The sequence below is a fragment of the Suncus etruscus genome, chromosome 13 (assembly GCF_024139225.1).
Source record: "Suncus etruscus isolate mSunEtr1 chromosome 13, mSunEtr1.pri.cur, whole genome shotgun sequence".
Taxonomy (NCBI): Eukaryota; Metazoa; Chordata; class Mammalia; order Eulipotyphla; family Soricidae; genus Suncus; species Suncus etruscus.
In genome coordinates this window covers 15,214,243-15,335,170 of record NC_064860.1, presented here as the reverse complement: position 1 = coordinate 15,335,170, position 120,928 = coordinate 15,214,243, and the positions used below count along the sequence as shown (strand labels likewise).

Below are 120,928 nucleotides of genomic sequence, written 5' to 3'. Positions count from 1 at the left end.
GTATTGTCTCCCTGGCTCTATATTTGTTTGTGTTTGTTTGTTTTTGGCACTTATTTGGCACTTATTATGCTTGGGTTGCTTAATGAGTGCTGATAACTGCAGAAAGAGTATATTTATTCCTTTTTTGTTTTCTTTTTTTGTTTGTTTGTTTTGTTTTTCAGGCAACACTCATTTGATGCTCAGGGGTTACTCCTGGCTAAGCGCTCAGAAATTGCCCCTGGCTTGGGGGGACCATATGGGACGCCAGGGGATGGAACCACAGTCCTTCCTTGGCTAGCGCTTGCAAGGCAGACAGACACCTTGCCTCTAGCACCACCTTGCTGGCCACTGTTTTTTATTTTCTTAGGCTACACCCAGCAGTGTTCAGGTTACCCTGGCTCTGCATTCAAGATCAATCCTGGTGAGCTAGGGGGACCAATGGATGCCAGAGATTCAACCTGGGTCAGCCACATGCAAGGCAAATGTTCTATCCACTGTGCTATTGCTCCAGCCCCTCATTCGTAGGGGACTATAAGCCCATTGGGATAGAGAATATTATAACTGGCCATTGGAGGCCCAAAATGTCTGGACTAGAGACTCAAAATGCCATGGGGCATGTGAAATCAGCCCACTGCTGTCTTTCAGGCCCTTTTCTCACCCTGAACTCTCTCATTTTCCTCCATCTGAAGGACCTGCCCTCCATCTCTCATTTTCCTCCATCTGATCGACCTGCCCTCCATAGAACTCCACTTCTTTTTATCCCAGGGACTTCACTTAGCAACTAGCTTTGGCCCTGAGGTCAGGTTTTCTTAGCTGTGTTGACCAGCTCAGAACTACAGCAATACATTACAGAGCTAGAGTTTGAATTTGGGTCTGGTTGGATCCAAAGCCCCAAACTACCACAACACACAGGACTCATTTAGAGTGGGGGTCCCCTCAATGAGAAAGAGACCAGTCTCATGCTTGTAGGGAAGAAATGATTCCGAATATCTCCCTGAATGATAATCATGCACAATCCCTGATCTGTTGCCACTGGAGACTTTTTGTCAGCCGTTTTTTGTCAAGCATTTCACCTTTTTTATTGAATTGTCTCATCTTGGTATCCTGGACATAGTCTCTCATTCACTTGCAAAATAAAAGCATTTCAGATGAAAATGGCAATTATCATGCCATCTATTAAAAGGCTTTGGGATTCCTTAGCATTTAAAGAAATCATAATGGCCAATTAAAGAAAAGCATGCTTTTAGCCCACACCATGGATTTGAAAGAACATCACTTTCTTTTCTTTTCTTTTCTTTCTTTTTTTAGGAAAGACATGCAAGTAGGGGTGAGAAAGTTTGACAGAACTCCTCCTGACAAGTTCAGAGAGGAATAAATGACAAGGCAAATGTGGGGACATCTCAGCACTAGAAGAATCGGAAGACAATGAGGAAGATTGCAGAGTTCAGTCCCCCTCTACTCGGTTTTTAAACTGGAGCTGCTACCATCTGCTTTGCTTGCATAAGGAGTTTTGCTTCTGGGACCTAAGTCCACTTTTCTTTGGGCCTAAAATGTCAGGGCTTGGGACTGGGCATAGGGCTCAGCAAGGAACCCAGGATTCACTCTATGGAACTATAATGGCATCATAGGAGTGACCCCCAGCACCGAACTGGAGTTGTACTCAAGCACTGGCAGGTGTGACCCTGTAACTCCACCCTGGATTTAGGTGTTGCTACCTGAGACCCACCCATTTCTGGGAGGGGTCTTGGGAACCAGATATGTGTGACCTTACCTGCAAGACCCCGCCCATTCCTGGGAGGGGTCTTGGAAAAGGTAGATAAGCCTTTGAGCCAGGGGATTAGGGGCTTCTGCCCTGCTGGGCTCTCTGGCTTTTGGGTCTTTGCCTCTTTTGGTCTTTGACCAGCATGGAGGTCAAAGGAAGATGGCTGGAAGGAGTTAAGATGCAGGGCTAGGGAAGAATGGCTGAGTGCTTGAAAGGTTATGATGTAGGCCACACACATGTGGTGACTAGGGCATGAATAAAGTTGATGCTTCCTGATGCCTGCCTGTGAGTGAGTTCAATACCCGTCGCTTTCCTGAACTCCAGACCCGACGGTTGCTGGGGGATGAAGCCACGTGGCCGGGGCCTAAGGACAAAGGCCTCCATCCTTCACCATCCACCACCATCCAGGTCCATCTCTAACTATTTAAAACAACATGACCCCCTGCCCCCCAAAAAACAAGGCTGAAGAGATCTACTTGGATTCCATCCCTGACACCCAGTATGGTCCCAGGAGTGATTTCTGAGTCAGAACCAGGAGTAACCCCTAGGTGCCATTAGGATGATAAAAATTAAAGATTTTATACAAAGATATATAATTAATATTAGTTGGTTGATTCAGAAAGAAAGCATTTTGGCAATTTTTTACAAGTTTGGTTAGCTTTTAAAGTAGACAAAAGCTGAGGCCGGAGAGATAGCACAGCGGTAGGGTGTTTGCTTTGCAAAAGGCCGACCAGGACCTATATTGGTTCAAATCCTGGCGTCCCATATGGTCCCCCATGCCTGCCAGGAGCAATTTCTGAGCAGAGAGCCAGGAGTAACCCTTGAGTGCTGCTGGGTGTGCCTCCCCCAAAATAAAATAAAATAAAAATTAAAAAGTAGACGAAAGCTTCAGGTCAGGGATGCATCTCTTTGGTGGGACACTGGTCTTGCCTATGTGAGGCCCTGGGTTTCATCACTAGCACACCAGAAAACTTCTTTTAAACAGTAGAGCCAGAGAGATAATACAGGGGTAAAACACTTGCTTTGCTTGCAGCTGGCCTGGATTTGATTCCCAACACACTGTATAAGCTCCCCAAACCCCATTAAAAGTGATTCCTAGCACCCCTAAACATTTTTGAAAAAATTATATATGTAGGGGACCATAAATTAATGGTTGAAATGGGTGGATGTTTGTCTTTCTTTTTTTTTTTTTTGGTTTTTGGTTTTTGGGCCACACCCGGTGGTGCTCAGGGGTTACTCCTGGCTATCTGCTCAGAAATAGCTCCTGGGGGCCGGGAGGTGGCGCTGGAGGTAAGGTGCCTGCCTTGCCTGCGCTAGCCTAGGACGGACTGCGGTTCGATCCCCCGGCGTCCCATATGGTTCCCCAAGCCAGGAGCGACTTCTGAGTGCATAGCCAGGAGTAACCCCTGAGCGTCAAATGGGTGTGGCCCAAAAACCAAAAAAAAAAAAAAAAAAAAAAAAAATAGCTCCTGGTAGGCACAGGGGACCCTATGGGACACTGGGATTCGAACCAACCACCTTAGGTCCTGGATCGGCTGCTTGCAAGGCAAACACCGCTGTGCTATCTCTCCGGGCCCGTGTTTCTTTTTCTTGGCAGGGAACTAAGCAATTCCTCACATGTGTGTCCACCTCAACTCTCGAAGAGCTATTTTGAGTAAAATAACAGGGAGTAGAGACCTTGGAAGGTAAGGACTCAATGTTCTATATGAGGCAGCCCAGATTTCGATCCCCAGCACCCCAGGGTCTCTGACTGCCACCAGCTGTGCTCAACCCCCAGAGTAGATCATGAAGAGGTTTGATGTGCTTTGATCTTCGATCTGGAGCCACAGTGCTATCAGGAGGCCAAGTTCCTTAGCAGGCGTCCAGCTCACTGCTCCCCCATTCCATGGAGTGAGTCTCAGGGGCTTTCCAAAGCTCAGCATGCACTGACTTACTCCAAGTCTCTCTCCAGCTCAGCAGCTGCTCTAAGTCCCTTGGGCTCTTCTTCTGGTGCCCTTTGTCCTCTTGCTAGCCATGAACCTGCTGCTTTTCTAACTCTGCTCTCCTGGTTTCATTTTGTCTCCCAGCCCCGGCTGGCTCCTGGACTTAGATCTCTGCAGGTGGCCAGTTTCAGACTCAATCACTTCCCTGCAGACATCACTCAAGCCTTGCTTTTACTCTTACACTTCCTGCAGGAAGCCATAGAGGAAAAACTTTCATTTGACCAGAAAGGCATATCCAACTTTTCAGAGGTGAGGGGGGAAAAAATAAAGACACAAACACATCAATAGTTTTCTGATTTGTTTTACTATTTACTGAATAGTAAATCAGAGGAAGAGATTTGCCTAATGAAGCTCTGTTCTCCCATGGTAAAAAAAGACAGAACATACAAGCATGAAGATCATTAACATCCGACAGGAAGTTGGATCAACAATTCAGTGCTCAATACAGGAGGGAAATGGAAAAGGCAGTGTGTGTGTGTGTGTGTGTGTGTGTGTGTGTGTGTGTGTGTGTGGTGTGGTCCAGGGTTCCATCAATGGGGAAAAACAAAACAAAACAGGGGCCCGGAGAGATAGCATAGCAGCATTTGCCTTGCAAGCAGCCGATTCAGGACCAAAGGTGGTTGGTTCGAATCCCGGTGTCCCATATGGTCCCCCGTGCCTGCCAGGAGCTATTTCTGAGCAGGCAGCCAGGAGTAACCCCTGAGCACCGCTGGGTGTGGCCCAAAAACCAAAAAAAAAAAACCCAAAAAAACAAACAAGCAAAAAAACCAACAAACCACAGGGTCTGAGAGATTGTACTACAGGTAAAGCACTTGCCTTGATGAGACCAACCTGAGTTCAATATCCAGCATCCCATATATGATTCTTGATTGCAGAGCCAAGAGTAACCCCCTGAGCACTACTGGGGCTTTTATGACTCCCAAACAAAAACAAACCCAAAATCAAAATGGCACATGAGTGGATTAGAGAGGTAGTACAGTGGGTATGCCTTGTATGTTGCTGACCAAGATTTGATTTCCAGCACTCTTTATGGCTCCCAATCACCACCAGAAATGATCCGTAAACACAGAACCAGGAATAAGCTCTGAATACTCCTAGGTGTGGCCCAAAAACAAAATAGTATATAAATATATAAGGAAAGGTACTTCATTGCCTTCAGAATTAAAAATGCAAATTTAAAAAATAACCAAAACATTACTAGTCATGTTTTTGTTTTTGGGTCACACCTGGCAGCGCTCAGGGGTTACTCCTGGCTCTATGCTCAATAATTGCCACTGGCAGGCACAGGGGACCATATGGGATGCCGGGATTTGAACCAACATCCTTCAGCATGAAAGGCTTACCTCTATGCTATCTCTCTGGCCCCACAAATCATGTTTAATATAGATGAAAATGTTCTGTTTGGAGGCTGGAGCAATAATACAGTGGATATGGCATTTATTTGCTTTGCCTATGACAGGCCTGGATTCTATCCTCAAGCACTATCATAAGTAATTCCTAAGTTTAGATCCAGGAATAACCCCTGGGCATTTCCAGGTGTGGCCCCAAAACAATTTTTAAAAACCCACAAAGATAAGGCCAGAGCAATAGTACAGCAGTAGAGTGTTTGCCTTGCAGATGGCCAACCTGGGATGAACCCACATTCGATTCCTGGCATCCCATATGGTCCCCAAGCCTGCCAGGAGCTGTTTCTGAGCCCAGAGCCAGGGTACCCCCTGAGTGCTACCGGGTGTAGCCCAAAAATTGAAAAAAAAAAAACACTAAAAAAAATTCTGTTTTATTTTGAGTTTCTGGGCCACACATACTGGAGATGTCTCCCTGCTGGACACTTGGAATCACTCTAGCAGTGCCTGAGGACCGAGCCAAGGGCTGGAACCAAATCCAAGATTTCGGCATGCATAGCATGTTCTCAGCCCTTTGAGCATCACACCTGGTACCTGGATGGAATTTTGGGAGGATCCAGCATTAATGAAAGCACAAGGATACAGGTTGTTTTCTGTGTGATTGGTAATAGTATTTACCTTTAGAGATCTCAAACACCCATAGTTTTGGAAGCCAGGCCTATATCATAGGAAGTAAGCAAAGACTCATCCAGGTGCCAGGTACTAAACAAATCGATAAATAAATATTCTAGATTAAGTTAAATTGGTACAGACTGTGAACTATTTATTTTTATTTATTTGGTTTTTGGGTCACACCAAGTGGTGCTCAGGGGTTACTCCTGGCTCTGCACTCAGAAATCGTTCCTGGCAGGCTCTGAGGACCATATGGAATGCCAGGATTCTAACCACATTCTATTCTGGATCGTCTGCGTGCAAGGCAAATGCCCTACTGCTGTGTTATCTCTCTGGCCCCAAGTGCTGACTATGAACTTTATTAAAGATCTAAAGCCCTTGTCTTGGGCCCAGAGAGATAGCACAGTGGCATTTGCCTTGCAAGCAGCTGACTCAGAACCTAAGGTAGTTGGTTCAAATCCCGGCATCCCATATGATCCCTCGTGCCTGCCAGGAGCTATTTCTGAGCAGATAGCCAGGAGTAACCCCTGAGCACTGCCGGGTGTGGTCAAAAAAACCCAAAAACCAAACCAAACCAAAACAAAAGCCCTTGTCTTGTACACAGGCAATCTTGGCTCAAAACCCAGCAGTGGGGCTGGATAGATAACATGGAGGTAAGGCATTTGCCTTGCATGCAGAAGGTTGGTGATTTGAATCCTGGCATCCCATATGGTCCCCGAGCCTGCCAGGAGAGATTTCTGAGTGTAGAGCTAGGAGTAACCCCTGAGCATTGCCGAGTGTGACCCAACCCCCCCAAAACAAAAAACAAACCCCAGCAGCATCTGTGGAACCAGATTAGTCCCGAGCTCAACCAGGAGTGAGCCCTGAGAACTAACCACCAGGTATAGCACTTAAAAACAAAGTTTTTAGGGACTTTTATACTTTTGCCCTCAATTTTACTGGATTCCGACTAGGAAGCTAGATCTAAGGGCTAGATTACAAACCTGATATGCTCAGTGTCCTCAGCTTGGCCTCCTGAGCATCTTGGGAGTTGCCCTGATGGCTGCCAGCACCTACAAGGAAGCTTCCTGAAACCAAGTTTCCTTGGCTTCCACTAGTTCTTCTGCTGAGCCTGAGTTAGGGTGTCTACATCTCAGCAAACATGTCATATCCTTGTGAATATTTGCAAAATGAGTCGAGTCTCTGCCCTATTGTTTCTAATGAGCTTCTCAAAGACTGGCCTACCGTCATAGACTATATACATACTTGACACAGCTACTTTTTTTTTTTTTTTTAGTTTTTGGGTCACACCCGGCAGTGCTCAGGGGTCACTCCTGGCTGTCTGCTCAGAAATAGCTCCTAGCAGGCACAGGGGACCATATGGGACACCGGGATTCGAACCAACCACCTTAGGTCCTGGATGGACTGCTTGCAAGGCAAACACTGCTGTGCTATCTCTCTGGGCCCCAGGAGTAATTTCTTTTTTTTTTTGTTTTTTTGTTTTTTTGTTTTTGTTTTTGGGCCACACCCATTTGACGCTCAGGGGTTACTCCTGGCTATGTGCTCAGAAATCGCCCCTGGCTTGGGTGGACCATATGGGACACAGGGGGATTGAACCGCGGTCCGTCCTACGCTAGCGCTTGCAAGGCAGACACCTTACCTCTAGCGCCACCTTCCGGGCCCCCAGGAGTAATTTCTTAACACTGAGCTAGGAGTAAGTCTTCAGTACTGATGGGTGTAGTCAAAAACCAAGAAAAGAAAGAGGTTTGTGATTGAACGCCACAAAGGGGAGGAATATGTGCAGAATACATATCTGACAGAGGAATTGAGAATTTATGGCATATTCTGACAGCTCAGTAACAAGAAAACAAACAAGTCAGCTAAATGGGGGCAATAAAATTTGTGCACATAATGGGGCCGGGGTGCTGTTTAGTAGAATAGAACACGATTTGCATGTAAAAGCCCTGGGTTTCACATCACCTCCTAACACACACACACACACACACACACACACACACACACACACACACTATTTTTTTCCCCATGGAGAATGGGGATGAGGTAGTGAGTTTGATAGCTAAGCAAGTAGTACTTGGGCAATTCCTGGCTCTGTGCTCAGGTATTACTTTGGGTGGTGCTGGGCGGGGTGGGGGTGGCGATCATGTGTAGTACTAAAGATTGAACTAAGCCAGGGTTGGCTAGGTACAAGACAATTGCTTTAATCTCAGCATCCTGTTTGGCCCCGTTGAGCCATCTTCCTGGCACCAAGAGAAATTTCAAGTGTTAACTGTCACTATACCCTTAACACGTACAAAAGTATGGTTCACAGAGCGAAGGTGATATAACTAACCTCATTGTGGGAATCATTTTGCAATATAGTTGCATCCATGTACTAGTGCTGTTAGGGTCCAGAAATCGAAGGACAAGACCACACAAATTGGAGTAAAGTTTGAACTTTATTCCACCTGCCAACAGCTCCTAACTGACCGGTCAGGGTTCTCTCCCACGAGGGATGAAAGAACCCGTTCAAGGTCGCGAATGGAATTATATAGGATAGGGATCTAGGGAGGTTCTAGCTTTCTGATGATCCTTAAAATAATTGGCTCTTGTCTAGGGGTATCTTCCTACTGCTCCCTTGTTTTTCCCTGATAGGCTACCTAATATGGCCAGGTAGACTGAGGTGGAGTCTATGGAAACAGGCTTCTGGAGCCCCAGCTCACACAATGTGGTCCTTACAAAATGGTGTTTCTCCCTGCTTCAGACCCTAAGAAGCCTGCCATGTGGCTTTTACAAAATGGCGTCTCTTCTTATTCAGAATTCAGGTCTCAACAGTGCTACTATATGTCCTACACTTAAGTTTGCCAATAATATCTTAATAAAGTGGAGGAAGGGATCAACAGGTCTAGGGGAATATTCAGCATGCTGGTGCCTGTATTTTGCTTCAGCATCTTTGGGTTTGATCCTCGTACCACTCTCGGGGGCTCTTGAACACTCAACTGGAAGTAGCCCATGAGCATCACAGCTGTGCCCCTATCAATAACACCAAAAACCCACAGCTAGTGCAGGAAACATATATATGAGAACTTACTTTGTTTGCATGGGGCAAGGGCATATCCAGTACTGTTGGGGGTCACTCCTGGCAGCCAAGGGGACTGTAGGTGGAATCAGGGATTCAAACAAGGTTCTCAGCCCTTTGTAGACAAAAGGCTATCTTGAACTAGTTCCTTCTAGGTGGGTCTTTGACATGTACAGAGAAGGAGGAAGGGTTAAGAAGCCAGCTTTGGGTCTGGAGAGACAGCACAGCAGCGTTTGCCTTGCAAGCAGCCGATCCAGGATCAAAGGTGGTTGGTTCGAATCCTGGTGTCCCATAAGGTCCCCCATGCCTGCCAGGAGCTATTTCTGAGCAGACAGCCAGGACTAACCCCTGAGCACTGCCGGGTGTGATCCAAAAACCAAAAAAAAAAAAAAAAAAAAAAAGAAGCCAGCTTTGTTTTGGGTAAAAACAAGTTGTGAAGCAACACTTAGCTTCCAGATATTTCCCCAATCCCCAGAGAAAACTTCCTTTCTAAAAGGCACCCTAATATAATTTGAGGGGTAAGGTCCCAGCAAGAGGAACAAGAAGCCAAATTCACAGGAGGCAGGAGTGATAGTATAGAGGAGGGTGCTTGCCTTGCACACTGTCGAACGTAGTTCCATCCCCAGCATCCCATAGGGTCCTCGAACCCTGCCAAGAGTGATAAGCTTTGATCGCAGAGCCAGGAGTAAGCCTGAGCACGGCTGGGTGTTGCTCAACATAGACACAGTGTGCCCCTCACCTGCACAGCACCCCCAACTCCCAGACAGAGTGAGGGAGAGGCAGACTATTTCTCAGCCCATTCTGTCATCTGTCCCCCACTTTCCAGGCGGATCCCTTCTCACGCCTCCATGAGGCCCTGGCTGGGCTGTGAGGGGAGACCAGCAGGCAGACACAAAGGGAAGCCTGCCCAGGCCTCTTTAAAGCAGACTTTTATTGTTCTCTGGACCCTCCCAGGGCTGGAGGAAGGGAGCAGGCAGGGCTCAGATGGCAGGTGGTACCCCCAGAGTGGACAGATGGCGAACAAAGGAGGCTCGGACTCCAGGTCATGGTCCCCAAATGCCGGCTGCTGTCGTCTCTACTAGGCAACTGAAACCCAAGGGATAAGGGTGAAGGGAGCTGGGCTGGAGCTCGAACCCTCAGCCCCCTCACCCTGTCCTACATACAGGCAAGGAAAATGAATCCGAGAAACATTCGTTTCTGTCTGTGCTCTCAGCTCTTGGCCTCCCGGACACAACTTCTCACTAAAGCCACAAAGACAAAACACTGAAGTAGGAGCCATAGCAAAGTGGGTAGGTCACTTGCCTTGCAACAGAGCGACCTGAATATAATCCCCAGTGACTCATACGACACCCCCCCACCCCCATGATCCTTAAGCACAGATACAAAAATCCTGCCGGATGCGGCCCCCCCAAAACAAACGAAAAACAAAGACAAAACAATAAAAACTCTTCCACTTGGATGATCAAAAGCCAGGAAACAAATCCTCCTCTGGGCTAAAGGAAGGACTGAACTGCTGAACTGCCTGGCTTTGGGCCCATGATAAAATTCACCTTTTCAGATGTTAAAAATAATTGTCAAGGGCTGGAGAGATAGCATGGAGGTAAGGCGTTTGCCTTGCATGCAGAAGGTAGGTGGTTCGAATCTGGCATCCCGTATGGTCCCCCGAGCCTGCCAGGAGTGATTTTTGAGCATAGAGTCAGGAGTAACCCCTGAGTGTTGCTGGGTGTGACCCAAAAACCAAAAAGAAAATAAACAAACAAAAAATAATTGTCAAAGAAAATGTCTGAGGTCTGCCCCCCCCCCCCCAAGTTGTGCTGCGGTACAAGGGTATTGTCTCCATTTAAGTGAAGGGTGGAGGGTATTGCCTACATTTAAGGAGTCTTCCTGACTATGCAGTTCTCAGGCTCCCTGGTGCCCTAGAAGAGACAGGTGATAAAGAGCAGTGTTTATGGGGCCAGAGAGAAGCATGGAGATAGGGCATTTGCCTTGCATACAGAAGGATGGTGGTTTGAATCTCAGCATCCCATATGGTCTCCGAGCCTGCCAGGAGCAATTTCTGAGTGTAGAGCCAGGAGTAATCCCTGAGTGCTGGGGCTGTGACCCAACCCCCCATCCCCCAAAGAGCAGTGTCTAGGAGGGTCTTGGGTATATTTACTCAAGGGATCTGGAGGCCCCCTTCCTGCTTCCATGAAAACATGCTGGGACAGAGGGGTCATGCAGGAGGAGCAGTGAAGCTTGGCAAGTCCTAGTGCCAGAATTTTGTGGCCCTGATCTCCTTTATGAAGGAGGAGGAGGAGGCTGCAGAGTGATGGAATAAAGAGGTGCTTGTGTGTCTTCTCTTTTCTATATCAAGCCCCCTTCTAGGAATAGTCTCTCCCCTGCCCTGCTCCCATTCACACCTTTTTACTGTGTAATCCCAATGTGACTGTGATTCCCAGGTCCCTAACCAGGCACAGGGCTTGTGCTGAGAGTCAGCCCAGAGACCTCATCTTTTCGAGTGAAGAGTAACTGACCTCTGTGTGCTGGGCCAGCAGGGGAGGGGGCAAGTGGCCTCAGCAGGCTGGGGCAGCTGGTGGGTGGGGTAAGACACTGAACCACAAATGTAGGCATGGGACAGTCCCAGACTGGAAAGCCTTAGAATACAGATCAAAATATTGTAGACAGGAAGATGGGGGTGGTATGGGCAGGGTACCCCCCCCAAAATGAGCTTTCCCCTTATAGCTATTTGTTTACTCAGAAATGTGGTCCATTCAATAGAAGATGGGATAAATGCTTGTATCTTTCCATTTACCTGTCTTCAGAACAATACTTTTGTTTGTTTGTTTGTTTTTTGTTTTTTTTGTTTTTGTTTTTGTTTTTTGGGTCACACCCGGCAGCACTCAGGGGTTACTCCTGGCTCTATGCTCAGAAATCACTTTTGGGATGCCGGGATTTGAACCACCGTCCTTTAGCATGCAAGGCAAATACATTACCTCAATGGTATCTCTCCGGCCCCAATACTTTTTTTTTTTTTCCTGAATCACAATGAGCTATGCTCATGCTCAGTGCTCAGGAATCACTCCTGGTGGGGTTCAGGGGACCGACCATATCTGGAGTCAGGGATAAAAGTTGGGTCAGGGCCCGGAGAGATAGCATAGCGGCGTTTGCCATGCAAGCAGCCGATCCAGGACCAAAGGTGGTTGGTTCGAATCCCGGTGTCCCATATGGTCCCCCGTGCCTGCCAGGAGCTATTTCTGAGCAGACAGCCAGGAGTAACCCCTGAGCACCGCCAGGTGTGGCCCCCCCAAAAAAAAGTTGGGTCAGCTATGTGCAAGGCAAATGACTGACCCAATAAGCTCTCTTCCTCTGGCCCAGAATCATAACCTCTTACTCTAATAAATCAATCTTAACATCTTGCCACAAGGATTTAATGAGTATCATTTAAAGAGGGTGAAATATATAGATGGAATTTCAACAACTTGCAATCATTTCTTTTGGGGATGTTCGGCCTACACCCAGCGGTGCCTGAGGTCATTCCCAGCAGTGCTGGGGTAGGAGGATTGGTGGTGGTGGGGATAGAGGGAGAGGGAATTCAGTGGGCCTCCTGTTTGCAAAACTCACTAGCCCTGTGGGAACTTACCCTTGCCTCATCACTACTCTTGGATGTTTTGATACCCCAAATGCTCCCTTTTGTGTGTGTGGGGGCAGAGATACACCCAGCCACGATCAGGTTTTTTTTTTTTTTTTTTGGTTTTTCGGGCCACACCCGTTAGATGCTCAGGGGTTACTCCTGGCTACGCGCTCAGAAATTGCCCCTGGCTTGGGGGGACCATATGGGACACCGGGGGATCGAACCGTGGTCCTTTCCTTGGCTAGCGCTTATAAGGCAGACACCTTACCTCTAGCGCCACCTCGCCGGCCCCACGATCAGGTTTTAATGCTGTCTCTTATGCTCAGGGATCACTTCTGGTGGGACTCCAGGATGCCAGAGGTTGAACCAGGTCAGATGTGTGCAAGGCAGGCACCTTCTTCACTGTTATTTCTCCAGCCCCCTACCTGTACCCTGCCAGCTCTTCCAGGTTCAGTGTTCTTTCCCAACCATGCGGACTCCTCCTATCATTCTTGCTTTCTAAAAGAAAGCTTCCCTAAGTTCCAAGGAGGCCTGATTTCTTTTGGAAGCCAACGGGGCTTAACAGAACACAGACCTATGAAAAGCTGACAGGCTGCACCCACAATGCCCTGTCTGAGCTTTTGTGGTGCAGTCAGGGGAGACAGATTCGGAGAATGACCTCTCAGCTCTCACAGCTTGGGCCTCTGGCTGGCCCTGCCGGAAAGGACCATGGAAAAAAGCCCAGAACAACCCAGCCCAGCTGTCTTTGCATCCTTCCTGCAGAATGACGGGCCAAAAGCTGACAGGTGCGAGGTGGAGTGTTCTGGGACCTGCTTTCTCTGCACAGTTAAATAAAGTTTGGTTTGGTTTTGCAGAGAGAGGCTTGGGGCCACACCTGTGGTGCTTATTCCTGGTTCTACATTCAGAAAGTGCTTTTTGTAGGCTTTCGGGAGACAACATGCCTTACTGGGATTGAACCTGGTTGGCCGTGGGCAAGGTAAACAACTAACTAGCAGATAAACAACTAACTAGCAGAGCCACCTACTTGCGAAGTTGATTTCTGAAAGAAGTATATATGGATGGGGCCGGGTGGTGGTGCTAAAGGTAAGGTGCCTGCCTTGCCTGCGCTAGCCTTGGACGGACCACGGTTCGATCTCCCGGTGTCCCATATGGTCCCCCAAGCCAGGAGCAACTTCTGAGCACATAGCCAGGAGTAACCCCTGAGCATTACCGGGTGTGGCCCAAAAACCAAAAAAAAAAAAGAAGTATATATGGTGACTTCACAGGAAACCCAAGGGATTAAGTGTGTGATTGAATATGTGTATAGGAGGAGGGGGAGGTTCCTAAAAGTTTTTGGTAGAGTCTAAACTATTTATTTATTTATATATTTATTTATTTTTGGTTTTTGGGTCACACCCTGCGGCGCTCAGGGGTTACTCCTGGCTCTATGCTCAGAAATCACTCCTGGCAGGCACGGGGATGCCGGGATTCGAACCACCGTCCTTCTGCATGGAAGGCAAATGCTCTACCTCCATGCTATCTCTCCGGCCCCTAAACAATTTATTTGAAAAACCTTCACAACTGCCCTAAGAGCTCAGTGCCATTTGCATCCAATTTGTACAGGTGAGGAAAATTGAGGCTTGGTGAGGCTGAAGCAATAGTACAACAGTGAGGGAACTTGCCTTGCATGACCTGTGTTCAATCCCCAGCATCCCATATGGTCCCCTTAGTCCTGCCTGAAATGATCCCTGAGTACAGAGCCAGGAGAAAGTCCTGAGCAACAGTGGCTATGACCTCCTCCTTCTCCCCCCCCCCCCCCGAAAAAAATTGAGACTCATTTTAGGTCACCTGGCTAAGGTTGCTAGGTAATAAGTGGACAAGCTTCCTTGTGGCCAGATCTCTTGAATTTCTTGATAACAAAACTTCCGAATGGGAGGAGACATTTTTACATAATCAGAAACTTAAGCAGCAGCTGCTGAAGTTGCCTCACGTCACTCCCATCACCTTCTCGCTTTCTCTCTTATGGTTAGAAATGGATTCCCTCTGGCCAACAATGTGCACAGCTGAAAGACTATATCTCTCTTGCAGCTTAGGTACAGCAGAAGTTGGTGATGGGAACTTCAAGAAAAAAGCTCTTGATGTGGAAACAGACCAGGCATGTTTTGGCCCTCCTTTCATTTCTAGTTTCTCTTGTACATAGGAGCCAGGGTCATGAAAATTCTAATGACATCTTGGATATTATTATTATTAATTATTATTATAATTTTTGTTTTTGGGGCCGCACCCTGTGACTCTCAGGGGTTACCCCTGGATATAGGCTCAGAAATTACTCTTGGCTTGGGGAACCATATGGGATGCTGGGGATTGAATCAAGGTCCATCCTGGATCAGCTGCATGCTAGGCAAATACCATACTGCTACCGCTACTTTGTCCCATCTTGGATCTTAAAACAGCTTTATTTTGTTTTTATTGTGTGTGTGGGGAATACCTAGAAATGCTCAGGTATTACTCCTGGGATAGGACCAGGGTCAGTTGCATGTAAGGTAAGCACACTAACCATTGTATTATCACTGTGGCCTCAAAGACCTCTGCCTCATTGAAACGATTTACTTCAGTTTTTTTGTTTGTTTGTTTTGCTTTCTTAGGTCACACCCAGCAGCCCTCAGGGATTACTCCACACTCAGAAATCCTGGCAGGTTTGGGGGACCATATGGGATGCCGGGATTCGAACTAATGACCATCTGCATGAAAGGCAAACATCTTACCACTATGCTATCTTTCCGGCCCCTTCAGTATTTTAAGCAGAGGACCCTAATGCCATACCATCGAAGCAGGGGCTGGAGAGATAGCATGGAGGTAGGGCTTTTGCCTTGCATGCAGAAGGATGGTGGTTCAAATCCAGGCATCCCATATGGTCTCCCGAGCTTGTCAGGAGCAATTTTTTAGCGTAGAGCCAGGAGTAACCACTGAGATCTGCTGGGTATGACCCCCCCCCCAAATAAACAAAAAACAAAACAAAAAAAAATTGAAGCAGTGCCAAAGTGACAGCATAGTGGATCAAGCTTTGTATGCAGCCGACTCTGGTTCGATTCTCAGCACCCTCTATTCCCCTGAGCACCACCAGGAATGATCCCTGAGTGCAGAGCCAAGAGTAATCCCTGAGCACTGCTGGGTGTGACCAAAATCCAACAGCAACAACAACAAAAATCAGAAGCAGAGGCTGTGCAGATCTTGGGGTCTGTGGCAAGCCCCAGTTCAGAGGTAACATCTTTCTTTAATTAAACTTGCCGGGGCCGGAGTAATAGCACAGTGGTAGGGTGTTTGCATCGCATGCAGCCAACCCAGAACAGAGTTCGGTTCAATTCTCGGCATCCCATTTTTTCCCCAGAGCCTGCCAGGAGCAATTTTTTTTTTTTTTTTTTTTTTTTTTTTTATTTTTTTTTTTTTTTTTTTGGTTTTTGGGCCACACCCATTTGACGCTCAGAGGTTACTCCTGGCTATGTGCTCAGAAATCGCCCCTGGCTTGGGGGGACCATATGGGACGCCGGGGGATCGAACCGCGGTCGGTCCGTTCCATGGTAGAGCTTACAAGGCAGACACCTTATCTCTAGCGCCACCTTCCCGGCCCCAAGGAGCAATTTTTGAGCACAGATCAAGGAGTAAGCCCTGAGAGCTACTGGGTGTAACCCAACAAACAGACAAACAAACAAAATTAAATTTGCCCTTTGATGGCAATTATTTTGCAAATCTCCTCTTATTGTTTTGAAATAGATTCAGATATAAACACAGCTGAATGGATATTAAATCTTTTTGTTTTTGTTTTTGTTTTTGGGCCACACCCGGCACTGCTAGGGGTTACTCCTGGCTATCTGCTCAGAAATAGCTCCTGGCAGGCACGGGGGACCATATGGGACACCGGGATTCGAACCAACCACCTTTGGTCCTGGATCAGCTGCTTGCAAGGCAAACACCGCTGTGCTATCTCTCCGGGCCCAAGGATACTAAATCTTAATACTAAAATAAAGGAGAAATGGTAATAAAATGATTTGTAAAACTATTCATATTACCATCTAAACTTATGGTGCAAATTAAGTGACAGACACGGGGACAGTCAGATGACAGAACACTTCGAATTGTGTAGAGGCAGCTTCCTATAAGCCACAAGTGGTACTGTCACTCCCATTGTGTCTTTAGGGGATAGCTGGGGTGTGATTTGGGGTTTACCCAGGGGTGGGTGAGTGGTCAAGGTTTATTTCTGACTTGCTCTCGGGTGACCTCTGGCGGTGCTTGGAGAAACATCTGCAGAACTGGAGATTTGAACCCTGGTCCCCTGTACTGAATTCTCTTCTGCCCTGCTATTTTAACTTTCGGCAAAAATTTTCAGTAAAGTTGCAATCACAGTGAAACGGCCACAAGTATAGCTTTGACTTACAAAGATACGTTCCTAGGAAGAGCAATAGTAAAATCGTACTAAAATAGTGTTTGCGTAGATTACTAGAATGTGCCAATTATGAACTAGATTTTCATCTCTGCGAATTTCTGGTAGGATCCAGAATACTGGTAAGAGGTCAGGGCGGTTCGTGTTTGTTGAGTTCCTTGCAGCTCTACAAGTACCCACTAGTACTCCTCAGTCCACATTGTACCCCAGTTCATGACTCACCGTCTTCAGCTCCCCCTGGTGTTCTTCCTGAAAAATGGCAGACAAGGGCAGCCAGACTTGAAAGCATCCAGAATTCAAGTCAAGCCATGTCTTGAGAGTAATGTCTTCTTGTTCTCTCTGAACCCCCAAGAGCTCTGGGAACCAGTTATAAGTGTCTCCATTTATCTGCTGAAGAAACAGAGATAACTTTAACTCCAAGTTTAGAAGAGTTTAAGTTTAAGATTATGGAGGGGACGGGGGAGATAGGACAATGGGTGTGGTAGCACTTGGCTTGCATATGGCTGACCCCAACTCCATCTCCAACACAGATGGTCCCCTAATCTGTGCCTGGAGTGATCTCTGAGCATAGAATCAGAAGTAAACCCTGTAAAACGCTAGATGTGGCCCCCAAAGACAAATACAAAGCCCCCCAATCTGGAACAAGGCTACTTTATGTAGACATATGCATCCACCCACATTGCATCTTTTCCTTGCAAGACACTTTCCAATGGACTTAGGCTGTCTGACTGATTCTGATCTCACAATGATTTGTTTGTGCCTGAGAAGAGAGAGGAAAGGGGCTGGTAGTTGATTTCCCTCAAGCTCTCCCTCTCTGCCTGAACATGGGCATGGATAAGCAGTAATTTACAGCTCTGCAGCCTGCTCTTTAGCAGAGGCAGCAAGAAAGGAATCAGAAAAGAAAGGAAAGGCACATGTATTCTTATTTCTTGCCCAAACACTGGGAGCAACGGTTCCATCTTCCACCAGACTAAGACAGGGTACCAGTACTGATCTCTGCTTTTCTTCTACACAAGGCTACACATATTCCTCTTCTTGTTCACGTCATAGATTCTTTTTCTGTGTATGTAGATGACAGAAAATGGTTTCTTTTCTGGTACTCTCCTTGGCCATACTCCTCCCCATCCCACCCCCGTTTTTCTGGATATTGCAGGGCAAAGTTTGTCTGAGCCTTAGTGAGGCAAGGAAAGAGGCTGCCTCAAGCCCTTTATAGATGGAAGAGAAGGTGACCTAATACTATGTCTTTTTTTGTGTGCCGTGCTGGTGATAAAACTCAGATTTTTTTATTTGTTTGTTTGTTTGTTTTGGGGCCACAGCCGATGATGCTCAGGGGTTACTCCTGGCTCAGAAATTGCCCCTGGCTTGGGGGACCATATGGGATGCTGGGGGATCGAACCTCAGTCCATCCTAGGTTAGTGCATGCAAGACAAACACCCTACCACCTGTGCCACTGCTCCGTCTCCAAAACTCAGTTCTTATGCATACAAAGCATGTGCTTCATTTTCAAGCCACATCCACACACCTAGCCTTAATATGACTCCTTTAGAGGTTCAAGAATTATACAAGAACCCTTGTCTTGCATGCAGCTAGTTCTCATTCAATCCCTGGCATCACATGGTCTCCAGGGTCACTTGAGCACAGAAATAGCCCCTGAGCATCTTTAGGTTTGGCCCAATCCTCACCTCCTTCCTCCTCAAACATGACTTTTTTCAGAGACCAGAGAAACTGTTCTTTTAATATTTTTATTATTTTATTTTGGTTTAGGGGTTACATCTGATGGTGCTCAGGGCTTACATCTGGCTCTATACTTAGGAATCACTCCTAGAGGGCTCAGGTGTAGAAAGGACATATGGGATGCCAGTGATTGAACATGAGTCGGCAGCATGCAAAAAAACCACCCTACTGATGTACTATCTCTCTGACCCCCAAAGAAACCAGAGAGATTGTTAAGGCAAATGTCTTATATAATGTGTCTGGTTGAACCAGCTTCGATCCCCAAATATCCAGGCCCTTCTGGGGTGGTCCTGGTAATCTTTTGCCCCAGGGGCCCCAAACTTCATCAGTTCTCTGGACTTTGCATGACCACTGGCCCAGTAGGACTCATTGAGCTCCACTTTGAGATAATTTGGTTTGGGGGCCATACTTGGCAGGTTCAGGACTTGACTCTACATTTAGGGATCACTCCTAGTGAGGTCTATATACAGTGATGGTGATGGAACCTAATGTCAACTGTGTGCAAGGCTAGTTGCTTCCCAGCTGTTCTAATTATCTGGTTTTCTTCTAGTGGATTTATTTAGTTGTGGGGTGGGGTAGGAGGAATGGAGGACCACACCTAGTTGTGTTCAAGGCTTACTCCTGACTCTGCATTTAGGAATCACTCTTGCACAATCAGGGGATTATATGGGATGCTGGGGATTGAACCCAGGTTGACCACTTGCAAGGAAAGTGCCCTCCCCGCTCTACTATCTCACTGCTCTTTCCCCAAAAGATTAATTTTTAATTTATTTAAGTTTTCAGGGCCTGGAGAGATAGCATGAAGGTAAGGTGTTTTCCTTTCATGCAGAAGGACGGTGGTTCGAATCCCGGCATCCCATTTGGTTCCCTGAGCCTGCCAGGGGCGATTTCTGAGCATAGAGCCAGGAGTAACCCCTGAGCGCTGCCGGGTGTAACCCAAAAACCAAAAAAAAATAAAAGTTTTGAGGGCCACACCTGGCAGCGCTTAGGGGTTACTCCTGGCTCTGTGCTCAGAAATAGCTCCTGGCAAGCTTGGGGGACCATGTGGGATGCCATGGAATCGAACCCGGGTCCATCCTGTGCAAGACAAATGCCCTGCCCACTGTGCTATTGCTTCAGCCCCTCCCCAAATATTTTAAAAGATGATTTGTATTAACTGCCAGAGGATTTATCAGCTTCAGGATTACCTCCCCCCACCCCACCCCCACCCCCCGCTTTTTGGGCCACCACCCAGTGATGCTCAGGAGTTACTCCTGGCTATGCTCTCAGAAATTGCTTCTGGCTTGGGGAACCACATGGGATGCCAGGAATCAACTGAGGTCCATCCTGGATCAGCCGTGTGCAAGGCAAACGCCCTACCTATGCACTATCGCTCCGGCCCCTCAGCTTCAAGATTTAAGGGCAGTTCTGCTTTAGGAAGAACTGGTGGTTAGCCAGCTTTAGGTCATTCACTGCTGGGATCACTTTGCCCTGCTCCAGCTCTTTCTTTCTAAGGGGCAGGCGTTTCCTTTCTCTGGGGGTATCTCTAGGTGGCACTAGGAGCTGAACTTTCCACCTTCAGGAATCTTGATTCCCCCACATGCGGAATTCCAGGAATGCAATTGTAAATGCAAATTCTACCTCTGGAGTCCTTTGTGAACAGTTCTGGCTCCTAATTCTGTTCTACAAATAGAACCGAATGCAATTATGTGGGTCTTTCACTATAAACAATGAAGAGCTGTTGAAGGAAGTTCTGGATTCCAGCAAGTTATGCCAGGATTCCTCTAAGTCCATAAACATTTGCTGAGTATGAATAAACACATCAACAAGAGAGCTGATGAGTGTCTTCTAAACTGCTGTGGATGAAATGGGATACACATTCCAAGGGCTGGGGGCTGCAGGAGGCTGGAGCTTATCATGGGCCCTTCTCATCCCACCTGCTTTAAAGTCAGCTCCTTGGGGAACAAAGAGGAAATTGCGCCAATAAACACGAGCTGACTTAAAACTCTTTATTTCCTGCGAGATGGAGCAAAATATTTCCTCTAATGCTTGCTCAGGTGAGCAGAAAATCCCAGCCCCCAGCACTAAAAGGTATAGGGTTGGGAGATTAAAGGGGTGGGGACAGCATCAATATTTGACAAATATTCCCCTTGGCTATTGGGGGGGGGGTGCTGGGAGCACCAGCTGGGGTGAGCCTCCCTAATCTCTCCAGCTCAATGAGACCATTAAGTCATAATGTTATTAATATGCAGCCTGCATTGAACCTGTACAGCAGTACCCAATAGTATCTTCTTTTAGTTTTGTTTTTATTTATCTTCCCCTCTTTCCCTCATGGTTGATGTTGACATGATCAAGGGTGACACAGGCCCCTGACTTTGGGGTTTCTCACCAGCTCAAGGGACTCAGGTTCATGATCTTTACTTGTGCTGTTGGTGCACAGGTTTGCCTGCTGGGGGTACCACTGGGGATGCTGCGAACTAATCCCAGGACCTCACACATGCCTTACACATATAGTGCATAGTGCTGAGCTATGTGCAAGTTCTGGAGTGCATTTGGGCTCTTGTATTGCAGTATCACACAGATGCTTGCCTGGGTCTCATTTCCTATTCTCTTACCTCTGTCTCTCTGTCCATAACTCTGTTTCTCTGTCCCTTTGTCTCTCTGTCCTTACCTTTGTCTATCTCTATGTCTGTCTTTCTCCCTCCTTCCTTCTCTCTGTCTCTGTTTCTGCCTCTATTCCTTCCTTGTTTGGAGGCCACATCCAGCAATACTTGGGGGCAACTTTTGACTCTGTGCTAGAGGGTTGCTCGCAGAGATCCTTGTGAGGTGCTGGGGATTGACCCTGGGATTCTCATATGCAACGTGCGGGGGCAACTTTTGACTCTGTGCTAGAGGGTTGCTCGCAGAGATCCTTGTGAGGTGCTGGGGATTGACCCTGGGATTCTCATATGCAACGTGCGGGGGCAACTTTTGACTCTGTGCTAGAGGGTTGCTCGCAGAGATCCTTGTGAGGTGCTGGGGATTGACCCTGGGATTCTCATATGCAACGTGCACATCATTTTTGATTTTTGATTTTTTTTTTTTTTTTTGGTTTTTGGGTCACACATGGCAGTGCTCAGGGGTTACTCCTGGCTCTCTGTTCAGAAATTGCTCATGGCAGGCTCAGGGGACCATATGGGATGCTGGGATTCAAACCACCGACCTTCTGCATGCAAAGCAAACGCCTTGTCTCCATGCTATCTCTCTGGCCCCCATTTTTGACTTTTTGTTTTTGATTTTTCTGCCACACTCAGGAATGCATGCACAGTAATTCTCTGCATTCAAGGATCACTCCTGGCAGGCTCAGGGGGCGGTATGGAATACTACAGTAATTGAATTCAGTTGGCCGCATGCAAGGCAAGCACCCTACCAGCTATACTATCTCTCAGGCCCCAATTTTTAACACTTTTAATTATAAAAATTTGCATATTTGGTACTCAGGGATCACTCCCTGAGGTGTTTAGGGGTTGCTGCTGGTGATACTTAGAGGACCTTGAAGAGTCAGAAATCAAACTTGGGCTTCTTACATGCAAAGTATGTACTCAGCTTGTAGTGTCATCTCTCCAGCTTTTTCTTTGTTTTAATCGCTGTGTTTATCAGGGTTTGTGCCTGTTTGTTTGTTTGTTCCCAACAACTTAGAGTCATTAGAAGCAAACTACTTAAGTGGGTAGGGCATTTGCCTTGGGGTGTGGCCAGAAACCAATTACTGTATTTCTGGTGTATAAGACGACTTTTGAAACAAAAAAAAGTCAACCGAAAATCGGGGGTCGTCTTATACGCCGAGAATATCCCGAAAAAATGTTTCAATATGCCGCTAAATGAAAATTGTCTGAATATTGCCACAAAACGAATTTTCCAACTCGACCCTGCACCAATCACTGCCAGGCTGTTCAGACCGCCTCTCTCACTCAGCCAATCCAAGCAGGCTTTTGATGCATGCAAATTAGACAATGTTCTGGACCCGAATCTACACTGTCAAAAGCCTGCTCAGATTGGCCAGAGTCAGAGAGAAAGTCTATGACAGTATAACCTTTGAACCTTTACTTGTTGTGGTTGGCTCGCTGTGGTACGTACAGTTGCAGCACAGGAACGGTGTGTCTGATACAGGGAATATAGGCCTAAACCTATGCTTTAACTGCAAAATTAGGGGGTCGTTTTATACGCCCAGTGGTCTTATACGCTGGCAAATATGGTATGTGCCAGAACCATATTGGGTGTATGTGGAACTCCTGGGCTTTGAGCTTTTGATACTTTCTTGCAAGGTCAAAGTTTTTTTTTTGTTTTCTTTTGTTTTGTTTTTTAGGGGGGGGGGTCACACCCAGCAGCACTCAGGTGTTACTCCTAGCTCTACGCTCAGAAATTGCTCTTGGCAGGCTCCGGGGACCTATATGGGATGCTGGGATTCGAACCACCGTCCTTCTGCATGCAAGGCAAACACCCTACCTCCATGCTTTCTCTCTGGCCCCAAGGTCAAAGTTTTAAGGACTTGCACATATATCTGCATCCTCCAACAGTATCTTTTTTTTTTTCTTTCATACAGCGCTTAGGGACCCAGGGTCACCCCCATTGAGAATTGGCCCGGATGGGTTGATAAGGTCGGGAATTCCACACGAACCCCTCTAATGACTCCAAGAGGCAGAGAGCATGCAAAAGCAAGCGGTTTTATTATTCAAGCATATGCAGGGGCTCTCAACATGGCTTAACATAAGCCAGAGGATGAGGGCCCCGAACCAGATTTAACAAGCCTTTGTATAGCTTTTCAGACAGTGGAAATTACAGTAGGGTGGTCCATTTAGGGTGGTCCATTTCAGGTAGGGTGGTCCATTTGACATCTGCTCAGTTACGTTTTTTGCAAGATTTAGATAATCACAAGTCACAAGGTTTGCAACAGTTAAAATGCATCTTTTGGTCAAGGGCGAGTTCTTGGGATTTAGGAAGGGGTGAGGTTCAAGACATTAAGGGCGAGTCCTTGGGAAGCTGCAGAGAAAAATTACTTTATTTCTTTTACCTTTCAGGGTCAGTCCTGCTGTTGTGCTGCTATTGCTGCAATGTTGCTGGGGACTCCCAGTGCCACCTGGAAGTGTTCAGAGCATGTGATGCTGGGGCTTGAGCAATGGATCTGCGCATGTTTTGCACTCCCAACTCCAGACTATCTGTCTAGCATCTTTAGGGATAAGTGCCTAAATGGGGACTATATTTATGCAAATTACATTTGATTTGGCCTTTGCCTCTAGATTATTAAACCATTATTTGTTTTTTTCCACGTGTTTTTTTTGCAGGGGGTGGTGGTGGCTTGTTGGTTTGTTTTTTTGTCACATCTGATGATCTCAGGACTTATTCTTGTCTCTGCACTCAGGAATTACTCCTGTGATATTCAGGAGACCATATAAGATGCCAGGGATTGAACCCAGGTTAGCTGTATGTAGGGCAAGTACCTAACCCACTGTGCCATCTCTCCAGCCCCCTCTCTTCACATTTTAATGTTTACAATTTTCTACATTCAGGAATCATTCCTTCTGGTGCTCTGGGGTCCCATACAGGGTGCCAGGTGTTGAACTTGGGTTTGTCCCATGTAAGGCAAACGCCCTGTCTGCTGTCCTCTGGTCCTTCACACATTTCTAAATGTGTTAACAAGATTAATTTTGGAAGTACTCATTTGTGGGTAGACGCTGCTTCTAGATTTGACAATTGGGTTGGGGTTGTTTCTGTTTGTTTTGCCTTTGGAGCCACATCTGTTGGTGCTCAGGGCTTATCCTAACTTTGTGCTCAGAGGCTTGGTGGGGCTCTGGAAACCTGGTTCTGCCACATGCAGCTGGTTTGAGGGTTCTTGGTACTAGCTCCTAGGGAGAGGAGACTCTCAAAACCCAGGGTGTCCTTGTGCCCCAAGGCAGGTCCCGGGCACCCCTTTGGGCTTCTGAAGGGACATGCATGACATTCTTTTTTTTTTTTTTTTTGGTTTTTGGGTCACACCCGGTAACGCTCAGGGGTTACTCCTGGCTATGTGCTCAGAAGTTGCTCCTGGCAGGCACGGGGGACCATATGGGACACCGGGACTCGAACCAACCACCTTTGGTCCTGGATCGGCTGCTTGCAAGGCAAACGCCGCTGTGCTATCTCTCCGGGCCCTTGACATTCTTTTTTTTTTTGTTTTGTTTTGTTTTGTTTTTGGGCCACACCCGGTGACGCTCAGGGGTTACTCCTGGCTATGCGCTCAGAAGTCGCTCCTGGCTTGGGGGACCATATGGGACGCCGGGGGATCGAACCGCGGTCCGTCTCCTAGGCTAGCGCAGGTAAGGCAGGCACCTTACCTCGAGCACCACCGCCCGGCCCCTTTTGACATTCTTTTGTTTTTAAGTCACACCTGGCATTGATTGCTCACCTGGCATTGATTGCTCAGTTCTTGCCTCTTGTTTCTGGCTCACGTCAGGGATCACTAGATGGGGTACCAGGTATTGAACCCGGTTCAGTTGTATGCAAGGCAAATGCCCTATCTACTGTACTATCTCTCTCAACCTCCAATACAACCTAATTTCAGCCAATTTTTTTCCATTAGAAATCTGTTTCATTTGAGAAAAACATTGGAATAGATTTTTTTTCTAAACAGTTTTTCATATAAATTGAAAATTGGCGGGGCCGGGCGGTGGCGCTGGAGGTAAGGTGCCTGCCTTGCCTGCGCTAGCCTAGGACGGACCGCGGTTCGATCCCCCCGGCATCCCATATGGTCCCCCAAGAAGCCAGGAGCAACTTCTGAGTGCATAGCCAGGAGTAACCCCTGAGCGTCACAGGGTGTGGCCCAAAAACCAAAAAAAAAAAAAAAGAAAAAAGAAAATTGGCTTGCCTTGGTAATAATTTTTTAGCTGTTCCTGGAGAGAATTATGGCTTCCTTAGACGCCTAGCAACAATGTAAACCACATCTGAGCTCTTTCATTTTTATTTATTTATTTATTTATTTATTTATTTATTTATTCATTTATTTATTTATTTTTTGGTCACACACCCAGCGGTGCCCAGGAGTTTATTCCTGGCGCTGCGTTCAGAAATTGCTCCTGGCTCGGACGACCAGATGGGACACTGGGGATCAAACCCGCCTCCGTCCTGGGTCAGCCCCATTCAAAGCAAATGCCTCCCACTGTGCTATCTTTCAGCCCCTCTGCTCCCCCTACCTTGTCTTTTTTACTGAAGTACATAACCTTAATCTAATCACAAGGATAAAATAAGACAACCCCAAGTTTTGGATGATTTATGCAATGAAATTAGCCTGTAGTTTAAGAAAAAGATGAAGGTGTCTCCAGGCTGCATTCTTTTGGGATGATTTAGGGATGTGTGCATTTTCTTGCCTCTTCCAGCTTTTAGAAAAAATCCACATTTCCCAGCTTCACAGAGCCTCCTCCATCTTCAGTGGCCATACTGTCCAATTGATTCTTGGGATTTTTCCTTTGGTTTTTGGGCCACACCCGGCGTTGCTCAGGGGTTACTCCTGGCTGTCTGCTCAGAAATAGCTCCTGGCAGGCACGGGGGACCATATGGGACACCAGGATTCGAACCAACCACCTTTGGTTCTGGATCAGCTGCTTGCAAGGCAAACGCTGCTGTGCTATCTTTCCGGGCCCGGGATTTTTGCTTTGTCTTGCTCTTAGCTTATACACAATGGTGCTGGGGCCTAGGCCAGTGCTTGGGAACATGTCATGCTGTGGATCCAACACAGGTTTCTCACATGTAAAAGATATGCCAATATATTGCACTAGCCCTCTGCTAAGTTTGTGTCTCTGTTCTATCCCTTTGATTCTGATTGGCCCAACTTCCTCTGTCCCATGTATAAGAACTCTGGTGATACATTGGATGCACCTGGATAATCCAGGGTATCTTTTCATTTTATTTTTGGTTTTTGGATCACCCCCAACTTTGTTCAGGTCTTATGCCTGGCTCTATGATCAGGGACCACTCCTGGTGGGCTTCAGGGGACATATATGAGATCGAACCAGGGATAGCTGCATGCAAGGTAAATGCCCTATTCTATTGTTCCTAACCACAAAAGGTCATTTTTTTTTTGTTTTTGTTTTTGGGCCACACCCGGCGGTGCTCAGGGGTTACTCCTGGCTGTCTGCTCAGAAATAGCTCCTGACAGGCATGGGGGACCATATGGGACACCGGGATTCGAACCAACCACCTTTGGTCCTGGATTGGCTGCTTGCAAGGCAAACACCGCTGTGCTATCTCTCCGGGCCCCCAAAGGTCATTTTTAAAAGATATATAATATGACCATGAAGGGCTGGAGCAAAAGTATAGCGGGTGAGGTGCTTGCCCTGCACGTGGCAGACCTGGGCTCAATCTCCTGCATCTCATAGGGTCAGTCCCCTGAGCATTATGTGGAGTGATATGAGCATATGAGAACTCACTGAGAAATAGTTCCTGAGTGCAGAGTTAGGAAGAACCAGGCAGTAAAAACTGCTGGGTGTGTAAAAAAACAAAAACAAAAAACAAAAAACAAATATGATCTGGGAGATGGCTCAAAGGATTGGAGTACATGCAAAGCACTGGTCTGATCCCTAGCACCACATGTTCCCCCAAATTCTGCAGGGAATGGCCCTCAGCACTGCTGATATGCCTATAATTAATTATATTAACAATATATTATTAATAATTCTCATTAATTATTGATGTAAAAAAATAAAGATTTTTGGTATCAGGGCTTAGGTACTATGTATAAAAGACAACCTGTTGGTACCAGAGTGATAGCACAGTGGGTAGGGCACTTGCCTTGCATGTAGCTGACCCAGGTTTGATTCTCAGCACCCCATATGTTCCCTGAACTCAGCCAGGAGTGATTCCTGAGCATAGAACCAGGAATAACCCCTGTGACCACAAAGGCAGAAAAAAAAAAAAAGAACGACAACCTATTCTTTGTGGTGTATAGATTCTTCCCAATGAATCTATACAGACATGGGAAAGGAAAAAAAAAACCCACAAGTTTCATTGTGTTTTTTTGAATGCCCTTTTACCTTTTTTTTTTTTTTTGGTTATTGGGACCAAGAGATGTGGTTCAGAGGTCACAGCTCAGACCTCTCTTGCATGAAGCTTTAGGTTAATCCATGGAAATGCAAAAAAGCGGTTCAAGTTGGGGCTACAGAGATAGTATAATCATGGGTATAATGCTACTTGCCTTTCCTGTGGCCAACCTGGTTCTTTTTTTTGTTTGTTTGTTTTTGGGCCACACCCATTTGACGCTCAGGGGTTACTCCTGGCTATGCGTTCAGAAATCGCCCCTGGCTTGGGGGAACCATATGGGACCGGGGATCGAACCGCGGTCCGTCCTATGCTAGCGCTTGCAAGGCAGACACCTTACCTCTAGCACCACCTTCCTGGCCCTACCAACCTGGTTCTTACTGATACTGGACCATAGATGACCTTTGGATCCTACCAAGAGTGATTCCTGAGTGCAGAGCCATGATTAAGCCCTGAGAACTTCTAAGTGTGGCGTAAAATCTAAAAGACAAAAAAAAAAGTTTAAATGACTTTCTTCTCAAGGTTGGAGCAATAGGACACTCGGGAGAATTTGCCTTGCACACGGTTAATCTGGGTTTGATCTGCACATCCCATATCCTGAATGCAGAGCCAGGCGTAACCTTTGAACACTATTGGGTGTAGTCCCAAAATGAAAACAAACAATAAAAAAAGTCTTTGTTCTCCTACTTTTGTGGCAAAATTATCTTGTCATTAATGAGTTAAACCATGGTGTCAGGGAAACTGTAGGCTGGAGAATTGCCTGTGGTCCAGAGCACAGCCCTGAAGAGGTCACGAGTTTGGGAAGGGAAAGCACCTAAGGCCCAGGCTGGGCAGGCTCTGAGCTGCCCCAGTCCAGCAACTCGTGAGGAATTCAATCTGCCAAGAATCAAACGAATGAGTTGGAGTTGAGTTCTCTCAGGGCAGGCTCAGGGCCATCACAGCTGCAGCGACAACTATAGCTTGAGTATTTGAGTGGGAAGAAGGGCCCAGAACCACAGAGATCAGGGGTGGTGAACAAGTTTGACACAAAGAGTCAAAAAATTTAAACTGTGAGAGTCAGAGAGCCACAGCATGTAGTGACCTGAAAAACGACAAACACTCACACAAAAGCATATAATTCTAACAATAATATATTAAATACATATTGCATTTTGCCATTTTGAGTGAGGGTAAAAATCCTGTTCGTCACCCCTGATATAGATCATGGGGCTGGAGCAATAGCACAGTGGCAGGGCACTTGTTTTGCAGGCAGTCGACCTGGGACAGACCCGGGTTCGATCCCCGGCATCTCATATGTTCCCCGAGCCTGCCAGGAATAACCGCCGGGTGTGGCTGCAAAACCAAATGAATAAATAAATAAATACTTGGGGGAAAAAAGTGACAATAAGTATCCTCTTGCTTTAAGTGATGAGGTTAGGGGACAATTCACTGGCTAGTGAGAGGTAAGAGGAAAGATATTTAATTTAAAGCCAGAGCATGAGGGATTTGTTTTACATGGGGCCAAACTGGGTTCAACCTCCAGCACCCCATAGGTTCCCTGAGTCTTGCCAGGAGTGAGTTCTGAGCAAAACCAGCTAATAAGTTCTGTACAGAAAAACAAAACAAACAAAAAGATGTTTTATGTAACTGGTGATACAGAGCATTGTTTCTTCAAACCCTCTGCTGGGCTTTCTCTAGCCCCTTTCCGTTGTTCTTCAGACATACCCACTACCTCAAACTTGGTGTTTATCATCCCTGCACTTGCTAATATCACTTGAGCACAGATGTATGTCTCAACAAATGTTGGTTTTGCAGACTTTGGGACTGCAGAAGCAGGGTAAGCTCTCCTGTTTTGCTCTTTTTTTTTTTTTTTGGGCCACACCCGGTGACCCTCAGGGGCTACTCCTGGCTAAGTGCTCAGAAATTGCCCCTGGCTTGGGGGGACCATATGGGATGCCGGGGGATCAAACCGCGGTCCTTCCTTGGCTAGCGCTTGCAAGGCAGACACCTTACCTCTAGCGCCACCTCGCCAGCCTGTTTTGCTCTTCTTATTCAAAGTGAGTGCCTGAAACCAGGCCATGCGGCTTACAGGTTCCTGCATTTTTTCCTGATGTGACTTTCTCCATTATCTTCTCTCTCCTTGGACTCTCGAAATGTTTTTAGCGTTTTGCTATTGCAACCGGCTGCTATGGACATTCCTGTGCATGACTCCTACGATATATGAGCCAGAGTTTCTCGGGGCAAGTGCCAGCTTCTATGGTAGAAGTGTCTGCAGTTTTCTATTTACAACGCACACTTTTTCCAAAGGGATCAGAGCACCCGACACTCTCAGCTGCAGTGCATAGATTCCTTTGTTCTAAGTCATTCACAATAGTCTGTTTACTTGTGCCCTTTGACAATGGTATCTTGTGTTTTAACTTTACAGTTCTCCAATGGCCATGAAGATGAACATTTTTCATCACTTGCTTATTGAATACTAGGTTTATTCTCCTGTGAAGTGCCTACTTATGACTTTGGTACAGGTTTTTATTAGATTGCCTTCTTTCTTTTTTAAAGGGTAATTTATTATTATTGGTTTGGGGGTAGGCCAAACCTGGTAGTGCTCAAGGCTTACTCCTGACACTCAGGAATCACTTTTGGCAGTATTCAGGAGACCATATGTGGTGGTAGGATCAAACCCAGGGAGGCCATGTGCAAGAAAAGCCTCCACTCACTTGTACTATCTCAATCCCTAGAAAATTTCTCCCCACCAATTTATATATATTTTTATATATTTCCTTCTTGAAGTTGGAAAAGTAGGACCTCTCACATTGAATTCTGACCTACTTGAAAATCTTTTCCAGTAGTGGAAGGGATCTGCCTGCTGTAGGCCATGGATTTCCACAGTCCTGACATTGGTACGGTTGACCGGGTTGACCGAGAGTTAGTAATGTTCTCTAATAGTACCTTGTGTCTCAGAGCTCAGCAATGCTGGCTTGGCTCAGTAACAACTATTAGGGTCCAGAGACGAAGGACGAGACCACACAACTGGAATAAAGCCGAACAAAACTTTAATCCTGGCTGGCCAGGGTCACTTCTAGATAAACCCTGCCCTAGGTCATGAAGAGGAATATATAGGAAAGCTATCTGGTATGGCCAGGTAGCTTGGGGGGCAGTGTTAATGGAAATAGAATTGTGGAAATCTTGCATGTGTCTTACACCATGTAGTAAAATGGCAAACCTCCTTGTTCAGAACAGAAGCCTGCCATGTGGCCTTTACAAAATGGCGCCCCTCCTTGTTCAGAATCCAGGACCTCAAACCTCTCTGTGCAGGTGTTCTCTGACCAAGCTATTTTCTCTTCCCTGGTTTTGCTGGAACATCATGCAATTGATGCTATGTTCTCAATCACTCTCACTTTGAAGTAATGATGGCATCATCATACCTTGTTTCCTTTTTTTGTTTTTTGTACCAAACCCCGTGGTGCTCAGAGGTTACTCCTGGATCTGTGCTCAGAAATTGCTCCTGGCAGGCTCTGGGGACCATAGGGGATGTCGGGGATCAAAGCTGGGCAACATGCAAGGCAAACTGCCTCCTGCCGTGCTACCACTCTGGCCTATTTTTGGGGGACCCTCCCACCAGTTCTGAAACCCTATGCCACTTTGATGCTAGGGAGGTGGGGAATGAAACCTGTAGCCTGTGCATATGAGGCAAGCAGTCCAGTTGTTTGGACCATCTCCCGACTTCCTTATCCCTCTTCTGAACTTTTTCGTTTTTTATTTTTGGGTCACACCTGGCAGCGCTCAAGGGTTACTCCTGGCAGGCTCAGGGGACCATATGGGATGCCGGGACTTGAACCACCATCCTTCTGCATGGAAGGCAAACACTTTACCTCCATGCTATCTCTCTAAACTTCTTTTTTTTTTTTTTTGGTTTTTGGGCCACACCCGGTAATGCTCAGGGGTTACTCCTGGCTATGTGCTCAGAAGTTGCTCCTGGCTTGGGGGACCATATGGGACATCGGGGGATCGAACCGCGGTCCGTCTCTCTAAACTTCTAAACTTTAATTGGGGGGGGGCACATCCAGCTGTGCTCAGGAGTCACTTCTGGCAGGTCCAGGGACCATATGGGATGCTGGAAATGAAACCCATGTCTGTCCCGGGTCGGCCCTACCGCTGTGGCTGTGCTATTGCTCCGGCCCCTATCATGTTTCTTTATAACCTGTAAGAACATCATTCTCTGAACCTCAACATTTTATTTTGATTTTGGGGGTCACACCCTGCAATGCTCAGGGATTGTTCCTCCTGACTCTACTCAGGGATCACTCCTAGCAAGGCTCAGGGAGTCAGATGTGGTTACCTGGGGTTGAATCAGTATCTGCAACATCTTATCTCCTGCCCCATTCCTTTCCTGGTTAACTTCATTTAACACGATACTCATTCAGAGGCAACTTGCAGGATTTCATCTTTTCTTATAGCCAAGTAGTATTTTATTGGGCATATGTACCATCAGTTTCTTTTCTTTTCTTTTTTTTTTTTTGGTTTTTGGGCCACACCCGGCGGTGCTCAAGGGTTACTCCTGGCTGTCTGTCTGCTCAGAAATAGCTCCTGGCAGGCACGGGGGACCATATGGGACACAGGGATTCGAACCAACCACCTTTGGTCCTGGATCGGCTGCTTGCAAGGCAAACACCACTGTGCTATCTCTCCGGGCCCACCATCAGTTTCTTGATCTAGTCATCTGCCCTGGGTTATTTGGTTTTAGCATTATGTAAAGTGCAGAAATGAACATGAGTGCAGGTGTCTTTTTGAAATAAAAAAGGGGACTGTTGATAATGCTTTTTTTTTTTTTTTTTTTTGGGTTTTTGGGCCACACCCGTTTGACGCTCAGGGGTTACTCCTGGCTATGCGCTCAGAAATTGCCCCTGGCTTGGGGGGACCATATGGGATGCCGGGGGATCGAACTGCGGTCCGTCCTAAGCTAGCGCTTGCAAGGTAGACACCTTACCTCTAGTGCCACCTTCCCGGCCCGTTGATAATGCTTTTAATTAAATTCCAACAAGAAAGCTACTGAGGGGCCGGGCGGTGGCGCTCGAGGTAAGGTGCCTGCCTTACCTGCGCTAGCCTAGGAGACGGACCGCGGTTCGATCCCCCGGCGTCCCATATGGTCCCCCAAGCCAGGAGCGACTTCTGAGCGCATAGCCAGGAGTAACCCCTGAGCGTCACCGGGTGTGGCCCAAAAACCAAAAAAAAAAAAAAAAAAAAAAAAAAAAGAAAGCTACTGAGACAAAGTCCTATAGATTCCATTCTATTTTATAATTACTACCTTCCCTATGCCATATTGTATGTCTGATTACTTTGTCCCAAGAATGTCACTTTCTCCACATTGACCTTCATGCCCAATATCGTGTTTTGTTTTGGGTGATGTCAAGGATCAAACCCAGAATTTCAACCATGAAGTGTTCCCTCTATCATTGAGCCCCACCCCAACCCACCAACCAGGTTATTTTCCACTTTGTAAGTGACATTATTTTATCATGCCACACTTGTTTTTCTGGGTGGAGAATTTTACTGGTCACTAGTATAAAACACAAAGACAACTATATATACAACAACATTGTTGAACTTCGATCACTCTTAATAACTCACTCGAGTACAGATAAACCTAATAGCTTGGTTTCTTTCTATTTCTGGCTAGAACAGTAATTAAAAATGTTGACTGTGGTCTGAAGAGACAGTACTACAGATGAAACAATCTTTTGTGGTTTTTGGGTCACACCCGGCAGTGCTCAAGAGTTATTCCTGGCTCCAGGCTCAAAAATTGCTCCTGGCAGGCACGAGGGACCATATGGGGTGCGGAATTCGAACCGATGACCTCCTGCATAAAAGGCAAATGCCTTACCTCCATGCTATCTCTCCGGCCCAGACGAAACAATCTGACTATACAATCTGACATGATACAATTTTGAAAGAGGGGGCATTGCTTGGGATCATAATGGGCTGTGCTCAGGCCTAACTCCTGTGATACTAGATATTGAATCTGGTCAGGATCATGCAAAGCAAGCATGTATAATCTCTCTAGCCCCAGAAATTTCTTATTCAACTATGAAGGAGTTAGATTTGACCTGATTCTAGAGCTATTATTAGATCTAAATTAGATTTTTAAGGAAAAAAGTTTGCTAAAGAAGGTCAATAAACCCAACTTTTTTTGTGTGTGTGTGTGGTTTTGGGTCACACCCAGCAGTGCTCAGGGGTAATTCCTGGCTCCAGGCTCAGAGGACCATATGGGACACCGGGATTTGAACCGATGACCTCCTGCATGAAAGGCAAATGCCTTACCTCCATGCTATCTCTCTGGCTCCAATAAACCCAACTTTTAACTTGAAAATGTACTTTGCTCTAAAGTAATACTAAAAAGTGTGACATTGTTCTTACCATGCATAAAGACCAGGGATGTATCTTACGGTGGAGAACAGATTTTGGGCACAATTTTCAAAAGGGGAAAAAAACAAAACAAAACAAAAGATGCCCCCCACGATATTGTCATAAGCATATTTTAATATTCTGAATTATAACAATTCAAATAAAATTCAGTTAGTTAATACAAATAGAGTAACTGCACATAATTTACAGCCATGTACAGAAATGCAATAGCAAACCTCACATACATGGTCAAAGGACACCGAGTCTTGAAGTAAAAAGCTGCAACTGATAGGTTATAATTTAATCATTCACATCGCAGGGCTACACATTCAAAATGCCTATGAACACAAACTGACACTAGAATTTTCTGTTTTTAAATGGAGTAGCATAAAAAAATCAGTGTATCAATGAAAAAGAACAAGGGTGTTGGGGAGATGTTTTGATAAGATAGAAGTAGACTGTATTACATGTCTTTTATTTAAAATTCCTCCCAATTGAAGTTTTCACAAGTCTGCATGTTCTGAGAAATATTAATGTCACGATCAGTCTGAGGAGCAAACAGGCCAACATGGGGAGGGTCTCTTCAGTTTGGAGGAAAGCGCATGTATATAACCAAAGATGGGCAGAAACATTACGGATGGGGTAAGGATAGACTGAAGTCTAGTCTTTACACATCCCAAGTTCAAACCAATGTTTTCAGTGATTCAAACAATCTAAAAATGAAATGATGAGATGTTATTCTCCAGCAAAGGAGTCAACACTCATATTTAACTAGTCAAATTCTGCTGGTACTTGATCGTGCTAGTTACACTGGGCTTGAGATTTTTGGAGACAAAAGGCAGGATTGAAGGATTTAATGACATTCTACTTTGGTTTCAAAGTTCCAATTACTTGTGGCTCTTAGAAAAAAGTTGACTTCATAAAATAATCTACATCATGAAAATGAAGACAGAGCTTTGGTGATTCAAGTTTTTTCTCCCCCACCCTGGATTTAAAAGCACTGTATGGTGATTTTAAACCTTAAGGGTTGTTAAGTCCAAAATTTGGAATCTGTGTGAGCTGCAGTTTCACCAGTCTACTGTTCTATGAAACATTCCCTTTCGGTATCTACTGCTTTAACCCAAATTCAAGTCAACACTCTGAGAAGATTATATCATAAAAAGCACATACTCCAAGACCAACTCTACACTAGCAATAAAAAGCAACTGAACAAAAAACAGGTAAAAACAAAAAAGTTTTTCAAAGTCCAGTGCTCTATTTTTTAAACCATGGCACATCTTTAGGTACACTTTTCTTTCTATTTTTATTGATTTATTTTTGGGTTTTGGGCTACAACCTATGGTGCTCAGGAGTCACTTCTTTTTTTTGGGGGGTGGGGGTCACACCCAGAGGTGCTCAGGTGTTACTCCTGGCTCTGCGTTCAGAAATTGCTCCTGGCAGGCTCAGGGGACCACCTGGGATGCTGGGATTCGAACCACCATCTGTCCTGGATTGGCTGCATGCAAGTCAAATACCCTACCACTACACGATCTCTCTGGCCCCTCAGGGGTTAGTTCTATCTCTGCACTCAGAAATCGCTCCGGAAAACATATGGAAAGCCGGGGATCGAACATGGGTCCATCCATGTTCAGCTGTGTACAAGGCAAATGCCCCACAGTGCTATTAGTCTAGCCCCATGCTTTTCTTTCTCAAAAGTTTGTTGTATATGAAGCGAGTGGAAAAATGTGTTGGGAGTGGGAACAAAAAATACAACAAAATTAATAAACTTCATCGCTCCTTTTCAGTCCCTGCTAAGAACAAACTCAAAGACCCTTGAGATCCTCTGTACTCATTTTTAAAAAAACGATGACCAGAGTAATCTTTTTTTTTTTTTTTTTTTGATTTTTGGGCTACACCAAGTGACGCTCAGGGGTTAGGCCTGTCTATGCACTCATAAATCGCTCCTGGCTTGAGGGATCATATGGGGATTGAACCCAGGTCCGTCCCGGGTCAGCCACGTGCAAGGCAAATAAATGCCCTACTGCGGTGCTATCACTCCAGCCCCTGGTAATCACTTCTTAAAATGGAATAGAATGCACTAAAGGTGAATTTTATTTGCTGAATACAAACAAAACAGAATAGGTATCCATCCCAGAAGGGCACTTGTTATGATTTGATACAATAAAGATGATAGTTCTTAATTGCTGGTTTTCATGTTCTTATCATTTTTTGAGTACAGATCATTGTGATCTGGGAGTCAACTATACACTTGACACAACTAATATTTACTGCTCTTCACAAGGCAAATGGCACTGAGTAGGCAGTATGTGGAACCTGGCAAGGCAAATACTATAGATTATTTCTCTAGAGACTTAAGATTAAACATGTTGCTGCTGTTTTCTTTTTGGCATGATTCTCACAACAGCTGTCAAAGCTGAGACCCATCATCAGAGGTATGCACAATCCCAAAGGTATGAATGTGAATTGGCCTTTGGTCTCTGAATAGACTGGAATAATTTAAATTCCAATCAAAGCACCTCAGAAACATCCAGTTAGTACTGAGCACAAGGAAGTTAAGATGGTGGGGACGCCGTGTTTCACTGGTGACAACAGAGCAAGTTTAATGGCATCATCCGAGTTTCTAGAATGTCAGAGGAACTATGGGGTACAGCAGACAAAGAACACTTTTGACATTTATACTGAAGACCTCAACAACACACCTAAAACCCAGGAAAATGTCATGAACACTGTTTCTCTCCTTAATACATGGCAACACTCTTAAATAAATCATCATAACGTGGAATCGTTATACTCTCTCCCCTACCTTCCAACTGTTCCACTCCACTCCACCCCTCAGCAAGGCCAAAGTGCATAAGAGTCATTTTTTATGATAAAGCCGTTTATCATAAAACACAAAATGTACAGATCAGGTATATGGAATGAGAACCACACTGGCATTTAATGACAGGGTTTCATATACCAGTATAGTAACATAAAGAAGCAAAAATTTCTTAATAGAATCATATAGCAAATACCCTCCAATGGGCCTTAGATGTAATGCACAGAGAAGTATTCAAAGGTGCAGTTCAACTCAATAGCAACCATAGCAGCTCTACCCCTCAGCACATTCCATCTAACTGACTCTTCCTATGTGCAAAATTCACAAGAGCATGACAGGACAAAGCTCTTGTCCAAAGCAGATGGTTCATGGGCAGAGCTGTCAGTGTGGAGCGCTGCCTGCTCATCAGACAAGAGTCCCCTCTGAGTGTTTCTAACAACACCCCAGTTTCATCAGGCACCCCGTTTCTGGATAAAAGGGTAAGGGCAAACTGAAAGTTACAATTTTCTCTATAAAATAAAATTCAATCTATAGATTTTTCTGGAAAGAATTAAGTATTTTTTTTTTCAAATGTGAAAGTTAGCAGAAGGGGTCAATTTCTTTCTCTTTTAAGAAAATGGTCACTAGGTCTGATGCGAATTCAAATTCAAACTTGGTAAGAAATCATTGACATGTATCATAAATTAGAAAGAGCTGGAGGATGTGCTCATTACGGAAATGACCAGCAATCAACATTATACTGGTTTCTTCTGCATTTCGCTTGCACTCTATTAGGGAACGATGCAAGAGATGGAAGTGCCCCTGTTGAACACCAGGCACTGAGCAGTGGAGAAAGCCCTGTACTCAGCCACATCCCTCCTATACCAGACCAGTTAGACAGATCTTGAGATGTTATTTCGTTTATTGTCAAAAACAGGGACTACGAAAGCCAAACACCTGGCTTAAAAAAAAAAATAGCGTCAGTTCTCAAAGAAATATGAAAATAACTCTGATGATCTCACTCTTACTGTTGTTATTTCCCAGCTGCAAAGGAACCGAAAGTCAGCAGTGTATGACTTTCAATACAATGACTATCAATACTTTTTTCATTATCACAGCTGAGTGCAGAGCTTAGGATGGCTCTGCTGATAAGACTGGAAAAGTGCTTGAAATAAAAACTGCACCCTGCCATAAATCTACAAAATGCAACTGGGCTTAGTGGTCAGGAGGGAGAAAATGGCAATTCTGAGAAAGGAGTGCTTCTAAAGGCATTTCCTTGGAGAGACCCAAGGTTTCCTTCACATCACTGGAAAGACCAAGCAATGTGGCACAATCACTTTAATCGCTACAACCAAACTTCCACTTGGGCATAGTTACATGTTCCCAAACAATTTTTCTTCTGTCCACCATGCTGGCTTTGACATTCCATGGTCCACTGTCATCTTTTGGTCTTCCCTCTTTCCGGCCCACAGTCCGTGCTGCTATCCATTGAGTAAGTAGACCACCACCTCATAGGTGGCCATCAAGATGGCTGTGTTTGGAATCTGTCTCACCAGATGAGTGGTTAGGCCACGGTAAAGAGACCCATAACCTTCCTCTTGAACCAACAGGGATAATGTCTGAAAAAGTGATCTATACTTTGTTCCTTCTTCACGTAGTCGTGTTCTTACAACTTCTGTTTGGGAGGGAAAAAAGTGATTGTAAATATTAACCAAATCCCACTTACAGGTTGACAAAAACTTAGTATGAGTCATTTTTCTGGGACTGAAGAGATGGCACAGGGGAGTGAATTTTTTTGTTTTTATTTTTGGGATACACCTGGCTGTGCTCAGAGTTTACTCCTGACTCTGCACTCAGATATCACTCCTTACAGGCTCAGGGGACCATACAGGATGCCAGAGATCAGACTTGGGTTGGCTATGTGCAAAGCAAATGCGCTGTTGTGGTCTCGTTTCCAGTTCCAGAGAGTAAATTTTTATGTGTAATATACTTAAGTCAAAATCATGTAATTACTGGGGCCGGCGAGGTGGCGCTAGAGGTAAGGTGTCTGCCTTGCAAGTGCTAGCCAAGGATCAGGACCTCGGTTCGATCCCCCGGTGTCCCATATGGTCCCCCCAAGCCAGGGGCGATTTCTGAGCGCTTAGCCAGGAGTAACCCCTGAGCATCAAACGGGTGTGGCCCGAAAAAAAAAAAATCATGTAATTACATCAAGCTTTTAAGACATTTAGCAAAAATCCTATATACTAGACCGGAGAGATAGTACAGGAAGCAAGGCACTTGCTTGCATGAGGCCAATCCTAGTTTGATCTGGGCACCACATGGGGTCCTGTGTACCTTCCTGAGAACCTCTGTATGTGGCCCCGATACTCCCAAACACATAAACTAATCATACAGAGCAACAGAGAAGATATAAAGAAAACACAAAAATTATGTCAAAGATGACTACAGAATGACTGAGCAATAAGTATTTGTGAACACTAAGTTAAAACCAATCTAGTCACAATGGCCCATAGATGCCAAGATCAAACTTTATGTGTATAAATGATAAATGTTTAAAATAAAAGCTGCGAGCTAAAAGACCCCACCTGTCAACTAAAAGCCAACCATAATTCATAATTCCATATCTGAAAGAGATCTTTACAAGATTACAGTGAGTCCAAGTTTTCTTCATTTTCTTGAAAGAGTGAGGATGGGGCCACTGAGACGGCTACTTAGGCTGGGACAAGACTGAACGCAGGGCTTGCTTTTTCAGCATCTATCACTTACCCAACCTCAGCACAGCCCTGATATGCAGCTGCAATAATTTGTGCCCTCAGTATCCCAGCCTATACAATCACTGTGCCCCCACATGAGACTACCCACAGTGTCTCACTCAGCTCTCCTCTCTTCTAAAAGGATCCCAGTCCCAGTCCTCCTGCAGAACTCAGAACCTAACCGTGTGCTTCTGACTTCTTTCACAGAGACTAGGAGCAACCCCCAGGAAAAATGGGGAATGCTCCAGGTTCAAATTGGTAGAGATGGCGAAACTCTTTCTTTGAACCATTGTGAACCTCAGAAACAACCTTTTAGGGTAAATATTGCGTCTAATTCTAATACTAGAATTATTACTAGACCTAATTCCTAGGTCTAGTACAGATTCTGGATGAAGCTTTTGCTCTACTTTGTGAGAGAACGAACAAGGCCTCCAAGGGGCCATAGGTAACAGGCAAAGGCAGAAACGGCTCTTCATACAGAGGGTGGGGAGCTGAGCTTTGCCATTTCACACCCCTCTGCTGGGTGAGGCCCTGGTGGCCTTGAGCACTACTGAGGACTGTCTCCTATATCGGGCCCCGCTAATCTACCCAAAGGTCACCTGGTAGAATGTGACTGATGTCTATCTAGATGGGTAAAAGCTAACCCCTCTGCTCAACACATAGTCATATACCAACAACCTGGTTACTGATACGGATTTGCTGTGATTATGAAGAACTTGATTTTGTTACAAGTTGCGGTAAACCGATAAATGCTCATATCAACAGGCTGTCAGTGGAGGTGGGAAGGCAGTTCTGAACTGACAGAAGCACACCCCAAGGCAGCCTCCCTCTTCTCTTACCATGAGGATAGGCTATTGACGTAGCACAAGTCTTTGAGGTGGCAGCAGCTAGCATCATTCCCACAAAATCGGAGGCTTCTTTCACAGACTCTTCATCATTTTCCATTGGCGAAGCAGCCTTATGCTCCAACAGTCTTTGCTTAATACTCTCATAAATAACGAAGTGGATAACAGTCTCTGAAATGCCAGCGTATGAAGCAGACATGCCCCTATAGAATCCTCTAAGTCCGTCAGCCTGATACACTTTAGCAACACACTCAAAAGCGCTCATTCGCTTTTCCCCACGGTTCCTAAAGTAAAAAAAGAAAAGTCTTGTTAGTGTAAATAAAAGTAGTCTAGACTTAGTTTGGCTTGTTTGTTTTTCGAGTTTTTGGGTGACACCCGTGCTGAGAGGAGCTTATGTGCCGCTGGGAACTGAACCTGAGTCAACTTATGCAAACTTAGTATTATCTCTTTGGCCCCAGCAGTACATTTTTTTTTAAATCAGGCAAATTATAGGAGTGGAAATAACCCACAGAGGTAAAATCAGAATTTTAGAATCATTTTAGATTTTCTCTTTTGTCCCAAATTAAGTAACCTACACGGACAACGAACAAGAATTTCTAGAGTAGAGTCATCTACTTAAGTCCTATGCCCAAGAATGCCTTTTTTTTTTTTTTTTTTTTGGGCCACACCCGGCGGTGCTCAGGGGTTACTCCTGGCTGTCTGCTCAGAAATAGCTCCTGGCAGGCACGGGGGACCATATGGGACACCGGGATTCGAACCAACCACCTTTGGTCCTGGATCGGCTGCTTGCAAGGCAAACGCCACTGTGCTATCTCTCCGCGCCCAAGAATGCTTTCTTATAGTTAAGGTGCAGCTTATGCAAGTATGTTTCTGAGCTTTATTACTATTTTTTGAAGACCATACCTGGCGGTGCTCAGGATTTACTCCTGGCTCTGTAATCAGGGATCATGCCTGGTGGGCTTCTGCGTAGGGGACCACATATGGTACCAGGGATTAAGCCTGGGTTAGCCACCTGCAAGGCAAGTACCCTATGTATTGCACTATAATTTCCAGCCCCTATACTTTTTACTTTTCTTTTTTTTGGTTTGGTTTTGGGGTCACACCTGGCAGCACTCAGGGGTTACTCCTGTCTCTACACTCAGAAATCGCTCCTGGCAGACTCAGAGGACCATATGGGATGCTGGGATTCGAACCACTGTCCTTTTGCATGCAAGGAAAATGCCCTACCTCCATGCTATTTCTCCGGCCCCTATAATTTTTACTTTTAAATAATATTTATGACCTTATTTATAAGAAATGGTTTAGGGAGCCAGAGAGCAAAATGTGCTTGCCTTCCAAGTAGCTGGCCTGGGTTTGATTCCAAACACCCAAGATCACCTAATCTCCCAACCAAGAATAAACCATGTGCTTTGCTGGGTTTGGTCCAATCTGCCTCCTATCTTCAAAAAACATAATCCCAAAGATACTTTATTGAAATATTACTATTTTATTCACTAATTCCTCATTGGAGCCACACCCAGCTTGGTGCTTGGAAGATCCTGTGATGCTAGAGATGGAACACAGGTTCCTGATTACAAAGCATCTGCTTCGGCTCTGTAAGTTTCTCCCTGCCTCTGGAATATGATTTGTGCTTCTCCATGGTAAACCCAAGTTTCAGAAAGCAAACTTCAGCGATCAATACCGAAGAGAACATGCCTAGATACCTGCTGCAAGAAAGGTGATACAAAGATCAGTTATAACCAACTTCATTTTTGATAAACGTACATACCTTGCATCAAGCTGTAACCGAGTCTTTATAAGCCAAATGGGGTTGGTTGCTGTGATTGCAGTAAAACCTAAACAAACATGTTTAAAATGAACTCTGGTAAAAATTAAGAACACATTAACCATATGGTTTTTAAAAATTATTTTAAAATATATTAAAGAAATATAAATATTTAAACTATAGCTGTAAGCTTTACACTTTTATTTTACACATCCAATCAACCATGAAAATTTATGTTTTTCAAAATCTACATCCTGAAATTCTGACTGTAACTAAAATATTCTTTTAAGAGAACTAGCTGCTTATATAAAAATACCTCTTAAAACATATTCAGCATATAATGAATTTCTCTTTTAGGCTGAACCCAGAAACGTATTTCGACAGGTATTTTGGGCTTTTTGGGGGTCAGAGGACATGGTCACTCTCTTAACAACTACTTGGGGAGTCCAAGTATCACCCCATTCACTACCTTCAACATTTGTTCAACATAAATCTCAGTATTTGGCTTGAGGATTACTTTTTAAAGCACATACTAATATTATTAAATAACGGTATCACAAAGGCAAGGTCTTTTTTAGGGTTAAAAAGAGAAATGCATTTTTTTGAGGGGCCACACCCGGTGACTCTTAGGGGGTTATACCTGGCTATGCGCTCAGAAATCTCTCCTGGCTTGGGGGACCATATGGGATGCTGGGGATCGAATTGTGGTCCGTCCTAGATTAGCGCATGCAAGGCAGACGCCCTACCACTTGTACCACTGCTCTGGCCCCGAGAAATGCATTTTTAATTTACTTAAACACAGAAAGCCTCAAAAGTTCCAAGGTGTAATTTCCTTAAAGTGAGAAACTTAGGACAGAAGGCCCACTCTGAAAGTCGGCTACTGCATGCAAAAGGGACCAGCCTTGGTAGCAGATTCAGATCTCTGGAAGAGAATGCTGCTAAGTTAGTATTAGTTTCTCCTTACTATCTTCCTAGTATTCTGCAAACTACATCTATATCATTTTTTTGGTTTTGTTTTGGCTTTTGGGTCACACCCGGCAGCACTCAGGGAATACTCCTGGCTCTATGCTCAGAAATCACCCATGGCAGGCTAGGGGGACCATATGGGATGCGGGATTCGAACCACTGTCCTTCTGCATGCAAGGCAAATATGCCTTACCTCCATGCTATCTCTCTGGCCCCATCTACATCATTCTTGAGTTCTGGGGGAGAAAAGCTGCCCATGAAATGCATCTTAATGATGTGAATTTGTTTTTCTGTTGCTAGTTTAACTATAAAATTTTCAGAGACCTATTCTTTATTCACTGGTCTTTAGTCAATGATAATCTCTATAAGGAAAATTATATAAAGTTAAACTATTTTAATATTTCCTATAAAATATGAATAGGTCATGTCCTTTATTTTAGAAAGGTAGAATGTAATAAGTATATTTAAATATGAGTATAATACTTTTGGGAACAAAAGTGCTGGGCGGCATAATTAATATCCAGAAATACAAAATAATTTTGTTAAGCTGTTTAAAAATTGGATATAGATAATACAAGGGGTATGTCAATCTAGCCCAATTTGTCACCTGACACTCCAAATTTTTACCCAAGTGCCAAAGAGCTAGGAATAGCCTCTGGGAACCACTGGGTGTCTTCCCCCATATCCCTCCAAAAACCATAACTGCAAGTTAGTGGACATACTCCTTTTCTCTCTCTGATTGACTAACTCAGATTTCATTTTCTTTGGGCTGGTGATCGAGTCAAAGGGGTGAGGGACAACTTTGCAAGGAAGAGGCCTGGGCTGGATCCCTGACAATGCATGGTCCCTAGTCCCCTGATACTGCTCAGGGAGACCCCAAGCACAGAGCCTCGAGTAGTTTCAAGCACTGGTCAAATGTGGCCCAAAACAAAACATTTTATTTGTTGGGCCACATCCAGTGATGGTCAGAGCTTACTCTGGCTCTGCACTCAGGGATCACTCCTGACCTAGCAAATTCAGGGGACTATATGATGCACCAGGGATGGAACCTGGGCCAGCCATATGCAAAGCAAATATCTTATCTTCTGCAATTATGACCATGGCCCCCCCCCCAAACAAAATATTTTTATTCCCTTAATCCACATAGAAATAACCAGTATTTCAGAAAAGAATGCTCAAATTAACTCTATTAAGCAAAGTGGGGGGGGGGGGTTAATAAAAGTTTGAAGTTTCATAACCCCTCTAATAATTTTATGGTGGTTAAATTTTTTTTTTTTTTTTTTTTTTTTTTTTTGGTTTTTGGGCCACACCCGGTGACGCTCAGGGGTTACTCCTGGCTATGCGCTCAGAAGTCGCTCCTGGCTTGGGGGACCATATGGGACGCCGGGGGATCGAACCGCGGTCCGTCTCCTAGGCTAGCGCAGGTAAGGCAGGCACCTTACCTCCAGCGCCACCGCCCGGCCCCTATGGTGGTTATTTTTAGCTATCTCAAGTACTTTTAATACTAAATACATACATGTAAAACTAAAATCAAACTAACAATATATAAGCATTAGCTGGTATTAAAATAATAGTAATTTAGATTCAGATTAGTAGCACAGTGGCAGAGCATGTGCCTCATGTGTGAAGCTCTGGATTTAACCCCAGCAATTAAAAATAAATTAAATAGGGGCCTGAGTGATAGTACAGTGCATAGGGGGGTTGCCTTGCAAGCAGCAGTTTTAGGTTTAATCCCCACCATTCCATATGGTCTCCCAAGTACCACCAGGAATGATCCCTGAGTACATAGCAAGGAATAACCCTGAGCAAGCCAGGTGTGACCCAAAATCAAAATATTAAATTATAAATGGAAGAACAGGCTGTCATAAAGACCATTTTTAATTAAGAGGGACTTCTATGTATATATTTTTGGTTAAAAAATGAAAATAACAGACCAGTTTATTTTGTTTGGAAAATATTTTGCTTTCCACGATGTAGCTTGAGAATAAAGTTAAATTATTTTTCTCTTAAATCAAAACAGAAAAAAACATCAAAAAACTAGAGATATTCAAGTTATATTTTACTTTTTTTTTTGGGGGGGGGGGGGAGTTGGGCCACACCTGGTTCTGTGCTCAGAAATCAACCCTGCCAGTTTGGGGAATCATATGGGATGTTGGGGATCGAACCTGGGTTTATCCTGGGTTGGCAGCATGCAAGGCAAATGCCCTACTGTTGTGCTATTACTCTAACCCCACCAATTTAATGATTTTTTTTTTTTTGTTTTTTGGGACATACCCAGCAGTGCTCAGGGGTTATTTCTGGCTGTCTGCTCAGAAATAGTTCCTGGCAGGCATGGGGGACCATATGGGACACTGGGATTCGAACCAACCACCTTTGGTCCTGGATCAGCTGCTTGCAATAATTTAATGATTTTTAACAACTTAAGTATTTGAGGGTTTTTTGGGAGGGGGGTTGGGGGGGTCTATATCTTCCAATGCTCAGGGATTTCTCCTGGCTCTGCACTCATGACTTACTACTGGCAAGTTCCGGGGACCACATGGAATGCAGGGATCAAACCCAAGTAAGCTGTATGAAAGGTAGGCACCTTACCTACCATGTTACTTTTCTGGTTCAGAAACTTAAGTATTTGTATTAGCTAAATATTTGAGGCTATTCGTCAAAAGCCACTAAGAATAGATGAACAAAATATTCTGCTCTAGGGTGGTGGCGCAGACAGTAGGGTATTTGCCTTGCACTCGCTAACCTAGGACGAACCACGGTTCAATCCTGTGGTGTCCCATATGGTCACCCAAGCCAGGGGCGATTTCTGAGTGCATAGCCAGGAGTAATCCCTGAGCATCACTGGGTGTGGCCCAAAAACAAACAAACAAACAAACAAAAAATTCTGCTCTGCTCTTAATCATTTCTATTTATCATTATTTTTTTAAATTAAATTTTAAAAGCCAAGGTAATGCCCATTTCTGAGTGGCCTGCTCCCCAGCTCTGGGTATTTAGTTTCTCTTCCTTTATCTTCTGGGTTTCCCTCGCCCTCTCCTACTATAAACTATAAACAAAAATTATTCACATCACAAAAACAATCACCAAAAAATATAGTTTAAAAACAGGGCCCGGAGAGATAGCACAGCGGTGTTTGCCTTGCAAGCAGCCGATCCAGGACCAAAGGTGGTTGGTTCGAATCCCGGTGTCCCATATGGTCCCCCGTGCCTGCCAGGAGCTATTTCTGAGCAGACAGCCAGGAGTAACCCCTGAGCACTGCCGGGTGTGACCCAAAAACTAAAAAAAAAAACTAAAAAAAAAAAAAAAAAAAAAAAAAAAAACAAAAAAACAAAAATATCGGGCCCGGAGAGATAGCACAGCGGTGTTTGCCTTGCAAGCAGCCGATCCAGGACCAAAGGTGGTTGGTTTGAATCCCGGTGTCCCATATGGTCCCCCGTGCCTGCCAGGAGCTATTTCTGAGCAGACAGCTAGGAGTAACCCCTGAGCACCGCCGGGTGTGGCCCAAAAATCAAAAAAAAAAAAAAAAAAAAATATCCTGAAACTGTACATCCTATACAACACAGCTTGTTAAGGTAAAATCTTCAATTTATTAATTTTCTTTTTTTTTTTTTTTTTTTTTTTTTGGTTTTTGGGCCACACCCGTTTGACGCTCAGGGGTTACTCCTGGCTATGTGCTCAGAAATCGCCCCTGGCTTGGGTGGACCATATGGGACGCCGGGGGATCGAACCGAGGTCCTTCCTTGGCTAGCGCTTGCAAGGCAGACACCTTACCTCCAGCGCCACCTACCCGGCCCCTCAATTTATTAATTTTCTTTGAAAATAAATTAAGCCAGATTTCCTGTGAAAATAAAAATCTACCCTAAATATTTCTACCTAGTAACCAAGTTACAAAAATTCCTCAATAAAAATATAAAACAAACCCCTTCATATACACATTATAATAAAAAATATGTGCCTACCCAGGGGTGCCAAAATATTTTTATAATCACTACTAGCAATAAATACCAATAATAATCTGTGCATATTAATAACGGCAGTAAGCAAACAGTAGGTATTTCTCACTTAATTAAAATTCATTTCCATACACAGATTAACTTATAGGACAGGATTTAACTTAAGTGAGAGGAATGTTGTCACTTCATCCCTTAGTAATAATCTGTATCAACTATATCACTTTGGTTCCACTGTGCGTATACTTGCTATAAAACATTATTCTCCCAATGATAATGGCATTTATCTGTCTACCACTAAACCACTAAATTAGATAAAGTCTAGTATGATCCACAAGTGTTGAACTGTTGATCCTTTACAATTAAAACTCTAGTCCTTAAGTTTCACTTTTATTACTTTCTCTTAACCAATGTCATTCAAGCTAAGAAAGTCTTAGATCAGCTAAATCTAAAAAAAAATGTATTCAAGAAATGAAATAGGTTGTGAAGAAGCAAAAATTATGTTAGGATTACATACAATAAAACGATCTGAAGTTGACAAAAAGTCAAAGTTAAACATATTTTTCTATTTGTTCTAGGCACACAATGTTGGGGAATAGTACCCTTTATATTTAATTTTCTATTATTTTTAATTTTGGCATTTGAATCTTATAAAATCTTAAGTGTTATGTTAATCAACATTAATATTCTGAATGCAGTAAACATTAAAACTGACTCAGAGGTACAGTAAGAATCTAAATACTAAGAAATAATAGTAAGTGAAGGCCCAAAATAGCCATACTGTTAGGAGCGTGGTTAGTATTTTGGTACAGATAGGTTTTTTTTGGAAAAAAATAAAAAAATGTTTCTTGACCATTCAGTTTAAGATTCAATGTAGAAAAACAAAATATTTCATAATGCAATGTTTCATCTCCATCTAATAAAAAACAACTGAAAAACAGATGGTACAGAAATTCTGCCTAAAGTAAACTTGTTAAAAATGGCTGTGAGTGATACTTGTAGTAAGGTGTTTATTTGCAGTACAGTTTACTTAACTGACTTCTAGATCAAAGCCCACTCAACATTCTAAAACTGGAAAAGCAAACAAAAAAGTCAAACCCAAACCAAACAAAAACCCTATTTAAAACATCTAAGACCCTATATTAGGATCCTGCATTTGTTTTAAAAGGAATTCTTAGTATTAAAGCAAATATTTTTGCAGGAGAGTGCAAGTATCAACAGATGAGAGTGTGGGGAGATGGTAGTAGACTTTAAATATATTAAGTAAAGAGAATTACCAGTATTCCTAGAAGAGTTTCATATCATTTCCAATTTTGTATATTTTAAATACTGTTACCAAAATCTTTAGAAGTCGGAACCATATGGCTAAGCTGAAGACCCCAGGAATTTATTACACAATGACTAGTTACCCATTTTCCTTCTAGAAGGAATTTTCCAAAGGGATCAGAATTAACTTTTACAAAATACTCAGACACCACAAATCCAGGAAATCAAAGTTCATGTCCCGCCTCTTATTAGCTAATTCCACAGCTATTATCAAATCCCAGGGTGTGTTCTTAAACTAGAGGCTGCAAGAGATGCTCAGATGAGTACTCACGAGGTGTAAGTTAGTCCATATTTCTACAGGAAGTGACCTGCGGATGGGGAGCATGAGATGACACGATCTCACTCTTTTCTCGGGAGAAATGTACAGTAAATGCCTAAAATAGACACAGGCTTTTCTGTATCATAACAACAAGCAGTGACCTCATCAGAAACATGTGTACAAAATGAATCCCACTGGAAGGATTTGAAAAATATTTACTGTGAGATCTAACTTTTGGGGGGGGGAGAAAATTTTAAATTAAAAAAGAAAAATGAAGGAATATCACAAAGGGCCACAAATTGTATTTTTAAAAATGTACCAAGTACTGCAAAATTCTGCTAGCTGCAGCAGTTTCTGAGTCCAAATACTTACCTAAAAGACCAATTTTTCCTCAAAGAAAAAATGCTAACCTTGTCATAGGGGAATTGAAGAAAATATTTAGAAGGTGCTATCAGCTCCATATTAATCTATGGTAATCAGAGTTGAAATGATCATTTTCTATTCTTCCACAATCACAAGATCACTTAACGTATCTTTTACATTCGAAAGAAATTTTGGAACTATTTATAGTATTGTAAATAAAATAGTGTTACTACAGTAGTACCTTTCACCTTTTGCACTATTGCCAGTAATATTGCACATCCATTGCTATATAATATTTTGGATTACTTTGTATTTAATTTCTTGTGCTCTACAAAACAAAAACAGGAAAATGTTTACACACAAATACATAAAACATCTGTCAACCATCCATCTGGCTTAGGGAAGAAGTGCCATGGAGAAACAAAATATTTTAAAAATTGTAGTTTTAAGATAAAATATTCACAAGTAAATTAAACTTAACCTTTGCTAAGTCAAATAGAACTGTAGTACAAAGAAAATAATAGCCAATGAATTTTAGTCTGTTAAAAAAAAAAAAAAAGGTATCTTGAATAAATGCTATAAAGCAAACCCAGTAGGTTGGTAGTGTATGTTAAACAACTACACTGTAATACATTTTGGAGCCAGGAATTGAACCAAGCATCTCATACAGGAAGAGCATGTACTCTGCCACAGAGCTCTTTGCTGGCTCTAATGTTGTGTATGAAAGTACGCACGTTCCACATGAAACCATGTGAAAGTTGGAAATTACTATAAAAAGGAATTTCTTATATAATAATTGTTTATAGAGGAATATGCAAATTCATTCAAAAGAAACAAAATACCCTCAATAAAATGAGTAACCTCAATAGCTAAAATGTATTTAGTCTGACCAAGATTAACATTGTGGAGGGGAGAGGGTGGAAGAGGCAAGTAAAACAAAGTGTGAACGTGACTTGATTCAATTAAACATCCTTACACTCTTCAACGCACAAAACGGACCATTCAATTTCAGGCTTATAAATTCCTACATATATCTCTTGAAACACAAAATCAAATGAAAATAAAACTTTTTTTTTTTTTTTTTTTAATTTTGGAGTCATATCTGACTGTGCTCAGGGCTTACTCCTGGAGGACTGAACCAGAGTTGGCGGTATGCAAGGCAAAATGCCTTACCTGCTGTACTATAGCACATTTTTTTTTCTTTATTTTTTCCCCCCCACCCCCACTATAGCACATTTTTAAAAAACTGCTCTTTAAAAGATTTGCTATCTTACTCCAATTCACAGAATGCAAGATGTGACTGATTACAGAGTTTACTAGGAACAAGGTACAATACTAAATCATTAATGTATGTGCTATTCGGTGTGGCAAAATCTTGCAGGCAATTATCTCTAATAGTCTAAGTGCAGTATTTAATTCTAAATTGACAAGGTTAGCATTTTTTAGGGGTATAGCCAGGTAAAAAACTGGTCTTTCACATGTCTGTCTATAAGCACATTGCCCCCCAATTCATATTCTGAGAACCTCTCCAAATGAACCTGAAGAAAAAAAACATCAGCAAACTAGTCTAGATTATCTCAAGAATGAAGTGGGCAAAAGGCTACCTTAATGGGTCTGCAGCGAACCACTCAGCTTCACCAAGGAATTATGTACAAAAACTGCAAAGCTAAATGTTAATGCTCATAAATAGTGCAAGGTAACTCTGGAAACACAATTCTCAGAAAATTGCAACTGCAAACAAATCAAAGAAGTATTTTCAAATTACACAGTAAATACAAAGTGCTAATAATCTCAGAACAGGTGCAAAGATTTTACTAAAATTCAATGGACTCAAGTTGGAAAATAACACCAATGTATAAAGATAAAAACTGAGCTAACATTTGTACACATTTGAGAAAAAAGTACAAAAGGGCAATTACACTAAAATTCTTTGCAATGTGATACAAATATAGTAAGAATTTCTGATGAGAATGTCCAGTAAAACAAGAGGTTCTGGTAGGAGTAAGACTCTATTCTGACACTCAAGATTTACAGTAATAGATATTTTAATAAAAGCTAGACTTAAAATGATTGCTTATCTACTTTTTGATTTCACACCCTTCAAAAATTTTCATGGGATCAAAAAGAAAAGCTTAATATTAGTCATCCAGAAATACATTCCGAAAACCTAATTAGTTTACTGGGCACCAACTTTAACTTTAGATCCACTGAGATTTATACAGGAAAAATCATATTTATCTGCATCAAAGATCTGTAAAAAGCACATTAAGGACTAACTGCAGGGTTGGGAGAAAACTCAGAGGGCTGGAACAAATATTTTGTATGCCAGAGGTCCAGATTTGATGCCAGTACCACCTGGTCCTCAAAGCCCTTACATCGTATTAGCTCTCAAGCACTGCCAGGGGAGGACCGAAAACCATTTAAATAAAAATCGAAAAAGTTCAGTTGTAACTAAATAATTCCATGATATTAAAGAACTCATTCAAAAAACCTAGAGCTGTATCAACCAACCTTTACACTCCAAAGATAGTAAAGGAGGGTGATTTATACATCACTTAAGGTTATTTCTTCAGTATCAAATATTTTATCACCTTTATCTTTAAAATCTTAGCTTTCAAACTTGTGGAGTCAGTCTGTAATTATGGAATAAAAGGCCTTGAAAACAATTTGCAAAGTTTTTGTTAATTTAATAATGTTACTAACTTTTCAGAAATGAATATCTCAACTTATACTTCATCAAACATGTAATTCAATTTGACCCAATTTATTTGTAAATAAAATGGCTAACGGTTTAAAGCACGAGTCATTAAGTAAACAAATGACAAATTTACAATTTACTTTCTGGTGAAAGTAGTTATAATTTGCTTTATGAAGTCATAGCTTCATTTGGAAAAGTGCATCTGCAACAAAGCTCAGCAAACTGTCAAGAAATATTACCACAGCAAGCATGCACTGACAGCCCGTGCCTACATTTCAGGTGTTATCTAATGTGATTTATGTGAAGTGCTAGACAAACTGCAAAATACAGACATGACAGTAAGAAACTTATCAGTAATGCATCACTTACAAAAATCTCAGGATTTGAGCGCAGGACAAAATGAATACTTTACCAAGAACTGCTGGCACATTTCAGACAGAAGCCAAAACATGCAGCAAAAAGGGAAAAGGCACTAACAGAAATTGAGGAGAGAAGAATCAATTACAGCTCTAGAATGTATAGTCAATTAAGGTTGGATTCTTAAAACTATTAAAGTGATCTCTATTCATACAGCAAATCACATTAAGACAATTAAAAAATGTTAGGTATACTTTCACTTAAAACTCCTAGTTACAAGACTATTTGATAACAGGGCTTTATATACTCTTGATAAAGTTTATTATATACTAATAAATGAAAAATTAATTTTTACAGATGCTATTAAACAACAAGCATGTTAACTGTCATAACTTTTCAACATATATCCATTTTAATTCAATAGTCATCCTAAGCCAACATTAAGACTATGTTTCAAGTAACTTCCAATTTTTAATACTACATATTCATACCTGCCATTGCAGCTGAAATCATGTGTACCTGGGTAGAGTCAGGATCAAATACACCATTCAGTTTTTCCTTGCAGTTTGAATAAGCAGCAAAATATATTGCTCTAAAATAAAGATGTGTTTTTATCAATACACATGATTCTTTAAGATTTAATTCGCACACAAATTGACCTTTATAATTATTATTCCCTGGTTTAGTTTTTTTTAAAAAATAAATTACTTAAGCACTATGGTCACAAAATTGTTCATACATAAGTTTCAGTCATAGAATATACATTACCCTTCACCAGTGAACTTTTCTCACCAGCAGTGTCCTCAGCTTCTGTCCCATTCAACCCATCCTACTTGTCTCTGAGGCAGGCATTTTGACCATAAAGACATTTTTATAAGTCTCCAGCAACCTAGGAGACACTACTGCATCCCACCCCACTCCTGCCCTGGACTTCAACAGCCAACATCAGAAACAAAAAGTTGAAAAAAGATTTCTGATGACCTGACTAGGACTAGAGGGGTTGTGTAATGCTAGGGCTAAGTTAAATAAATACACTTAACTGAGCTAAATCAATGTGGCATGAGCACTTAAATAAACAAAAAATACACATTTGCTTGAGAGTGGGAGGGAGAATGGAACCGAATGATCAGTAGACGACACTGGAGAATGATGAGGTTCTCCATCATACAATTCTAAAAGAAACCAGCGTTCATCAGGCAGCTAATGTTGTTTCCGAACATTTGGATGCACCCCATCAAATCTATGAAGAGCTTGTTTCATTGCTAATTTGTTGACTATGGCTTTATGTATCTCGACCACTGTTCTGGGTACTAAACTGAATTCAGCTGCTTACCACAGCCCATTATTTCTCAACTACTCTAATTACTCAATAAAGGACAAACAAGTACAAATGAAAAGTCTTGGGGCTACAGTGATAGTATAGTGGGAAGGGCGATTGCCTGTTCTTTCCCAGTCAAGAAGTAGGGGGAACGTCCTCAGTTCCCAAACCTACTTGCTGGCCAACAGGGTTGGCACACAAGACAAAAATTTTAAACCTATTTTGTGTACTTTTAATTTATGTAAATAAGTACAGAAAAGCTTTAATATACATGATAAGTCAGAAAAAAATCTGACTTTATACCAAACTTTTTATATCAGTTTTTTATAGTGATATCAATCGGGAGAAGAGTTAGTGTGTTTGAAGTGTACAGTCTAAGATACAGGGTATATGCTTAAGGAACAATGCCAAACCTCTACGCTTTCTTTTTTTATAATAAAGATGAAACTTTAAGGTCGTGTGTTTACACATGTGCATACATTGGGATGGAACCAGGGTCATGTACAAGGTGAGCTGACTGCAAGCTACATCTCTGGTCCCTAATCTGGAGAATTTGGGCGGGGGGTTAGAGATAGGGTACACCTGGCAGCTTTTAGGGACCCAAATGTGTTGAAGATAGAATTCAGGTTGGTCATATATAGGTCAGTGCCCTACCACTGTAGTATCTTTCTAATCTTAAAGAACTCTTTTGTTGTTGTTTTTTGTTTTGTTTTGTTTTTAAAGGAATTATTTTGTTTTGGACCAATGTTCAGTGCTCAAGGGTTACTACTGGCAGGCTTGGGGGAACTTATAGGATGTCAGAGATCAACTTCAGATTGAAGAATTCCTAAGAGAAAAAGGGCCAATAAAATGTTGAAAGCTAGGGCTAAATAGTACAGAAAATAAGGTGCTTGTCTTGCCACCATGAGGTCCCTGAGCACCACCAGGAATAAACCTTAAGCACAGCTGGGTGTGGCCCAAACCCCATCCATTGCCCCTCAGCCTCAAAAGTTGGCACATGAATTCTGTATAATGCTGGAGTGAAAAAAAGCCAAGAACCAAAGATAAAATATTATTAGAGGCCTAGAGAAAGTGCAAAAGGGCTGAGAGCATGCTTCGCAGGCAGAAAGTCATGACTCATTTCCTAGTACCACATGGTCCTCTAAGCACCACTGAAAGCAACCTTTGAGCATTACAAGATAAGACACAAAATAAGAGGGGTTGGGAGAGAGATAAGGCTTTAAATGCATTTGATTTATCTCCATAAGTCAACATTTAAGCTTAGTTCTAGATATCCAGACCTCTTACCACTAATTTTCAATCTCTGTGTGTCTGTGGTTCTGGGGTTAAAACCACAGTCTCATCCATGCAAAGCAGGTGCCACCGCTTCACTAAGCCATATTCCTGACCCCTCCTCACTTTTGCATTTTGAACTTGATGACTACCAACCCAGATTTTTCTGTAACATTTCCCAAGTTAGCCAGAAATAAGAAAGACGGTCAATTCTGATTAGTGCTTTACCTGGAAGGAGCTACTCCCACTAAATTGGGACCTAATCCTCTAAACAAGGAACGAGGTCCTTCTTTTTCCAAGATCATCCTAAAAGAGAGAAAATATTATTTAGACAGAGAAGTCCTTGCAAAGCCTGGTACTTTATTTGCATAATAAGCTTACTTTCTGTCCTTAGTTTATCCTCTAATGTTGTGTCCCAGTTTTCCTTATTTATAAAAATGATTTTTCTTGACACAGAAATTTTACAAAAATTGATAATTTACTAGTAACAGTAAAAATAACTTAAACATTCCTAAAGACAGCCAGATAAATTTATATATTATCTCCCCTCCCCCCAGTTTGTTCTGTTTTTGTGCCACACCCAGAAACAGATCCCAGCAATGTTCACAATTTACTTCTAGCTCTGTACTCAGAAATCACTACTGGTGGGGCTCAGGGACCACATGGGGTGCCAGTGATTGAAATGGGTTGGCTACATGCCAGGTAAGAGCCCTACACTCTACATTAATGTCATGTGACCACACCACTTTTTGGTTAGTTTTTCTTTTGGAGCCATACCAGTGCTCAGGGGTGGCTCCTAGAGGTGCTTAGAGACCAGGCAGAGTGGGAGTAGAATCTATGTAAAGCATGTGTTCTTCAGCTTAACCCATTGAGCTTTCTCACTGGCTCTACTATATCTTTCTTATTTTCAATCCCCTCCACATAACCTTTACTATCACATTCAGTTCCTAATAGTACTGTCTTCCAAGTGCATTGTTATTTTCTCAACATTAGACAACACTCTCAATTCTGAAGAATTATCTCCTTTGACCATTCAAGAGAAAAGCTCCGAGAAAAGTAATCACCCCAACATAATGTTAGGGCACTAAGATAGTAGGCCAGTTGCCATTTCTCCTCCTATTCATTTCACATTTATTTTATAAAAACTTACTGCATTAGGGGCCGGGCAGTGGCGCTGGAGGTAAGGTGCCTGCCTTGCCTGCGCTAGCCTAGGACGGACCGCGGTTCGATCCCCCGGCGTCCCATATGGTCCCCCAAGAAGCCAGGAGCAACTTCTGAGCGCATAGCCAGGAGTAACCCCTGAGCGTCACAGGGTGTGGCCCAAAAAAAAAAAAAAAAAAAAAAAAAAAACAAAACTTACTGCATTAAAATCAAGCAGTAAGGAGGCACTAAAGATAGGTCCTGTGTCACTGAGAAATTTACTTTCATCAGTGGAAAATCATAGTAGGTGTAATAGACCATATATAATAAGTCAACACCACACAAGATAGATACATATGCTTAATAAAGAAAGGAACAGAGGCAGGTCTAATTCAATGAGGACCGTAAGGGCAATTTATAAATTCTGAAGATGAAAACAAAGTTAGAGGGGAAGCAGTAATTTTACTTTTTTTTTTGTTTGTTTGTTTTTGGGCCAGAACCAGCAATGCTCAGGGGACTATATGGGATAACAGGAATAGAAACTGGATCTGCTGCTTGTAAGGCAAGAGCCCTACCCATTGTGGAGCAGTTGTTTTAATCCAGAGTTAACAGATTAGGCCAGAAAGGTCGGGGAGAGAGCTCCAAGGCCTGGAGAGTGTGTTCTACATGCAGGAAGGAGCCGCTTGATCCCTAGCACTGCAGGGTTTCCCAACCACTAATGGGAATGCATTTACCCCTAGTCCTCCAAACAGATTGGGCTTATGGTTCTCAATATTTTCTATGCTTAAGAATGATTTCTTGTGGGGTCAGAGAGACAGTTCAAGGTTTAGGCATATGCCCAACACAATCTGTGGCACCACAGTCCTCCACACAGCGTGCAGCCCTGACGAAGCAAGTACCACCAAAGTAACCTGAGTAATCCCTGGCATCAGTTTCCTTGGGCCCTTGCATTGAATACTGATCCAACTGCCATCCCTCCTCTGCCCAAAAAAAGATCTTGGGACAGAGTATGTGGAATAAGTAGAGTAAGACACTTGCCCTACTGTGGCCTTCCTGGTTTGAGACCTGGTGCCACAGGTGGTATGCCAAGGACTGCCAGGGGTCACCCCTAAGCATAGAGCCAGCAATAGCCCCTGAGTACCTCTGTAGCCCTCTACATGCACAAGAATGATCCCTCGAAAGGTAAATTGAGCACAAGGTTAATTAAGTTCCGGATTTGTGGTCAGATGCCTCAAATAAGAAGCTCAATTTTGGTAACTGGTGATCTGTGAGGAGAAAATGCAGTATTTTTTTTTTTTTTTTTTGTGGTGGTTTTTGGGTCACACCTGGCAGTGCTCAGGGGTTACTCCTGGCTCCATGCTCAGAAATTGCTTCTGGCAGGCACAGGGGACCATATGGGACGCCTGGATTCGAACCGATGACCTTCTGCATGAAAGGCAAATGCCTTACCTCCATGCTATCTCTCCGGCCCCGCAGTATTTTTTTCTTAACAGTAAAGAGAAAATAAAGTGCCCATTTTTCAGGTTCCATTGGGGATTCAGTAAGTTCATAATAAAGGTACACAGTCAGTACCTGCAGGTCTTTAGCTTGTTATTATCATTAAGCTGGAGCATCTGTTTACAATATGAGCTTCTTTGCCACCCTCAAAGTATTGACTTAACAAGCATAGGGCAAGGATCAGCAGTACTGGACTCAACAGTTTAAAATGAAACACTGCAGATTAGCACATTTTGAAAATTCAATGTGTTAGTCATTTCGACATCACAAATCCCTTTGAAAACCCAGGAGGGTGAGAGAGAGAGAGGAGAGGGGAGAGAGAGCGAGAGCGAGTGAGTGAGCGAGCGAGCGAGCGAGAGAGAGAGACAGACAGAGAGACAGCAAGAGGAGAGAGGCGAGAGAGGGAAGGAGGGAAGGAGAGAGGTAGAGAGGGAGAGAGAGACAGAGTGAGAGGAGAGAGGCGAGAGAGTGAGAGGAGAGAGGCGAGAGAGGGAGAGAGGGAGAGAGGGAGAGAGAGACAGAGTGAGAGGAGAGAGGCGAGAGAGTGAGAGGAGAGAGGCGAGAGAGGGAGAGAGGGAGAGAGGGAGAGAGGGAGGGAGGGAGAGGGAGAGGGAGAGGGAGAGGGAGAGAGAGAGAAAGAGAGGAGAGAGGCGAGGGAGGGAAGGAGGGAAGGAGAGAGGGAGAGAGGGAGGGAGGGAGGAAGGGAGGGAGGGAGAGGGAGAGAGAGAGGAGAGTGAGGGAAGGAGAGAGGGAGAGAGGGAGAGAGGGAGGGAGGGAGAGGGAGGGGGAGGAAGGGGGAGAGAGAGAGAGGGAATGGGAGGGAGGGGGAGGGAGGGAGAGAGAGAGAGAGAAAGAGAGAGAGAGAGAGAGAAAGAGAGAGAGAGAGAGAATATCAATCCAGGGGGGTTAAATGCTTTTCTTTTCCTTTTTTTTTTTTTGGATTTTGGTTTTTGGGTCACACCCAGAAGCGCTCAGGGGATCATATGGAATGCCAGGATCCAAGCCATCAACCTTCTGCACAAAAGGCAAATGCCTTACCTCCATGCTATTTCTCCAGCCCCAAATGCTTTTCTTTGATTAAAAAAAAAAGCACTTGGCTGGAGGTGTGGCTCAGGGGTGAAGCACAAGCCTTCAAGTGAGTCAGCCCTGAGTTCCACCCACAGCTTTGAAAGAAACAAGAACCAAGCATTTACAAACACTCGCTATTTTGCATACAACTCTATACAGTTCATAGACCTGTCAAGTTCATTCATCAACTACCTGGGAAACTAAGAAAAGCCTAGGAGAGATTCTAAAAGATATCTGGCTAAGAAACCATAAAATGCTTTCTACCTGCCTTTGATCTAAGAAAGATGATAAGAAAAACAAAACAAAACAACAACAACAAAAAGAAAAGAAAGATGACAAGGAGTAGCTGAGAACACACACAACTGGAAATCTCATTCAGTAAAGATAACTAAGCCACTTAGGAGAAGAGTTAGACTTACCTTATCATCAGGCAATTTTCCTCCAAGTCTATATCCCCAAGAAAGAAAAGCACAGGCCTGCAGAGTAATTTCCCCACCCTCAAGTATAAACAACCTAAAATAGCAACTAGCCAGTCAGGAAACAAATAAAATGGGGCAGTACTTTTGACAATAAAAAAAATACTTGTTATGAAACAACAAACTTTGAAAACATACGATCAGTGACCAAAGAACATATTTTGAATAATAGAATTATGTGAAGGGGCCGGGTGGTGGCGCTAAAGGTAAGGTGCCTGCCTTGCCTGCGCTAGCCTTGGACGGACCGCGGTTCTATCCCCCGGTGTCCCATATGGTCCCTCAAGCCAGGAGCAACTTCTGAGCACGTAGCCAGGAGTAACCCCTGAGCGTTACAGGGTGTGTCCCAAAATCCAAAAAAAAAAAAGAATTATGTGAAATGTCTAAAAGGAGCAAATCTATATTGGCAGAAAGTAAATGAAAGCTGAAGATGACAGAGAGTGACAATGCTAATGATGCCCTCGCATCAAAATGCCAGCCCAACTGGTTAAAAATCACCAGTGGGCGGGGCTGCAGTGACAGTACTGTAGGCAAGGCATTTGCCTTGCATGCACCCCCAGTATTCCATATGGTCCCCGAGCACAGAAGTGATCCCAGAATGCAGGGCCAGAAGTAACCCTTGAGCATTGCCAAGGGACCAAAAAGCCCTCCCCATCAAAAAGAAAGAAATCACAGGTAGGACCACTGGGAAGGGTGGTACCCCCTCAAAAAAGGTAAAACCATAAAAAAATAGAAATATATATGATATACATGCATAAATATATACATACACACAAGAATATTGACATTCAAGTAGAGAATGGAGAGAGATAATCAGTAAAATCATATTAAAACACTACTGTTATCCAGAAGTATTTTATCTGTGACTGACATTTTTTGTTTGTTTTTTTTGGCCACACCCAGTGAAGCTCAGGGGTTACTCCTGGCTATGCGCTCAGAAATCATTCCTGACAGGCTTGGGGGAACCTTATGGGTTGCTGGGATTCAAACCACCATCCGTCCTGGATCAGCTGCTTGCAAAGTAAAAATCCTAGGGCTGTGCTATCTCTCTGGCCCTATTACCCAAGTTCTTAAGCAAGGTTGAAAAAAGAAGTGATGAAATCTTTTTGTCAGTGAGGGTAAACACAGTATGTGTTTTATTTGCTACTACAGAACAAACACTACTGACCCAAGTTCAAATACATTATGTCCCAAGTAAGCTAATAAGGCAGATATAGTGGACACTGAATCACATACCTAATTTTAAATATGTAACACCAAATCTCAAGTTTTGATATTTCAAATCCAACTTCTAATAGGTAAGCATATATAAACAAATCTCTTTCAAACCATCAAGCAACATTAAACAAATCACATTTTACTGTACCTTTTTTTTTTTTTTTTTTTTGAACCACACCTAGTGATGCTCAGGGCTTACTTCTGCCTTTATACTTAGCAATCACTCCTGGCAGTGTTTGGGGGAATCAAGTGCAAGGCAAGTGCCCTATTATCACTCTGGCCCACAAATCCCATTTTAAAAATCAGTGGAGTTCTATTCTGACTCTCAATTATGCTTAGTTTATAAAAACTACAGACTGCCATTAATTTGCTTGTGTACTTGTAAAATTAAATAAGACAAAGAACATGGAACATAATCAAAAAGCCAAAAATGTACTAACAGTCTGAAATAAAATAGCTCTAGTAGCTTTAGAGAAAGAATAGGAAGATGGTTTTCAACACTTTGATAGTGGTAGAAGTGTAATAAATTTATAAACCAAAAGCTTAAATGTTAACACTACTGTAAACCATATTACCCCCATTTAAAATTTGTAAGTTAGAAAATTAGAAATTCATTCTATAAATATAAAAAGTTTGGCAGCACATTATACTAAAATATGCATAATGTGGAAATAATACATTTATTATTATTTGTCCCTCCCTATATTAGGGATTATCCTTTCTACTGGAAATATTTAATAGAGTAACTGCCATTAAATTTACAGAGAGTTTTAAACTATGGAAGACTATAAATAACCAAAGCACGGTGTCATTAAAGTAAACAGATTGTCTCAGTTTGCAGCTGAGACAGAGTACTCGCTTTGTATGGCTAAGGCTTTTCCCTCTTCCCACCCCTTCCCGCTCCCATCCCAACTGCTCCGCTCTCACTTCAGGCAATGAAGAGGTCCGGGAGACACGACTCGGTTGACACTGGCACCAGCCATTGTATTTAGCTGAACTTCAGAGATATAAAGTGTCACAGAAGATGACTGCAGGCGTGTTTTTACAACTTCCAGTGGACATGTCAGAATCGCTCCCACGGTACCACCACATCTACCAAAATAAAAGCAGAGAACACGAGTTATTACCGAATTAGTGGATTAGTCTACAAGCACAGAGCTGTAAAGAAGTAGGCCACTGTTCCTATGGCCAAGAAACTAAAAATCAGGAGCCAGAGTGATAGTATATATAGGGTATTTGCCTTGCACACAGTCAACCTAGATTCAATTGCCTGCACCCTAGCAGTCCCAAGTCTGCTAGTAGATATACCTCAATGCAGAGCCAAGGGTAATTCCAGAGCATCACTGGGTGTGGCAAAACAAACCAGAAAACCCCAAAAGCCCAAAGAAACTAAAAATTAAGGTTTTTTCCTTCATTTCAGGGACTCAGTGGGGCAGGAGTTATGCCACTAGCCTTCATGCTGCTGACACTGGTTCCATTCCAGACAATGCACTGCCACAAACCACTCCTAAGTAGAGTAAAAAAAAAATAACCGAGCATTGCTGGTACAGGCCAATCTTCTCCCATTTACCTCAAATAAAATGATCACCAAAACATAATGAAAAAGCTAACACTGCAGTCCAGTGAGCAAGAAGAATCAGCTAAAGATTACTCAAAAGTAGCAGGTGCCATTACCAAACTTTAGTGAGTCACATCATATTTTTATTTTATTTATTTTGTTTGTTTTTGTTCTGGGGCCACATCTGGTGATGCTCAAGGGTTACTCCTCGCTTTGTGCTCAGAAATTACTCCTGGCAGGTTCCGGGAACCATATTGGATGCTGGAGATCAAACCTGGATTGGTCATGTGAAAGGCAAATGCCCAACCCGCTGTGCTATGGCTCTGGCCCCACATCACAGTTTTAAATACTGTCCAGAGGCTTTATTTGGTGCTTCTTAACCAGATATTATTTATGGCTCTGTTGAAACCTAGACCACCATGATTAGGATCAATTTCTCCTATTTTAAATCCCACCCCCCCTTTTTTGGTTTTAAGGGCCATACTCGGTGATGCTTAGGGGTTACTTCTGGGTATGCTCTCAGAAATCGCTCCTGGCTTGGGGGACTATATGGGACGTCAGGGGATCAAATCACAGTCCGTTCTAGGCTAGCAGACGCCTTACCACCTGTGCCACCGCTCCGGTCCTAAATACCCAAAATTTTAGTAGTACTTCAGTTAAAGTCTTCTTACTACACTTCAGCTCTTGAGTTACTAATGGAAATCTATGCTAAGTAGGTAGATTAAATTAAATTAAAATATTCAATTTAGGAGCCAGAGCAATAGCACAGCGGTAGGGCATATGCCTTGTACAAGGCCGACCTGGGAGGGACCCAGGTTTGATTTCTGAGTGCAGAGCCAGGAGCAACCCGTGAGGGTCGCAGGGTGTGTCCCCAAAACCAAGTAAATAGTAAATAATCAATTTAAACAAGATCATCAAACACACACAAGAAAACTCAACAAATTACCCCTACTACACTGCGTATAGAGGCAGATAAAATATAGGTTAAGTAGATACTTTTTAAAATGCTGGCATAGGAAATTATTTTTCTCTTACAGCATTAATAGCTACCAGGTAAAAACCTGAGAATTACTTTTGAATCCGAAAAAAACAATCAGCTACAGGGCCCAGGGAGATAATACAATAAATGAGGAGCTTGCCTTATATGTGCTTACATGTGTGGCCAACCACAGCTGGAACCCAGAAACCATATGGTGCTCCTACCCCCCACAGGAGTAAACTGAGTCAGCTATAAGTTCTGAATACAACTGGGTATGTCCCTCACTCAAATTTAAACTAATGCTTCACTAAGGCATATAGATGCAAACAAATGCAGATTTGTCAAAAATCATTGGTCATCACTGAAATGCAAATTCTTAAACTACAAGGAAGTTACTTCACTTCTAGAAATGGCTAAAAACCAAAATACCAAACAACAGCAATTCCAGATAAAGAGCAACTGAAAATCTCACATGTTGAGGGGAGGGGGTGCAAATGACAGTCATTCTTATGGTTTCTCAAAATAAATAATTAAGTAAATAAACAAACAGCTCTTGCAAAGCCTTGCAAATCCTACTGCTATGTACTGACCTAGATGGAAGAAACAAAATGACACAAATACAGGACCTATTAAAAAAACATATTGCACCTTTGCCTTCAACAGCAATAAGATAAACATGGTACATCAAGAACAAAATATTGTTTTTGCAAAAAAAATAAAAGGGGGGCAACAAAACAAAAATCAAAACCCTGGGCCAATGATGCTGGGCCAGGGCCAAGGCAGTGGGTAAGGCCCTTTCCTTGCACACAAATGACCCAAGTTGCACTCCCAGAATCCCATAAGGTCCCTGAGCTCTTGCCAGGAATAATTTCTGAATGGAGAGCCAGTAGTAACCCCTGGACATCTCTGGGTGTGACCACTAAAAACATGTACAAAGGTTTCACTTTCTTTTTAGTTTTTGGGTCATACCGGGCAGTGCTCAGGGGTTAGTTCTGGTTCTGCATTCAGAATTCACTCCTGAAAAAAAAAAAAAAAGAAAGAAAGAAATCACTCCTGAAAGGCTTGGGGGCCTGATACATGGGATGCCTGGGATTGAAGTCGGATTGGCTGAGTGAAAGGCAAACACATTACCTGCTGTGCTATTGCTCTGGTCCCGGTTTCACTTTATTTTCATCTTGTGATATTATGAAAAAGACAACTAGAGGCCATCAAGAAAATAAGGGTTACCAGAAGTACTGGAGGTTAGAAATGACTGCAAAAAGCATAGAACAAAAATCATTTTTTGGTTCTTGGATTTGGGGCCATATCCTCTGGAGCTCTGAGCTTGTTTCCAGCAGTGTTTGGAGGACCAAATACAGTCTGGGATGGAACCGGGCCAAATGTGTGAAAGGCAAATGCCTTAAGCCCTGTTATTAACTCTCCTGACCCTGGCATAATTTTTGTGATAACAGAAGTATCCCATGTATTTCTAACATTCCTCATTAAAAAATAATCTTACAAAGGAAGTTAATTGCATATATATATTATATTGTAATGTGCCATAAAAAGATGAACTGTGAAAATCAGTAGGAAATATTGGTGATCTGAAGTGAAATGTAAGCTAAATTATGCAAATTTAATAATAATATACTTAATATTAAAAACTAGAACTTTAAAATAGGAAATTATTACTTTTGTTTGTTTTTGTTTTGTGCCACTGGCAGCATTCAGGGGGTTACTTCTGCCTGTGCTCAGAAATTGCTCCTGGCAGGCTCGGGGGCCCATATGGATATGATGGGGGATGGAAACCAGTCATCGAATGCAAGGCAAACACCCTATCTGCTGTGCTATCACTCTGGCTCCTAAATAGGAAATTCAAAAAAAATTTCATCCCCATTGACTAGAAAGATAGTACAAGGGTTAAGGTTAAGGTCCCTGTAGCCCCCACCAAACACCACCAGGATGACCCCTGAGCATAAAGCCCAATACCCCTTAAGATCAAAGCCATAATTAGATTGTCAACACCACAAATGTGTCTGTTTTCACATCATGATGTGTTATGAAGGAAAACATTAAATAGGGTTAAAAAAGATTGAAGGAACTGGAGAAAGTGCACAGTGGGTGACCCTTACCTTGCATGCAGCCCACCTAAGTTCATTTATCAGCATCACATACAGCCCCCCAGCACTACCAAGAGAGATCCCTCAGCATAGAGGTAAGAAAAACAACTATGCCAGGTTGAGCACCTCCCCCCAAAGAGAAAATAACTAGACCCAAGAGAAACCTGTAGACATAATAAACACAAGTAACATTCCTTTAACATACTACTGCGTACCGTAACATACTATTACAAGGAATAGAAACACAGATAGTACGGTGAGAGGTAGGAAAAGGTGCCATTGGGATCATATTCAGAATCTCAAACCTCCAGGCTTATACCCTCAGATCAGCCCAGGAAATGATGTTTTTATAGACAGCTAAGAAATACATTCATTGTGGAATAGTACAGCGTGGAGGGTGTTTGCCTTGCACACGCCAATTAGAGTTCAATCCCTAGCATCCCAAATGATTTCCTTGAGCCCTCCAGAAGTGATTCCTGAGCCCCAGAACCAGGATCAACTCCTTAGCACCCAAAAACCTAAAGCACACCAAAACGCTCTAGCTCAACTGAATCTACAACCATAAAGACAATGTTAAGGGCCCGGAGAGATAGCACAGTGGCATTTGCCTTGCAAGAGCTGATCCAGATGGGCACGGAGAGATAGCACAGCGGTGTTTGCCTTGCAAGCAGCCGATCCAGGACCAAAGGTGGTTGGTTCGAATCCCGGTGTCCCATATGGTCTCCCATGCCTGCCAGGAGCTATTTCTGAGCAGACAGCCAGGAGTCACCCCTGAGCACCACCGGGTGTGACCCAAAAACTAATAATAATAAAAAAAAAAAAAGACAATGTTAAATAGCACTCCTAAGTTCTTGTGAACTGCTTTGATTTTGTTTGGTTTGTGGAGCCACTTCATGGTGTTCGAGAACTAGTTCTAGCAGTACTTAGGGCAGAGCCTTGAATCCACCCCACAAGGCAGAGCAATTCACTGCACCTCTGAGTCTGCAATGAGTTCATCTACAACACTGGTTTATTTACAGTAAATCAAGCATGTTTTTCATTTGAATTTGCCTAATTTTCCTGGTTGCTGAATATGTATCTGCTTTGAAAACTTACTGAAAATAAAATGGAGAGGCCTCAAAATTTGCAATAAACATTTTGATTTTATACTCTCAAATTATACTGGGAATTTTCTTTTCTTTTCTTTTTTTTTTTTTTTTTTCGTTTGGCACTCAGGGGTTACTCCTGGCTCTATGCTCAGAAATCGCCCCTGGCAGGCACAGGGGACTATATGGGATGCCAGGATTCGAACCATTGTCCTTCTGCATGAAAGGCAAACACCTTACTTCCATACTATCTCTCCAGCCCCTATACTAGAATTTTCACTCTAAACATAAATTATAGCTAAAATAAAAGCAAAAGAGTAAGTTAGCCTAGTCTAGTGTTCCTACCCAGGCATTAATTAAATAAATAATAAATTAATTGAAAAACTATTAATTGAAGAAATATACACACTACACAAACAAACCTAACCACCAGCTTAAAACCAATATGCCTTAGCAGGGGTCTCAAACTCAATTTACCTGGGGGCCGCAGGAGGCAAAGTCGGGGTGATCCTTGAGTGCAAAGTCAGTAGTAAGTCTTGAACATTGGGGGCTGTGACCCAAACAACTAAAACAAAACAAAACAAAAAAGATTCCTCTAGGGCAGGGCCACAAAATGTTGTGCGGAGGGAGGGCAGGCCGTGAGTTTGAGACCCCTGCCTTACAGGCTTATTATTAAAGGATGATGTGATATAAACGGCACCGAAAGTATTCCTCTAACATTAGTGGCAGCATTTTCATATGTCTATCACGAGTAACAGTAACTAACAATGACAGAATATTATGGCCTAACTGAATCTGACCACCACACCACAAAAACAAAGATACGTCTAACAACTGTTCCAATAACCAGGGTTGGGGCAATGGCTCCAACCAGGGCAGAGAGTATGCTTACATACTGGAGTCCAAGCTCAATGCCTGGCACACAGGGTCTATAGAGAAATGCTAGAAATAGCACGTCACCAGCACCCTGAGAAATACCCTGCAATTTCCCAGGATTAAACTACACTAAACTTATTTCCTCTTTACATAAAAAAAAAAGTCATACTATCTAAACAAATAAGCCATCAAGGATGGAGCCACAAAAGGTCTTGGAACCAATGGAAGAGATAACCCTTCAAAGGCTTCTGCGGTCAGGACCAGCAAAGCCAACTCAGTCCCTTCCTTGGAGGCTGAGTGATGAAGGTGACCAGGTATGTAAAGCAAAGAACGAAGGCAGAACTGGATAATAAATGCTCCAAGTCCTCCAGGTGGCATTCTGTCCCAGGTCCCCAATTTTCTGAAGAAATGAATTCAACCATCTCTGAACTGAGTTATGAATACCAGATGCAGTGTATGTGAAACAGAACAAAATAACCCAAGGCATCTTTTGAAATACTAGAGACCATCTTGAGTCCATCAGCTAGTGAGGGGAGGGGTGTGGGAAAGGACACATATAAAAGGTCAGAATAGCATCTAATTTCTCAGCAAATGCAGATTTCTGTACAAAACTGGACTAACAAGCAGATAAAAATAAATATATCTGCAGACAAATACTCAAGAAATTTCCTACCTATGACTTTTCTTTCAGATACTAAGACACATATCAATAACATTATGAACATGTGGGGCTGGAGCAATAGCACAGTACGTAGGGCATTTGCCACCCTTGGCCAACCCAGGTTCAATCCCCAACATCCCATACAGTCTCCCAAGCCTGGCAGGAATAATTTTTGAACACAGAGTGCCACCAGGTGTGGCCCAAAATAATTTTAAAACATTTTAATAATAAAAAAATATATATATATATAAAATGAATAAAACAGTGAAGAGATGGGAAGGGAAATGAATGCAGCAGGGTACACCTCTAGATGGTAATGAAATAACAGAAATAATCAGTCCAAACACAAATAAGATGATTGGGGGCTGGAGAGATAGCACAGCGGTAGGGTGTTTGCCTTGCAGGCAGCTGATCCAGAACGAACCATGGTTTGAATCCCGGCATCCCCTATGGTGTGTCGTCCCTGTCCGGGATCCCACACCCCCCATGCCTGCCAGAAGTGATTTATGAGCGAAGAGCCAGGAGTAACCCCTGGTTACTGGTTGTAACCCAAAACCAAAACCAAACAAACAAAAAGACAGATGATTGAACTGTGATGCTCAATGGTAGACTTTCTGCTTTGTAGGACTGAGACTGTGGATTTGATCCCCAGCAGTGCCCCACAAGCTAAGTGAGATCCCAGAGGCACTGAGTTTGCGATCCCTGGTATCAGACAAAATGCGTCCCATATGGTCCCCCCCAAGCCAGGGGCAATTTCTGAGCGCATAGCCAGGAGTAACCCCTGAGCATCAAAAGGGTGTGGCCCGAAAAACCAAAAAAAAAAAAAAAAATACAAAACTTGAAAAGTGAGATGAGTGATCATCGTGTGATCACTCTCCAATATCCCCATCAATCACTAATACAACACTGGGAAGAGAAGAGAACATTTCTTTCCCCCAAAGTATAAGGGTGGTGGGGCTGGGGTGATGGCACAGCGGCGGGGCGTTTGCCTTGCATGTGGCCGACCTGGGACAGACCCAGGTTCGATTCCCTGCATCCCACATGATCCACTGAGCCTGCCAAGAGCGATTTCTGATCACAGAGCCATGAGTGACCCCTGAGTGCTGCCGCCGGGTATGGACCCAAAAAAACCACCAAGAAAACAAAACAAAACAAAAAGTATAAGGGTGGAGAGATAGTACAGAAAGTAGAGTGTTTGTCTTGTACACAGTCAACCGGGGTTTGATCCCTGGCATCCCAAATGGTCCCCATGTACTACCAGGAGTGATCCCTATGTACAGAGTTGGGAGAGTAAGTCCTGTGTACCACTAGGTACACCCTCAACCAAACAAAAATCACAGAGTGGGGAGGGAAGAGAAAAGAGGGTTATTTAGGAAAGAAATGATCATTTAGCTATATTATGAACATATCTTTTTTTTTTTTTTTTTTTTTTTTTGGTTTTTGGGCCATACCCTGTGACGCTCAGGGGTTACTCCTGGCTATGCGCTCAGAAGTTGCTCCTGGCTTCTTGGGGGACCATATGGGACGCCGGGGGATCGAACCGAGGTCCATCCTAGGTTAGCGCAGGCAAGGCAGGCACCTTACCTCCAGTGCCACCGCCCGGCCCCATGAACATATCTTTTTTAAATTTTGTTTTGTTTAGAGGGGATTTGTTTTTTGGGCCACACCCAACAATGCTCAGGGGTTACTCAGAAATGACTCCTCTCAGGTCCAATCCATAGTGCTATTGCTCCAGTCCCTACGAATATATTCCTACAGTAAGGTAAACATTGATTAAATCACCGATTGACCAGAGGTTGGTGACCATATATTGATTATATTATGAGATTAAAGGGAGACAATGGTGGCATAAGTAGTGCACATTTTATCTAAACCCTTATCTATAGAACATAAAGTAGAAATTCCCATTAGGAAGTAGGTATGATGCAGGAGTCTGCCTTGTACATATGTAAACATTTTTAATTTTTTACCAAAAGATAGAAATTATTCTTTTTTTTTTTTTGGTTTTTGGGCCACACCCTGTGCCGCTCAGGGGTTACTCCTGGCTATGCGCTCAGAAGTTGCTCCTGGCTTCTTGGGTGACCATATGGGACACCGGGGGATCGAACCGCGGTCCGTCCTAGGCTAGCGCAGGCAAGGCAGGCACCTTACCTCCAGCGCCACCGCCCGGCCCCAGAAATTATTCTTAGGAGCCAGATAGATAGCACAGTGGCAGGGCATTTGCCTTGCGCGCAGCCAAATGGGACAGACTCGCGTTCGATTCCCAGCATCCCATATGGTCCCCCAAGCCTGCCAGGAGCAGAGTGCAGAATCAGGAGTAACCCCTGAGCACCGCTGGGTATGACCGAAAAACTGGAAAAAAAAAAAATTACTTTTAAACAACAGGGGAAAAGCATGTATGCTGTGCAGGGCCTCTATACAATCCTCCAAACTCTCATCATTAGAATATGCCAGACCGACTCCATTTAAGATAGTAAATGAAACTCAATTTTGAATAACTTTGTAATGCAGTGATTCAATAAAATACATACATCTTGGACCATGCTAACACGCCCTTCCTTACATCACACTGATCCTAAACTCAATACTTTCCATGACTCCTGTGTCATTGAGAACAAAAGCCTGAATCCTCACAATGGTTAGAAGATGTTAACTGATCCTGTAATCCTAACTCCTCTGACCTCCTTCCATCCATCCAGCTTCTCACCCACTCTGCTCCCAAACACTGCTTTCTACTGGAAAGCTAATTTTCCCTTTTTTCGGTGGGGAGAGTTGGGGAAGGTGAGAAGTTTTGCCACACCTGGCAGTGTTGAGGGGCTAACTCTAGCGTTTCTGTCTAGGGGTTACTCACTCCTGGTGATGATGCTAAGGAATGTGTGGTACCTGGCATCAAACCCATTCAGTCACATACAAGGCAAGTACTTAGTTAATCTCAGTACACATTTAACTAATATAACTAGCATGCAGCTGACCTGGGTTATATCTCCGGCATCCCATATGATTCCCCGAGCACCTCCAGGAGCAATTCTTTTTTTTTTTTTGGTTTTTGGGCCACACCCGCTTGACGCTCAGGGGTTACTCCTGGCTATGTGCTCAGAAATCGCCCCTGGCTTGGGGGGACCATATGGGACGCCGGGGGATCGAACCGCGGTCCTTCCGCGGTCCTTCCTTGGCTAGCGCTTGCAAGGCAGACACCTTACCTCCAGCGCCACCTACCCGGCCCCAAGCAATTCTTGAAAACAGAGTAGAAATAAGCCCTGAGCAGTGCTGAGTGTGACCCCACCCCCCAAAAAAAAATCAAAACAAGTTTTCTGTGGGGAGGGGAGTTTCTGGGACCACATCCAGTAGTGCTCAAGGGCTTCTCCTGATTCTGTTGTACCATGTGGTACCAAGGACAGAACGGAAGTTAGCTGCATGCAAGGCAGATGCCTTCAACTATGTGCTTTACAAGACATCACAACTATTCTATTTTCTTGAATAAATAAACCAAGCCACCCAAGACTTACGAAAAGTAGAGACTGATAATTTGGAGTGTAAATACTTAAGAATTTTCAAGTGTCCATTCTACAAGCTGCTCTTGTACATAATCAAGATAAAATGCCTGACACGCTAGGGGTTCTAACTACTTTTAAGGGCAGATCCCTGAATAAAGCAGTGAATAAAAGCCAATTGGAATAGCTCTTTTTTTGGGTGGGAGGGGCCCCACACCCAGCTCCTGGTAGGCTTAGGGGACCAGATGGATGATGGGGATTGAACTCGGGTCTGTTCCTGAGTCAGCTGTGTGCAAGGCAAATGCCCTACCATTGTGCTATTTCTCCAGCCCTGATTGGAATAGCTCTTTTATTTTTTTTTAAAGGCAGGCACAATTTAATTTAACTAAGAGACTGATTAAAAAAATTTTTTTGGAAGTGTACAAATAGGTCATGGGGCCAGAGAGATGGTACAGAGATGGCGCTTGCTTTGCATGTAGCTGACCCTGTTCAACTCCTCACGCTGCATGACTGCCTGAGCACAGACACAGAAGTAACCCCTCAGCACCACCAGATGTGAGACAAACCCTAAATACCCTCCCCCACATGATAGTAAGGACTGGAGCTGTAGAATACAGTAGAGTGTCTATCTGGCCTGCAGTTGACCTGGGTTTGATCCCGGCAACCCATATGGTCCCGAGTACTGCCAGGAACGACACCGGAGTACATAGCCAGGAGTAACCCCTGAGCATCACCTGATGTGGCCCAAAATCCCCACCCAAAAAAGTGAATAGTAAGCAGCTCATTTTCAGCTATAAAAATCCCTAAAGCCATAAAACCTTGAGTCATAAATCCCTAAAGCGGGCAGACAAACATCAAATCTCCTTGGCTGGGTCACCTCAAGCTACTGAACAACCATTCTGCCTGTGGAAAATAACTCTTACTAGTTAACATAAGGCCCACAAGGGAAAAATCTGCATTCAAGATCGGGGTTTTCAACAAAAGAAAATCCTCAATTTCAGTCTCTTGTACATAGATGAACTGGGATGTTCATTCTTCATAAATTATACTTTGTTTTATAAGCTAATTTTCAGGTGGTGGTCAAAATCATTCTAATTGGGGTCACCAAATTGCTGAATGTGTATGTGTGGATATGTGTATTGCACATATATGTAGGGAAATAAGTAGTCTACAGAGTTCCACAGAATTCTAGACAGAAAATATTTGCTAACCTTGAGCAAACTACTTTGTCCAACAGCAGCTTTCCATTTTGTAAAGCTGAACTCATAGGTCAAATTCGTTTTCCTTCCAATGAATAACAATGTGCTGTAATTTAGTAATTTGAAACTTAATCAAAATAAAATAAAAAAGAGAGCCAACATAAAAGATAGATAAGGAATTTCTAAAATCTCAAAGCAAAAAGCAAGTCACCTGTTCCTGGGATTCTAGAAATCATTTAGAAAGTCTCAGTAAAATGCTACTCTGGGTGCACAGCTGATAAGACACTTTCCTTGCATGCCAACTTCTGTGTGTGGCCAAAAACCTCCTTGTCTCCAGGTGGTCAGGCTGGGTTCAATTCCCAGCATCCCATATAGTCCCATGAGAACTGCCAGGAGTGATTCCTGAGTGCAGAGCCAGGAGTAACTCCTGAGCACCTCTGGGTGTGACCAAAAACAAATAAAAACACAAACAAAAAAACCCCTCCATCTCCCCTCTTATAATTGTTCCTCTGGTTGGATGGGTGTTTGTCTCTGAAACCTTAAGAGTCTGGGTAAGGGGCCGGGTGGTGGCGCAAGAGGTAAGGTGCCTGCCTTGCCTGCGCTAGCCTTGGACGGACCGAGGTTCGATCCCCCGGTGTCCCATATGGTCCCCCAAGCCAGGAGCAACTTCTGAGCTCATAGCCAGGAGTAACCCCTGAGCATTACCGGGTATAGCCCAAAAACCAAAAAAAAAAAAAAAAAAAAAAAAAAAAAAAGAGTCTGGGTAAGGGCCCGGGGAGATAGCACAGTGGCGTTTGCCTTGCAAGTGACCGATCCAGGACCAAAGGTGGTTGGTTCGAATCCTGGTGTCCCATATGGTCCCCCGTGCCTGCCAGGAGCTATTTCTGAGCAGACAGCCAGGAGTAACCCCTGAGCACTGCCTGGTGTGGCCTAAAAACAAAAAACAAAAATAAAACAAACAAAAAAAAGAGTCTAGGTAAGACACAAGAACTATTTTTTAATGGGGGAGCTTTTGTGGCCACACCCAGCAGTGTTCAGGGTTTATTTTGGGGTTCTGTATTAAGGGATCATTCCTAATGAGACTTGGGGAACCATATGGGACACCAAGAATCAAACCTGGGTCAACTGCATGCAAGGCTAGTGCCTTACCCACTGTACTATCTCTCCAGTTCCTTGTTTTTTGGGTCACACCTGGCAGTGTTCAGGGGTTACTCCTGGCTCTTATGCTCAGGAATCACTCCGGCCAGGCTCAGGGGACCACATAGGATGCTGGGATTCAAACCACAGTCCTTCTGCATGCGAGGCAAACACCCTACCTCCATGCTATCTCTCTGGCCCAGTTTTTTTTTTTTTTTTTTTGGTTTCTTCAGTACCTTTTTATTTTTTTTCTGGAGGACACAATATTCTTGAAACACTAAATAAAGGACATACTCTATATTTTACACACTAATTTAGGAAAAAGAAGATAATTGGTTGGGAACATTTTTAAAGGTACAATCAGTTTTTATTCTGAGTGATAAGGCAAAAAAAAAAAAAATGGGGGGGGGGGGAGGTTTGCACTCTGCAATGCCCAGGCATTACTCCAGGTGGTGTAGGTGGGGATTATATGGGATGTGGAGTTGGCCATGTGCAAGGCAAGTGCTCTACTCATTGTGCTATTATGCTAGAGGCTAAGTCAAAAGTAAAAAAAAGAATTTACTGAAAACACACACACACACACACACAAACTAACCTACACTTTAAAACACAGAAGATAACCCTCTCAGCCATGTTGTAGTAGTATTAATCTTCATTTTAAAGAAGATAGCAGATGGATAGCCAGAATTCCTGACTGAAACAAAGTATGCAGAAGGTCTACAGCAGGTTAAAGGGAGTTTCTCACACAAATAGCAGCTTTGTGTCTTTGCAGCACAGCAAAAGTTCTCTTTGTTTCTGATTTCTCTGCTAGTCCAGTTAGACTTTACACTCTGGCAGCAGGCAGGCTCTTGGATCCCACTAATCTAGATCACCCCAAAGGTTCAATTCAATGATTAACAATCCTCAGATCTAATCTTACTTAACCTACGGAACAGTATTTGCTTCTTTGTCACTGTTTACTTGCATCTTCTTTCTTTTAAAAAATAACTGGGGGTGAGGCAGCAGCGTTGCCACCTCTGCTAAAGTGCCGGGGGATCATATGGGAAGCCAGATATCAACCTGGGTCAGCTTCCAGTTAGGCAGGCAACCCCTACCCACTGCACAATCTCTCTGACCTTATATTTTAAGGTATAAAAAATAAAAACTTGGGCCCAGAGAGATACCACAACAGCGTTTGCCTTGACCAAAGGTAGTTGGTTCGAATCCCGGTGTCCCATATGGTCCTCCGTGCCTGCCAGGAGCTATTTCTGAGCAGACAGCCAGGAGTAACCCCTGAGCAACGCTGGGTGTGCCCCCCAAAACGGAAAAACAAACAAAAAAAAATAAATAAATAAAAACTTGTGGGAGAGAGGGAGCTTCTTCACACAATGGTCAGGGACCCAGAGGCCATTCCTAGTCATAGTTAGCCTACAGTGTGTCCCCTTGCTCATTTTCTCTTCAGTCTTTTCAGTGATTTCGTTTATCTTCCAATAACTGTGTTTCTTTTTATCTTGTCCAGATCCAGATCTCTTTCCTGGACTTCAGACTAATAGATCCATTTTTATCATTGCTATTAGGCCACACCTGGCACTGTTAAAGGCTTACTCCTGGCTCTACACTCAGAAATCACTCCTGGCAGCACTCTGGGGATCATATGCTGGGGATGGAACCCAGGCCAGATGCATGTAAGGCAAGTGCCCTACCCACTATACATCTCTCCGGCTTCTAATATATACAACCATTTAAACCAGAGCACATTTGCCAGCTTTTCAGAAAAAAAAAAAAAAAGGCTGAAAATCTCTTCTCTTTAAGCAACACTACCACTGCTGACCCCCACCCCCTTCCCACTTCAGGAAAAAATTTGAAAACACTGATCCATATAACTGGCTTCTCAACTTCTCTTGATCTCAAATTCACTTGGTCTAAAACTTCCTGATCTGTGGGGAGGGTTGGGAAGGAAAAAAAAAAAATTAAAAAAAGCCCCAAACTTCCTGATCTTCCACTACATCAATCCCCTTTCACCTGCAAAAACACCCAGCAATGGTGAAATAAATTCCTTCCATTCCCGTGTCCAAACCCTAAAGGTAGTCTGGACTCTTCCCTTCCTCACATGCTATATTCAATACACCATCCACCTTGTCTTTTCTACCTTGGAAATATCTGAGCAGATTCTACCATTCCACCTTTGGCATAGCACTGTCGTCAGTTACCATTCTGCTGCCAACCACTCTATCTATGCCTTTGGCACATGGAGAGTCCAACATGCTGGATAGTCTTTTAAAATTCTCAACATTTCTGCTTATTTTAGAAAAAGCCAAGTGTCCTTTAGGGCCAAACATTACTGTTGCTCCTATTGGTTTCTTCCTCTAAATAGTTAACCCTCACAGACCCACCATAACTCCCCATCTGAACTCCCATTAGCCCCCTTTACACTGCTCTGCCTTGTTTTAGGGCCACACTCATCAGTGTTCAGGGGTTACTCTTGGCAGTGCTCAGGGGATCATATGGGATGAGACCGGGTCAGCTATGTGCAAGGCACACAACCCTACCCACAGACAGTCTGGCCCCAACAACACTCTGCTTTATTCCCACAGCATAAACACCTTCTAATTAATCGTATTATTATTTTTATTATTTTTGGTTTTTGGGCCACACCCGGCAGTGCTCAGGGGTTACTCCTGGCTGTCTGCTCAGAAATAGCTCCTGGCAGGCACGGGGGACCATATGGGACACCAGGATTTGAACCAACCACCTTAGGTCCTGGATTGGCTGCTTGCAAGGCAAACACTGCTGTGCTATCTCTCCGGGCCTTAATCGTATTATTTATTAAATATAACAATTCATCCCCCATATTATTTGATATCACCGTAAAACTGGAAAAGAGACCACTAGGACGACTACTGGTGGTACTGGCCTCAGGCCCCCAGCACTGCAGGTGTGACACCCAAAATAGTACAGGGGAACAGGGGGGACCTATTGGCTTCTCTCACATTCCATGTCTTCAACCCATTCGAGACTTGATCATTTGGAAAAGAATCACTATATTACGAAGATCTTTCAAACTTTGATACATGTCCTTATTCGCTATCAAAACCACATAGACTGCTGTCTATTCAAAAATTCAGTTTTTTTATCCCTAGAAAACTAACTTTAATAAAATACTAACAGTGATATCAGTTTTCACTGATGCAGCAGGCTCATTTCCCTTGTAATTTTTTTTTGTTTTGGGGCCACACCCAATGATGCTCAGGGGTCACTCCTAGCTATGCGCTCAGAAATCACTCTTGGCTTGGGGGACCATATGGGACGCCGGGGATCGAACCAAGGTCCGTCCTGGGTCAGTCGTGTACAAGGCAAACGCCCTATCATTGCACTATCGATCCAGCTCCCTTGTATTTTTCTTCTTTTTTTTTTTTGCTGGTTTTTCAGCCACACTTAGCGGTGTTCAGAAATGGCTCCTGGCAGGGTCAGGGAACCATATGGGATGCTGGGGATTGAACTCAGGTCTGTCCCGGGTCAGCCGCATACAAGGCAACTGCTGTGTTACCACTCTGGCTCCTTCCCTTGTATTTTTTGCAAAATGGCCTGCCAAATGTTAAAGACTGAAAAGTCTAGTCCCATCTATCAGCTGTTCTTTCAAGAATTTTCATTTTAAAAACAGAAAAAGGGGCAGGAGTAATAGTGCAGCAGCAGGGTGTTTGCCTTGCATGTGGCTGATCCAAGATGGACCTCCGTTCAATCCCGGGTGTCCCATATGATCCCCCAAGCCAGGAGAGATTTCTGAGCGCATAGCGAGGAGTAACCCCTGAGCGTCACTGGGTGTGGCCCCCCACCCCAAAAAAGAAGCTAATTCAGCTTTAGTTCAAAACTGCCAAACAACTTCAGTGTGAAGTGCATTCTGAGCATTTCCCATTTTAGCAGAGAATATGAAACTGAGATATATATTCAAGTGTTGAGTTTTAGTAAAATCAGTCATTTTTATTGCTTCAGGAACATTCTTTGGTTGTTGTTTTGGGCCACATCTGATGGTGCTCAAAGGTATTACTCCTGGCAGTCCTGGAGGAGCTTGTGGGATAAATGTGATATTGGGGATGGAACTCAAGTCAACTGTGTGCAGGGCAAGCACCTTACTCTATCTCTCTAGTCTCGTTAGGAAGGCTTTTTAAAGCGTCCAAGTGCTGGGGCTTCAGAGTCAGTCCAAGGGTCAAGGCACCTGCAGAGCACACAGCAGACACTGGTTTCGTCCTTGGCACTGAATTTGGGTGCTGAGCACAGCCAAGAGTGACTGCTCTAAACCACTTTCATTTCCTTCAACACACACAAAAAGTAGTGCCAAGGAATAAGAGTTCTGTGCCATAGCCTTGGTGAACACTTAAAGTGCTAGTGGTGTTTACCCATCAGAAAGTACATTCACTCTGTTAGACAAGAGTGAATTCAGTGAACAAGTATAGTTCAATGAGTTTCATCTCACTTGCCAACCCACTCTACTGTATATACTAATCTATTTACAGGAAACCAGCTGACTTCAGAATAAGCTGCTTTAGCTTCACTCTGGGGGTAAGAGGTGTCACATGTGGTGGTAACACAGGAACATTCCTAGTGGCGCTGGGGATCAATCCAGGGTCAGCCGTGTGGAAACACCCAAAACAAAAGTATCAAACATCCAAAAGGGAGCTCCTTACTAAATAAATCAATAATAAGTGCTTTCATATTTAAATAGACAGATTGCATCTAGAAATCAAAATACACATCTCCTTGGGTAATCTAGCAAGCTCACAATTCAAGTCACTAAAGAGGAAAAACAAAATCAATGCTAGAAAGCCTTATCTTTCCCATTGAGACAAATCTCTGGCAAACTGAAAAATAAAAATAAAGCGAATGGCTATAGTAACTATATACCATGTGCAAAACTATATTAAATATAGCTTATATTTAATCACGTTGTATCTTCAGATACAGTATTAATAGAGATATAACTAAAAAACAAAATCTTACTTACCTCCTTTCTTCAGGCTGTAATAAGCTACCTCTATTCACAAAGCTGATGAACTTAAAAACTCTGATTATGAACTCTAGCAAAAGCATAATGGGACCAAAAGCTATCTTCCAAAAAGCCGAGTTCTGCGTGTAAATATGTCACCCAGAAGGTTCAAAGCTAGTCTATTTCAAATATCCCTGATTAAAAACACATACTTAAATATCTAAAATTGCTATATTCAGGAAAATCCGGAGCTCCAAATTCAGATTTTGGCCTACTATCTGGCTCAGTAAAAGGTTATTTTATTCTTTAATATACAGATTTTCCTTAATAACCCAAATGATCCATGACACCCATGAACACAGCTAGGGGAAAAAATTTTTTTACGTGGTTCCTTACTGATAATTTACAAATTTGGGGAGGGTAAAAAAAAAAATCTAATTTTTGGGGGGGGGGGGGCGGGGAAGAGAGTGCTAGGAAGGGCACACCCTGTAGTTCTCAGGAATTATTCTTGGCTCCGCACTGAGAGTCACTCCTGGCAAGACCAGGGGACTCTACTGGGTACCAGGGATCAAATCTGGGTCACCCCCATGTAAGGAATGCACACTACCCATTGTACTATCTCTCCAGCCCAAGAAATGTAGTTTTCAATGAAGACTACTCTAAAAAAGACTCTAACAAGTAATTAAGAATGCTTTTAACACAACCTTCTTTGCATTTCCATCCACAGTGCTCTTATCACCACCTTCAAAGTAAACCTGGCAGATTCTTTGTTTTGGACCACACCGGGTGGGCTTACTCCAGGCTCAGAGCTCAGGAATCACTGCTGGGGGGCTTGAAAGACATGAGGTGCCAAGGAACAAGGGCATGTAGATGCAAAGTAAGTGCCCTACCTGCAGTTCCACTGCTCTAGCACTGTGATTCTTTTTTTTTCTTTCTGGCGCTCAGCACTGTGATTCTTGTTTTTTGTTTTTGGGTCACACCCTGTGGTGCTCAGGGGTTACTCCTGGCTTTCTGCTCAGAAATAGCTCCTGGCAGGCACGGGGGACCATATGGGACACCGGGATTCGAACCAACCACCTTAGGTCCTGGATCGGCTGCTTGCAAGGCAAATGCCGCTGTGCTATCTCTCCGGGCCCAGCACTGTGATTCTTTACAGATTTATTTCTCTGCCTTCCTAAGCTGTTTGACCTTGGGTGAGTCAAATTTTTTTTTTTGAACTTCTCAGTACTTTTCCATATTTTGAAGGGAAAGAGTCTTAAGATGGTTTCCCATCCTTCCTAGCTCTAAGGTTTCTCTTAAAAGATAAGACATGTTTGGGGTCAGAACTATAGACAGGAGGCTGACTAGGGACAGACTTGGTTTTGGTTCCCAGCATCCTATATGGTAGCCGGAGCCAGTCAGGAGCAATTTCTGAGGGCAGAAGTAACCCCAGTGCGCTGCTGGGTCTGGCCCAAAAACAAAACATAAAAAAAAAAGAGAAAAGAAAAGATAAGCCATGTTTGATTGAAAAGAACAATGTAACCACAAAAATCAAGAGATAAAAATTAAGCAATTTACAAGGCCAAGCACCAATCTTGTGACAGGCCTTACAAACATATCAGCATCTCATTTTAAAACTCCCATCAAACTGTACTTATTGGGTGGGTTGCAGGCAGGGAAGAAGGTATAGGTCAACTCCTCAATCCATTTATTTAGAATACTGTCAAAATTTCAATTCTCCACCCCTACCTCCACTCCAATCCAGGGGTTCTACATGTCAACAGCACTCCACTATGAACCTTATTTCAGCCTCATTCCATTTTTTTTAAAGGCTAAAGTGACAGGTAATGTGGATTATGATAGTTATAGTGGTTAACACTTCAAGTACCTGTGTCTTTTTAGAAAGATTTGCTTGAAAGCATAATAGAAATGTTGCTAGCTAGAAAAGGGCATAAAGATCAAAGTCCAACGTCCTCCTCCTTTTACAATGATTTTTTCCCCTTTCTCCCTTTCCATTTTCCAATCAATTCCAACAGTGGCCAGAAGCAGAAGCACAGTCATCTAACTTTCTAGAACTGAGATGTGATCTACCAAATCGAAGAAATTCCAATTGTTTGCGTAACACATCTTTCGGAGAACACATACCAAGGGCAATACTTTTTTCTTTTTTTTTTTTGGTTTTTGAGTCACACCCGGCAGTGTTCAGGGATCACTCCTGGTTCTACACTCAGAAATTGATCCTGGCAAGCTTAGGGGGGCTATATGGGATGCTGGGATTTGAACCACCATCCTTCTACATGCAAGGCAAACGCTCTACCTCCATGCTATCTCTCTGGCCCAAGCACACTACTTTTTAAAATTTTATGTTGAGGCTGAAGCGATAGTACTGTGGATAGAGTCCTTGCTTTGCACAGGCCATTCCCAGTTCGACCCCAGGCACTCCCAAATGAGGAATAAGTAATCCGTAAGAGTAGAGCACGGCCAGGTATGGTCCCACACCCAAAATATAAAACCCAAGTTATTTGACTTGGCCAAGAAGTCGGTAAATATATCAGATACAGATGGGTATGAAAACAATCAATAAATAAAAGGAAAAAAGAATTGGCCTATAGCTGGTGTGTAAACAAACAAACAAACAAACATGTGCAGGAATAGGTCGTTTCAGGGGGCACTGCCTAATAAGTACAACTCAAATCTAGACCTGTAGGGGATGGGCATAGATTATGCCATAGAAAACCAAGTCTTGGGGCCAGAGATAGCATAGAGGTAAGGCGTTGCATGCATGCCTTGCATGCAGAAGGACGGTGGTTCGAATCCCGGCATCCCTTATGGTCCCCCAAAAGAGCCTGTCAGGAGTTATTTCTGAGCATAGAGCCAAGAGTAACCCCTGAGTGCAGCCGGGTGTGACCCAAAAAAAAACAAAACAAAGAACAACAAACAAACAAAAAATAAGGAATCAAAGTCTTCCCAAAGCAAACTCAATTTGCAAGGCATGGAACTATTTGTTCCTACACTAAGGTAGGAAAAGGCTTGGGCCTAGCCCACCTGGTCTTCGAAGCCCCTCTAAATCTCCCCACGATCCTGTTCAGCATTTGTCCACATTGCTGGGCTTTAAGACTTCAGAGGACCACATTTAAGTGTACCCCAAAAGGAGCCTTAACAAGCTCCAAAAAGTCTCAAGAATCCTGGGGTGACCACGCAGCAGGCAAGGAAAGCTAGTGTGGCTGTCTTCACCTCTTCACCTGGTGCCTAAGATGCACCAGCCCCCCAAAAGGGCCAGCCTTAACCTTTGCCCTCTCCCTGCACCCCAACTTTTTGTCCTCTCAGTGCCTGGGGGCGCCCCTGGAATTCTGGGGTCAGCCACGCAGCAGGCCAGGGAAGCTAGTGTGGCTATCTTCGCCTGGTGCCCACGATGCACCGATCCCCCACAAGGGTTAGCCTTAACCTTTGCCCTCTCCCTGCACCCCAACTTTGTCCTCTCAGCGCCGGGGGGGCGCCCCAGAAATCGATGCCCCTGCCGGGGCCTGGAAAGGCGTGAGTGAGTGAGCGACAGACAGGGAGGAGGCCTCGGCGCCCATTTTGTCCTCGGGCCGGGCTGAGGCCTGGCAGGCGCCCCGACTCGGGAGCACCCCTCGGGAAGCCTCCCCACCCCGGGGGCCCCCCGCGGCCGTACCCCCCGGCAAACAGATGCACCAGCGTGTCCCTCTGGCTCATCCTCTCTCACGCATGTCCTCCGGCCGCTGAGGCGGGGCGCGGATCCGGCCCGCGGGTTTCGGGCGCTGCTACGGAGCACCCCGGGATGTGGAGTGAGTCTTGGAGGGGCGCCCCACTGGCCCCCGCGTTCCTTCTTTCCCACCCCGCGAGCAGATCCGCAAGCAGCAGCAGCACCAGCGCAGCAGGCGGCGGCCCAGGAGCAACTGGGAAAGGGCGCGGAGCCGTGCAAAATTCCGATGACCCCCCGGACATAAACAGAAGCTCCCATTGGTCGGCGCCCGCGGTGACGTCACGCCAGGCCCGCCCCCTCGCTCGCTCACGTGACCGCCGCGGGGCTTTCTCAATGAAGGGCCGAGGGGCGGGGCCCGGACGGGAGGGAGGGCGGAGGTCACGGCGCCCTAGCACCTGACCGGACCTGCGCGAGGCTCACTTAAAATTCAGCGCTGGCGAACCTATGGCGCGCATGCGTAGGCCTTGCAGCTGGCACGCGGGAAGGTGCTCAGTTAAGATCTGCGGCGATTACACGACAACTACAATCAGATTTGTAATCGCGGTGTTCAAACAAAGATACAGAAAATTAAAAACAAAAAGAGGGGCCAGAGAGGTAGCATGGAGGTAAGGCATTTGCCTTGCGTGCAGAAGGTCGGTGGTTCAAATCCCAGCATCCCATATGGTCCTACCAGGAGCAATTTCTGAGCATAGAGCCAGGAGTAACCCCTGAGTGTGACCCAAAACCCAAAAGCCACAACAACAACAACAACAACAACAACAAACAAAGTAGGAAGGGGAAAAAAAAGAAACATTTCAATGCCAAAATCAGACCCCAGTGAAGAACATGTTGGCAGCATCTTATCCATAAACTGGAAATCAAATCAAATCATTTTAATTCCAAAGATGGATGAGTAATGGAGAGCCAATTTCAATAGTCAGAATCTCCCTTAAAATTTCTGTAAAAAATACAGAAACATGGGGCAGGAGAGATAGCATGGAGGTAAGGCCTTTGCCTTACATGCAGAAGGACGGTGGTTCGAATCCCAGCATCCCATATGGTCCCTGTGAGCTTGCCAGGAGTGATTTCTGAGCATAGAGCCAGGAGTATCCTCTGAAGACTGCCGGGTGTGACACAGAAAACAAAACAAAACAAAACAAAACAAACAAACAAAAAAGAGTCCTGGGATTGCTGTGGGGATGGTGAGGCCTTACTGGATTCAACCCAGCTCCTGCAGCTCCTCTGGCCTGGAGGGTCTGAAGGTTGCAGGGTGAGAGCAGAGAGATTCATTCCCAAAGCAGTCAGATGAAGTTCCAGAAGTCAGCCAGATTGATTTCACAGTCCCTACCACCATGTACGCCACCTCACATGGCCTCCATACTAAGCCTTTTCCTAACAGCTACTTCTCTACTCCTACTGGGCTCTCTCGGCCTCGATCTCCCGTTCAGCTACTATTACCAGGCTTCCTAACTGGCTTCCAGGCTGACTAACTAACCCCCTTTGGTGATGTTCCTGAGGCTGCCTCTTTGATGATACTGAACTGCTGATGCTGAATCTCTGATGGTGATGGCTTTCTCTCGCTTCTCTGTCTAACTCCCCTTCTTACCCCCTCTCTTTACCCCCTGCAGACTCCTCTACCTGCCCATTCCAGGTGTGGGCAGTTATAAATTCAGGTGGGATAGATGAGATTTTGGGGGGAGTGGATACCCACAGAGAACCATGCGAGGAAGCTGAGGAGGGACGTTGCCCCAGTCCCCCAGGCTTGCTTACTTCCAAAGAGGATGCAAGCCAAACAAAAAAATTTTCCACACCAGTTTGATTTTTATTTTTGGGGCTCACTCAAGCGACTGTTTTGGGATGTGGGGTTTAGAAATCTTGGGGGGCAGAAATGCAAGGAAAGCGCCCTGCGGCTGTGCTAACATCAAAACCTCTCCTAACAAAAAGCCTGATTTTTTTTTCAAGTTTGCAACACAATTGAAAAAGAGGGAACAGAGAATCTTTATTGTCTTGTGTTTTATTATTATTATTATTATTATTATTATTATTATTATTATTACTATTATTATTATTATTATTTGGATTTGAGGCCACATCCAGTCAGGGCTCCCTCCTATCTCTACACTCTGGGATCACTCCTGGCAGGAACACAGAATCATAAGCCTTTGCTGGGGATCAAACTCGGTGGGCCGTATGCAAGTAAATACTCTACTGGTGGTACTGTCTCTCCTGCCCTATATATGTATATGTATATATATGTATGTATATATGTATGTATGTATATATATATTTTTTTTTGGAGGGGTTTGGGTCATACCTAGCAGCACTCAGGGGTTACTCCTGGCTCTATGGTCAGAAATCACTCCTGGCAGGCTCAGGGGACCATATGGGATGCCGGGATTTGAACCAATGACCTTCTGCATTAAAGGCAAACGCTTTACCTCCATGCTGTCTCTCCGGCCCCATCCTGCCCCTTATATTAAAGAAACCGTGACGTGCTTGGTTTAGAACCCAGCACCTTGGTAAGTTTTCAAGCAACTCTGCAACTCTCTATGATGCATTGAAAAGATTTGTACAGGACACTGTGCAGTGTCACAAAGTACAGAATTTGCAAGCAATTCTCAGTGGGAAATTAATATTAGTAGAGAAAAGCTAAATCACAGAGCATTCCTATGTTTGTTGGGATGTTGAACCACTATAATGAGGAGGTTTGGGGGGTGGAAATGTCTAAATAAGTGTGACAGAATCAAATAGACAAAGCACAAAAAATAAATAAAGTATATAGAGAAAACTGGCTGGCATTTACTTCTAACAGGCAGATGTTTCCTATATGTATACATAAGATAGTTAAAACTAAAGAAAAGAATATTTTGTTTCTCCAAAGCACTTCTATCCATTTTCATTCGTTAATAATTATATCTTGAGTGCAGAAATAAGTATAACACAAAATATGGGCCAAAGAGATAGTCCAAAGGTTTGTGTGCTTGCATTGCATGCAGCCAACTATGATTAGCTCTTTGACATGGCAGATGGTTTCCAGAGAACCACAGACTCAGTCCCTGCGTATAGTTGAGTGGCCCTAAACCCACCCCTTATCACTATCACCACCATTAAGAAAAAAAACCAACCAGCCAACCAACCAACCAAACAAACAAATAAACAAAAAAGACTGTACAACATGTATGTGTACATTGAACAGATTGTTAGCATTTCCTGCCTCTTTGAGCATTTCTCTCTACTCACAAGACCTAAAACTCTCTCACCTTATATGGAATTATCCCAAGTTTACCGTACTTCCAAATCAACTGCTTTCATAAAGACTGCTCTTTACAGGCTCCTAAAGTCCTACAAAATGTACCAACAGTGGGCCGGAGATATAGCACAGATATAGCACAGCCTTGCACACTGCCAACCCAACCTAGTTTGAATCCCCAGCATCCCATATGGTCTCTCTCCCCAGCCTGCCAGCAGAGATTTCTGAGTGCAGAGCCAGGAGTAACCCCTGAGTTACTGAGTTACTGAGCCAGGAGCACCACTGAGTGTGGCCCAAACTCCCCCCAAATAAAAATAGTTTCTGAGAAAGAAGAGGAGTAAGCTCCAGGGCTGCAGGGTATGACCCTAAAACAAACAAACAAACAAAAAGTGTACATTCTGTATACCACCTGCTCCACAACAAATACTCTTCTTTCCATAAGACAGGTATAAAAATGATGAGCCTAGCAAGGCAGTTGTTTAAAACAACATAAACTTGTGGTGAGAATGATAGTACAAGGGGTAAAGCATTTTGTGTATTTGCATGCTGTCATTTTTTATTCTATCCCTGGCATGGTTTCCTGTATATGACCAGGAGTGCAGGGCTAAGAATGATCCCTGAGTTCATGGGTGTGACTTAAACTTGATCCCTCCCCTCATTTCAGCAAAAAAGTATAAAATAGCACAAGTGGGCTGGAGCTATAGCACAGCAGGTAGGGCATTTGCCTTGTACATGGCCAACTTGGGTTCTATCCTGGGCAACCCATATGGTCCCCAGAGCCTACCAGGAGTAACCCCTGAGTGCCTTCTGGGTGTAGCCCCAAAACAAACAAACAAACAAACAAACAAACAAGTACAAGATCACTGCAGTGCTATATAAGTGTTCAATATAGATGCTTGAGATAATTATCAATGATGTTATTTTATTGCTTTGTCTTGGTTTTGGCCACACTCTGTAGTAGGCTCTTCCTAGCTCAGTGTGCTTGGGAATTATGCAACTCTGGGACTGATGAGTTCCCACATGCAAAGCACACATTGAACTTTATACCCACTGAATTGTTTCTCTGGCCCCTGCTTTGTATTTCTAATAAAAATGGTCACTGAGGGCCAGAATGATAGCACAGCAATAGGGCATTTGCCTTGCACATGGCCTATCTGGGTTCCATGTAGTCTGCTGAGCCTTCCAAGAGTGACTTCTGAGTTTAGAGGTAGGAGAAACCCCTGAGAACCTCCAGTGTTCCCCGCTCCAATATGATCACTGAGTTCTTGAACACTTACTAAGGTGCTGAACTCTGAATGAAGCACTTCACAGAATTTTCTCATTAAACTTTTACAAGTGCCCTTTGAGGCAAGAGATATTATCCCCACATTTTATGAGGAAACTGAGCAGAAAATAATTAACTAATAATAATAGTAATTACTGTCCAAGATAATTGCCCAAGAATGCCTGGTTCATACAAGAAGAGCCCGGATTTGAATTCAACAGAGCCCTGTTTCAGAGCGTCAGTGGGGAAAAGCAAAAAAGGCTGCCTTTCTATTTTCATCAATGGCCACTTGGGTATCCCTCACCCTCCACTGGGAACTATTGAGTGCCATGAACACTCTGTACAAATTTATCATGTGCATAGGAACATATGATTTAAGTTCTCGTATGCAAATACTCAGGAGGGGAATTGCTGGCTCAAATGATAAGTTCTGCGTTTAATCATTTGAGTATATGTTTTTCACTGTGTGTCTTTGAAGGTGATTGCTGTTGTCCTTGAAAGCACAGGGACAACTAAATAGAAAAAAGGGGCATTACCAGCAGAAAACAACTTAAGTTAGGAAGTATGTCCACCCATCAGAGGCTAGAGAACAGTTTCTTTTAAAAAAAAAAAATCACATTTATTTATTTAGGTTTGAGGGCCACACTCGGTAGTGCTCAGGGGTTACTCCTGGCTCTGCACTCAGAAATCACTCTTGGCAAGCTCAGAGAACCATATGGGATGTTAGGAATCAAAACTGCGTTGTCCTGGGTCAGCCGCATGCAAGGCAAACGCCCTACTGTTGTGCTATCTCTCCGGCCCTTTGAGAACAGTTTCTAAGAGAGGGAAATGGGGTCTGATTTATGCGCAGTGAGATAGAGTGATTTAACAGTTATACTACTGTTCTAGTAGTTTTTCAGGAAACATATTCATACGGAAAACAGTGAGCATGTACTTGAGGAACATACAATGAACATACATAACACATACAGAAAGTGGTAGAGAAATGTCATGTGGGTGTATTTCTGATTTGCTAAAGAAGAATAAGGAAACTTGAAGTCCAAGTGGGTTATACAGAACTGTATCACTGGTTGGTACTGTCTGGTCAGAGTCTGGTGTCCATCTTAGTAGAAAAGTGTTCTTAAAGTTTTGCATTAGCTCAATAAATGCAACAGAACAGTTTTTCTTTTCTTTTCTTTTTATTTCGGGGGAGGGGGGTTGTTTACAGCAGCAGCACTCAGGGGTGACTCTGCACTCAGAAATCTCTTCTGGTGGGCTCAGGTGATTGAACCTCGGAGATTGAACCTGAGTAGTTTTGGGTCAGCGTGAGTTAAAGGCAAATGCCCTATGCTCTTCTGCTGTGCTATGGCCCTGCCCAAGGGGGAAGTTTTTTCTAAGCAGAAGTTGTCACATCTGGGCTGGAGTGATGGCACAGCGGTAGGGAGTTTGCCTTGCACGGGCCTGGCTGACCCAGGACGGACCTCAGTTTGATCCCCCGGCGTTCCATAGGGTCTCCTGAGCCAGGAGTGATTACTGAGTGCATAGCCAGGAGTAAACCCTTAGCATCACTGGGTGTGGCTCAAAACCCTACCCCCACCCCCCACCCTCCAAAAAAGTTGTCATACCCTCCAAACCTTAAGGCCAGTCTGGTTTAGGTTTTTTTTAATTTATTTTAAATTATTGTTTTGTTGTTGTTGTTGTTGTTGTTTTGTTTGGCCACACTCCGGGTACTCAGTGCTTACTCCTGGTGTTGCATTCAGGAATCACTCCTGGAGCTGCTCAGGAGACGATGTGGGTGCTGGATCTCGAAACAGGCTGCATTGCAAGGCAGGCACCCTATACTCCATATTATCACTCTAGCTCCCTTGGTTAGGTTTTCATAACCCCAAAAGGTCTTCTAAATTTTCACAGGTAAAGAGAAGGGGAAAATTGCAAAAGTTTTATCATGGTTATAATGCTATTTTGAACCTAGCTAATACCTGCACGCACAATAAATAAATGCCAATGCTGATAACATTTTCTAAAGCTTCTCCAGAGACTGGGAAGAAAAGGAGCTGGAGTTTTGATGTGTAGTAACAGTGAGTCCCATGATAACCCAGGTCAGTTCCTAAAGTGACTTAATTCCTTCTGAACCAGTTTTCTAAGCTATCCTGGAAGAAGACTGTCCCCTGCACATCCTGCTGGGGCCACCTCTGGGGCCACCCTGGGTGTGGTTGCTGAGTTCATTCTTCTGGGATGCTCCAATTGGCTGTCATGATTTTCACATCAAGTACCTGCTCATTTCTAATCATACTTCCTCATGCCTAGAGACCTGAGCATGTCTGCAAATCATTCCTTCCCTACTGGGAAGGGGAGGAACCCCGGGCCCTGACACAAATAAACTTCCTGTGCCACTTCTGGATTGGTGATCAGGGGTGGCTGGGAAGGGCTAAGGGCTCAGCATGGCACTGGGCAGTTTTAGCTCCTTCGGCCTCCACTTCCTGCCCCGTGGTCTTCTGGGAATTGTAGTTTCTTACCTAATCTAGCTGGGAAAAAAAATCGATGAGGAAGGAATAGCTGCAACTTAATGCTTGGCTCTAAAGAAATAAGATCATTGTGAAGCAGAGGGCATGGTTCTGGCTTCCTTGTAGACGCTAGTCTCACATTTTAATTTCTGGAGGCTAAAAGTTTTTTTTTGTAAGGACTAGGGGAGAGCTGGTGCTCTGAGGACCCACAGGGTTGAAGTGTAGGGACCCCTGAATGCAAAACAGGAGCCCCAAGTAGAAGCTCTTTAATTATTATTTGGGGTAGCAACATGAAGAGTCCACAAATGCCCTTTTCCCCATACTTAGTCTCCTTTTATGGTCTTGTAAGTACAAAAAATTTCTGTGGGTTTTAAGCCTTGGATTGGCCATCTAGTTTTGGTTTTGGTTTTGGTTTGGGGCCTTGCCTAGTGGTACTTAGTGACTAATTGATGGTGCTTGGGCTTCTGCATGCAAAGCTTGCCTTCTAGCCCTTTGAGTTATCTCCTCAGCCCAACACTTTTTTTTTGTTTTTGTTTTTGGGCCACACCCTGCGTTGCTCAGGGGTTACTCCTGGCTGTCTGCTCAGAAATAGCTCCTGGCAGGCACGGGGGACCATATGGGACACCAGGATTTGAACCAACCACCTTTGGTCCTGGATTGGCTGCTTGCAAGGCAAAGGCCGCTGTGCTATCTCTCCGGGCCCCAACTTTTTAAATTTTAAATGTCTGGGTAGGATTGAAAAAGTCTTTGTTTTCTCAGCTATTTTAGTAAGATATATAGTCTTTTAAAACAGATATATAGTCTTTATTAGATGTATTCCTTGTATTAAAAAGTAATAAAAAAGTAGAAGTAGAAATCCTCTCCCTTCTTTGTTGAGGGAATACACACGCAGTGGTGCTCAGGGCTTATTACGGATTCTACACTCAGAATTAACAATGACAAGGGTGGGGCAATGTGAAATACTAGAGATTAAATCCTGGTTGGCTAAGTGCAAGACAAATGTCCTACTCAGTGGCTGTGTTATCTCTTCGTACATTCTCCCTCCCGTCTTAAATGCCACTCTGGAGAGCAGATCATTGCTCAGAGCTTCCCGAATGTCCTTTGACTGGCACTCTGTGTGGAGGGGACAATAATCTCAAAGTTGGTTTGCTGGTAGTTGAGCTGAGTTTGTAACCCAGTCTAGTTCCGAAGTTTGAATTCTTTAAAATATTTTCTTTTGGAGGGTCACACCTAGCGGCGGCACAGGGACTATATAGGATGCTGGAATTGAACCCGGGCCCGTCCAGGGTTGACTACATGCAAGGCAAACATCCTACTGCTGTGCTATCATTCCAGCCCCTAAAGTTTGAATTCTTCTTTTTTAAAATATATTTTTGTTTAAGTAACATGATTATAGTTGGGTTACAGTCACAAACAGAACACCCCCTTCACCTTCACCAGTGTAACATTCCCTCTTCCCAATGCCCCCCTCTCCCCTTCCTTCCCCTGCCTGTATTTGAGACAGGCATTCTACTATTTGTTTTTAAGTTCAGTAAATTGTTTTTTTTTCCTTAAAGAATAAGGTTTAAAAAAGAATAATAAAGGTGTGACAGTGGCAATTGCCGTTGTTTGCATAGGCCCAGAAAAATATGGGAAAAACAGAAAAAAAAAATCCTTGGCCTGATTAGAAGAAGGCCTCACTCCCGAAGTTTATTGGCATAAGACAGACTCTGGGCTTCAGGCAACCAGTCTGTCCAATCCGAGTCATTATCCATGGTCCCGGTGAAATAAAGTTTGAATTCTTATCCTTTCATTTACACCATCTCAGTCTTCCCCAGCCCACACTCAGTAGTGCTCAGGGGTCACTCTTTTTTTTTTTTTTCGGTTATTTGTTTGGGGCCATACCCGTTTGATGCTCAAGGGTTACTCCTGGCTGCGCTCAGAAATTGCCCCTGGCTTGGGGGGACCATATGGGACGCCGGGGGATCGAACAGCGGTCCTTCCTTGGCTAGCGCTTGCAAGGCAGACACCTTACCTCTAGCACCACCTTTCCGGCCCCCAGGGGTCACTCTTGAGGGATCATATATAATATGGAATATCTAGTATGGACCTGCTGCATGCAAAGCATAAGGTCTCAGACTACTGAGTCTCTCTCTGGTTCCTCTATCTTTTTCATTGCTGTTGGAAAGTATTTGTCATGCTTCCTACCAAGAAAAAGCTGTGTGTGTGTGTGTGTGTGTGTGTGTGTGTGTGTGTGTGTGTGTGTGTGTGTGTGTGTGTGTGTGTGTAAGTTAAGAATGCAGAGATACGGGGCCGGAGAGATAGCATGGAGGTAAGGCATTTGCCTTGCATGCAGAAGAATGGTGGTTTGAATCCCGGCATCCCATATGGTCCGCCGAGCCTGCCAGGAGCGATTGCTGAGCCTAGAGCCAGAAGTAACCCCTGAGCGCTGCTGGGTGTGACCTCCCAAAAAAAAGAATGCCAAGATACCCGGTGTCCCTGGTGTCTGAGCCCCAGATAGTCACTATCTCTTTCTAAGTTTCTGCTTCCACAAGTCACTGTGACATTTCTAGTCAATAAGTATTAAAGATTCTTCTTAGATACCCAGGTGGAAAGCAGAGTTAGATAATAGCAGAGCTAGAGATAAAGGGCTTGTAGAAATGGACTTTTCCCAGAATCAATCAACAGCTTGCCTACAGGAAACACTAAATTTCAGTGCTCAATTCAGGAAGGTGTCCTGGGAACTGTGAGAAAAACAAGACACCAGATTTTTCTTTTTATTTTTTTTTAGTGTGTGTGTGTGTGTGTGTGTGTGTGTGTGTGTGTGTGGTGTACTTGAGAAAGGGGTCACATCAGTTGGTGATCATGGCTTACTCCTGCTCTATGCTTAGGGATCACACCTGGTAGTGTTTGGGAGACCATCTGTGGTGCTGGGGTAAGTGAAGGACTGTGGCTGGGAAAACTAGTGCCTTAACCCCTGTGCTATCTCTCCAACCCAAAGTTTCTTTCTTTTTTTCAAACTTTTCTAAAGACCCCAACCTTTTCTGTCCTGCAGGAAAGGAGTATAAGGAAAGTAGAGCCCTTGAAAAGAAATGCAGGGGCCGGGCGGTGGCGCTAGAGGTAAGGTGCCTGCCTTACCTGCGCTAGCCTTGGACGGACCGCGGTTCGATCCCCCGGCATCCCATATGGTCCCCCAAGCCAGGAGCGACTTCTGAGCACATAGCCAGGAGTAACCCCTGAGCGTCACCGGGTGTGGCCCAAAAACCCCCCCAAAAAAAAAAGAAAAAAAAAAGAAAAGAAATGCATATATTTGTTGGCATAAGAGTGAAATAAAAAAAATTAATTTAGGGGCCGAAGTGATAGCACAGTGGTAGGGCATTTGCCTTGCACGTGGCCAACCCAGGACAGACCCGGGTTCGATCCCCCGCATTCCATATGGTTCCCTCGAGCCTGCCAGGAGTGATTTCTGAGTGCAGAGCAGGAGTAACCCCTGAACCTCAAGTGTGGCCCAAAACCTAAAATAAATATTTTTAATTTAAAAAATTTGCCTGGACAATGCTCTGACCTGTCATATTTGTGATAACTTGAAGTAGTGCATTGGTTTTCATGTAATAATGTCTCTAAGACCATCCTAAACACCTCTGATTTAATGCCTATTTGCATGCATGCTTCCTTTAACTTAAAACCACCCCTTGGGCCCAGAGAGATAGCACAGCGGCATTTGCCTTGCAAGCAGCCAATCCGGGACCTAAGGTGGTTGGTTCGAATCCCGGTGTCCCATATGGTCCCCCGTGCCTGCCAGGAGCTATTTCTGAGCAGACAGCCAGGAGTAACCCCTGAGCACCGCCGGGTGTGGCCCCAAAACAAAACAAAACAAAAATAAAATAAAACCGCCCCTTATTGGTCTCTAGCTACAGAGAAAGATTGAGAAGTGTGATTCTGTTTGCATTGTTGGTCTTTGATAGCTGATGTGTGTATGTTTGCTTTTTGAACCTATGAAGCTTTTTCTTTGTGGCCAGGTCTGAGGAAATTTTATGACAAAGTGATATACTAGGTACTCCTTGGGTCTGTTTAGACTTGAAATGAAAAATTAAACTTTTCCCTTGCAATGTTCTTTACTGGTAGGAGTGTGGGGCTTTGAGTTTTCAATCCCCAAACCTGTCTGTAGCTGCTATTTTCTTTCTCACACAGTTCCAGGCATGAAGTTAGCACTTAGGGTCAAGAGCCAGTGACTAAAGGGTGGATGTCTCGTTGGGCATCTCGTTGGGCAATAGTGCCCTGAAAAGTGCTTCATTCTACTTCATTCTACAAATTCTTCTTCATTCATTCTGCTTCATTCTACAAATGTCTGGATCCTTTGAGTCAGATAGGGGAACTGGTTTATCAGCTTTCACCTTCTCCAGCCTCTACTCCAGGCCATACCCTCTGATTTGGCTCCATAGTTGAGTAAAGAGCTGGGAGGAGATACCAGGACTGGGGGTATTTTTGTGCTTAGGATGAGGGCCAGAGGTCAGAGCTGGAAGGAGAAACCTCATATCCCCAGAGGCAGAATTTCCAAGAAAAGGTCTTTTAAAAAGTATTGAGAAAAAAATTTGGAAGGGAGGCCAGAGCAAAAGCACAGCGGGTAGGGTGTTTGCCTTGCATGTGACTGACCTGGGTCTTATCCCTAGAATCCCATATAGTCCTCCAAGCCTGCCAGAAATGATTTCTGAGTGAAGAGCCAGGAGACACCCTTGAGTGTTGCCAGATGTGGCCCCAAAACCAAAAATAAATGAATAGATAAATATATACATGCTTCAAAAAAATTTTCGGGGCCAGAGAGCACTCTAAAGGGTAAGGCACTTTCCTTACAGGCTGCAGACCTCGGTTTGAACCCTTTTACTTGTGTATGGTTCACTGAGTTCTGACTGAAGAAATCCTTGAGCACAGAACCAGTATTAAATATTGAGCTATATGGCTCTCAATATTTTTTTAGGTCACTATAAATGATGATGATGATGATGATGAAAACTCCTAAAGTCTCCCAAGGCTGTCATATGTGAAGCCCCACCCCCCCTTTTTTTGTGAAGCCCTTTTTGACTCAAAGGTTTCCGTATGGCACAATTGATCCCTTCACATTATTCCCCACATATCTGTGAAGCCCTGGCCTCCCAGTGCACTGACCAAAGTCAGTTTGTTTTTCTTGAATTGGGAAATACTTAAAGTTCAGTTTATTTTCATTGATTGGGGAACACTTCGAACTGTTTTTCACAGCTTCCTCATCATCTTGGTGTGGCAGACTTTGCCTCCAAACAAAATAGAAAAATAGGGATTAGAAATAGCAGCAAAATTCAGGAAATATTGAGAAACTTTTTTTGGGGGAGGGGGGAGAAACTTTAAAAAAAAATAAGGGTTAGAGAAATAGCACAGCGGTAGGGCTGTTTGCCTTGCAAGCAGTCGATCCACAGTGTATGATGTTTTGAATATTGGCATCCCATATGGTCCCCTGTGCCTGCTAGGAGCGATTTCTGAGCGCAGAGCCAGAAGTAACCCGAGTGCTGCCGCCAGGTGTGACCCCAAAACAAACAAACAAACAAACAAAAAATAGGGGACGCATCTACCAGTGCTCTTGGACAATCAGGGCCACACCCACTATGCTCTGGGGCCATGGGGTATCAGGAATTGAATTTAGGATTGTACATATGCTAGGCACTTGAGTTACATCTTGGCCCTAAATCTGTGAGTCATATTTTGTAGCTGTGGGGCTAGAGTGGGGAGGGTGAGTTGGCCTAGTGCTCAGGGTATTTCTGGCTTTCTGTTTAGTAATAAACCCTAATGGTGCTTGTGATATCACATATGGTGCTAGGGATTCACTGGGGTCAGCCACATGGAAGGCAAATATACCATCTCTCATGCACAACCTAACATTTTCTAAGATACTTGCTATTAGGCAATGGCAGACAGTGGTTCCTATGAGATGTAAAGAGACAAAATATTCTCTGATTGCCTGGCAAGAGAATCCAGGCTCTAGTGCAGGAATCTGGAAACCAGGTAGAATCAGGTGGCTTTTCTAGGCTGAGGTGCCATGGGCAACCAGGACAGTCAGGCATTGTGGACAGAGTTTGAGAAAGGGCCAAGAACACAGTATCTTTGCAGGGGGTATTCTTTAACTGTTCAGCTGAGACCTGATTAAGGCATGCAACTGAGGAGAGAAAACCTGCTTCTAGGATTATCAGGAACAGAATGTGATATGCATTGCAGCACCACGAATTGTGTCTCTTCCCATTAGCTAAGGGGGAAGTGCCCATAAATCATGGTCTATGGGATAGATCAGAGGGGAAAAGGACCCTCATTCACAGTTGGTTGGAATATTGAGTGGCTCAAGCTGTTTGGCAAACAGTGTGTGGAGACTTCTCTAAAAACTAAGAACTGAGATTCCAGGGGCTGGAGAGATAGCATGGAAGTAAGGCGTTTGCCTTTCATGCAGAAGGTCATCGGTTTGAATTCCGGTGTCCCATATGGTCCCCCGTGCCTGCCAGGAGCAATTTCTGAGTATGGAGCCAGGAGTAACCCCTGCGCACTGCCGGGTATGACCCAAAAGCCACAAAAAAAAAAAAAAAAAGAAAAAAAAGAACTGAGCTTCCATTCAATCTGGCTTCTTGGCATCTACCCCCAAAACACTTTAAAAAATATATGTGTGCCTCATGTTTATTTTAGTACCATTTATAGTAGCCAAGTTCTGGAAACAACCCGAGAGTTCCAGAAAGGATAAATAGATACAGAAATTGTGGAATATATCTACAATGGAATATTCTTTAGCTAAAAGAAAAGACAAAATCATGCAATTTGAATGGGTCTGAAGAGTATCGTGCCGAGTGAAGTCAGTCAGAAGGTGCGAGACAGGCTCAGATGATTTCTCTGTTACGTAAAATATAAAGAAGTAAAGTTAGGCGATTACGAGTGGTTCAAGACAACAGAAGCTGAGAACTGGCCTACAGAAACAAGCTTTCTAAGATGGAGAGTAGGGGCTGAATTGGAGGGCATTTTAGTGTAGGGGAGTGGACACTCTGGTGAAAGGTGTGCTGTTGGAATGTGATATGCATGCTGTGCTATCATTAGCAATATTTTCAATCATGATACTTCAATCAAAACAAAATGAAACCAAACAGAAATAAATCAGAGGTATTTCACTGCATCTTTAAATGGAACCAATACTTTATATGTAGTTTCATCTCTTCCTAGAACAATCCCAATAAAGGGAAATAGCTATCATCAATGTAGGCTTGAGACCTGATGTCTCTCGTGTCTATGAGAGCATCAGAGCTGAGATGATGCTCGCTCAGCCCAAAAAATGTCCCTCAATCCCCTCTTCTTTTCCAGAGAATTGCTGCAGAGTCTACTATGGTCTGATTGCTGTGTGAGCCCCACTGTATAGGCTGGATGGAGCTTGCAGGCCTTCAATAAGAAAGAGTTGCTTAAAAAAAAAAAAGAGTTGTTAAAGGGGAACATTTGATTGTGTATTTTATTATTCTGTTTTCTTTAACAGTCAGCAAGAACTCTTTTTTACTTATTTTGTATGTTATACATAGTGATGCTTGGAGTAAACTCCAGGTTCTGTGCTCTGAATCACTCACGGCTACTGATGCTTTGTAGTCAGTGTCAGGGATGGAACCCAGGTCAACTGTGTGCAAGGCAAGTGCTCTACCTGTTGTTCTCTCTCTGACTCCACAAATTTCCTTTCTTCATTCCCCTTGCTTTTCTTTTGTTGATGGTTGCTGCCAAAAATATGGGGGAATCTGGTTACAAATGTCTGTCAGAAGGTCTGTTAGATGCCTAATTAGATCCAACTATAGGGCATTCTTTTCAAGGCAAAAAATAAAAAAACTGGGGAAAGTATTTATAACTTTTTTTTTGTTTCTTCAGGTATTCCAGCTAAAACAGTGGTATTTATTTACAAATAAAACCTAGACTGTGTCAGAACTAAGTATTGGTGTAGATGTCCCGAGGACTGCTGGTGACTGGCTACTTACGAAGGTTGGGGCTTGCTGGCAGAAGTGATTTATGTCAACAGGAACCAGGTCATTTGGAACTCAATCATTTTGCTATGGAGAGCAGCCACCAGCTACTCCTCATTAAATTTTGGTCTCAGAGTTTGATGCTGGGCTGCCACTGAAGTTGCTGGTGAGCATCGCCTTCCATGTTTAGAGCCGAGACCATTGTGCAGATCAAGGTTGTCTCAGTGGGGCTCGAGAGACAGTACAGAGGGTAGGAAACTTGCATTGCATATGCCCAGCCAAGGTCAATCTTGACACCTCAGAAGATCCCCAAACACCACTACCATCTCTTCCTCCTCTTCCTCTTTCTCCTTCTCCTCCTCTTCCTCTTCATCCTCCTCTTCCTCCTCTTCTTCTGCCATTGATTCTCAGCCAACCTCTAGGCTAGATTGACACTAGGTCCCAAGGTGCTGCTCTGCCCACATGGTACCATCTGGGCCACCACTGCCCTCCTGGAGGCTCCAGAGACTAGAAAGTGCCAGGAAAAGAACATGGGGTGGATGTGTGCAAAGCTTCCCCCAGTCCTGGGAGGTTTCTATTCCACCAAATAGCACTTTTCCTCCCCTTGAATCCTGACCAAGATGTAGGGGAGTCCCTTTCTTAGGGTGGGGACCCGACTGTTTGAACACAGAGCAGGGAATAGTTTTCCTCCCCCTCAGTTTACCCAAGTGAAATTGCATAGGAAGCAAATGAAGATAGGTCTGGCTCCCTTCCCCCAGTGGCTTGGAAAAACCTAGTTTTTGATTAACCTGAGCCTTGCTCCAGATTTGTCCAGCCGACCCTGCCCATCTCATGCCTGGCCCGAGGCTAATTCTGATTCCTAAATAAAGACACTGTGGCCCCGGCCAAGGTCCATAACATCCAGGTTGGCATAACATCCAGGCTCACTTGGATGCGATGTCCTGCCCAGAGTTGCCTTCCTGATGGCATGGTGAGCTTTAGTGGCCCAGTCTGCCCTCAGCCCACCCTGAAAGGCTCGTGGGAGTGGACAGTGACCTATAGATTCACCCTGTTGCCCCCAATTTCCCAACCCCCATCCTGAAGGTGGACCTCTTTCCTGTTTGTTTCAAAGACTCTCCTGCCCCAGATGCCCTTTGCTTTTGTTGTTTTTCTAAGGTAGGAGGATGATTTATTGCACACGTGTTACATTCTGCCATTGCAGAGAGCAGAACCTGTCCAGAGGGTCATGGTCCAGGACCCAGGACCTGATGGGACTGTTTGAGTGCAAGTAAATCAAGTAGTCACAGGGATCAGAGAGACACGTGGGGTCCAGCTCCAGGACTACAAGTTCTAGACATCCATGTGTGTTTTAGTAGCTGTACCCACTGCTGAAGGCTCAAACAAGCCTTTCCTCTTCAGGGCCTTCAAGTTTGCCAGCCTCCTCACTGTTGATGTCTGTTTTCATCTGACTCTCTTGGTGCCAAAGTTTCCAAGAAAGCTCTTGGGAATTTTTTTTATGGCTTTGAGCACCTAGAAGTCCTCCTAAACAAGCACTCATCTAGATTCTGGTGTTGGTTATGCTCAAGTTGCTCCCAATGTAGTGGGCAGACAAAGAGAAAGGCCATATTCAATCTTGCTGGGACAGATCTCGCAGGATGGGGATTAAACCGTGAAATTCCAGAAGAGGATCCAGTTGAGATAAGGGTGATGGTTGCATTCAGAGTCAGAAGCCATCCATCTTCTGATGTGTGAAGAGGAACATCATTTAGGTAAAGGCCAGAACTCTGTGGCCAACCTGAGCAGAATCGTGAATTCTGGGATCTAGAGAAGCACAGTTGGGTTTCCTCTGTGGGTGTGTGATTAATCTAATTGCTAAGGACTATCCTTTATTAGCCACTGCTAAGATATAAAATTAAAGCTAGCTTCAGCTTCAATCAGCAACCTTTCATTCTCTTTTAGTTTGGATGCCGAGAGCTGCTGAGTTGGACGGTTTGGGTCAGAGCTTCCTTTTTTGTTTGTTTCTGTTTTGGGGCTACACCGGTAGCACTCTGGGAATACTCCTAGCTCTGCACTTAGAAGTTGCTCCTGGCAGGCTTGGGGGACCATATAGTATACCGGGGATCGAACCCAGTCCGTCTCTGGTCGGCGACATGCAAGGCAACCAGCTTATCCGCTGTGCTATCGCTCCAGCCCTGTCAGAGCTTTCTCATGTGGTTAGGAACATTTTCTATGGAGCATGGACCATCTGTTTTGTTTGTTTTTTTGTTTATTTGAGTTGCAGTTGGAGGTAAATACCAAAAGATGTTCTGTAGAGAAATAGCCCTTATGATGGCCTTGGATGGTGGATGGAGGCCTTTGTCCTAAGGCCCCGGCCACCCATCCCCATTAACCCTCAGGTCATCATCTTCAGGTGGTTGCGGTGGGAATCAGACTCACTCAGACAGGCATCAGAAAGTATCAGTTTTATTCATACCCTATCCACCATATGTGTGGTCAATCTCAACCATTTACGCATGTTACCGTTAGCTTGCCTTAGCTCTTCCTCTCCATCCTGGCAAAAGACCAAAAAGACCTTTTCCCTCGGCCCAAAGGCCTTATCTCACCTTCCCAAGACCACTCCCAGGAATGGGTGGGGTCTTGCAGGTAAAGATAATGTAATATCCGCTTCCCAAGACCCCTCCCAGAAACGGGCGGGTCTCAGGTAGATACACCTAAATCCAGGGTGGAGTCACAATGTTTTAGACTACTTTTGGCTCTGTGATCCAGAGAGTCAACCTGGGTCTGCCACAGGCAAAGCTGGTGCCTTAAACAATTTCTCAGCTCCCCAAGGCTTTTGGGGCATCTTTTTTTTTGGGGGGGGGGCATCTTAATGCTGGACTTTGTTAAAAGAATGTGCTGCTAAGGTCACACAAAGCACTGTGGGGTTGCTCATAATTTTGACCATAAATAAGAGGTAGAATAGAATTATTTAGGGCAGGTAACTAATGTGGAGTGGGAAAGAATCAAGGCACAGGCATGTCCAGGACCTCCCACCTCAGAGAGGGCATCTGGAATGACCAGTCCCTTCCTGTGTCAAACATCAACTCACCCCTGGGCTCAGAAACCTACTCACCAGACCACTGAGAGACTAGAACAGTAACCAACCCCTAATGATCCTTTTCTTTTTCAAGAAGAAAGGATCTACATTTTTTTAAACTTTATTGATTGATTGATTGGTTTTTGGGCCACACCCAGTGGAGCTCAGGGGTTACTCTTGACTCTCCACTCAGAAATTGCCCCTAACATGCTGGGAGACCATATGGGATGCCAGGAATCAAACCTTGTCCTTCCCGGGTCGGCTGCAATTTGGTGACTTCTCAAACACATAATTCCAACACCACACCCATCACCAATGTACCCACATCCATCTCCCAAGGACCCTAACACTCCTCTCTCTCAAACAGCTCTCCCCCTCAATCCAATTATATGAATCAGTTCTCTCCTACCTCCTTTCAAACACTCCTTTCTGTGCCTGTACCAACCATATATTAAACAAACTTTTCACTTCTCCCTGTGCTAAGTAAGGTACAAGCTTTCTTTGTTTGCACCATGAACCCAAGCAAGACCTCTCCAGCCAGCAGGTTTGTATGCTGTGACCAAAAGATTCCTTCAGTTTTAGCAAACCTTGATCCAAGGACTTCTTTTTTTTTATTTAATTTTATTTGTTTTTGGTTTTTGGGTCACACCCCGCAGCACTCAGGGGTTACTCCTGGCTCTATGCTCAGAAATCAATCCTGGCAGGCTCAGGGGACCATACGGGATGCTGGGATTTGAACCACCATCCTTCTCTATGCAAGGCAAATGCCCTACCTCCATGTTATCTCTCCGGCCCCAATCCAAGGACTTCTTTAATGAATCATTCCAGCTCAAGAAGTCTGTTCGTTAGGGTTAAAAGCATGACATCAAGTGAAGGAGAAAAGGAGAGAGTGTGTGTGTGTGAGAGAGAGGGAGAGAGAAAAGAGAGAACTGTTGGGAACCAAGGATTACAACAGATTGAATGAGAAATGTAGAAAAGACAGGCAATAGGAACCTGACATTTGGAAAACCATGGACTCCAGTATATGCTCTATCTCCTCCTAGAGGAAATATCCTTTTAGATAAGACCAGTATAAGAATGTTTGTCCTGGTAGACTGAGGCCCTTATTGTGCTTGGATAGATTCAGATAGTTAAGTGATAGACCAAAGAACTTGTGTGAGTTTTGTTGTTGTTGTTGTTTTGGGCCACACCCGGTGACTCTCAGGGGTTACTCCTGACTCTGCACTCAGAAATTGCTCCTGGCAGGCATGGGTGACCATATGAGATGCTGGGAACTAAACCCGGGTCCCTCATGGATCTGTCACTCTGTGCTATCACTCAGACCCCTGTTGTTTTCTGATGCTTCCTGTTTAAGCAGTTAGTGTTGAATAAGTTAGGACACATGGGGATCTGGCACCCTGCTATTCCTCTCATGTCTGTCCATTTACTTTAATCCATCATGCATCTTCATTCACTGGGCCCATTCCCTAGTAGAGAACAGAAGGGTGCTTTTCCCCACATTTTGGGTGGGGACGTGCTGCAGTAGAAAAAACATGGCTTCTGGTTGCAGACATCCCCATTCTGTCACTGTTATGTATTTAAACATTTCCATAAGATTATTATGTTACTTATTCTACCTAACCAATAATTGTGCCCTACCCTAGGGTGTGACCTGGCATTCTGCTCCCACCCTAAGGTGGTACCTGATTCTCTCCCACCCTAGGGTGGTAACTGATTCTGGTGTATAAAAGCAAGGGTCTGTGGAAGGCTGAAGCTTTTTTCTGGGGCTGATTCTGGGGCTTTTGCTTCAGCCTTATCCACGGAATAAAGCCGATATCTTCAGAAGCCTGACTGCCTGTTAGCTTTCTACCAGCCACATTCACCTCAGAACCCCCGGCTGAGCAGGGTGGCAGACGCGTGGTCCGAGCTGGAGGAGAAAGACCTCATCCCCCATCCCTCCATCAGCCAGCCTCATCAAGGACTGAACTGCAACATAATGGCGCCCGGACAAGCTGAACCTGGATCCTCAATAACTGTAAGTGAACTGCTTTGTTGGAAATTTCCTCTGGAGATCATTAGATGGTTTCTGTGGTTAGTCATGTGGATTGTACCACCTTTTTTCATACGCATTGGTTCTACATTAGTCAAGTGGATTATTCTGTCTTGTTTTGAACCAATTGGTTTAAAGCTAAGGAAAATCATTGCCTTTGAATGGTTGTGGACCATATTTCAAATAAAAATTTATACTCCAATGCTTGCCTCTCCACAAGAGAAGCCTGATTCTATTGAATCGCATAACAGTGCTGACTCAGACAATGATCAACCTCCGGTGCTAACTTCACGAGTGAGGCCTGATTCTATTCACAAAATTGAATCGCACAACAGTGCTGATTCAGAAGATGAACCATATGCATGGCCTCAGAACCCTATTCAGAGTAATTTTGCTAAGCCGGTTCCATTCCCTTTATACGAGGCAAATGTTTCTAACTATGTATTCTTTCAGATGGAAGAATTAGATCTGTTTAGAAAAGCATGTAAAGAGTATGGTCCAACTTCACGATACAGTGTGGAGTTACTAAGACTTTGGAGTCATAACTCATCTTGGACTTTGTATGATTTTAAAACAATTGCTAATATATGCCTGTCATCTAAACAGCGAACTAAATGGGAAATGTTCTATTCAGAAGGTGTAAAAGCCAAATTCTATAGCCTAGATGGTACGAAAAAAAAAGTGGCAGGGGTTACTCTCTCGTATGAATTATTGATGGCAGAAAATCAATTTGCAAATATTCAGACACAAGCTGCTTTACCTAAAGAAATCTTAAATATAATAAGGGATATCGCATTGTCTTCATGGGAAAAAATTGATTCTAACGGCATTGGTAGAGGAAACATTTTAAAAATTACCCAAGGCCCTTATGAGCCATATGTAGAGTTTGTGGGTAAGCTTAAAGATGCTCTGAAGTTACAAATAGAAGATGAGGAGGTGAGAAACTTCCTAGTAAAATCTTTGGCTTTTTTTAATGCAAATTCGGCCTGCAGATTAGTATTGAATAGATTAAATGAAAAGGCAGATGTGAATGATTTCCTTTATGCCTGTCAGAATGTCTATGGGGAACCTCAACCCCCACCCCACTTAGACTCACTACAAACCTTCGCAGTTACCAAGGAAACGATGGCTTACTCCCCCGGGGGACAAAGAACTTTCTGTAAACCAGGGTTTTGCCCAAAATGCAGAAAAGGCCGACATTGGGCAAAAGACTGTAGATCCAGAAACCTCGTTGATAATAATCTGAGAGGTTTCAACACAAAACCCAAGAGGCTTACAGTCTAATGAACTTTGGCAAATGGATATAACTCAAACAGATTTATTTCCAAGAAAACCTTATCTTCATGTTATAGTGGACACATATTCTCGGTTTATGTGGGCAATCCCTATGTCTTCTCAAAAGTTTAAGGCTGATTGTAGTTTTCTTTCTTTCTTTTTTTTTTTTTTTGTTTGTTTGTTTTTGGGTCACACCTGGCCATGCTCAGGGGTTACTCCTGGCTGTCTGCTCAGAAATAGCTCCTGGCAGGCACCAGGGACCATATGGGACACCGGGATTCGAACCAACCACCTTTGATCCTGATTGGCTGCTTGCAAGGCAAACACCGTTGTGCTATCTCTCTGGGCCCTGTAGTTTTCTTTTACAATGTTTTTCTGTGATGGGTATTCCATATTCTTTTTCTTTCTTTTTTTTTTTTTGGTTTTTCAGGCCACACCCGTTTGATGCTCAGGGGTTACTCCTGGCTAAGCGCTCAGAAGTTGCCCCAGGCTTGAGGGGACCATATGGGATGCCGGGGGATCGAATTGCGGTTGCGATCTTTCCTTGGCTAGTGCTTGCAAGGCAGACACCTTACCTCTAGTGCCACCTCGCAGGCCCCGGTGTTCTATATTATATAAAAACTGATAATGGGTCAGCCTATATTAGCAAAACTTTTGAATTTTTTTGGTAAAGAATGGCAGATAAGCTATCTGAAGGGGATTCCTTACAATTGTAGGGGACAGGCCATTGTAGAAAGGACTCACAGAACCTTAAAAACTCAATTACACGGGCAGCTGGCAGGCCTCCGCATGTGCCAGCGGCCTTTTGGCCCGGCCTAGGGTAGGGGGGCTCGGACATGGGTCACCCGACCCCCCTCTCCCCCTTTCCTCCGGATCTCCAGGTGGGTTTCTGGAAGGAGCTGATGGGGCACCCTGGGTTTTCCCCACTCCTAGGCTGGCTACAGAGGTTGGCTAAGGGGGTGGAGATTGATCTGGGGGGTGGCAGATAGCTGCTCAGCTATACTCAGGCTGTCACTGGCAATTTCATACCAGTCTACATTTTGCAAACTGCGCGGGGGCGCTAGCCCCCGCGTGAACATATGCCCCTCCCAACCATTAGTACCCCAGATTTACTCTTCTTTTTTTTTTTTTTTTTTTTGGTTTTTGGGCCACACCCTGTGACGCTCAGGGGTTACTCCTGGCTATGCGCTCAGAAGTTGCTCCTGGCTTCTTGGGGGACCATATGGGATGCCGGGGATCGAACCGCGGTCCGTCCTAGGCTAGCGCAGGCAAGGCAGGCACCTTACCTCCAGCGCCACCGCCCGGCCCCAGATTTACTCTTCTTAACTTCAGTACACACAGTTCTATTCTCTGACCAAAGACATACAGTAGATCTAACAAATCCCAGAACTACTTAGAAGGACAGAAATTGAACACATATTGAACACATATATCTTTTGAATATTTTATGGGTATTTTCTTTAATTGATGTAACTCTCTATATATTCTTCTACTATGATGTTTCTATCCACTTTTCATCTTGTCTTTTCTTTGTAAGCTGTTCAGTAAGGATTGTTGGTGGAACTGTCCCTCAGTTTGATGCCTATGATTGAACTATGTCATGGAAATTGCTGGTCTTGTTCCCATTGCCTCCAGATGCACCAATAACGCTTCATGGCATTGATCCTTGTTTGCATAGACACATTAAAATGGGAAAACACCATACATACAGATAAGTTCTTTTTTTTTAATGTTCAATTTTTTAAATTTATTTAAACACCTTAATTACATACATGATTGTGTTTGGGTTTCAGTCATGTAAAGAACACCACCCATCACCAGTGCAACATTCCCATCACCAATGTCCCAAGTCTCCCTCCTCCCATAAGTTCTTATCTAATAAATCTCAGTACAATGTACCTTACACCCTGAACATTGATATAATGACCTGGCACAGGCCTCAGAAGAATGGGCATCCTCCATTCACGCCGGAACCAGGCAAGCTATCTACGAAACATCCAAGGTCTTTTATAGCAACAGCTGGAAGCAGTCCTGTACCAGGAAAGACTCTACCAAGGGTCTGACATCGACCTCCTAAAAAGACACTTCCGTTTACACTGAGAAGACTTGACAACAACAATGACCTGCTCTACAGGACATGGTTCTCTCTATTGCCCCATAAGTGTGAGGTGAAATGAGAGGATGCTCCGCACCATCCTGACTACAATATGGGATATGCAGACTCCAGGATCTTTAATACAGAATGATACCAACAACAGAGACTAAGTGAGGAATGGAGGTGTATTGCCACTACAGAGGATGACTTGAATTGGACAAACTAGTGTGCCTGGAGCCTAGAGTCAGTCCTGTGCCAGGAAACTTCAGGGGTAGGGTCTCCTTGTATTTAGACCATAATTTGCCTTTCAATATCCCTTATGTTTTGGTGGGCCTATGCAAACAAATGCCACTTTAATACCGTTTTTTACTATGTTCCCTTGACTCCAATCCTTAAGAAAAACAACCCACTAAAACTTTTGAGGCTAACTTAAACTAGTAAGCATGTGCATGGAACTAGAGAAATGTACTTTGCCCTCAATGTTTAAGGAGTTACATAAGTCTAATGTCTTTAGATTATATTGTGTGCTGCTAAGAAATAGTATGTACTACAACTGGGGATTTGAGGGACAAAGTAATTGTATTGTACATGGGTTCAGTTTTGTTTTTCTTAATGTTCTTTGGCTGAAAGTTCAAGGCTGGGATATCATCGATGGGACTACCGAGAATTCTGTTTATGGGTGATTGGGCTTCCACTGTAACTTTACCCTGTTCTCTTTCTTTCCATCTTTGTTGTCATAATTAAAATAAAAAAAAAACTCAATTACAAAAAAAAAATAGAAAAAGAGGCTTATCACCAACAGATTTGTTATCTTTGACTCTTATCACACTAAATTACTTAAATTTACCCCAAGGGGAAAGTTACACTGCAGCGGAAAGACATTTTAAAGAAGATATTCAGAGAAGAAACGACCCATACACCTATTTGGATCAAGGAAGATGAAAAATGGATAGCTGGATATTGTCTCCTGAGAGGAAGGGGTTATGCCTATGTTTCTACAAATGACAACCCTCTCAAGAAATTTCGGGTCCCATTATGCCTTGTTAGAAATTAGTCTAGCACAAATGATCAGGTTCAGACTATAAACTCCCCTTCAGATCAAATATAGAATACTCAAGACACTATCAGCAGTAACATTGCTGTGGTCTCTGGGGCAGGAAACAAGATTTTTTTTTTTTTTTTTTTGTGGTTTTTGGGTCACACCCGGCAGTGCTCAGGGGTTACTCCTGGCTCCATGCTCAGAAATTGCTCCTGGCAGGCACGGGGGACCATATGGGACGCTGGGATTCGAACCGATGACCTCTTGCATGAAAGGCAAACGCCTTACCTCCATGCTATCTCTCCAGCCCCCAGGAAACAAGATTTTAGCTTTCACACACCATACATTGAGTGAGACAGACAGTAGTGATAAATCCTTACATTCTGGGATGCAAAAGGAAAGACAGGAACCTATCTTAACTGGGCCCCAAAATATAGGAAACTTGCTACATGAACTCAACATTGCAATGCCTGTATAATATTTCAGACTTGACTCAGTATTTTCATCAAGATCATTATAAAAAGGATATTAACATGGGCATGAAGGTAAATTAGCCAAAGAATTTGGTCAGCTCATCAAAACCATGGGAAATGGTTATCATAGATATATTAACCCTGAAAGCTTCAAAGTAAGAATTGGTTTACTTAATGACCAGTTTGCTGGACACAATCAGCAGAATCCACATGAACTACTGATGTTTCTAATAGAGGGACTACATCAGGATTTGCTTATTATAGATCTAATGACAGATAAAACTATACATCTTATGGAAAATGAAAATTATGAACAATCTAGTCCAGAACATCAAAAGGCTCACAAATCTATTATTTATGATCTCTTTCAAGGACAATTCAAATCTATACTACAGTGTCTCACATGCCACCAAAAGTCTGAGGTTTATGAGACATTTGTTCATTTGTCTTTGACTGTCTATAGATAAATGTACATTACAGGAATGCCTCTGAATTTTTTTTTTTTTGGTTTTTCGGGCCACACCCTTTTGATGCTCAGGGGTTACTCCTGGCTAAGTGCTCAGAAATTGTCGCTGGCTTGGGGGGATCATATGGGACGCCGGGGGGGGGGGGGCTCGAACTGCGGTCCTACCTTGGCTAGCGCTTGCAAGGCAGACACCTTACCTCTAGTGACACCTCGCCGGCCCCACCTCTGAATTTTTTAAAGAAGAAGAATTAAGAGATGACAACAAAGTTCAGTGCAACAGCTGCAACACTAGAAGGGATTTTTCAAAGAAAACATATTTAAGGAAACTGCCACCAGTACTAATAATACACTTGAAACATTTTGCTTTTGATGGCAAACAAATAAAAAAAATGTACACTTAAGTGGATTTTTGTTTAGAAGACCTCAATTTAGTAGAATTCACTTCAGAGAATAAAAGCAAGATTAAGAAATACAACTTACCATCAGTGTCAAACCATTATGGTAAAGTTCACTATGGACACTGTACTTCATACTGTAAAATTGCTGCAAGAAAACACTGGATCAATTTCGATGACAAGAAGATCAAAAAATACATTGGTAAAATCCACAGCAGCATACATCCTGTTTTATACTTTTTAGAGATCTACAATGAACATCAGATAATCATTTTATTTCCTTATCGGTTGCTATTAATGTTCTATGATTCTTTCCACAGGCATGAGCAATGAATAGGATTGAAAATGATAGACCCGCCCAATGCATTTCCTTATATGGTGGATTTATGTCTTAATTTCATTATTGCTCTAGGTCACAGTTAATCATGAAATCTTACAATTTAATTTACTCAAGGTTCACCTGAAAGAAAAATTTCTCATCATATTAATGTTATTTTTCTTTTTTAGGTATACTCATTTAAGTACTTTCACTCTTTATTCTAACATCATTGCTTTATTTCCCTCAATTTAGGTTTTAAGACAAAAGAATTCATAATGCTGACATAACGTTACTTTTTAGCTGGATTCTCTTCACAGTGCTCTTCACCTATGATTGACTATCATAGAGTTACTGTTATACACTTACAGTAGAGTTTTCCATGTTTGTATTGTGCATGAAATTCTCTTTCAGATCTGCTCTGCCATAAAAATATTTTTTTTGAATTTTAAATTATTCATCTAAACAGTTTGCCGGCTATTGCATTTTAAAGCACTTTTTGTTGATTCAGCTGAATTTTTTCTTTCACTCTATTTGGATCCTTTCCAACAAATATTTTTTGGTAAGTATGAGTGAGTGTTATGGCCATATTTTTTGTGAAGTCTGTATGTGTATGTCTTTCTTGTTCTGTGTCTGTCTGTTTTGCATATTTTGTATGTAGTTCCCTTTTTCCAAATTTTATCTTCCCCAATTTAGTCTTCCTTATCCTTCCCTCTCTCTTCCTAGCCCTTAACATTTAATTTTCAGGAATCTCTTCACATGTGCAAATCATCTCCTTCACCCACAACTGATCTGCCTCCTGATCTCGGCCTGAGGAAGAAATCCTTGACTGTTGGAGTTTTGTACTCTGTACCAGGCTGCAACCAGCTTTTCCAAACTCCTCAAGTGGCTTTGGCTGGTCTTTTCAGAGTTCCAGACCCCTCATATTTACAGATTGGTATTGGACTCTGTAGAAATTTCACCTTTTGTATTTCTCTTATAATTGTAATCCTTTGAATTTATACTTGATACTATACTTCTTTTGACTATTGTAGTTAAAGTTTTTCCATTTTAGTTTTTAATCTTAGGAATGATGTATTACATTAGGGTTTTGCTTTCTTGACTTTAGGTTAATGGGTTAGATATTGTTGTCTATAATTTCCTAAATGATATTTTTTGTCTGTTCTCAGGGTTTTTTGCATGGGCGCATCATAGGAAAAAATACTAGGTTTAAAAAGGAGGTTCTATCCATTTTGGATGGACCCTCAAGTTGTTTATTTACACAGGGAGGTTCTCTGCCTTAAACATTTTGTTTTGGTTTGTGACTTAAGCTTCCATCTATAAATAATCGGCCGTACTTGGTACATCAATTTTGGACCTCATATGGACTTCTGCCTGGACTAGGAACTTGGAGAAAGTTCAGATACCTATTGATCATCATTGCAGTGGCCCCCCACTGTGCAGGATGTGTGTGCCTCTTCCTCCAAAATAAGGGCCTAATTCACTGCCCTCAAAGATGGGCTTTCTGGTCTACCTGGACTTGAATGGAAAATGTGCTTCATCTCGCCTGCCACACAGCCTTTCTAGCATCTCTTTGAAGAATCTCTGTTTACGGATTACATTTGGGCTTTTTGATTGCCCCGGGAGCTCCCCATCACCTATTAGATCCTTGATTATTGAATTTCAGATTCTACATCTGCTTTTCCAAGAAAGAACTTACTTGGAATTCTTCATCTTTTTTTTTTTTTTTTTTTTTGTTTTTGTTTGTTTTTGGGCCACACCCTGTGACGCTCAGGGGTTACTCCTGGCTATGCGCTCAGAAGTTGCTCCTGGCTTCTTGGGGGACCATATGGGATGCCGGGGGATCGAACTTCGGTCCGTCCTAGGCTAGCGCAGGCAAGGCAGGCACCTTACCTCCAGCGCCACCGCCCGGCCCCGGAATTCTTCATCTTGTATGTCGTAGATCTATCATCTCTGGAGCTTGTAGTTGATTCCTTGACACATGTTTCTGGTTTTAGACACCCTGTTTAGGTTAGAAGTTTTTCTTTACATTTCCCTGTGATGCGCTTATGCAAACAGCTGCTCTTTTATTATTGCTTAGTTTTTCCTTTAATAATTATAGACAATATTACTTACTTTTGTATATTATTAATGTTTGTTTACAATTGTTATGTATGTGAACATTTCCATAAGATTATTATGTTACTTATCCTACCCTAACCAATAATTGTGCCCTACCCTAGGGTGTGACCTGGCATTCTGCTCCCACCCTAAGGTGGTACCTAATTCTCTCCCACCCTAGGGTGGTAACTGATTTTGGTGTATAAAACCAAGGGTCTGTGGAAGGCTGAGGCTTTTTTCTGGGGCTGATTCTGGGGCTTTTGCTTCAGCCTTATACACTGAATAAAGCTGTTATCTTCTGAAGCCTGACTGCCTGTTAGCTTTCTACCCACCGCTTCACCTCAGAACCGCCGGATGAACAGGGTGGCAGATGCATGGTCTGAGCTGGAGGAGAAAGACCTCATCCTCCATCCCTCCATCAGCCAGCCCCATCAAGGGCTGTTATGCAACAGTCATCAGGCTGAGTCCTTAACCTCTCTCCTCAGTGTCCATGTTTGCGAGATAGACTGTTGTGAAAATTGAGAACATTTGTACAAAACTGGCACATAGTGGCTTGTAAAATTTAATTCCTTGTTGACATTTCTCCCTTTAATGTTACTGTTTTTATTTACTGGTATTTATTTATTTAATTTTTTGCAGTCCTAGGAATCAAATCCAAGGCCTCATACATGCAAAGCAGGCACTCTATCACTGAGATACAGTTGTTTTTGTCTGTATGATCAGGATTGAACCCTACCTTCTATCAGAGGAGCTGTCAGAAAGCTCAGCCCTTTGAGCTTTCATTCAGTTAGTTCCTTGGTTCTGGCTTTACAGAATCACAGTCATCTATATAATCAATTCAGTTTTTACGTCTATTTTAACTCTATCGCAATAGTCAAGCCCTGATCTCCATTCTCTAATTTAAATAGCAGTCTGACGCAGCATTTGGCCATTTAACAGTAAGCTAGCCTATGACACTATTTTCTATTTATATCATGAGTGTCAGGCCTGCCTTGATGATTGGATTCTAAGTAAGTAGCTCTTCTTGAAGGATTTCTGCTCAGGCCACGACAAGACGAGACACCCAGTAGTCAGGCAATAAGTGCTTGGCGATGTTTCAAGATACTAAGGAATCCTTGGGAGTTAGCTGCCAAGTGAATACTTTGCACTGAGCTCAAAATATTTTGCCCTTATTGCAAAGTTTTCTTTTCTCTTCAGCAGGAGAAAAAAGGGAAGGAGGAAGATTTACAAAGGCACAAAGTACAGATATTATCATGAATTCCTGCATGGAAAGTTTTTGCTTGCAGTTTCACTAACTATGACTCTGTTGGGCTTCCCAATTAATTGCTATGGCCCTCAGTACAGCTAGCAAGCAGCAAGAGAAGTTCTATTTTTTGTTTTTGTTTTTGGGCCACATCCAGTGGTGCTCAGAAGTTACTCCCAGCTCTTTGCTCAGAAATTGCTCCTGGCTCTAGGGACTATACGGGATGCCGGAGATCGAACCGGTTTCAGTCCTGGGTCAGCCACATACAAGGCAAACGCCCTACTGCTATGCTACCACTCTAGCCCCCAGCAGAGAGCTTCTTCTTCTTTTTTTTTGGGGGGGGGCCACACCCGGCAGTGCTCAGGGGTTACTCCTGGCTGTCTGCTCAGAAATAGCTCCTGGCGGGCACAGGGGACCATATGGGACACCGGGATTCGAACCAACCACCTTTGGCCCTGGATCGGCTGCTTGCAAGGCAAACGCCTCTGTGCTATCTCTCCGGACCCTTCTTCTTCTTTTTTTAAGTGTGATATTTGCCTCGTACAAGAGTTCGGAAGGATTCCTGTCTTTTCAATGTTTTGGAAGAGCCTGAGGATCAGTGTTTGTAATTCTTGGAATGTTTGATAGAATTGACCTGTAAAACCATCTGGACCTGAACATTTGTTCTTAAGGAGTTTAATTACTGTTTCAATTTCCTTAGATGTGATTGACTGTTTAGGATTTCTACATCTTCCTTATCCAGTCTCAGAATATGATATTTTCCCAAAAATCAGAAATCTTAAGTCAGATTTGATTCATCTCTTTCTCACAGTATGAATTAATCTCATTTCTGCAGAGGAGAATGGGTTCTTATCCTTTAAGACTACTCAAAACCTTACTAATCTGATCTCCATCTCAAAAGATAATGCATACAGTTCTTTCTTAAAATGACAGTGTTGCTATTTTAGTAAAGAAAAACCTGAAGTTCCATTGCTTTCCCAGAGTTGACAACATGTTTGTCAGAGTGGAGACTATTTTGTAATAGGGGAAGAATAGTTTCATTAAGGCAGCAGCTTTCTGAAACCTAGTGGCTGCTTCCAGGGCTATTTTTGGGCCTTCATGCCAAGGATAAATGTCTGTGTTGACAGTTCCCACTTTGGTTACCTAATGTGAACAAAATTAATCCTCATCTCAAAAATAAACTTAGTGTATAGAGAAAGTTTGTCACGGTTTGGTTTGTGAAAGTATCCAAAGTTTTTCTTTGGGCGGGGGATTGGGTCACACCTGGCTGTGCTCAGGGGTTACTCCTGCCTGTGCACCCAGAAATCACTGTTGGCAGGCTTGGGGACCATATGGGATGCTAGGGATTGAACCCAGCTTGGCTACGTAAAAGGCAAATGCCCTACCCACTGTGCTATCGCTCCAGCCTCCAAAGTTCTTTTTATTTATTTTATTTTTTAATTAATTAATTAATTAAAAATATTTTTTTGGTTTTTGGGTCACACCCGGCAGCGCTCAGGGGTTACTCCTGGCTCTATGCTCAGAAATCGCTCCTGGCAGGCTCAGGGGACCATATGGGATGCCGGGATTTGAGCCATCAACCTTCTGCATATAAGGCGAACTCCTTAGTTCCATGCTATCTTGCCGGCCCCATCTTTTTTATTTTCTTTTGAGGGGGCAAGAATGTGGTGTTGGGCCAACTTAGTGATGCTTGCTTCTGACTCTCTGCTCAAGAGTCATTCTGGAAGTAAATGGGGCCATATATGGATCTAGGGATAGAATACAGAGCCAGGAATAACACCTACATACTTCTAGTATGGGAGCATCCTTCACCAAAGAAACCAAATGTTCTATTTTTTGAATTGAGTTTCAAGAAATTGCAATTTTTATCCTTCCAGACTCCCTGACCCCATTAAAAAAGTAATCTGGATGAGGCTGGACCGATAACACAGCAGTAGGGTATTTGTCTTGCACTCGGCCAAACCCAGATATAGACCCTGGTTGGATCCCGGCATCCCATATGGTCCCTCGAGCTTCCCAGGAGCAATTTCTAAGTGCAGAGCCAGGAGTAACCCCTGAGCGCCATTGGGTATGACCCAGCCCCCTGGTCCCCTCCCACAAAAAAGAAGGAGATCAGGTTGACCAGGGTATTTAAGGTTTTAGGAAGAGGCTGGAATAGCAGTTGTTGGGGCCAGATAAAAAGTAGAATAGCAGTTGTTCACTAGCAAATAGAAGCTGGGAGGCTAGTCTTGCCTGGAGGGCATGTCTGCATCTTGAAACTGCTCAGGGAAATCTGACATAAACAAATGAACGAATGAATGAATGACAGGTGGTGAGTGCTGATGCTCTGCTGAATCACTGCCCATCAGGCAGGTTGGTGATTTGGGAAGAACATAAGGATAAAACATGTTCACACTTAATCTCCTGCCTCCTCTCTCCTGCCCTTCTTAATGTGGAGGACTTTGGGATTCTAGGTTGGCAGATCCAGCCAGTAGGGCCTTTTGGCCCCTGCCTACTGGAGGAGAGAATCTAGATGCAGTTAGAGGCAAAGGCACAATCTTGAAGTTGTCCTGCTTTAGTTTCAAGAATCCTCTCTGAGCACAGCTTTCCATCAGGGGCTCCCTCCTTCCCACCTCAAAAGTGCAGCTACCTGCCTGCCACACCTGACCTGAGGCTTCCTCCAGCAAGAGGCCTACCTACTTGGTTCTGACCTCAGGAGATGATCAAATCATGGAAGTCACTCTTCCCCCACTCCACATCCAGGGTAGAACCATTCCACAAAGGAAGAACTTTCTTGGTGCTAATTTGATTGGTGGGATAGGCCTGGGGTGGGAGTGGGAAGATGAGTCAAGGGATCCTGTTTATTTTATTTTAGTTCTGGGCCACATTCAGTGCCAGCGGATGTTCAGGGGTTATTCCTGGTTCTGTGCTCAGGAATCACTCCTAGCAGGCTTGGGGGACATATGGGATGTCAAGTATCAAATAAATGCCTTTGTTGGCTGGATGCAAGGCAAATGACCTACCCTTTGTGCTATCGCTCTGGCCCCCATTTTATTTATTTATTTATTTATTTATTTATTTATTTATTTATTTATTTATTTATTTATTTTGGTTTTTGGGCCACACCCGGCGATGCTCAGGGGTTATTCCTGGCTGTCTGCTCAGAAATAGCTCCTGGCAGGCACAGGGGACCATATGGGACACTGGGATTCGAACCAACCACCTTTGGTCCTAGATCGGCTGCTTGCAAGGCAAATGCTGCTGTGCTATCTCTCCGGGCCCCCTATTTTATTTTTTAATGTTTGAAACTTTATTTAAACACCATGATTTTTTTTCTTTTTAAGTTTTTGGGGATTCCAACTCCTCCTCTTTGTTCCCGAGAGGTCCTCGTGGTTCCAAGGCTCCTGTTATTGTTGCTGTTGTCATTGTTTATTCCACATCCATATTCCATTCCATTCATCCATTGATTTATTCCTCATTCAATTGTAACCCTATTCATATTCGTGGTCATTTTTTTTTTTTTTTTGGTTTTTGGGTTTTGGGCCACACCCCGCGATGCTCAGGGGTTACTCCTGGCTGTCTGCTCAAAAATAGCTCCTGGCAGGCACGGGGGACCATATAGGACACCGGGATTCGAACCAACCACCTTTGCTCCTGGATCGGCTGCTTGCAAGGCAAACGCCGCTGTGCTATCTCTCCGGGCCCCATTTTATATATATTTTTAATCACTCTACGCATGTAATGTACATGGGATGCCGGGCCTCGAACCTAATTGGTTCAGCTTGTTAGGTAAGCACCTTTCCATTGGGCTAGGGCTCCGACCCCTAAACACCATGATTTAACAAGCTGTTCATAATATAGGTGCTTCAGGTATTCACTTCCAATACCAATCCCACTACTGGTGTGACCTAGTCCCTCCACTAGTGACCCCCAATTCTCACCCTCCCCCCCACAGCCTGCTATCTTAGCAGGCACAAAATAATTCACTTTATATTGTTACAACATGTAACTCACAATGGTGTTACTGAAGTCATTGAGAATTTACTGAGCCTTTAGAAGTTAGTTGAGGCTTCTGGGTTTTTGCTTTTGTTTATTGAATTTAGTGGGCCTCTACTCAATTTTTCCACCGAATTTGCTGTGCTCCTATGAGGCTGTCAGTATTGTGAAATCTGGAGATGTCACTCCAGGAGCTGTGTGTGGCACTAGGATGATTCAGCAATCTCTCTGAGATTGGCTAGGCCCTTTATATGTCAGAGAATGGTAGGTATGAGTGGGGTGCTAGGTCTTCTGGCACTGCAGGGACACAATCTGGTCTATCAAGGGGTCCTGTTTAGAATGAGGGAATCCCCCTTCCTGTTCTAAGCAGACTTACATGACGTTTTGGAACTCACAAGTCCTGATTTCCTTCACTAATAGGATCCAAGTCCTGCTGACTGAGCCTTCATTTCCTCTTGTCTAAGTTGGGAGGAGGGGGAAATAATTCTGTTTGTTCTACAGATTTTGATATTTCATGACTCTGAGATAGAAGAACTTAAGATATCAATGCAAATAACAGCCAATAGTTTACAAAGACATTGATAAACGGACAAAAGGCAAGAGCAAGTAAAAATAGGCTATTTTCCCCTTAAAAATGTGGAGCTGGGGCTGGAAAGATGGCATGGAGGTAATGCGTTTGCCTTGCATGCAGAAGGTTGGTGGTTCGCGAATCCCGGCATCCAATATGGTCTCCCGAGCCTGCCAGGAGTGATTTCTGAACATAGAGCCAGGAGTAACCCCTAAACACTGCCCTGTGTGACCAAAAAAAAAAAAAAAGTGGAACCAGTGAGTAGGGCTTTTGCCTTGCAAATAGCCAACCTGGGTTTGGTCCCCAGCATCCCATACGGTCCCCCAAGCCAGCTAGGAGTGATTCTTTTTTGTTTGTTTGTTTTTGAGCCACAACTGGTGACACTCAGGGGTTACTCCTGGCTATGTGCTCAGAAATCGCTCCTGGCTTGGGGAACCATATAGAGCTTCAGGGAATCAAACTGTGGTCTGCCCTAGGTCAGTGCGTGCAAGGCAAATGCCCTATCACTTGCGCCACTGCTCCGGCCTTGTAGGAGTAATTTTTGAGAGCAGAGCTAGGAAGTAACCCCTGAACACTGGTGGGTGTGGCTCCAAAGCAATCCCCCAACACACACACACACACACACACACACACACACACACACACACACACACACACACACACACCAAACCGGGGCCGGCAAGGTGGTGCTAGAGGTAAGGTGTCTGCCTTGCAAGTGCTAGCCAAGGAAGGACCACGGTGCAATCCCCCGGCATCTCATATGGTCCCCCCAAGCCAGGGGCAATTTCTGAGTGCTTAGCCAGGAGCAACCTCTGAGCAGCAAATGGGTGTGGCCCGAAGAAAAAACCAAAAAAACAACAACAACAGCAACAACAACAAAAAAAACCCCAAAAAAACAAAAAACAAACAAAAATAACTCACCACAACCACCAAGAGAAGTCCCAATTGAAATAAACAGATATACTTATACTGAAACATAGTGTGTAAATATAGGCAGGGATAGAACTTATTTGTGGAGATCTAGACTCCATGCTATGGTCCTCACTGACATCTCGAGGCTTTAGTAAAAGCCACCAGGATTTTTTTTAATATAATTTTTATTTTGATCATAGTGGCTTACATATTGTTGACAATAATATTTTAGGTACATATTTACATAAAATCAGGGGGGATTCCTATCACCAAATTGTCCTCCCTACACCTCCGTTTTTGTCCTACCTCCCATATCCTCTTCCCTCACCCCCAGGGCTGCTATGTGGTCCCCTCTGTACCTAGCCTACTACTTAGTAGTCTTGCACCTGTTTGGTTTTGGTGCCTCCCTTATTTCCCCCTCTAACTGGGAGGCAGGACTAGCTAGTTCAAGTTGCGAGCCACCAGGATTTTAACTCGTCTGAAAAGAACCTTCTGGATTTGGGCATTACTGACCTGGCCCATTTTATAAGTTTGGCTAAGTGGTTTACACACAACCTCTTTTTTTTTAAAAATACTGCAATTGTCAGGAGAGCTACTACAGCAGGTAGGGCCAACACAAGTTCATTCCCTGGTACTACCTATGGTCCCCCTATCTCCTTTAGGAGTGATCCCTGAGTGCAGAGTCAGGAGCAACTCCTAAGCACTGCTGGGTATGGCATCCAAACCAAAATAAAACAAAACGATTGAATAGCATTCTCACATACCTGTAACTATTGACCTTCTTCCCAATAAAATATTGTAGACCATCTTCCCAATAAAAAACTTGAAATTTCTGGAATTGTTAATGAAAGCAAGCCTCTCTTCTCTAGTGAAATATGAATCTCCACTTGTAATCACTTCTGGTCCTCACTGGGTGTTTTGCAAGAATAACAGAGGATGTAATGTAAAAAACTCTAATAGACATTTGGCAGGTATTATAGTGATTATCAAGCATAGGCTAGCCTTATCAGAATCCAGCATTAAAGGCTGAGGTGTTAGGAAAAGAATACAGGTAATCCAGTTGATATTCCGGTACCCAGAGGCCAGGTTTGGAGTTAGAATTCAAAGGGGATTGACCCCTGAGGACCTCTTTAAACTCTATCTCAGCTTCTCCTGCCTCAGTGGGTCTCAGCACTCAAAATATTCTTCATCATTTTAGTTTCTTCAGGCTCAGATCCCACAAAATCAGGAGCCTGTGACCCTGTGGGGTTGTTCAGTGGTAGAGTACATGCTTTTTATGTGAAGTTCCACATTCAGCCCACATGTACATTCAGTGTACATACCCATAGTACAGGCACACACAAGTTCACATGGAAACTGGAGTAAGGAGTCAGGAAAGCAGTGTAAGACTTCTTTCCTTGTCCAGGGGAAGCAGGAAAAACTGTGTGTTTGGGAAGGAAATTGGGGAATAAACAATCTCTTTACTGATGCAGATATGGACTATAGCAAATACATTGGTTCAACCCCATAGGATGCCTGCCCAGATCCTGGTCCAAACTTGATCAGGGAGTCACTTCTTATAATCCCAGAGCTCTGGGATCCCAGAGCTCATGGAAATGCATGTATGACCAATGTATCTGAAACTAGAAATGCTTGTTCTAGGGTTGTTTCTGAGACAGGAAAGACAAAGCAGAAGTGGTGGTTGGTATGACTGTGAGTTCTTTTATTGGATATGTCTAGTTGGCAGCTGTCAAATGAGGTTGGAGGGATTGCCTGCGAATCAGGTGAAACCATGGTCTTTGGATAATTCTGCAGGAAAGAGAACTGAACGAGGGGAAGTATCGGAGATTCAGTGCAGAGTGCTTCGAATCTTGGGCCCATGGGCAGCAATTTGGGAAAGCGTTGTTTGGACAGCACTTAAAAATAGTGATAAAAAGAGCTTGAAGTCCATCTGCTTTTCATTATCACCTGTGCACACAGTGAAGAGCAGTGATCACATAATTGAACAATGATCAACAATAGATATAAAATAAGAAATAAAAAAGAAAAAGAAAACAAAAAACAACAAACAACAACAAAAAACAATAGATATCGGTGCCGGGCGGTGGCGCTGGAGGTAAGGTGCCTGCCTTGCCTTCCCTAGCCTAGGACGGAACTCGGTTCGATCCCCCGGCGCCCCATATGGTCCCCCAAGAAGCCAGGAGCAACTTCTGAGCGCATAGCCAGGAGTAACCCCTGAGCGTCACAGGGTGTGGCCCCCCCAAAAAAATAAAAAAAATAGATATCTTTTTTTCTGGAGCTGTTTCTCCTGCTACCCACCCTTGACAAAACACTGTTCATATCCCCTTGTCCTCGCTCACTCAGTCATGGAGAAGTATTTCCTGCTCTGACCAGATACTTGGCCTGTGTCTTGTCCAAACAGAATGGCCATGTGGGGATCCAATCAGAATTTCACAACTTCTTGAGATGAAGAGAAAGATTCCTGACTGGAATTCAGCCACTGTGGAGCACCTCCCAAAATGTTCATTTGAAGAACCTATAAGTCCCTTTCAATAAAAAAAATAATATATTGTTTTATGGAGTTAAGTGTTCAGAATTTGCTCTTGACAGGGCACAGGTACCATGCAATACCAAAGATCCAACATAGGGCTCCTGAAGGCAAAGTACAAGCTCCACCTTTGGGTGACTTCCTTGACTCAGCAGCTTTCTTTGCTTTGGGTCTTGTTCACTCACTACAAAAGGAATTTGAATAATTACTGGTGCAGGACATTCCACAAGCATTGGCTGGTAGACCTTGTGTTCACTTTCACTTCTCAGTAAGGCAGAAGCCTGAGGTTTCCAGGCTTGGGGACTTTTTGTAGTCTCTAAGTAAACAGGAGCTCTTGTAGGTCAGTCAAAGGAACGAACACCTATCCTCAGCAGAATTCAGTAGAAAGTAGCTTGGCTCTTGCCCAAGCCAACTATTTACTGAAGGTCCAAGAGTACATCGTTAGAGGGCCAGAGTGCAGGGGACCTGCCCCAGAGGGCAGCCCTGAGTGTCCCCTAATGTCACCCTAGGGTGTTAGTTACACAAGACAAATTGTTGAACTAGTTGAACCTGTGTTTGGGGCAAAAACAGAAAGAAAAAAACCCAACCATATGTCATTGCATAAGCATAGGAGACCTAGATTAACAGCATTTCATAAGAAAAAGTTTTGTTGATAAAATGTGACAAAAAAATGAAAATAAAATGTGACAATGCAACGGATGCAGAGGTCTAGGGTTTATTTCTCCTGAGGTGAGTGCTGGGGTTGACTCATTGACTAAGGTAGCTAACAACCCCAGCAAGACTCTCCTGAGGAGGAAGAGAGTTCTAGCATCTCTCCAGGCTAACAGGGATTTTTATTCAAATGGTTTGATTCTTGACAATATCCCCACATGGTAGTGCATGGACTTTTTTTTTGTCCCCCAATTCACAATACAGACCAGGCAAAGAGCCCGGGTTGAGGTGTATATGGGGTACATTTACTGTACCTCCTCTTTCTATACAGTCAGTGTAAAGAACACAGCCTGTGATAAGAATTGGGAGGCCTTATCTTATCTTTTCTTTCTTTTTGATACACACACACACACACACACACACACACACACACACACACACAAAATCCTTCACCAGTGCAATATTCTCATGACCAATACCCCAAGTGTCCTTCCTCCCCACCCCACCCCAGCCTGTACTCTAGACAGGCTTTCTACTTCCCTCATTTGGTCACATTTCGTTATGATAGTTCTCAGTGTAATTATTTCTGTGACTGCACTAAACGATCCCTGTGGTGAGCTAGAGCATGGACTTTTTTGAGGGGAGTTCCTATCTCTACATGGGAGATGTTACTGCCCCAAGGACAGGCAGAAATGAGGGACACATTTGGGTCACTTGCCCATCCCTGTAGAATAGTTGGAGGGATACCCTCCTTGATTGACCCCTGGAATTACGGGCAAAGCTACAAACACTGGACTGTTGATAGAAAACTATGAAAGCCCAGAGGAATCATATGAGTTTCAAAATGCCATTATAGTTCCCTTCTTCTTGCTTTAGGCTTATGGGCAACATTGGTAAGTGCTGGTGGGGGCTACTCCTGTCTTGGTGCTTACAGGTTGATGGGGTACCATGCAGTGTTCAGAATCAAATCCGAGCTTTCTACATACCAGGCTTGTGCTCAGCTGATTGAACTTTCTCTCTGGCCTGACAGTGTTCTTCTTTCTGTTCACTTTGCTGACAGACTAGGAGAGACTGAGAAGAGTACAATTTTGTAAGTT

The 120,928-nt window shown here is 43.7% G+C and overlaps 1 protein-coding gene and 1 non-coding gene across 2 annotated transcripts; both read right to left on the bottom strand.

Annotated features, from left to right (window-relative positions):
• Positions 1-38,071: 38,071 nt before the first annotated feature.
• Positions 38,072-82,013, bottom strand: SLC25A36 (solute carrier family 25 member 36). The gene is made up of 7 exons (XM_049785359.1): positions 81,713-82,013; positions 60,943-61,107; positions 54,848-54,925; positions 52,521-52,621; positions 42,117-42,183; positions 40,343-40,632; positions 38,072-38,425 (listed from the first exon to the last, which is right to left on the bottom strand). The coding sequence occupies exons 1-7, from the start codon at positions 81,751-81,753 to the stop codon at positions 38,232-38,234; spliced, it is 936 nt and encodes a 311-aa protein (XP_049641316.1). The 5' UTR covers positions 81,754-82,013; the 3' UTR covers positions 38,072-38,231.
• A 38,057-nt stretch (positions 82,014-120,070) lies between these two features.
• LOC126026975 (small nucleolar RNA SNORA51) lies at positions 120,071-120,203 on the bottom strand. Its single transcript, XR_007502156.1, has one exon. It is a non-coding gene; the product is annotated as a small nucleolar RNA SNORA51 (small nucleolar RNA).
• Positions 120,204-120,928: the final 725 nt, after the last annotated feature.

Excerpts from the sequence above, each read along its gene's own strand:
- SLC25A36 (XM_049785359.1), bottom strand. The coding sequence starts at position 81,753 with ATGAGCCAGAGGGACACGCTGGTGCATCTGTTTGCCGGGGG. Across the intron at positions 52,622-54,847 it reads GTGGGAGTAGCTCCTTCCAG|AGCAATATATTTTGCTGCTT; the intron begins GTAAAGCACTAA and ends TCTTTATTTTAG. Across the intron at positions 42,184-52,520 it reads GATTTCAGCTGCAATGGCAG|GTTTTACTGCAATCACAGCA; the intron begins GTATGAATATGT and ends ATGTTTGTTTAG.